Below are 144,179 nucleotides of genomic sequence, written 5' to 3'. Positions count from 1 at the left end.
AACATAATATACTTCCCTCCCTTCCTCAATCCCTCCTCTTTCCTTTCTTTTTTCCCCTTTAATTTTTGCAGTAACTTACTTTCAATTTACTGTACAATCACAGGCACCACCAACCATAATATTCAACAAGTAAAAAAGTAGAAAGACCACTGTTCCACAGGAATACAAATGAGGGCTAAAAAGAATAGTCAAATCATAAATTGTCAGTTTCATTCCTTTACATTTTTTGTATTTTATATTAACTACCATATATCAGAGAAAACAAATAGTATTTGTCTTTTTCTTGACTTGAGTCCTTTCCCACCAAACATGGAACTCTTAAGCAGTAAGAGATCTGCCCGTTGCCTTCCTTTTCCCTGTTTCCTGTCCCTCCACTGCTGTGAACTGACTAGTTTAAAAACAGACTGGCAAGGGTGGAGGAGGAAGTTTGGCCTATCAGTTAAGGAACTGGTTGGGACTTGCATATCCTATCATTCCTGGCTCTGTTTTGAAGTCCAGCTTCCTGCTAATTGCACCCTGGAGGCAGTAGGGATGGCTCAAGTAATTGGGTTCCTGCCCCTTCCCATGGGAGACCTGGACGGATTTCCTAGATACCAGCTTCAGCCCCAGTCCAAATTCCACCAGTAAGGGAATGTGAGGAGCAAACCAACAGATGAGATCTCTGTTTCTCTGTCCCCCTCTCTCCCTCGCAACCTCTTCTCTCCTCTCTCCCTCTCCCTCCCCCTCCCCTTCCCCACCTCTCAATGAAATAAATGGATAATCTTTAAGAAAGCAGATAAAATGGAACTAACTCTTAGATTTCCATGTTCCTGCATATAACACCGATGATAAAACCAACTTCAGCCAAATACTCAAAACTTTTAAATATCATTCAATTTTTATTCAACAATAACAATTCCAAATATTTAGAATGTTTTCTCTCATATGGCTCTCAAATCAGTTTTGCTTGTTCCCTCTTACCAGATTATATTAACATATAAATCACTGAAATTTCTAGACATGGACTTGCTAGCTTTTATTTCAAACCCCAATTCTAGCTTCACTAGATTGATTTTCCAGAGATGATAACCAAAATAGTTACCAGCTGGGAAGCAACTGGCACCAAATAATCAGAAGAAGAACACATGGTGATAGGGCTTGGTTAGGATGGCAGTTGTGGAGGGAACACTGTGGAAAGAGCTCAGAATGGAAGCCATGCAGTAACTGCAGATAGCTCATTTATTTGCAGATTTAATTTCCCTTGAGAAAATTCCAAGGAGTGGGATGACTGGATCATATGGTAGGACTATATTCAGATTTCTGAGGTTTCTCCAAACTGTTTTCTATAGTGACTGTACCAGTTTGCATTCCCGCCAACAGTGGATTAGGGTACCTTTTTGCCCACATCCTATCCAGCATTTGTTGTTTGTTGATTTCTGTATGAAAGGCATTCTAACTGGGGTGAGGTGAAACCTCACTGTGGTTTTGATTTGCATTTCCCTGATTGCTAGTGATCTTGAACATTTTTTCATGCGTCTGTAGGCCTTTTGGATATCTTCTTTTGAAAAATGTCTGTTTAAGTCCTTGTCCCATCTCTTAAGTGGGTTGTGTATTTTGTTGTTGTGGAGTTTCTTGATCTCTTTGTAGATTCTGGTTATTAATCTTTAATTAGTGGCATAGTTTGCAAATAATTTCTTCCATTCTGTCATTTGCCTCTTCACTTTCCTGAAATTTTTTAAAGGATTTTATTTATTTATTTGACAGGTAGAGTTACAGACAGTGAGAGTGAGAGACAGAGAGAAAGGTCTTCCTTCAGTGGTTCACTCCCCAATTGGCCACAATTGGCCAGAGCTGCGCCTATCCAAATCCAGGAGCCAGGTGCTTCTTCCCAGTCTCAAAAGAGGGTGCTTGGGCCATCTTCTACTGCTATCCCAGGCCACAGCAGAGAGCTGGACTGGAAGAGGAGCAGCTGGGACTAGAACCAGTGCCCATATGGGATGCTGGTGTTGCAGGCAGAGGATTAACCTAGTGCGCTAAGGTGCCAGCCCCAAGAATTTTTTTTTTTTTTTCTGTACAGAAACTTCTCAATTTGATGTGATCCCATTTGTTAATTTTGGCTTTGACTGCCTATGCCTCTGGGGTCTTTTCCAAGAAGATTTTGCCTGTGCCTATATCTTCCAGGGTTTCTCCAATGCTCTCTAATAATTTGATGGTGTCGGATCATAGATTCAGATCTTTAATCTATGTTGAGTGTATTTTTGTATAAGGTGTAAGATAGGGGTCTTGCTTCATATTTCTGCATGTGGAAATCCAGTTTCCCAGCAGCACTTGTTGAATAGACTGTCCTTGCTCTAGGAATTGATTTTAGCTCCTTGAGCAAATATAAATTGGTTGTAAATGTTTGGATTGATTTCTGATATTTCTATTCTGTTCCATTGGTCTGTCCATCTGTTTTTGTACCAGTACCAGTTTCTTTTGAATATAATGACCCTGTAGTAGGTTTTAAAATCTGGTATTGTGATGCCTCTGGCTTTGTTCTTGTTGTATAAGATTGCTTTAACTATTCGAGGTCTCCTGTGGCTCCATATGAATTTCAGCATCATTTTGTCTAGATCTGAGAAGAATGTCTTTGGTATTTTGATTGGTATTGCATTGCATCTGTAAATTGCTTTTGGAAGAATGGACATTTTGATGATAGTTATTATTCCAATACATGAACATGGAAGATTTTTTCCAGCCATGTCATTGTCTGTGTTTGCAAAGGCTGTTGATTTTTGTGTATTGATTTTATATCCTGCTACTTTACCAAACCCTTCTATGAGTTCCAATAGTTTCTTAGTGGACTTCTTTGGATCTCCTATATAAAGAATCATGTCATCTGCAAATAGGGATAGTTTTGACTTTTTCCTTCCCAATTTGTATCCTTTTAATTTTTTTTTCTTGCCTAATGGCTCTGGCTAAAACTTCCAGTGCTATATTGAATAGCTACAGTGAGAGTGGGCATCCCTGTCTGGTACCAGATCTCAGTGGAAATGCTTCCAACTTTTCCCCATTCAATATGATGCTGGACATGGGTTTTTTATAAATTGCCTTGATTATGTTGAAGAATGTTCCTTTAATACCCAATTTGCTTAGAGTTTTCATCATGAAAGGGTGTTGTTGTTTCCTCATTGATTTTCTGTCTGGTTGATCTATCCATTGCTAAAAGTGGAGTATTGAAGTCCCCCAATACTATTGTATTAGAGTCTAAGTCTCCCTTTAAATCCCTTAACATTTCTTATCTATTTTGATTGAGCTACAGTAAACATGAGGGAACAAATAATTTTTTCATATAGTGATTTCATTTCATTTGGGTAAATTCTCATGAATGGGATTGTTGGGTCATGTAATATATCTATTTTCAGTTTTCTGAGGTATCTCCATACCTTCTTCCACAATGGCTGTACTAGTTTACATTCCCACCACAGTGGATTAGGGTACCTTTTCCCCATATAATCACCAGCATATATTTTTTGTTAATTTCTGAATGAGAGGCATTCTAACTGGGGTTAGGTGAAATCTCATTGTAGGTTTTATTTTCATTTCTCTGATGGCTAGTGATCCTGAGCATTTTTTCATGTGTCTGTTGGCCATGTGAATTTCCTTTTTTGAAAGATGCTTAGTCACATTCTTTGCCCATTTCTTAACTGGATTGCTTGTTTTGTTGTTGAGTTTCTTGAGGTCTTTATGGATTCTGGATGTTAATCCCTTATCAGTTGCATAGTTTGTGAATATATTCCCCCATTCTGTGGGTTGCCTCTTCACTTTGTTGAGTGCTTCCTTGGCAAGTACAGAGGTTTCTCAGCTTGATATAATCCCATTTGTCTCTTTTGGGTATAATTGCCTGTGTTTTTAGGGTCTTTCTAACAATTCTTTGCTTACGCCAATGACTCTTAAGTTTCCCCATTGTTCTCTTCTAGTAATTTGAGGTATAATGTCATAGACTTAGATCCTTCATTCATTTTGAAATATTTTTGTGTAAGGTATAAGGTAGAAGTCTTTAAAAAATAGATATATTGATTTATTTGAAAGTCAGGTTGAGAGAGAGAGAGAGAGAGAGAGAGAGAAATCTTCCATCTGCTGGTTCACTCCCCAAATAGCCTCAACTGCTTGAGTTGAGCCAGTCTGAAGTCAGGAGCCAGGAGCTTCATCTAGGTCTTCCCACATTGGTACAGAGGCCCTTGGGCCATCTTCTACTGCTTTCCCAGGCTGTTGCAGAGAGCTGTATTGGAAGTAGAGCAGCCAGGAGTCTAACTGGCGTCCATACAGGATGCTAGCACTGCAGGCAGCAGCTTTACATGCTATACCACAGTGCTGGTCCCAGGTAGGGGTCTTGTTCCATACTTCCACATGCAGAGATCCAGTTTCCTCAGCATCATTTGTTGAAGAGATTATCCTTTCTTCAGGGATTTTTTTAGCTCCTTTGTCAAAGATTAGTTGGTTTTAGATGTATGGATTGATTTCTGGAGTTTCTATTCTTTTTCATTAGTCTACATGTCTATTTTTGTGGCAGAACCAGGCTGTTTTGATTATAACTGCCCTGTATTATGTCTTGAAATCTGGTATTGTGATGTCTCTTGCTTTGTTTTGTTGTTTAACATTGCTTAGCTATTCAGGGTTTCCTGTGAATTTTAGCATCATTTTTCTAGATCTGAGAAGAATGCCACTGGTATTTTGATTGGGATCCCATTGAGTCTACAAATTACGTTTGCTTGCATGAACATTTTAATAATATTAATTCTTCTAATCTGTGAACATGGAAGATTTTTCCAATTATTTGTGTCATCTTCTATTTCTGTCTTTACTGTTCTATAATTTTCACTTTAGAAATCTTTATCTCCTTGGCTATATTTATTGCAAGGTATGTGATTTTTTTAGTTATCATGAATGATATTGATTTTAGAAGTTATTTCTCTTCATGATTCTGCACGTGGAAATCCAATTTTCCCAGCACCATTTATTGAATAGACTGTCCTTACTCCAGGGATTGGTTTTGGATCATTGATTAAATATGAGTTGGCTGTAGATGTTTGGATTGATTTCTGGTGTTTCTATTCTGTTCCATTGGTCTATCCATCTGTTTTTGTACCAGTACCATGCTGTTTTGATTACAACTGCCCTGCAGTATGTCCTGAAATCTGGTATTGTGATGCCTCCGGCTTTGTTTTTGTTGTACAAGATTGCTTTAGCTATTCGAGGTCTCCTGTGTCTCCATATGGATTTCAGCATCATTTTTTCCAGATCTGAGAAGAAGGTCTTCAGTATCTTGATAGGTATTGCATTGAATGTATAAATTGCTTTTGGGAGAATGGACATTTTGATGATGTTGATTCTTCCAATCCATGAGCATGGAAGATTTTTCCATTTCTTGGTATCCTCTTCTATTTCTTTCTTTAAGGTTTTGTAATTTTCACCGTAGAGATCCTTAACATCCTTGGTTAAGTTTATTCCAAGGTATTTGATTGTTTTTGTAGCTATTGTGAATGAGATTGATCTTAGCAGTTCTTCCTCAGCCATGGCATTGCCTGTGTATACAAAGGCTGTTGACTTTTGTGCATTGATATATACCCTGCTACTTTGCCAAACTCTTCTATGAGTTCCAATAGTCTCTTAGTAGAGTTTTTGGGTCCTCTAAGTAAAGAATCATATCATCTGCAAAGAGGGATAGTTTGAGTTCTTCCTTCCCAATTTGTATCCCTTTAATTTCTTTTTCTTGCCTAATAGCTAGGGCTAGAACTTCCAGAACTATATTGAATAGCAGTGGTGAGAGTGGGCATCCCTGTCTGGTACCAGATCTCAGTGGAAATGCTTCCAACTTTTCTCCATTAAACAGGATGTTGGCTGTGGGTTTTTCATAGATTGCTTTGATTGTATTGAGGAATGTTCCTTCCATACCCAGTTTGCTTAGAGTTTTCATCATGAAAGGGTGTTGTATTTTATCAAATGCTTTCTCTGTGTCAATTGAGATAATCATATGGTTTTTCTTCTGCAGTCTGTTAATGCGGTGTATCATATTGATTGATTTGTGAATGTTGAACCATCCCTGCATACCAGAGATAAATCCCACTTGGTCTGGGTGGATGATCTTTCTGATGTGTTGTTGCATTCTATTGGCGAGAATTTTATTGAGGATTTTTGCAGCTATGTTCATCAGCCATATTGGTCTATAATTCTCTTTCAATGCTGCATCTTTTTCCGGCTTAGCAATTAAGGTGATGCTGGCTTCATAGAAAGAATTTGGGACGACTCCCTCTTTTTTGATTGTTCTGAATAGTTTGAGAAGAATTGGACTTAGTTCTTCTTTAAATGTCTGGTAGAATTCAGCAGTGAATCCATCTGGTCCTGGCCTTTTCTTTGTTGGGAGGACCTTTATTACTGTTTCAATATCTGTCTCAGTTATGGGTCTGTTTATGTTTTCTATGTCTTCCTGGTTCAATTTAGGTAGGTTGCATGTGTCCAGGAATCTATCCATTTCTGATAGGTTTCCCTGTTTGCTGGCATATAAGTCCTTGTAGTAATTTCTGATGATTCTTTTTATTTCTGTGGTGTCTGTTGTTACGTGTCCTTTTTCATTTCTGATTTTATTGATTTGGGTCTTCTATCTTCTTTTTTTAGTTAGTTGGGCCAATGGGGTGTCAATTTTGTTTATTTTTTCAAAAAACCAGCTCCTTGTTTGGCTGATTTTTTGTAATTCACTCAACATGGATTAAAGACTTAAATCTACAACCTGCCACCATCAATTTATTAGAGAGCATTGGAAAAACCCTGCAAGATATAGGTACCGGCAATGACTTCTTGGAAAACACTCCAGAAGCACAGGCAGTCAAAGCCAAAATTAACATTTGGGATTGCATCAAATTGAGAAGTTTCTGTACTGCAAAAGAAACAGTCAGGAAAGTGAAGAGGCAACCAAAAGAATGGGAAAATATATTTTCAAACTATGCAACTGATAAAGGGTTGATAACCAGAATCTACAAAGAAATCAAGAAACTCCACAAAATCAAAACAAACAAACCACTTAAGAGATGGGCTAAGGACTTCAATAGACATTTTTAAAAAGAGGAAATCCAAATGGCCAACACATATGAAAAAATGTTCAAGATCACTAGTAATCAGGGAAATGCAAATCAAAACCATAATGAGGTTTCACCTCACCCCGGGTTAGAATGGCTCACATTCAGAAATCTACCAACAATAGATGCTGGAGAGGATGTGGGGAAAAAGGGACACTAACCCACTGTTGGTGGGAATGCAAACTTGTTAGGCCACTATGGATGGCAGTCTGGAGATTCCTCAGAGACCTGAATATAACCCTACCATTCGACCCAGCCATCCCCCTCCTTGGAATTTACCCAAAGAAAATGAAATTGGCAAGCAAACAAGCTGTCTGCACCTTAATGTTTATTGCAGCTCAATTCACAATAGCTAAGACCTGAAACCAACCCAAATGCCCATCAACAGTAGACCGGATAAAGAAATTATGGGACATGTACTCTATAGAATACTATAAAGCAGTCAAAAACAATGAAACCCAGTCATTTGCAACAAGATGGAGGAATTTGGAAAACATCATGCTGAGTGAATTAAGCCAGTCCCAAAGGGACAAATATCATATGTTCTCCCTGATCAGCGACAACGAACTGAGAACCAAAGGGGAAACCTGTTGAAGTGAAATGGACACTATGAGAAACAGTGACTTGATCAGCTCTTGTCCTGACGGTTGATGTACAATGTAATACTTTATGCGTTATAGTATTTTTTTTTTGTTCTAGTACCGTTGGTTGAACTCTGTAATTAACACACAATTATTCTTAGGTGTTTAAATCTTAACTGAAAAGTGATCCCTGTTAGGAATTTGGAAAACATTATGCTGAGTGAAATAAGCCAATTCCAAAGGGACAAATACCACTTGTTCTCCCTGATAGGTGACAACTAACTGAGCACCAAAAAGGAAACCTGTGAAAGTGAAATGAACACTATGAGAAACGGTGACTTGATCAGTCTTCACCCTGAATGTTGATGAACAACTTAATATGTTATCCCTCTTAGTATTTTTTTTTGTTTGTTCTACTTAATACTTTTGGTTGAATACTGTAATCAATACACAATTCTTCTTAAGTGCTGAAACTTTACTGAAAAGTGATTGCTGTTAATATAAGAGTGGGAATAAGAGAGGGAAGAAATGTGCAATTTGGAACATGCTCAAGCTGACTTACCTCAAACAGTAGAGTTAGAAACATACCAGGGGATTCGAATTCAATCCCATCGAGGTGGCATGTACCAATGCCATCTCACTAGTCCCAGTGATCAATTTCTGTTCACAATTGATCATAATGATAGGACTAAGAACCAAAGGGATCACATAAACAAGACTAGTGTCTGCAAATACTAGCTGATAGAATATAAAAGGCAGAGAACAATCCAACATGGGAAGTGAGATACACAGCAGACCCATAGAATGGCAGATGTCCTAAACAGCACTCTGGCCTCAAAATCAGCCCTTAAGGCATCCGGATCCAGCTGAAATGCCCATGAGACTATTTCAGGCATGGAAAGCCAAGACACTCTGGGGAAAAAAAAAAAAAAACACCTAAATGAAAGATCTCCGCGAGTGAGATCCCAGTAGAAAGAACGGATCATCAAAGAAGGAGGTGTCTTTCTCTGAAGGGAGGAGAGAACTTCCACTTTGACCATGGCCTTGTCTAAATATGATCAGAGTCGGTGAACTCAGAGGGCTTCCATAGCCTTGGCAGCTCATGACAAGAGCCTAGGGTGATTACTGAGGCCATAAACAAGAGTGTCAATTTGTTAAGTCAACAACAGGAGTCACTGTGCACTTACTCCTCATGTAGGATCTTTGTCCTTAGTGTGCTGTACATTGAGATTTAATGCTATAACTAGTACTCAAACAGTATTTTTCACTTTATGTTTCTGTGTGGGAGCAAACTGTTGAAATCTTTACTTAATGTATGCTAAACTGATCTTCTGTATATAAAGAGAAATGAAAATGAATCTTGATGTGAATGGAAGGGGAGAGGGAGTGGGAAAGGGGAGGGTTGTGGGTTGGAGGGACGTTATGGGGGGGAAGCCATTGTAATCAATATTCTGTACTTTGGAAATTTATATTCATTAAATAAAAGTTAAAAAAAAAGAAGTTATTTCTCAGCCATGACGTTGTCTTGGTATATAAAATCTATTTATTTTTGTGTTGATTTTTTATCCAGCCACTTTACGAAATTTTTTTTATGAGTTTCAAATTCTCTCAGTGTAATCTGTTTATTTTCTCAAAATAAGGATGGTTTGACTTCCTGCTTCCCAGTTTGTATCCTTTGATTTCTTTTACTTGCCTAATGGCTCTGGCTAATGGTTCTAGGACTATAGTGGATAGCAGTGGTGAAAATGGGCATCCTTGTCTGGTTCTGGATCATAGTGGGAATGCTTCCAACTTTTCCCCATTCAATAAGATGCTGGCTGTGGGTTTGTCATAAATTATTTTGACTGCATTGAATAATATTCCTTTTATACCAAATTTGCTTAAGGTTTTCATCATGCAAGGATATTGTTTTTTATGAAATGTCTTCTCTGCATCTATTGAGATAATCATATGGTTTCTATTTTTCAATTTGTTAGCATGATGTATCACAAATTTTTGGTTTGTATATGTTGAACAATTCCTCCATACCAGGGGTGAATTCCACTTGGTCCAAAAGAATGATCCTTCTCTTGTGTTGTTGGATTCAATTATCTGGTATTTTGTTGAAGATTTTTTCATCTAATTTCATCAGTGATATTGGTCTATAGTTCTCTTTGTTACATTTTCTTATGATTTTGGAATTAAAGTTATGTTGGTCTCATAGATGGAACTTGGGAGGGTTGCCTCCATTTCAACTGTTTTGAACAACTTGAGAAGAATTGAAATTAGTTCTATAAAAACGTGGTAGAATTCAGCTGTGAAGCCATCTGATTGTGGGATTTTCTTAGTTGGGAAGGTTTTTATTTCCAATTATTTTTTTGCATTCAGCTGTTTGTAGTAATTCCTAATTATTATTTTTATTTCTGTAGTATCTGTGTTACATCTCCTTTTTCATCTCTGATTCTATTGATTTGGAGCTTCTCTTTTTTTTTGGGGGGGGGTCAAAAGTGTATTTTTTTTTCTCAGAAAACCAGCTCTTTACTTCATTGATTTTTTGCATTTTTGGTTTAATTTGATTTATTTCTTATTTAATATTTCTTTCCTCCTGCTAATTGGGGGTTTGATCTTTAATTATTTTTCTACGTCCTTAAGACGCATTGATAGCTAATTTATTTGGTGCCTTTCCAGTTTCTAGATGTAAGCACCAATTGCTATGAACTTCCCTCTTTACACTGCTTGTGCTGTATCTTGTAAGTTTTGCTGTGTTGTATTGTCATCTTCTTTAATTTCCAGGGATTTTTTTTTTGTTTTCCCTTTTGATTTCCTCTGTGACCCATTGCCCACTGTTCATTCAGAAGTGTGTTATTTAATTTCCATGTGTTTGAATATGTTCTAGAGACTCTTGAGTTGTTAATTTCCAGCTTCATTCCACAATGGTCAGAAAAGATGCATGGTGCTATTTCAGTTTTTTTTTTTTTTTAATTTTCTGAGATTGGCTTTATGGCCTAGCACAGGTTTATACTAAAATGTAAAGAATATGTATTCTGCAACTGTGGGATGAAAGGTTCTTGTAGATATCAGTTAGGTCCATTTGGTTCATAATGTAGACTAGCTTTTTTGTTTCTTGATTCTATCTGGTTGATGTGTCCATTATTATTTTATTGGAGTCTAGGTCTCCCTTTAGATCCATTAACACCTATTTCAAATAGCCAGATGACCTTGAATTCAGTGTGTCTACATTTATTATAGTCACACCTTCCTGTTGAATTGATCCCTTAATCATTACATAATACCTTTCTTTATCTTTTTCAACAGTTTTTGTGTTAAAGTTTATTTTTGTTTGATTTTAGGATGGCTACAACTGCTTGATTCTTGCATTCCATTGGTGTGGAATATCTTTTTGCATACTTTCTCTTTCAATCTGTTGTTGAGGTATGTTTCTTGTAGGTAGCAAATAGGTGGGACTTGTTTTTTTTAATCCATTCTGCCAGTCTGTACCTTTTAACTAGAGAGTTGGGGCCATTTACCATCAAGGTTAGTATTGATAAATAACAACTTGGCTCTTCCATTTTTCCATAATTATTCCTATTTTTTACTTTGGATTTCCTTTGCACATTTACTGGAAGATTTTCTGCCTTCACATTCTTTCATAATTAGGCTGTCTTTCTGTGTTTTGTGTGTAGCACATCCTTAAGCATCTTTTGTAAGGCTGGATGACTAGTGACAGATTCTTTCAATTTCTGTTTGTTATGGAAGGTCTTTATTTCACCTTCATTCATAAATGAGAGTTTTGCAGGTTATACTATTCTGTGTTGACAAATTTTTTTCTTTTATGACTTGGACAATGCCTCACTATTCTCTCCTAGCCTGTAGGATTTCTGATAATAAATCAGTTTCAAATCTAATTAAAGATCCTTTGAAAGTAATCTGATGTTTCTCTCATGTACATTTTATTTTTTAATGTTGAAAGTTTGACTACAATGTGTCATGGTGAAGATCTTTTATGTTCATGTTTATAAGGACTTCTATGTGCCTCATGTACTTGGATGTCCCTTCCTTTCTTCAAAATAGCAAAGTTTTCTATAATTATTTCACTGGATAGACCTTCTATTCCATTCTTAATTTTCACACTTTCAGGAATTCTTAAGATCTATATATTGAGTCATTTAATAGTATCCCATAAATCTCAGACATTATTTTTAATTATTTTAATTTCTTCTTCTTTTTTTTTTTTCCTTTGGTCTGAGATATTTCCGAAGATTTGTCTTCTAGCTTGGAATTATTTTTCTGCCTTATCAAGTCTATTAAAGTTTTCCACTGTAATTTTATTTGACTTATTGAATTATTCAATTCTAATATTTCAGTTTGATTTCTCTTCAAAATCTCAATCTCATGGGAAAATGTTTCTTCCGTATACCGTATGGATTTCTTTCTTGTGAATTTGCTTATTATTGCTTCTTAATAATTCTATTTTTTTTTTGAATTCCTTTTCAGGCATTTCATCAATCTCTTTGTCTTCACATTCTAATAGTGAAGTGTCCTTGTGTTCCTTTGGGATGAGTCATGTTGTCTTCCTTATTTCTGTGTTGAACATTGTGCCACAATGGTTACGCTGCACATTAGGACACCTTTATCCCATATCACACTGCCAGTTTGAGTAGTGGCTACTCTAATTCCAATCCAGCTTTCTGCTAATGAGCCTAAGAAGTGGATGATGGCTCAAGTACTGAGTTATTGCCACCCACATGGGAGACCTAGATGAAGTTCCTGGTTTCTATCTTCAGCTTGGCACAGTCCCAGATGTTGTAGCCCTCTGGGGAGTGAACCAGCAGGTGTCAGTCTCTCTCTCCTCTCACTATCTCTCTTTCCTTTCAAATAAAAAATATTTTTAAGCATCTACCCCATCTTTAGTATTATTTTATATTTAATATTTTTAATTTAAATTGAATATTGGTGCAGACATTTTTGCAGTGGTTAAGTCACCACCTGAGACACCAGCATCCCCTACTGCAATGCCAAGTTGAAGCCTCAACTGTTCTGTTTCTAATCCAGTTTTCTGTTAATACACATTCTGGAAAGCAATGATGATGGCTTAACCAAGTGATTACTTACCACCCCCTTGGGAGTACCAGATCTAGTTCTGGGCTCCTGGTATATCCTGGCTGAGTCTTGGCTTTTGTGGGCATTTGGTAAATGGACTAATGGGTGGAAACAAGTTTCTTTCTCTCACTCTTTCTCGCTGCCTTTCAAATAAATGGAAATTAATAAAGAAACATTTATTAGAAGTTGAATATTATAGAAAATACATTGTAGTTACTCTGGATTCTGTTTGTTTCTTCTGTGGATTGTTAATTCTTTGTTTTATTTGATTTGCTTCCTTCCACTTTTTTGTTTAGTAATTATGCACCTATTTGTGCAGAGGTTATGTTGAAACACTACAAGCCAGAAGATTTCTACTCTATGCCACACAAGCATTGTACAGATTGAATAGGTTTAAAGGTACAGCATAATCACAGGTTTCCCAGGCATTTTTGCAATACTATTCACAAAAGCCAAGATATGCAAGCAACATAAATATCTATCAACAAATGGATGGATGAACAAAATATTTACAAGAACATTATTCAACCAAATGTATGAATGAAATTCTGTAGTTTTAGAGACCATGGATGAATGAGGCAGATATTTTACTGAGATAAGCCAGGCAGAGACAGACAAATACCTTATGATCTCACTCATATGTGAAATATTCTAAAAACTTCAACCGAAGTAGAAAGTGGCTGGCTGGAGTGGCTACAGGAGAGGCAGATTTTGCTCAAGAAATATGTAGTGACAAATAGGCTGTAGAAATTTAATAATATTTATTGCAAAGGTCACTGAACTTAGTGACAATATGCTGTATATTTTAAAATGAAAACAGGGTGAATGTTATGTCTATTTTTACATATAACTACATAAGATAATGCAGCTATTAATTAGCTAGGTTTAACCTTTCCATAATGTATAACTGCTTCAAAATGTGTACATTATAAAAGCATACTATGTGTATGTATCCATTTTATGTTCCTAGTAACAAAATACCACAGACAAGGTAAATTATTAAAAAAGTATTCTTAACAATTTTTAAGTTTTTTGAGAAGGAGAGAAGGAGAGAGAGAGAGAGAGAGAGAGAGAGAGAGAGAGAGAGTTAGTTAGTTTATATTTGCTGGTTCACTCCCCCAATGCCAGCAACAGCTGGGGTCAAAGTAGAGCTGAAATCAGGAGCTGGGAATGCAATCCAAGTCTCTCACATGGGTTGCCCAGACCCAACTACTTAAGCCATAATCACTGTCTCCCAGAATCTGCTTTAGTGGGAAGCTGGAATAAGGAACTGGAACTTGAAATCAAACCCAGGCTCTCTGATATGGGACACTGGCATCTTAACTGTGTCTTAACTGCTAGGCCAAACATTCACCCCCAAGAAATGACTCACAGATGTGAAGGTACTAAGACGAGAGCCACTCTTGTGTGGCTTTGTTGCAGGATGAGTTCCAAGGCAACATAGAGCACCACAAAGACAAGGAGTGTGTATATGTGTCTGACTTTGATCTTCATTGTTATAAAGCTCCCAAGATTCAATCATGAAAGATGTACCCTAATGATGTTAACTAATCCTAATCACTTCCTAAAGACATGACTTTTAAACACCATAGTTAGATTGTTTCCATTCTCAATATTTCACAATAAGTAAAAAATTTCAGCTTGTGAAGGCAGGAGGACACACAAACCATAACTACACAATAGCAGTTATGCAAATTATGCTTAAAATATTTTTGTTGTTGACCTTTGGCATTTTTCAGATGCCCTGTTGTGTCTCATTTACTACTTTTGTCTATTTTTGCATTTGGATCCTACAGGATATATTTTCCTGACCTCTATATTCTACCCTTATAAAAAGTAGAACCCAAGTTTCCCTTTGTGAACATAAAGTGATTAAACTTCAATTTTATAGAAAAATTATTTCTGGAGAGTAAAAATGAATCCTCTATTTTGCTTTCTTATCATAATGGCTTATATTGACTTTCTTAATCACTATAACTAGCAAACATAGTTATCTGGATATAGTAAAAATGTGCAAATATATGGAGATATAATTACTAAATTTTCTAAATCTTATATTTTAAATTTTGTGTCTATTTGAAGAGCCTTTCTACAGTGCCGATTATTTTCCAATGAGGTACTCTAGAGACTCACAGTCAGATTAATTCATTTAACACTATAAAAATGATTGCTTCTAAGGAGACTTCCATTTCTGTCCTTCATATGTTTCTACTTCAAAAGTGGTTGCACTTTGCCTGTCATAAAAAAAAAAAAAAAAAAACTCCTTAGAGTTGAATGTATAAGATCTTTATATTTCAAAACTGTAGCATGGAGTAGAACAAAAAGAAGATATTAAATTTGTGTATTATTGAAAAATGTGCTGGCTTTCATATCATTGATGTCTAGCATTTTATTTTTAGTCACTTTGTTTATGTTATTCATGACCTAAATTTGCAAGCACAACAAATTCCGAAAAATTTCCCTAATCCTGGAGCTGGATGGCAAGAAATATTGGAATGTACATTCTAAAGTTTTGGTTCAGAAAACACAGTCAACCAATTATTACTAGGCATTGAAAAGAATATTTAAATACTGTATTCTATTTAAGATTACTTTATAAACTTAAAACCTCTACAACATAACAGGAAGGATCTACTTCTCTTTTATCAACACATTTTACATCTGTATTTACTTATATAGCCATGTAGCACTTAATGCAGGAGATATGTTCTGAGAAATGTCATAAAGTAAATTTGTTGTTGTGTAAGCATCATAGAAGATTCTTGCCAAAAACTTGTATTGAATGGCCTACCACTACATAGCTAGACTGTGTCGTATACTCTATTGCTCCTAGGTTTGTAAACCTCTACAACAAATTACTGTACTGAACACTGCAGGCATTTGTAAGACAATGGTAAGAATCTGTCTATTTAAACAAATAAACCAAATTATAAAAAATGGAATAAGAATTTTTGTATATCTATTATATTCTTATTGGACCTCAACTGTATATGTACTCTGTTATTGACCAAAATGTTATTATGTGGTACACAATTATACCTAATCAAAGACTTTTCTTAAATCTTATTAAGTGGGAGCAAAACATTGCCTTATGTGAGTAGAAGTCACAGCAAAATGTTATCCATCTTTCAGAAGAAGAAATATTACAATGTTTACTGGAGCATATGCAACATTCTTAACCCAGTTCAATTGTTTTTTCATCTTCTAACTTGTCACTAGCTTGACATTCCACATTTGGTTTTGCATTATTTCTCTTAGCAAAACAAAATAGGAAGCTTTAGTAAGACAGCAGTAAATTATTTTTGTGAATTTGCCTTTTGGCAATTAACTTTTCTTTGCAATATGAAAGGCAAGTATTGATACACAAACTAAGTCTTGCATGTTTCCTCTTTCAATATTATAGCAACCTAGGAATCTTAGTTGTACTCCTCAGGCTAAATTTTCTGCAAACATATTCCTATTAAGATCAATTGCAGTGCCTTGTTCTTAAAGGGATTCCAAATAAACAACAGTAAATCATGCAACTAGTTTTCCAATATTGCAAATATACATAGGAATAACAGTAAACAGTATGTTGAAAACAACTCTCTGAGACTCTGGAGAAAACATTCAATTCAGGGGACATGAGATAATGAGCTGTACCACAGAGCTAGGATTAGAAAGGATGCTTTTGCTGGAGAACAATACCTGACAGTTTCTTAGATTTATTTTTTATTGAAACATGGCTAGGAATTTTATTTTAAAATATCAACCAAAATACCACTGAACATGTTCCATATTAAAATGTATCAGAGGCAAATCAATGTGCAAACATTTTTTTGTGTCTCAACCTAATCAGATAAGAAATCCTTTTGGGTATAAGGAAAATGACAACATTTACATTTCTTACCCTTGCATCATACAATTTCCTTCAATAGCTATGATATCCAATGTCTGTTATTTTTTTAAGTTTGACATCAATAAGCTATTAGAAATTGGCATGTAGAAAACAGGGAGAATTCTTTTGATTCTTACTCATTGAAGCAAATTAATTAAAGACATTTTCTCAGATCAGTCACTAATTGGCCAGTGCGTTAGCTGCATGTATTATTCATGTTTCTCTTCTTATTTTGTTTGAACGGAAAAATAGAAACCACCACCATCTAAAAAATGAAGGATTTATTATTTAGGAAATATGCTCACACTGGAATCTCATATAACAAAAATTCCTTGATGTGGTGCCAAAGAGAATAATGCAAATTCTTTAAAAATGGAAAATTGTATATCTTTATAATGTTAAACAGATAATATCTATGCTAAGTGCCAAATACTTCTCAATCTAGACCAAGTTCAAATCAACTCCAAGGAATAATGCATTCATAAGGAATGCTTTATAATGCCATTAACATCACTAAATAAGTTCAAGTCAGCTTCCAAGATTTAATTCTGAGTTTAAGGTAGAGTTCCTATTTATGTCAAAATCAGTGTAGCTGGTCAAGTATAGATATAATCTATAAACAGTTTTGTGAGATGCCTAGAATATGTCCTTTATTGTTAGCATCCCTGTGATATTTAGAGAAGATCTTTATTTGTTTTTATTAAATTATCTCGGATTCTATAACTTTCCATAGTGCAGGATTACAGATCACCACACATGTTTAAGAAATAAATTAATTTTTGAAATTGAGAGATTTCTTGATATCATGACATTCAAAATTATATTGTTAATGCACTGTCTCTTTTAATTTATTTAATCATTTTATTTAAAAGTCAGTTACAGGGAGAGAAGGAGAGGTAGATTGAGAGACAGAGATCTTCCATTATCTGATTCTTTCCCCAAATGGCCACAATGGCCAGGACTAGGCAAGGCCAAAGCCAGGAGCCAGTAGCTTCATGCAAGTCTCCCATGTAGGTGTAGGGGCCTAAGCACTTGAGCCATCTGCTGCTGCTCTCCCAGGCACATTGGCAAGGAGCTGGATCAGAAGTGGAGCAGCCAGGACTGCTGGCACTGCAGACGGCCTGTTAACTCACTGTGCCACAACACTGGCCTCTAAATCACTGTCTTTACTTTAAGAACTACTATTCCAAATTTCATTTTTTTTATTTTTCATTTTTTATTATTTATTTATTTTTTATTTTTTATTTTTTTAACTTTTATTTAATGAATATAAATTTCCAAAGTACAGCTTATGGATTACAATGGCTTCCCGCCCATAACGTCCCTCCCACCCGCAACCCTCCCCTCTCCCACTCCCTCTCCCCTTCCATTCACATCAAGATTCATTTTCATTTCTCTTTATATACAGAAAATCAGTTTAGCATACATTAAGTAAAGATTTCAACAGTTTGCTCCCACACAGAAACATAAAGTGAAAAATACTGTTTGAGTACTAGTTATAGCATTAAATCTCAATGTACAGCACACTAAGGACAAAGATCCTACATGAGGAGTAAGTGCACAGTGACTCCTGTTGTTGACTTAACAAATTGACACTCTTGTTTATGGCCTCAGTAATCACCCTAGGCTCTTGTCATGAGCTGCCAAGGCTATGGAAACCCCCTGAGTTCACTGACTCTGATAATTTTTAGAAAAGGCCATGGTCAAAGTGGAAGTTCTCTCCTCCCTTCAGAGAAAGGTACCTCCTTCTTTGATGATCTGTTCTTTCTACTGGGATCTTACTCACGGAGATCTTTCACTTGGGGTGTTTTTTTTTTTTTTTTTTTTTTTTTTTTTTTTTTTTTTTTTTTCCCCAGAGTGTCTTGGCTTTCCATGCCTGAAATACTCTCATGGGCTTTTCAGCTGGATCCGCATGCCTTAAGGGCTGATTTTGAGGCCAGAGTGCTGTTTAGGACATCTGCCATTCTATGGGTCTGCTGTGTATCTCACTTCCCATGTTGGATCATTCTCTCCCTTTTATATTCTATCAGCTAGTATTTGCAGACACTATTCTTGTTTATGTGATCCCTTTGGTTCTTAGTCCTATCATTGTGATCAATTGTGAACAGAAATTGATCACTGGGACTAGTAAGATGGCATTGGTACATGCCACCTTGATGAGATTGAATTGGAATCCCCTGGTATGTTTCTAACTCTACCGTTTGAGGTAAGTCAGCTTGAGCATGTTCCAAATTGCACATTTCTTCCCTCTCTTATTCCCACTCTGATATTTAACAGAGATCACTTTTCAGTAAAGTTTCAGCACTTAAGAAGAATTGTGTATTGATTACAGTATTCAACCAAAAGTATTAAGTAGAACAAACAAAAAAAATACTAAGAGGGATAACATATTAAGTTGTTCATCAACAGTCAGGGTGAGGGCTGATCAAGTCACCGTTTCTCGTAGTATTCATTTCACTTTAACAGGTTTCCTTTTTGGTGCTCAGTTAGTTGTCACCTATCAGGGAGAACATATGGTATTTGTCCCTTTGGGATTGGCTTATTTCACTCAGCATAATATTTTCCAAATTCCTAACAGGGATCACTTTTCAGTTAAGATTTAAACACCTAAGAATAATTGTGTGTTAATTACAGAGTTCAACCAATGGTACTAGAACAAAAAAAAATACTAAAATGGATAAAGTATTACATTGTACATCAACCGTCAGGACAAGAGCTGATCAAGTCACTGTTTCTCATAGTGTCCATTTCACTTCAACAGGTTTCCCCTTTGGTTCTCAGTTCGTTGTCACTGATCAGGGAGAACATATGATATCTGTCCCTTTGGGACTGGCTTAATTCACTCAGCATGATGTTTTCCAAATTCCTCCATCTTGTTGCAAATGACCGGGTTTCATTGTTTTTGACTGCTGTATAGTATTCTATAGAGTACATCTCCCATAATTTCTTTATCTTCATTATTTATTTATTTATTTATTTTTTATTTTTTGTCAGGCAGAGTGGACAGTGAGAGAGAGAGACAGAGAGAAAGGTCTTCCTTTGCCGTTGGTTTACCTTCCAATGGCCGCCGTGGCCAGCGCACTGCAGCCGGCGCACTGTGCTGATCCGATGGCAGGAGCCAGGTACTTATTCTGGTCTCCCATGTGGTGCAGGGCCCAAGCACTTGGGCCATCCTCCACTGCACTCCCGGACCACAGCAGAGAGCTGGCCTGGAAGAGGGGCAACTGGGACAGAATCCGGCACTCTGACTGTGCAGGCGCCGCAAGGCAGAGGATTAGCCTAGTGAACCGTGGCGCTGGCCCCAAATTTCATTTTTAACTAGAGGTCAAGAAAATACAAAAATGTTCTCTTAAAAAATTCCAAGTGAGTGAAGGGATTCCACTGTGGATGATCAAGATGTCTTTGTTCTATCAATGTCTTCTCATCCTTACAAGGATAGACACAAGCATTTTTCATTAGCCAAGCCTTGTTTTACTTCCCACTCACTAGAAGTATATAGATAGATTATAAAATAAAAATTAAAAAAATATGTTCCCAAGGATTCTAGTTAATTTTTTTCTGCTTCTTTGAAATGTGTATAATAAACAAAATCACCATGAAGTATAATCACCGTGGCTCTAAACCACAAGAGAATCTTTATACGTGTGTCAGTGGCTAGCTTTATGTATATTCAGTTTTGTTTTTGTTTTTCTTATGGTTTTACGTCTGTGGCCACATTGTTGTCTCCAACTAATGTTTCACTTGTTCATAGCATCATTTCTGGAAATAGCACTTTTATAGTCCATGAATAAAATGTTTACGGAAAATGAGTATTTTCTGCTATGATAATTTTCCTGGCCAGACAGAGTCTAACAATAAACATTTGTTTTACTCCTTATCCCCAGAACAGGAAGAAGTCTGCCAAAACTGTGGTTGTGAAAAGCATTTCCTCAGTAGGGATAGCGATAGAACTGTGGATTTGATTTTATACTCTAGTATACGATGCAGGCTACATAATTCCCTGTGGAATATCCTTAGTGTAGTGTGATGGATAATGTATATTACTTTAACTTTTTAATATCTGTAATAGTAAAGTTTTTTTTTTTTAAAAAGAAACCACTACAAGATAGGTAGAAATAAATTTCATTTTACTGATGAGGTATCTGATATAAGGAACATAAAATTGGTGAAAAAGTGCTATACATATTTTAATCATTGTAATATTTTAATTTTTTCTCATACTTATATCTCTCATTTTGATGATGATACATCTTAAAATATTTATATCAAATATTCCCCCAGATTGTTCACATAAAATGATCCAAGGTTCTGATGACTGCTTTTTAAAATATCTTTGTGTTTTTAAAATGCATTTGAGTTTATTTAATAGTCAAATAATAATATAACTGACATGGAGTTAGATGTAAAACAAAGCATCAGATGGTTTATTAATCATGTTGCCCTATGACATAAGCAGTACATATGTGGAGATTTTTAAAAGGTTATGGAAAACAGAATTAAATGTAAGTTTAGGTGTGAGCATTAGGCATAGCATTTGATGTTGCTTAGGATGACTGTATTCCCATTTTGGGGTGTCTGGGTTCATCCCTGCTGTCTTCCAGGTTACAGTTCCCTGCTAATGTGCACCTTAGGAAGCAACAGGAGATGGCTGAGGTATTTGGGTCCCTGACACCCACTTAATAGACTTGGGTTCAGTTCCTGGCTCCCAGCTGTGTCACGACTGAGTCCTGGCTGTTGAAGGCATTTGAGGATTAAATCAAGGAATAGGAGAAAACTCTCTCCCTCCCTCCCTCCTTCTCTCTCCTTCTGAATAAATAGAAATAATTAAATCTAAATTTATATTGGTTGAAAAAAATTCTGTTTAAAACCACACATAACTTTTTATAATATGTAATTTCCATGAATTTTTTGAAGAATTTTTGTGTACCATATACTTGTACACAGAAGAAAAACAAGACAGAAGGAGTTAAAATGACTAATCAAAGAGTTCAAATATAGAGGTATGAGTAGGTTAATGGTAAAAAATGTGATAAAAGGTCAGATAAACATTAATTGAAAGAAGCTTGGCTATACTAACACCAGCCAAAGTAGATTCAGAACAATGAACATAATATCCAGAGGTATACTTTCACAGGGCTGAAAGGTTGACATCACCAGTAAACCATAATATCCCTAAATGTGTGTGCAGTTAATAGAGATTCAAATTTTCTTTACTACACCTGCTAGAAGTGAAAGAAAATATATTCAAATTCACTATTATACTAGGGAACTTTCAGATTTCTCTACCAGTAATTGGTAGAAGTAGACAATTAGTCAAGGTATAGAAATCCTGAAAAATTCTATCAAATTATTTGAGTGAAATGCATTCATAAAAGTCAATAGCAGAATTATACATTGTCTTTTCAAGTGCATATGATTTATCCACCAAAATGGATCATATTTTGGGCTATATTAAAAAATCTTCATTTAAAAAAAACAGCTGAAATCAAAGAAGCTATGTCTTCTGGACATAATAAAATTAAATGAGAAATCAATTTATATCTATATATAGAGAAAAATGTATATATGGAATATCCCCAACAATTTGGAAATTAAACTCCATACAATTAAATAACCCATGGGTGAAAGTGTAAATCACAAAGAAATTCAGGATTGTTTTAATTAATGAAAATAAAATGCAAATCAAATCAAAATGAGATGCAGCTAAAACAGTGTCTAGAAGGAAATTTATAGTATCACACACTTTTACTAGAAAAGAAGAAAAGTCAGATATCAGTGATCTAGGTTTCCACTTTATCCAACTAATGCAAAAGTAAACACAAAACAAGTAGAATAAAAAAATAAAAAGATGGAAGAAGAAATTAACAAAAATGAAAATAGAAAACCAATTTCAAAATCAAGAATAAAAAAGATATAAGGTTCAGTATCATTATTAGGAATAAAAAGGGAAAACCTCAACAGACCCTGTGGTCATTTAAAGAATGAGTTTTGTGCTCTTTTGCCCTGCAATTTAGATGAAATAGGCCAATTTCTTGAAAGATGCAAAGGATCAAAATTCAGAGGAAGAAATAAATAACCCAGGATATGTGTACTGAAGAAATAAATCTATAGTCAAAAACATTCCATAATGAGAAAATTTCTTTTACAAATTTCATTGCTAAATCCTACAAAATAGTACAGGAATAAATAATATAACATCTACACAAACTCTTTCTGAAAGTAGAAAAAGGAATGCCTCTAACTTATTTTGAGGCCATTTCCCTACTACCAAAACCAGGGAAAGACATTTCAAGAAAAATCAATAATATGCTATATTATCTCTGTTGAACACAGTGATGGCATTTCTTAGAACAGTTTTTGTAAGTGAAAGTCATAAAAACTATGTTTTATTCTGGGCCTGGAAGGTATACATAACAGTTGAAAATAAAACAATGTAATTTTCCATATAATTACATTTAAGAAGGAAACTTTTTTTTTTTGACAGGTAGAATTATAGACAGTGAGAGAGAGAGACAGAGAGAAAGGTCTTCCCCTCATTGGCTCACTCCCCAAACAGCCACCACGGCTGGCGCTGTGCCAATCTGAAGCCAGGAGCCAGGTGCTCCTTCCTGGTCTCCCATGCAGATGCAGGGGCCCAGGCACTTGGGCCATCCTCCACTGCCCTCCCAGGCCACAGCAGAGAGCTGGACTGGAAGAGGAGCAACCAGGACTAGAACCCGGCGCCCACATGGGATGCCAGTGCCACAGGCGGAGGCTTAACCAAGTGAGCCACGACGCCGGCCCCGAAACCTTCCGATCTTATAAATAGAGCAAAAATTCTCAAAATGTTAACCCTGTTCATTATAAAGACTGTTAGTAACCTAAGGATATATGGAAACTTAAAATTTATAAAGGGCATCTACAAACAACCCATGGTTAATAGAAATGTATTTTTATCTATTTACAAGTTAAAAAACATTTACATGATTTCCAGTTCTCAGCAATTATTAATGAAGTGGAACAGATATTCACAAATTGATTTTGGAAATATATTGTTAGCTTCTCATAAATAGGTCCTCATGAAAATCAAAGAGTGGATTTTCTGACATGTGATAAACGTATGATTAATTTAGCTAGACGCTGCCAAACTCCTACCCAGTTTGCCTTCACACTTGCATACCATCAGCATCCAAGTTTTGCATCCTTGTCAGACTTGATATATGAGAGTACTATAATACTGCACCAACCTTTCAGAATCATATACAAACCATTACTTCAAAGGTCTTTAAAGCTTTATTTATTTATTTATTTTTTATTGGAAAGGCAAAACAATAGAGTGTGAGTGACAAAGAGAGAGATCCTTTATCTGCTGGTTCACTCCCCATATGTTTGCAAGAGCTGAGTCAGGAACTCATCTGGGTCTCCAGATGAGTGTTAGGGACGCAAGTGACTGAGCCATCGTCTACTGCCTCCCAGCTGGTGCTTTAGCGGAAACTAGATCTGAAATGGAGCCAGGACTCAGTCCTAGGCTCTCTGATGAGGGATATGAGCATCCCAAGCAGCAGCTTAACCTGCTGCCCACAATACCTGCCACCACTTCAAAGATTTTTATTGTCTCACAGGGAGGGGGAGTGGTTTTCATACATTATGGATATGTGAGGTTTGGATATCCTGACGGGTCTGTCCCTCTGCTAGTTTCTTCCTATGTGATCACATGTGAGCTTGATCTCATAATTTTAGGAGATGACACGTTCCATGTTCCTGTTACTTTTGGTAATTCTCTGCTGTTATCTGCTCCTTGGTCATCTAACATCATTTTCCATATAGCGACCTTCAACAGTATTTCCCAGGTGTTACTAAGTATACTGTGATTTAGAAAAAGCTGAATCAACTGGTCAATGATTAAAGGTTTAGTGATAGCCATGGCCTGCCCTTCAATTATTTATCACATGAGATGGCTTTCAACTTCTACCAGGGAATATCTGTGAAAGGCAGGTGGTCATTGAGTAACAACTTGCCTCAAAATATGCCTTATGCTTTTCTGGCAGTTACCAGATAGATGCTGAATAAGAATGACACAGGGATTCTACCAACCCTTCCAACCCGCTTCAGAAGATGGAGAATCTACCCCTAAAGGCTACCCTATACTCACAAAGGATAGAATATTCATATTATTGTTCATTGAATGTTCATGTTGCTTATTATGCAAACTCAGGAATTTACAGCTAAAACACTTAGTGACATGGAGCACTGCTCTTTTCCTTTGTGTACAAATATGCATATCTCAGAAAATTTTAGAGAACTAAATATTATAAGTATTATAAAATTAGTAGCAGCTGGGTCTAGGCCAGATTGAAACCAGAAGTGGGAAACCTAATGTGGGTCTCCCACATGGAAGGCAGAAACCAACTATTTGAGTCATCATTTGCTGCCTCCATGGGGGTGCATTGGCAAGAAGGCAAATGGGTTGCAGAGCTGGACTTGAATCAGGCAGTTTAATATGGAATGCATCATCTCAAGTGTTGTCTTAACCTCTGTGCCAAATTCCTTCCCTTTGTTAGCCATACATTTAGAGATTTTGTTGTTTTGTTTTTAGTCTATTAGGTTTCCTTTTTTTGTTTTACTTTGCTATAAGTCTTGGCAATTCTATTTAAAAAAAGAGTTTATTTGAAAGGCAGAACAACACACACATACACACACACACACAGACAGAGGGATAAAGAAAGAGGGCAAGAGAGGGAGAAACACCTGCTGGTTAATTCTCCATATATCTGAAACCATGGATGACAGGGACCTATGTACTTGCATTATCTTCTTCTGACTTCCCCGGTACATTAGTGGGAAACTGGATATTTTTACTCAAATTTACTGCATATTTTTACTCAAATGTGCATTTTCTGTGAACTTTTTGAAGACCTTCTCCTAGATGAAAACTCTTAGAATATATAGCTGTAGACCAATTCTTTCTTCTTAACTCTAGGTTGCTATATTCAATGGGCTATCACCTGATGAGTCTAATCGAATGTATTATACTATCTCAATCTGTACTAAACTCTTGACTTCCATCCTAAAGCCTATTTCTACCTCCACAGCTCCCCTTAGCTTTTCCCATCTTAGTCAATGGCAACTCCATCTTCCAACGTCTGAAACTAAATATTGAAACTGTATTTGTTTTCTTTTTCTCTTATCCATATTTAAGTCAACAGGGAATCATTTTTGCTCTGCTTTCAGTCTAACCAGAAGTAAATCCCTTATTCTGTCTCCATTGTCACCACATGAGTCAAATGCCATCTTCTCTCACCTGGATTACTGATCTTGCTTCTGTTCTAATTCCACCTATGATCTGTTTACAAGGTAGCTGCCAATTTACACCTCTAAAACAAATCTCTACTCAAAATTCTGTAATGTCTCTCAAAATTTCTTAGTAAAGCACGTGCAGAAGTTTATTGTGGCCCATCTGAGGAAACATGATTTGGTTTCCTATTATTTTTCTCAACTCATCTCTCATTTTAAAACTTTCTATTTATTCGCCGACTTCGATCTTATTCCGACAGGGTCATAGTCAAAGTGGAAGTTCTCTCCTCCCTTCAGAGAAAGGTACCTCCTTCTTTGATGACCCGTTCTTTCCACTCACAGAGATCTTTCATTTAGGGGTGTGTGTGTGTGTGTGTGTGTTTTGCCAGAGTGTCTTGGCTTTCCATGCCTAAATACTCTCATGGGGTCTTCAACCAGATCCGAATGCCTTAAGGGCTGATCGAAGTCGGCGAACCCAAAAGGCTTCCATAGCCTTGGCAACTCATGACTAGTGCCTAGGGAGATTACTGACGCCATAAACAAGAGTGCCAAATTGTTAAGTCAACAACAGGAGTCACTGTGTACTTACTTCTCACGTGGGATCTGTCCTTAGTGTGTTGTCCAATGTGAAGTAATGCTATAACTAGTACTGAAACAGTATTTTACACTTTGTGTTTCTGTGTGGGTTCAAATTGATAAAATCTTTACTTAATATATACTGAATTGATCTTCTGTATATAAAGAGAATTGAAAATGAATCTTGATGTGAATGGAATGGGAGAGGGAGCAGGAGATGGGAGGGGTGCGAGTGGGAGGGAAATTATGGAGGGGGAAAGCCAATGTAATCCATAAACTGTACTTTGGAAACTTATATTTACTAAATAAAAAAAGTAAAAAAAAAAAAACTTTCTATTTATTTATCTTTATCTCCTTGAAAGGGAGGGAGGGGAAGAGAGAGAAGGGAGAAGGGACAAAGGAGAGAAGAAAGAAGAGAGGGGAGGAGAGGGAGAGACCTTCAATCTCTTCAATCTGCTGATCTGCTGGTTCACCACCCAGAGGCCCACAGGAGCTCCAGGGCTGAGCCAGGCCAAAGTCTAGAGACTTTCACCTGGTCTCCCACAAGAGTGGGAGGGGTCCTGCACTTGAGTCACCATCTACTATTTCCCAGGGTGTACATTAACAGAAAGCTGGATGGGAGGCAGAGTAGCCAGCACTCTGACCTAGGATGTGAATGTCCCAAGCAGCGCCTTAACCTGCTGTGCCACAATACCTGTTTCCCTCATCTTCTCTTAACAATTTTCACCTTGTTTACTCTTTGGCAGATACACTGGCCTTGACATTTTTTAAAACCCCGAAGGAACATTCCTAATGTGGAGCTGTTGGCTGTCCCTTCTGCCTGGAATGCTTTCCCCAAAGATTTGAGAGGTTGATACCTCAACTCTTTTAAGCCTCTTATCAAATATCACCCTCTTAAAGTGCCAACCACCATAAAATTTATCACAATCCCTCACAAGATCCTATGTCCTACTCCTAGTTTGTCTTTTTCCATAACCACACCTTTTTCTCATGTACCATGATGCTTGCTTATTGTTAGGCTTCCTTCTTTCTCACGCTGAAATATAAATCCCTGAAGAACAGTAGTATTTTTCTGTTTTATGCTTATAAGAGTGGCTGACACAAAGTAGCTGCTCCAAATATGGCTGTTGAATGAACAACAATGGTTTGAGGATGATATAGAGAGAGGCCATTAGTCCAGCAGTTATCTTTTAGAGTGTATTGTAACAGGACGAGACCAGGATGGACAGTGGTGTACCTTGCACTTTGCGATTTTGGTTCATATCTTTGAATTCCGTGAATCAGAGAAGGGCCAGATTTCATGCATACATATTGGGATTTATTTTCAAATATGCTCTTCAAAGAATTAATGGTGTAAAAAACATGGTATCTTTACTGAATTTTAAAATGTTCACATGTCTGGGTTTGTCAATAAAAGGAGAATGAAGAGTCTTTCATGGTATCTCATTTTTTAAAAATTTTTAAACATTTCACAACTACAAATATAAAAAACAAGTTGGCAGTTATGCAATGCTGATATTTCTTTTTAGAAAGTTTAAATTCTAGCAGGTGTGTGGAAACATACACCTTTATGCTCTGAATAATTCTTTGTTTACGTTTTCCTGTTGGTCATTGGGTCATGATGCGTATTAACATAAAAAGAGTTTGTAAAAAAATATTTTACAATTTGTATATGTATTATTAGCCCAATAAAAGGATACATCAAAAAGTTTGTCAATTTATGAAACTTCAACTTTTAATATATTTAAAACAATTTCATACAGTAAGCATAAAACTATTTCAAATATGAAATTCTTATAATAAAGTGTTATGTATTTGAACAATGAAATTATAATGTTTGGCTTAATTAAAAAAAACTGTATTAAATATATCTTATACAGAATTGTGCCACTCAACAACTTGCCTATATACGCAGAACATGTATTTGACAGTGGTCTCATGAGATTCAGTCTCCTAGTGACATTGTAGCATCTTCAGTTTATGTACATACACTCTGTGATGCTCGTATCATAAAGTTACCCAACAACACATTTCTCAGCTTGTAACCCCATCATTAAGAAACACAAGGGTGCGTAAGTATTTTTGAAAAAAATTGGTCAAAGAGTAGCAAAAAAGAGGAGGCAAATTAATATTTTGCCTTTCTATTGCTAATAGTAATTTAAAGAGTATATCCATCCATGAGCAATCTGCTATTTATTTCTAGATCACTAATTTTAAAGGGCTGTGATGTGTTTGTGATGTGCTGGAAAGATTATTGAGCAGGAATCTGGATTCTGGGAAGTATGTGTGGTAACACTGTTATCTAGCTCCCACCAAAGTGACTTAATCCTGTAATCTTCAGTTTCTTATGGGTGAAATCACTGGGGTCTTTCTCAAGCTTGATTTTCCTTATCTAAATCAGCACTGTCCAAAACGCTAATAAATACAATGCAACTCCTACATTATCTTTAAATTTTTCTCCTTGCTGTAGGAGAAAAAAGTTTTTAAATGCATGAAATTAATATTTCACTAAATATATTCAAAACATTATTTTAAAATGCACTTGATATAAAAATATTGACATTAACATATATTAATTTTTTGTTTCATGTTGAGTCTTTGAAATTTGATTTGTAGTTTACACCTAAAACACATCTCTTTTAGATGTTAGTTTTTTTCTTAGGCTCAACGGCTATGCAAGATGGGTCAGTAGCTCCATCCCTTATCTTCCCAAACCAAAACTCAAGGGAAAGAATTCTCGACATTTCCCTAACATATACACAGGGATGTCATCTGACTCTTTAACTTGAGGATGCATGGCCCATCTTCTAGCATGCCATTTTCCATTAGAATAAACAAGGAATTTTATAGACAGTGGGTGGCTTCCTTCGCAACATTAGTATAAGAAACCTAAGAGTATTTTTATCTCTTCACTGTTATTTTGCCTTTAAGCAGGAAGCACCAGGATACTTACACGTATGTACAAATGTTTGTTGTTTGGTTTCTGCATCAATCTAAATCTGTTTTCTTCTGTATCACATGTAGTCCACAACATTTCAGATCCACTGATACTATCCTTGATTATTCTACACTTTTATGAAGTTTTTAAAATATTATTTTATATCATTCTTTTTAAAATATTTTGACATGTTATTTCAGAAGAGTTTTAATTTAAAAAAAAAAAAAAAAAAACTGTGTTAATCATACAGAATGCCCATACATCCCTTACTGCATTACCCCTGGTAACATCTCATATTAGTATATTTGTCACAATTAATGAACCATGCCCAGCTTCACCTGTTTTGTTTTATCCTTAGAATGCTTCATGGGACTGGGAATTTATAGTTACTCAATCATCTTAAATCAGAAACAAAAACAATTACATTTCTACAACTAGAGGAAAGGACTAAAGAAGATATCTTTCAGTTGCCAAAAAACAAACACTGCAAATGGTCAAAACTACATAAATAAAAAAAAGAAAACAATGAGCATACACACATTCAGAATTTTTATCTTTTTAGTAGAAGTTCAGACAACAGACAGAGCACATGTTTTCCAGAGGCTTTTGCCTGCAGTTCTGAAAAGGCTATTCAGTAAGATTGTCACTTTTTTGAGGATGGCAAAAGATAATGAAATTTCAGAATCATAGAAATTATTTTGATAAGCTTTCTAATTTGTTTCTAACCTCATAAACTGCTGCCATAGCAGATTCGTGGGCCACTTCACAGTTCCTTACATGGATATGCACAAAGTCAAGATACAATTTCAGACTCTACTAAATCAGAGAGAGAACTGAGGCACGCTGAGTGGACCCCAGGCTTTGGTTTCAGAGAATTTTTGATTTGAACCTCAGCACAACTACTTACAGCTATTTGAGTTTGGGAAATTGATTTAAACTTTCTGAATTCCAATGTCTTTCTCTATTGGTTGGGCTTACTAATATTTACCTCACATTGTTGCTTTGAGATTTAAAACTAATATTTGTGAAACACTAGACTAGGTGGAAGCTGTCCTTTTGCTGACTAATGTGATACATAGATCCATCAAGCAAAGCTCACATTAGTAAGACTTCTTGTCAAAGTGAGCTCAGTTGCCCTAAATCTGGGGAAAGGTTGAGAACTAAAATGAAGACAAGGGAATCAGGTAACTTCTAAAATCACATTACATAAAAATAACTTTCATGCATTCTTGATATTTTGTTTCTGCTTTTGAAATTTTTAGAGATGAATAGCAATAGCAGTAGCAAAAGCAGTTTCAAACCACATCATGACAACAGCAAGAGAGGTTTTTTTGGATGGAAACAGAAGTGAAAACCTCAGTCAGTATGGTCTAATTTACATTTTGGAATGTGTCATGGCCATGAGCAATAGACAAACCTTTCTTCTATGTGACTAAGAATATGGGCAGCAATAAAAAGGGACTGAAAATAATCTTTAAATAAAATATTTGCCCAGAAATAGTTCTGTGGTAAATATTACTTCATGAAAGATGAACTTGGAAGTTATTTAGCCTTTTTTGGTCAGGTTTCATTGCATTAAATTTTAGAATGATAAACATTACACCAGAGTATTTTAAGATTATTTAAAGAGGTGTCTCAGTTAGTTAAAGCCAAATTGTTATTGGCTTTACTCTTACTGGTGTATGAAATCCATAAGATGAGGATGTACTGCTTTTTTGCAAATATATGGGCAAAGTTCATCACAATTAATCAATTTCTTACTTTGACAAGAAAGATAAGTACTCTCAAAACATTTTGTTTAAAACAACAAGAATAACTGTCAACTTTCCTCTTTATCATCTTATGTTTCAAAAATAATAATTACAATAGGCCAGAATTTGTCAGTTTATATTACTGTATTGTATAGACTTAGAAGCTCAGTATAAGTATATTATGAAGCACAGTCATATAACAATCTGAAGTCTTGACTGAAAATATCTTAGGATTCTTCATAGATAAGAAATTATTTAGCTAATATTATCCCTTATAAATGGGATTAAGGAACCATTATTTGTTGAGATATACAATTCTTTGATAAATAGGGGCTACTGTTGTAGAGTAGCAGGTTAAGCTTCTGCCTGTGATGCCACTATTCCACATGGGAACTTGTTTATTCCTGGCTGTTCCACTTCCCATCTAGTCCCTCCTAATGTGCCTGGGAAAACAGCAGAAGATGGCATAAGTACTTGGGCCCCCTACACTCATGTGGGAGACCCAGAAGAAGCTCCTTGCTCCTAGATTCGGCCTGACCAAGCCCTGGCTGTTGCAGATATTTGGGGATTGAATCAGCATGTGTGACATATCTCTTTCTGTAACTCTGCCCTTCAAATAAAAATAAAAACCTTAGAAAATTCTTTTATAAATAGGAAAAAAGGAGCACTTTATACAAAAAAACTAAATTATATTTTCTAATTCAATGTGTACATGCATTTTTAGAAAGATTTATTTATTTGAAAAGAACAGAGAGGTTGGGGGAGAGACAGATTGTCCATCCACTGGTTCATTCCCAAAATTGCCTCAATGGCTGGAGGGCTGATCCGAAGCCAGGAGCCGAGAGATTCTTCAGGGTCCCCATCCTCCACTGCTTTTCCAGGCCATAAGCAGGGAGCTAGATCAAAAGCGGAGCAGCTAGGACATTAACTTGTGCCGATATGGGATGCTGGTGCCGCAGGTAGAGGCTTAATCTACCACTCCATAGCATTGACCCCCATTTTTAAATTTTGCTATTTTTAATTTTGTTTGAGAGGCATGCAGACAGAGAGAGAGCACTTCCACAGGTTTTCCAAATTTCCACAATGGCCAGGGAATTGGAAATTCAGTCCAAATCTCCTATTTGATTAATTTCTGAGGCCATTTCTGCTGCTTGCCAGTGCCCACATTATCAGGAAGCTGGAATCAGAATCAGAGGTGGAGATCAAATCCAGTCATTCTGATGTGGGCCGTGAGCATTCCAACCCGTGAATTAACCATTAAGCCTAAACTCTGTTTTCTGTTGCTTATTTTTTAAAGATTTTGAATTGAGAAAAAACTTAAAGAATAATTCAATGACAAATATATATATTTATATATAATATATATATAAATAAAATATTTAAATATTTATTAAATATCACAAATGGTAATATTTTCCTGTATCTGTAGTCTCTCATTCTCTCTCTGCACACACAATCTCCTAGCCCCTACACACATGCACATAAACACTTTCTTTTTTTTGCTGAACCTTTTTTAAATTTGCAGATACCAGGACGCTTTATCCCTAAAAACTTTAGTATTTATCTCCAAGGAGCAGTATCGATATCCAACCTAACACCATTATGTTTTTCACCCTCCATAATTTAATATCATCATAATATTGTCAAATATATTGTTCATATGCAAGTAGCTCTCATTGACCTTGAATTATCCTTTATCCATTTTGTCTTCATTGAGTTCCATTCAAGGATTTATGCACACTAATCTATTTCCACAGTCCTTGGCAATACTTGTTATAAGAAAGCAGTAAAAACATTTCAGCAGAGAACATTTATTTTCCCCAAAAGAGCAGAAGTTGTATTCCTCACATTTCTCTATTATATTTCTGTGCTGGTTTTAGGCATATTTTTTTTCGAGTGCACCATTTCACTAAGGGGCTATCCTTTATCACCATAGCCTGTGAGATGGATCTTATTACCAGTTAGAGGAGAAACATGAGTTTCATTTATAGATGGGTCTAATATATCGATGTCAGATAAAAATAAGCTGCTGTCTACTGCAGCACCCCAATGACCTGTCTTTAAAGTAAATGGTTAGTGAAAATCCTCCTTGTTAGCAGAGCTTCAAGCAGAGCACCTGGTCATTAGCTTTAGATAGAAGAGTAAGGCTGAGGGAAAGGGATAGAATAGGGGAATATGTTGGTCTGAAGGGAGCAATGAAGGAAATTTGAATTTGGGCAGAGACATGTAAATAGATATGTGCGGCAGAACAAGAAACATGGGCATCTTTTAGTATCATGATGTGGTCCTCTAGAAAGCATCCACCATCCACCATCCAGATGGGATGGATATGACTTGTATAGGGATGACAGCCTCTTTCTAAAACCAATCCAGATTATAACGGGAAGGATGGCGACTAGACAGTCAAGTCAATTACTTCAGAGCCTCTCAGTCTTTCATGGAGGACCATGTCTCCTAGCCAGCACTGACTGCTCCTGTGAACAAGGTTTTCCTCACTGCTGGCACTCTGCCTCTGCTGGCACCAATCTCAGAGGGCTTATTCAATGATTGCTTGATATGGATATTTTTAACATTGCCTCAAAGAAGGGTCAGATGTGACATAACCATGGAATCAATTTATCTGTCCATTTATCATACCGTTTACTACAGTACCCTAAAACGTCAGTCTAATAGGATACTGATTTGGCCAACCTAGTGTTCATCTAAGGTGACAACAACATGAGTGGTTGGAGGTAATGCACTAGGTGTACAGAGTGAATCAATATCCATTTTCTGGAGAAGCATCTCTACAGGAGAAATACTTGAGTCTGGCAACCAAGCTTGCAGGCAAACTGTGCTCAGTCTCTATCATTCCAATAGCTCACTTGTAGAGTTTATACTTTTCTTCCAGCAGACTTATACGCTGCTGACACAAAGGGCTTAGTTCCCAAAGAGTGAACTTTGCATCAGAGACAGAATAAGCATTTCACTGACACTGAAGCTATACCACCACCTTGTCATTTTGTATTTCTTATTCCACTGGGCCAAAGGGAGAAAAAACAAGCTACCATACTGGAGGCATTAATTATACTCTGATAACCTTGGAAAGCAAGTGTTGCCACCACATGAAGGGAGAGTAGGTCTAAAATTAGAGAATTGTCTGGGATTTTTATTCTGTCTGGGATTTTTGGGATTTTTATTCTCAGTAATAAAATTTATGGATAATTGAAGCAACTTTCAGCTGCGAAACATGCATTAAATGATAGCTTTGCTAATTTTGAAATGAAAGTTAGTGTCACCCAACCAGACAAGAAGTTTGGAGCCACTGTAAGACTGGCTGAGAGAAAGGGGAATTGAGAATATCAGTTATGATCTTGAGACCAACTGGAGCAGAGTCTGTATCTTAATAGCCTCTTATTCTGAACGATTTGTAGAATTTGGTACTGACTACCTCTTTGAAAACTGTAGGATTTAATTAAGGTAGGATGCTAGCATATTAATTGGTGCAAGAAATGAACTGTGTTTGCAAATCCCCTATGCTCTGTCTTGCACACAATTAGCATAAAGTTTGCCTCCAGCTTTGCTGCAGCAACCCTATGCACACTTTTAGCCTGATAGCACCTTGTCTCACCTAGAGTAGAAATCTTCATGCTCCTGTGAAGGACTGCTGTAGGACCTTGCAACTTTTAAGGGGACTGATCTATAGTATTTTATTTTATCCATAAAACAATGTCCACCATAGTTGCTTCAACCATGCTCTGAGAAAATACATGCGACTTGGAGCTCTCATATTCTGCAGCATTCTGGTTACTGGTTCATTTTTTAATGACAGAGTAGTCATAATAAGGAATAGTTAATCTTGACCACTTCTCAGAGGTCACTGTAATCCTTCTCTGCTTAATACTAGAGACTTAGTCTTATTGAAAAAAATCAGATTAATAAAATTTACCTGTTCTCCCTCTACATCATTCTTTCCATGTAGGCTCCAAATGATTTGAAGAATAAAATTGTATATTTAATTATAGTGTGTAGTGAGGATCTAGAAGATGAAATCAAAATGTTCTCTTTTAGGATAGGTCACTAAAGATTCTACGTTCATTATATTCTAATTTATTTTTATTTATTTATTTATTTATTTTTTGACAGGCAGAGTGGACAGTGAGAGAGAGAGAGACAGAGAGAAAGGTCTTCCTTTGCCGTTGGTTCACCCTCCAATGGCCGCCGCGGCCAGCGCACTGTGCTGATCTGATGGCAGGAGCCAGGTACTTATCCTGTCTCTCATGGGGTGCAGGACCCAAGCACCTGGGCCATCCTCCACTGCACTCCCTGGCCACAGCAGAGAGCTGGCCTGGAAGAGGGGCAACCGGGACAGAATCCGGCGCCCCGACCGGGACTAGAACCCGGTGTGCCGGCGCCACAAGGCGGAGGATTAGCCTAGTGAGCAGCGGCGCTGGCCAATGTTCATTATATTATGATAGACCACCTGTAAGATACAAAGATGAGATATACTGGCGATGTTAACCAACACTTAGAATTGAACTCTCCATCAAGTCCAGAAGCAGTAGATACATACTATTCCTTAATTTCCAAAGCATCTTTCAGGGAGGAAAAAAACTCTGAGAAGAGAGTAAATCACATTCTTCTGGTAATGCTGATGGGGCATTAATGAGTTGAAGTTCTTCCTGCCTCCTCCCCAATACAAATGTTGTTTGTGTGTGTGTGTGTGTGTGTGTGTTGGGGGGAGAGGTAGAGAGAGAATATAAGTTGAAGGAGCTAAAATAATAGTAGTGAACTTCGAGGATGGAGACCACATTAGCCGCAGCTCAATAGGCTAATCCTCCGCCTGCAGCCCCGGCACACCGGGTTCTAGTCCCAGTCAGGGCACTGGATTCTGTCCGGGTTGCTCCTCTTCCAGTCCAGCTCTCTGCTGTGGCCCAGGAGTGCAGTGGAGGATGGCCCAAGTGCTTGGGCCCTGCACCTGCATTTGAGACCAGGAGAAGCACCTGGCTCCTGGCTTTGGATCAGCGCAGTGCACCGGCCGCAGCACGCTGGCCGCAGTGGCCATTGGAGGGTGAACCAACAGTAAAGGAAGACCTTTCTCTCTGTCTCTCTCTCTCTCTCCCTGTCCACTCTGCCTGTCAAAAAAAAAAAAAAAAAAAAAAAGAAAATAACAGCTTTGACAGCAGTAACAAGTCTAAAAATAGCAGCAAATATGAGAAAGCTGGAAAAAATATAGTACACACAGATTCAGAATGCGCTCCAGGGGAAATTATCATCCTACCTATATTTTCATGCATGGAAGTAAAGTGTTTTAAAATTGTAAAGTTACTATTTGAATTTTGCCAATGCAGAAAATAGGGGGGGGGGGCTATCACTGGACCAAGATAATAATGCTTTACATTCCTTATTTCCTAAAATGGTAAAAGAAATTCAACTTTGCTAGCACCAGGCACTGGCAGCAAACAAAAGATTGCTAAGCGTAATAATTGGAATTTTCTAATGACAAGATAATAGATGCCCAGGAAATTGATTGCCTTGCATACAATTGCTCGCTGGCCAAGTAACAACTCAGGGCTTGCTGTCAAATTAGTAGCAAAAGATTGGGCCGATTCATTCTCCCACCTCCACCTGCACATTTCTGCATGTTCCCTTTTTGACAGACATGTAATGAGAAGCTGTGCATGCCACTACATCATTATAAACTACTGTAATAACAAGTAATCACAATTTTTAGAAGAACAGAACAAGCCAATAAAATTCAACAATAATTTATGTTGAAAACCCTTTACTGTTACTTCCACTATTTAGCACTACAATTATAAGATGTCTATTCAATTTTCTATCTTAATTTTTGTAATATCTCTAATTCCCTGATGTAAAACATTCCCCCAGTCATAATTATTTTTCATAATTCTTGCATATGGTTCTTTGATAAATGCTGCTTGCTCCCCTTTTAAATTCCTAGATTGCAAGTTTATGATTTATAGGAAAGTTTTATGAAATATTTTTGCATGATATTTTAATTTTGACTTGTCTGCAAGGCAAAGATTCCTCAAAACAAAACTGTCAGCAAATTGATCTATTTCAATTTGACTTCTCTATATTTTAAAGTATGTTTTTCTTGGTATGAAGCTAACATCTTGTAATTCTTGCTGGCCTATTTTCCCACCACCACATCCAGGTCCAGGTGTTTATGGAAAAGTTCAGCACTTTAAAATGTTGATTTGTTTGAGATCATCTTCATTCAGCATTATTTCAAGCCAAGTAGAAAAAGGATGGCTATTGAACACCTGGTGTTTTACATTTCATATTTACTACCTTGAGTACACTGTGCACACATACACACATTCAAGCTTGTGGACATGAATATTCACATGTATACACACATATACATACATACCCATGTGTACACATTGTCACACACATATACACACATATATGAAAGTAATTAAAAAGTTATGTAAAATGGAATTAAAAGGTAAGTATTTTATTGCAAAAAAAATTGATGGGTTGGCATATGGCTCAGAGGTTTAGGCCACTCTTGTGATGCTGGTTGGAGTCCTGACTCCAAACCAGCTCCCTGCTACTGCACCTCAAAAGCTTCAGATGATAGTTCAACTATGTAAGTCCCTGCCACCCATGTGGGAAATGTGCAAGGAGTTCCTGGCTCCAGACCACTGGTCTGCCCCAGATCTGGCTATTGTGGAGATTTAGGGAGTGGTCCAGGGTGTGGGAGATCTGTCTCTTTCTCCCTCTCTCTTTCACTGTCTCTTGGTGACTCTTCATTAAATACATACACATTTTAAAATGTTAAAATTCATGCATACTAGATTTCTTCAAAAGTTCATGGACTAGTCCCGGTTGGGGTGCCAGATTCTTTCCCGGTTGCCCCTCTTCCAGTCCAGCTCTCTGCTGTGGCCAGGGAGTGCAGTGGAGGATGGCCCAAGTGCTTGGGCCCTACACCCCATGGGAGACAGGAGAAGCAACTGGCTCCTGCCTTCTGATCAGCGCAGTGCGCCGGCCACAGCACACCAGCCATGGTGGCCATTGGAGGGTGAACCAATGGAATAGGGAAGACCTTTCTCTCTGTCTCTCTCTCTCACTATCCACTCTGCCTGTCAAAAGAAAAAAAAAAAAGTTCATGGAAATATGTATGTTGAAAAATTCTTCATAGACTTAAATATTGTTTTGCATCCAAATAACTCATATTTTAATTCCATTTTCCTATGAACTTTCTGAAGTATTCCTATTTACATATGCAAATAATCACTTACCATGTTTCAGACCTCCCCAAGCTGGCTGTGATACATGGTGTTAACATTGTGGATTCTAGAGTTGGACTACCAGAGTCACAATCCTAGTCATGCAAATTTCCAGTTGATTGACACGGGGAAGTTTTTAGTCTCTAAAACTGTAAAATAGGAATTTAAAAAATGGTGCTTATCATGTTAAAAGAAAATCAATGTAAAGAAAGTATTGCTATAGTGACTAGTAGATAATAAATGCTCAATAAATGATAGCAATTGCTGCTACAGAGAAATATCTACAAAATATCTATATATAAAAATTTTAAGAAGGAAGGAGGGACAAAAAGTGAAATGTTGTAATTCAGATAGATTATGGATTTCGAGTGTGGGTGGTGGTGTTTGTGGCATATACAATGACCTCATTACTTGTAAAGGCAGAATATTTTCAATGGAAATCTACCTCATGTCGTTCTGGTTGGGAGTATATACTTGTTTTCTCTCTCCCTGGGAGACGCATTTCAAGACCCCCCCCCCCCCAGTGGAAGCCTGAAATCCCAGACTATACCGAACCTTATATGTACTATCCATTCTTCCTAGATATACATCCCTATGATGATGTCTACTTTATAAATAAGGCACAGGAGGGGATTAACAATAACAATAATAAAATAGAGCAGTTGTAACAATATATTATGATAGATTATTCTAACTTGTTATTTCTGGAATTGTCTATTTTAATATTTTTCTGGCCATGATTAACTGCAGGAAATGGAAACCATGGAAAGCAAATCTACAGAAAAGGAGGGACTACTGTATGTTATAAATATAATAATATGGAATTAAAGTTTGTAATCACAGAAACAGGTTTCTAGGGTAGCTAGTTTTCAGTTTATAATAATGAGAAGTATGAGGGGAATTCATAAAGGACTTAAAATTTAGTGCAGATTCCTATGACTGTTTCCACAAGTCATAGATATCCATTAGCTTCTGTACCTAAACAGCAAAAATATGTTAAACAGCTTAAAAATAAAGTAGAATAGAACAGAACAGGTGAAATCTTTCAGTTTACAATATATAATATGAAATTGTATTGGATATATAATTTCAAAGTTATCCCTGCAGAATGATTGATCACAACCTTTAAAACTATATACTCTGCTAAATTATCAGTGCTTTATTGCTGCTGAGAAGTATACTGATATGGCTTGAAGAAGGAAATTTTGAAGACATTGTTCTTGAGACAGTTTGCATGGATTTCAAAGACTAAGAAAATACTGGCTCTTCTATTGATTTTTTTAAAAATAATCTAGGAGCTGGCTTTCTGGTGCAGCAGATCAAGCCACATTTTGGAACACCACCATCCCACGTGGTAGCAGTGTTTTGTTTTTTTAAGATTTATTTATTTACTTGAAAGGCAGAGATAACAGAGAGACGGAGAGAGAGAGACAGAGGGAAAGAGAGAGAGAGAGAGAGAGAGAGAGATAATGAGAGAAAGAGAGAAAGAGAGAGAGCTTTAATACCCTGGTTCACTCCCCAAGTGGCTTCAATGGCTGGGGATGGGCAAGGCTGAAGCTGGGAGCCAGGACCTTCATCCAGGTCTCCCACTTGGGTGCCGGGACACAAGGATTTGTGCCATCTTCATCAGGTATATTATCTGGGAACTGTATTGGAAGGGCAGCCAGGACTTGAACCAGTGCCCCTGTGTGTTGCTGGTACTACAGGTGGAGGCTTAACCTTCTATGCCATAGTTCCCATCTCCTATTGAATTATTATTGTTAATGATTTTATCCACTTTAAAATCATTGAACATGTAGGTTTTCATATGTGTACGTATGGATAGCAAAGGAAATAAACATAATATGTTTTGTATTTGATATTTCCCTTACATCATACTTTGGTACATTTAATCTTCTAGAAAATTTTAAAACTACCTCTGTATACAACCAGAAGCAGAAGCTGAGATTTTCATTACAAATTCAGGCTCTAATATAGGTGTGGGGTGATGAGGTCATTATTAATAATATAACAAGTTAATCCTGTTATAGATAACCTGTCCAGATTTCGCCCAGTTATGAGAGCTTTGAAATAAGAACTATCTTTGCCATATTCACTGACCTATAAAATGAGCAGCCAGAGTACCTGTCTGAGTTTACTGATCCAAAATATGAATAACATGAAAGCTGAACCCATGACTGTTGAGGTTGCCATAAATTAAAATGAATCCACTTTGCTCCAAGGCAACTTGAGACACTGATATAGGAATATGGCCCAGATGGTGTCATAAAGGCTGGAGCTGTCTGCACTCCAATTTCATTCTTTAAGTGTGCCCATGTAACATGTTTAAATTCAGTAAAAGTACAACAAACCACAATAGTTTTCTTCTAGGTCTTGTTTTTGTCTCAGAAAAGCCCATAACAATTGGAATTTTGTTCAATGCATGCTGAGAATGTGCCCAAATGGATCAAATGTAATCTGATCTTGGGTTCTGAATGAGCTGAGGCCTGTAAGATGAAGATACTGTGGAGACTCATTTTTTTCACAATGCTATCCAGCTTTGTGCTGTGTCAGACAGACTGGAGGGGCTGTGTGCTTTATCACCCTTCATAATGTCAGCAGCCACAAAATTGCATCAGGATTATGAGCTAACATTGTGATCTAAGTTCAGGAATCAAGTTTGAGATCCAACTACTCACAGGAATCTTGATAGAAATTCAATCAAGGAGGAAAGTTTGACATTTTAATGAGATATTCAAGAAGGAGTTCAACATGTCCACAGTTTGCCACACATCCTTGCAACCATCCTGATGTCAACGTTTTTTTTTTCTTCCAAATCTGCAATTGAAATGAACAGGATCAAATGTGTGCATGTATGTGAGTGTAACACATTTTAATCTTAATCTTACAATGTTATAGGTTTTTATGCCACAATGACTTCAAAAAAGAAATAAACTTATAATGTATATCTTGAGGAAATCACTTTTACCATAATCTTGCTTATTATTAAACCAAATGTAGTATATTTGAGAGGTGTAATTATTTCCAGTGTTTAAAAATAGAAGATGGGTTTATTTCCCAGAGATTGGATTTCCTTTGGGAAGGACCTTTAAGCTTTTCTTGAGGGTCTGATGCTGTGGTGTGATGGGTTAAGCCTCTGCCTGCAGCTCGAGCATCCCATATGTACATGGGTTCAAGTCCTGGCTGCTTCACTTCCAATCTAGCTCCCTGCTGATGGCCTGGGAAAGCAGTGGAAGATGACCCAAGTATTTGGGGCCCTGTACCAATGTGGGAAATCCAGAAGTTCCTGGCTCCTGGCTTCTGATTGATCCTGGCCATGTGACCAACTGGGGAACGAACCAATGGACAGAAGACCTTTCTATCTCTCCCTCTCTCCGTCTGTAAATCTGCTTCTCAAATAAATGAATAAATCTTTAAAAATAACACTCAGGATGGTGCCTGGCACATATTAAGTCCTCAGCCTCTTACTAAAAAAATAGAAATTATATCTTGAGATGTCTAATTTCACCGATAGGAGCTAATGTCGGGTCTGCATTGAAGTGTTAACAAGTAAAGCCACCTCCTGCTCCACCACCATCCCATGTGGGCCCTGGTTTGTGTCCTGACTGCTCCCCTTCTGAAGCAACTCCCTGCGAATGGTCTAGAAAATAACAGCAGAAGATGGCCCAAGGGTTTAGGCCCCTGCCACACACATGGAAGAACCAGATGAAGCCCATGGACTTAAAGGACTGTTTTTAGAGGCCAGCTTTGTGACACAGCAGATTAAGCTATCACCTGCAAGATTTGCACCCCACATGAACACCAGTTCCAGTTCCTGTTGCTCCACTTCTGAGGCAGTTCCCTTTTAATGAGCCTGGGAAAGCACCACATGGGAGAGCTGTATTGTGTTCTATACTCTTGGCTTTGGCCTGGCTCAACCATGCCTGTTGTGGAGATTTGGGGAGTAAAATAGTAGATAGAAGACCTCTCTCTGTTTTCATCTCTCTCTCTCTCTAACTCGTCTTTCAAAGAAATAACACTTAAAAAGGAATATTTTAAATTTAATTTCATTTCCATTTTCTATTTTTTAACTTTTATTTAATAAATATAAATTTTCAAAGTACAGTTTTTGGATTACAGTGGCTTTTTCCCCCCATAACCTGCCTCCCACCCGCAACCATCCCATCTCCCGCTCCCTCTCCCATTCCATTCACATCGAGATTAATTTTCAATTATCTTTATATATATAAAAGATCAATTTAGTATATATTAAGTAAAGATTTCAACAGTTTTCACCCACACAGAAACACAAAGTGTAAAGTACTGTTTGAGTACTAGTTATGCTATTAATTCACATAGTACAACACATTAAGGACAGAGATCCCACATGAGGAGTAAGTATACAGTGACTCCTGTTGTTGATTTAACAATTGACACTCTTATTTATGGCGTCAGTAATCACCAAAGGCTCTTGTCATGAGTTGCCAAGACTATGGAGGCCTTTTGAGTTCGCCAACTCCGATCTTATTTAGACAAGGTCATAGTCAAAGTGGAAGTTCTCTCCTCCCTTCAGAGAAAGATACCTCCTTCTTTGATGGCCCATTCTTTCCACTGGGATCTCACTCACAGAGATCTTTCATTTAGCTGTTTTTTTTTTTTTTTTTTTTTTTTTTTGCCAGAGTGTCTTGGCTTTCCATGCCTGAAATACTCTCATGGGCTTTTTAGCCAGAGCCACATGCCTTAAGGGCTGATTCTGAGGCCAGAGTGCCATTTAGGACATCTGCCATTCTATGAGTCTGCTGTGTATCTGGCATCCCATGTTGGATCGTTCCCTCCTTTTTAATTCTATCAGTTAGTATTAGCAGATACTATCTTTGTTTATGTGATCACTTTGACTCTTAATCTATCATTATGATCAATTATGAACTGAAATTGATCACTTAGACTAGTGAGATGGCATTGGTACATGCCACCCTGATGGGGTTTAATTGGAATCCCCTGGCACATTTCTAACTCTACCATTTGGGGCAAGTCTGATTGTCCATCTTCTATTTTTAACAAAAATTTGTTTATTTATTTGAAAGGTAGAGCAATAGGTAGGAAGAGACAGAGACATCTCCCATCCATTGGTTCACTCCCTCTCCATATGGCTACAGTTATTGGGATTAGGCCAAGCTAAAGCCAGGAGCCAAAACCTCCACCTGGGAATTTCACATGGGTGGCAAGGGCCTAAGAATTTGAACCATCTTCTGCCTTCCCAGGGAGCTGTATTGGAAGCAGAGCAGCCAGGACTGGAACCAGCATTCTGATTGGGTATGCTGGTATCACAAGTGTTGGCTTAGTCTGCTGCACCACAACACTGGCCTCTTCTTTTTTTTTTTTTAACATGAGTATCATAACACTTGAGTATAGGGAATCCTATTTTTCTGGAAGATCAATATTTTTTCTATTTACTTAAATTGTGTTAATAGAAACCTTTAATTTCGCATGAACATGAATTTCCAATTTTCAAACAATTGTAGTAGTGAATATTTCATAATGACAATATTTTTTAAAAAATATTTATTTATTTGTTTAAGAGACAGAATTATGGACAGAGAAGGAGAGACAGAGGGACCTTCCACCCTCTTGTTCACTCCCTAAATGGCCAGGCTGAAGCCAGGAGCCAAGGGCCTCTTCTGAGTCTTCCACGTGGGAACAGGAGCTCAAGGTCTTGGTTCATCTTAAGCTGCTTTTTCCAGGTGATTAGCAATGGGATGGAAGTGGAGCAGCCAGGGTTTGAACCAGTACCACATAGGCTGCTGGCATTGCAGGCAACAGCTTAAACCACTACACCACAGTGCCAGCCCCAGTTTTTTATGTTTTTTTTTTTCCAATTATTTCCAACAGGTAGACTAGTGTAATGGGTCTTGTGTGTTCTGTCACCATAGAGATGCAATAGTACAATGCCTATCTACCTAGTCTTACCATTTTTTTAATTTAAATTTTTATTTAATTTGTAACAAATTCAATATGATTTGTAGATACAATTCTTAAGAATATAATGGTATTCCTTTCTTCCCTCCCTCCCTCCCCTTTCCTCCCTCCCACATCTGTGCCCTTGAACTTCCGTCATTTGAGATTGATTCCTGTCACAATGAAATATGATCCCACTCAAGTCAGGGAGGTGAAGTTTAGCATTTTGGCTTACTTGGCCTGTGCTGAGACATCTGTGCCATGGAAGAAGCAATGCAGTGATTTAGTGCTAGGGCTAAGAATTTTGGGCAGTCACACTATTTTGAAAACTTTTCCTGGTAAACAGTTAAAAATTCCCCTTGTCAAAAATTCCTGTTATTATACTATCACATGAGAACTCCATCATAGGTTTTTTTTCTTTCCTTTAGGCTTATAAACTAATTAGTTATTTCTTAGTCTGCATATATTCACCATATATTTAAATGGAGAAGAAGTGTTAAGGATCTTTTCCTTCTTTGTCAATTAATTCTGGAGTGAGTAAAGTGGAAAACTGATATACTGACATAATGTCTCCTGATCATCTGTAATGTGCAGGCTGCTAAGTTGCATATTTTACATAAATAATATTATTTTTTAATCTTTATAATAAAATTGGCACAAATTTTATACATTAGTAGATAATCAGCCTAATAATAAAACAGGTGAAGTGACCATAATAAGAACGCATAACTAATTACTTGTGCACTTGTTATTTAAACCTTGCCTTTTGTGATCTTACTGCTATGTCTTTGGAGACTTCCATTTCCCTCTTGGTAGTGCAGTCAAAATAATGGAACAGACTTCACTTTGTACAGAATCCTTAGGAGAATACAAAGGTATAGAATATTCAGGGATCATGTTCTCTCAGAGAATGATTATGAACTCAGTGGTAGTGTGACCTTCCTTTACATATCTTCTAATTAAAAAAATACCTTTAGGGGCTGGCACTGTGGCATAGCAGGTAAAGCCTCCAACGAAAGTGCCACTATCCCAAATAAGCACTGGTTTAAGACCTTGCAGCTCCACTTCCAATCCAGCTCCCTGATATGGCCTGGGAAAACAGTAGAAGATGGCCCAAGTCCTTGGGACTCTGCACCTGCTTGGGAGATCCGGAAGAAGCTCCTGGCTGCTGGCTTCAGATCAGCCCATTGTGGTTATCTGGGGAATGAACCAGTGGATGGAAGAGCTTTCTCTTTGCCTCTGCTTCTGCCTCTTGGTAACTCTGCCTTTCAAATAAAGTAAATACATCTTAAAAAAAAAAACTTTTAGAAACTGATTATATGATGATGCCAGGAAAATAAGAATGTAATCATATAGAGGGCTTAAAAATTTGTGCAAAATATGCATTATCTTTAAATTTCATTTCCCACAAAATTTTTGAAACCCCTTGTGTGTATATATGTGTATGCACGCACGTCTATGGATGTGTAAGCATAATATGTGACATTTCAATGCCTTTAGGTTCAGTGACTACTACTTCCAAAAATTTTAGATAGAATATACTTGCAATGGAAGTAAAATAATAAGTTAGAAATAGCAGTCTAATATATTTACATAAAGCCATTTGGAGCATGGAGAATCATTTTCCACATATGAAACATTTTACTCATTAATGGAGACTATTTTATTCATTGCACATCATAGACCTTGTGACATTTTGTATTTGACAAATAAACTTAGACTCAATTTGATGGAAGGAGAGTTACCTGTAGAGATGCTACTTATGATCAAGTGTGACTGGGGCCATAAGAAACAATAATTTGTCAACCTCAGTAAGAATTAAGAAACCAGAACTATTAATTCTCAAACATGACAGGACTTAAATTACATGTTACTTAGAAATATGGTTGATCAAACTGATGGGAAAATATGATTCAAACATCAACTTCTTTGTAGCTTTCATTTTGACACTCTCTCAAAACTGGTTCATGTTTGGAATTTTATACTGTGCTTTTGAAGTGTGAGTAAGCATACATTATTCTATTTATATGTTACTCTGTATTTTATGAAGTCCACACATGTGTATTGACCTCTACTACTGATGCAGCCTTATGCTGATGCTATACATGCCAAGCGTTCTCTGTAAGTTTGAAGCCTGTCTTTACTACAGCTCAGGGCAGACATTTGCTTTCCCACAAACATGTTTTCATTTCTAAAAATAGCAGTTGCTACATTTCTGTGCCATTTTTGACAATATGCTAAAGGTGATTATGTTGTCAGATGAATTGAATTTAATTGTCCACAAGAAGTTGCTTTCACATTAACGTTTAATAATTTGTCCAATATCATTACATTTGTGTTATTACAGAAATTTTATATGTGATGATTACACTTTCTGAAATGTTTCTCTTTGTTTTGCCTTCTCAAAATATGTTTATATCAATATAAATATATTGATTTCTTGGGAGTGAGTGTTGGCTTAGCAGTTAAGAGGCTCACATCTGGACTGGGCACAGTGGCACAGTGGGTTAAGCCCACATTCCATATCAGAGTGCTTGGATCAAGTCCAGGCTATGCAACTTCTGATCCAGCTTCCTGCTAATGTATATGGTAGGCAGCAGATGAGGGTTCAAATATTTGAGTCCCTACCACCCATGTAGAAGACTCAGACTGAGTTGTTGGTTCCTAGCTTTCGCCTGGCCTAGCCCTGTTGCAGATGTTTGGGGAGTGAATAAGCAGATGGAAGATTCTTTGTGTGTGTGTGTGTGTGTTATTTCTATCTTACTCTGCCTAGTGTGTGTGTGTGTGTGTGTATTTCTATTTAAAGGTGACCCACTTCCCATTTTAGAGTGCTTGGGTTCAAGTCCTAGCTCTTCTACTTAGCAGCTGCCTGCTAATACAGACTGTGAGAGGCTGCAGGTGTTGGCTTAAGAGCTGGATCCCTGCCACCTATATAGGTGACTATGGTTGAATTCATGGATCCCAGCTTTGGCCTGGTCAACCTGTGCTTGTTAAGAACATTTTGAATTTTAAAAATCAACATTAAAAAATCCACACAATCTTTGCTAAGAAAAAATATTCTACTTGATCTACCTTCTCTATCCTACCTATAAGTGTGTTATGGGTCAAAATGCTGGTATGCAGTGATTACAATTTCTTTTGAATGTTTTCTTGTATTTTGAAATCTGCTTTACCTGCATCCATTCTTCTAACTGACTTTTTATTCAAGTAGAGCTTGAGGTCACTCATAGAGTTTGAGCATAATGCTCACATTTGATTGTTTATGGTGCATTACCAAAACCAGAAGGTGCATACGCTTCATTACATTAGAAAACTGGATTTAACACAAGCTCAGCACAGCTTTATGATACAGATATTTCAAATAATTCTCTTCCATTCATAAAATTAAAGCTTTCTCTCTCGTGTGTGTTTATATGAGAGAGAAAGATGTACTAACACTTGATTTTAAAAGTTTAAAATTCTTATTATAAATTTTATATTTTTAATTTGAACAGTATAACCTGCACACTGATTTGACCTATCAGTATACTAAATATAATTCTTACCGGTGATGCCTTTGATTTGTTATCAAGTCTTGAAAACCCTGACAATAATTTTATTTCTATAATTGTAGGCAATAATGATATATTATGAATTCTCTCTAAGATGGGATAAAACACTCTCTTACTAATTTTCTGTATCATAGTGCAAGGCTCATTATAGATTGTCTAAAGAATCTATAGGTAATGGTAGAGCAGAATCTAACAGCTAATTAAACCAGTGAATTTTAAAGGTTTATTGTTGTAGTAGCCCTTCTCAGTCCCTCAATTTATAAGTGAAAGATAAAGCAAAGGGCATAGATAAATTTGGGGTCAATTTCCTCCAGTTAACATAACAGGTATCTGCTACAGAATCTGCATAATCATCTGTTTCCTGATTCATTAAATGGAAGTTATAATACTTATAAATATTTGCATATAACATACTTGTCCACTGACATTACTTTATCTATAAATTTGTACAAATTCCCTGTCTACCTTAAGTAAAATCTTGAGTAACTGTAGGGAAAATTATAATTCTAGGTATAAATATGAAAGTGAGAACAATTTAAAACACAGCAACATTGAGATGGGTGCATGAGCATGCCACTCTGTTTTCAAAACATTCTTAAGGAAAGAACTTCTGTTGTTCTGAAATAGAATAAACACCTCAGTTTTTCAATCTGCTGAGTTTTTAACAAGTCTATTTTTTGGTTCTAGGCCAACCCTCTTCCAAGATCAAAAGGGTATACAAGTAAGAAAGTGGGGTTGAACACCCAGGTCAAGAACAAGAATGTTAGCATTAAAACAAAGTGAATTGGTGTGGATGAATTTCAGATATTTATGCTCAACTCCAAATGTAACTGAATCTCTCTTATCTGGAAAGAGGGATCTGGTCGGAGCCACATTTTGGAATTAATACGTCTGAAATACCCAAAGCATAGCATTATTCACAATATGACGTTTCATTGTTTAGACATCTGGGTGGTTTGCTGAAAACACACAGAGAACCATTTCTTTGTGATAAAGAAGGAAATACTCCAGTAGTGGTCTAGTATTGGATTCTTATTTGTTTGTGTATGCTATTTTCTTCTAGCAATAACAACTTTTCCCTCTCTCTTTGCTTATGTTAGAAGAGAAAGAAGACTCATGTTTATTGTACACTCACAATTGCTTTTACACTTTGAAAGCTGGTCTTAGAAAACAAACCCGAAAGCCACATATATTACTTCTACATGTTTCCAACTATGTGAAAAATTGGTATTTTGAAACTTCAGTAGGTTAGATATAAATAAACATACCTCATTCATCTCACAGGAAACCCTGATATCTTTCTTTATAAATGATTTGATCAGGTAGTGAAGCAGCAGACAAAAGGTTTGCCTCTGAATGACTGTTCTGGTATATGCTGCTCTTTCTCTTTGCTGAAGTAATCTTTTAACACAATATTTCTAATTTAAATTCTGGAACACTCATTTTTCTTAGGTATTGTCTATAGGTGGCAGCGATTCTTCACTGTTGCAGTAATGTGCATTTGAATGTACTGGATCATAAATGAAAGGTGAATTTATTAAATGAAATCAAACCTGAGGAGTCTATTTCGAGGTATATTCTCCTAGTGTTATAAAAATGTAATCTTACGTTGTTTAAAATGTTGTGGGGATGCATGTTTCACATAGTGGTTTAGATGGCGCTGGAGGGGCTGGCTTTGTGATACAGCAGGCTAAGCTGCCCCCTGTGATACTGGCATCCAGTATCAGAGCTGACTGGAGACCTGGCTCCTCTGCTTCTGATCCAGCTCTCTGCTAATCCTCTTGGGAAAGCAGTGGAAGATGGCCCAAGTACTTATGCCCCTGCAACCCATATTGAAGAGTTCCAGGTTCCTAGCTTCAGCCTGCATCAGCCTCAATCATTGAGTCCATTTGGGGAGTCACCTAGCTGATGGAAGATCTCTTTCTCTCTCTGTCTCTCTGCCACCCGGCCTTTCAAATAAATAAATCTCCTTTACCAAAAAACAAACAAACAAACAAACAAAAACAAAAGAGATGCTATGCAGGATATCCAGATCCTTTATCAAATTGCAGGACTCCAAGTCTTGGCTCTGATCCTGATTAAAACTTCCATCCAATTCACACCCTAGAAAGGAACAGGTGATGGTTCATGGGAGACCTGGATAGAGTATCAAATCCTGGCACCTGGCTACTGAACTAGTGATGGGGTTGGTCTCTTTCTCTCTCTCTCCACTCTCCCTCCTCTCGTCTCAAATAAAAATATATGTAAAATATTTTTAGTGCTCTTGTGAATAAAGGTAAACTCAGCCACTACCTTGGTGTGTAGTGCACTCTGTCCTTTCTGATCTAGGTATGTGCAAGACTTCTTATGGGAGAATAACATCTCTTATTCATATATCAAAAGCTAAATAACTTGCCACTTTTATCAACTTCTTTCCCATAACCCTGCTCTAGAAGCTCATATGACCAAGCATTAGTGTAGACTACAACTGTAGTTGTAGAATACAACTTTAAAAAGTTTATGGTAAAGAGGAATTAAAAAAGTTTATTTTGTCGTAAACAATTTTGAAATGTTTGCATAGTTTTCTCACAGCACATACTTTCCATGGAATTTTTGAAGATTTGTCATATTGTAGAAAGCCAGGGTAATTCTGTAGTTTATAAAATTCACATTTTTTTCACAGAGCCATTGGTTTAATTTCCAACATATGAGAAGTCACTGATGACAGATACTTTGGCATTTAACTTTCCAGAGGACTTTCTTCATGATTAAGGGGTCAAAAGGCGTGGAGTAGAATTTCCATTAATTAAATAACTGGAGTTGGTGAACATGTGCTAGATTAAGAATAACAGCAACTGATCTCATTTGTTGTGTGCTTGCATTGTGTCAGCCATCAAGCTAAGATCATTAGAGGATTTAACAGTTCCAAAGTTAGCATTTATCTTAAAATTGATGACTGCTTACGATTGTCATTCATGAAGCAGAAGTTGAGATGGCATTTGTTATTACCTGCACATGTGAAAACATCAAAGTGACCAGCCTCCAAATGTGCTGAATGAATTTCAGGAGCTAGAAAGGAAATCCCTAATGGTGCAAGAGCCAGAGTTTACTTGCTCATCATGATTTAATATTGTACTTCAGTGGATGTCTGGGGAGTTGAGTAAATCCAACTGACAAGAAAGATCATGTATGAATATTGCTAATCCACACTTTAACAACATTATATGTTAACTTCTCACATCCTGAGTGTTCCTGGAAGATGGTGAAGATGTGACACCCTAAGAGTTTCGAACAATGTGGAAAGTTTATCTTAGGAGTATTTGCTCTAATCAAGGGGAACAATCAATTTTAGCCTTGAATACAAAGTGCTTTCATCGTACTAAGTCACTCCAGTGCTCAGTTTGAGAGTAAATAAAATTCTAGTAAATATGAATCCAGTGCTTCTGTCCATAATTCTAATGATTTGAATATTTTATATTTTGTTACTCTGGGATGTTAAAATTAGGTCTTACTAACACATGGTTTATGGTAACCACTAAAATTTTGTCTGAATCACTTCTTGGCCTTTTGGCAAAGATCATGTGTAAAATTTTGTTTGAGTAAATACATACTTCTTTCCAATATGCCTCAATTTCTAACTCTCTTCGTTAATAGATGATAACAGATATCATGTATTTTGAGCCACACTCATTGCTATTGTAAATGCATTTTTTGGAAGTGTGAAAGCAGATAATGTTGAAGGCAGTCTGAAATTTCTCATATAGTCATCGTTTCACATTAACTGCTTTTAATTGCCGTTCTATTCTGAATCTGTTCTTTGAGGAATAATTGCAAAAGCTAAATGGAATTACCTCATAAATATCTTGAATCTGGAAGAATCTTTGAACTTGGCATGACTAAGCTTCCACCTTCCCATTTGTTTTATTGATACATTATTTTTCAAGAGTCTAATATTGGCCTCTTCCAAACTTATTTACTATATGCTTTTGCCAAAAATGTTCAATGTCTAATATCTGTCATTAGCTACAGAGTTATCTGTCTCTGCTATTAATATCCAAATGCAATTATTTTATGATCTGCTGAAGAGATAGGCCCTTTTAGCACTGAAGAGAATGGTGGCTAGATTCTCAGATACTCATAGTTTCAGTGTCTAAAATTAATCTTTGAAAATACATTACAGAACATAAAATGAAGCCTGTAATATGGAGGAAAGCTTATTATATATTGTGAACCATAATATGGAAATTTTCAAAAAGACAATAGGAAGTTCAAAGTTTCCCTCTTGATTCAATTAACCTATTGATGGACTGTAAGACAAGGTCTGACCTGTTTAATCCCTAGCAAGGATAATACACATTTAGGATTCTTACTGAGCTTCCTTTTTCTTTTCTTAGGCACTGATTTGGATTTATTAGATGATATTTACTTACTATAGAATAGACATAGAGGTAGTTTTCATTAGAATTGAAACACTGATTTCATCTGAAAATGTGGCATTCATTCTCAACCACAATTTGTGGTTATTATATTTTCCCCTCCACCACCAATGGCAGAGGTGGGGGGCAACAGCACCAATGTTTGCCATGTTTAGAATCACAAGGTTAAATATGGTTTATATTGTTCGTTAAGAAGTATCTGGAGGGAGCTGTTGTTGCAGTGTAATCAGTTAAGCTACCACCTGTGAGGCTGGCATCCCATTTTGGTGCCAGTTCAAGTCCTGGCTATTACACTTCCAATCCAGCTCCAAGCTAATGAGCATAGGAAAGAAGCAGAAGATGACCCAAGTCATTAGGTCTTTACACACATGGGAGACCCTGGCTTTGGCTTGGCCCAGCCCTGGCCTTTGCAACCATTTGCAGAGTGAACCAGTGGATGGACCATCTCTCTCTCTCTCTCTCTCTCTCTCTTTCTCTAACTTTCCCTCTCTCTGTAACTCTGTGCTTAGAAAAAACCACTACATCAGTCTGGTAATATTTGGTACTATTTCTAGGGAAAATTCTACAGTGCAACATAGATGAGAAGAATATACCTCTTTCTATGTACAAGTCTATAACAATGATTAAATTGTATAGGCACTAAGACCAATTTTCCTCACCTTAAGAGTGTTACTTCTCTTTTTTAAAAGACTTATTTATTTGAAAGTCAGAGTTACTAAGAGAGGGAGAGGGAGAAGGAGAGGGAGAGGCACACACACACACACACACAGAGAGAGAGAGAGAGAGAGAGAGAGAGAGAGATCTTCCATGAGCTGTTTCACTCCCCAACTGGCTCAACAGCAAAGGCTGTGACAGGACAAATCCAGGAGCCTGGAACTCCATCCACATGATTCACTTGGGTTGTGCAGGCCCAAACACTTGGGCTTGCTGCTCTTCTGCTGCTTTCCCAGGTGCTAGACTAGATTGGAAGGAGAGCAGCTGGGGCTTGAACTAGCACTCATACAGAATGCTGGCATCACAGGCAGCAGCTCTACCCACTGTGCCACAATGCTGGCCACAAGATGTTACTTCTGAAGCATTCTGTGTGCACCGGAAATAATCCCCTGGTTGGAGGCTGTTTGGGCTAGAGCAACAGGAAAACTACAAAGATTATATTTTAAGAAAAGAAAATAGAACCCATGTTTTGAAGACCTCTATCGCAGTTACTTCGTCAGTTTGTAAAACATGAGTTCTAAATAGCAGTTTGGTTCTTGAAAGATCTCTGATTCGTATGCAGTTACTTGTGTGAGTAGGTCAAGACCCTGCTATGAGACAGGTAGAAGGAAAAAATCTGGTCACAACATTTTCCCCAGCAACAAATGAAATCTGGCAGTCAGGGGATAATGACGCATACCAAATGAATGATGTCAGTCAAAAGACAACATGCCATGCAATGTCAGTATTCTGGCCAGCCCTCAGAAATATGGCCTACCATATGTGAAAAAGAGGTCTAACATTTATGTGGGAGGGAAGATAGACTAAGTAACATGAGGTGACAAACAACGGAAATCCTCACTGATAAAATTAAATTTCAGAGTAACCAGAAAAAAGAGAAGACATATGTGGATGATTCTTCTTTAGCCATTGTTTGGTTTAATCTCATTTCCAGATCATACATAGTCTTTATAGATTCTAAGGACAAGCATTAAATACTATTTTAAAGTGTTACTTCTTATAAATATATTTTTTTCTTTTGTCATATTTCATTTGAGTGCATGATAGAGTCTCTAATTTTGGGTGACCATTCTTCTGTTTCCTTATGATGTGCTTAGTCTTTTGTACTGACTCTTTACATAATATTTTTCTTAGCACCTTCAGTGACTGCTCTTGGGCTTCAGGGACAGATAAACATCTTTCTGAAGTGGTCCAGATTCCAGAGGAAGCTTGACTTCCCTATAAAACCCATGATCTTGGATCATTACTCAACATTCTCTGCAGCTGCTCATGGAAGGAGTCTGTGATACTAGCAAGAATATGAGCTTATGATACTGTTACTTGCATTTCCACATGAGTCTGAGATATTCTCAGAACATTGTTTCTATGCCACTTATTCATGTTTAAAAAGTTGTCAACAAACATACAATATCTTGCTGAGAATTCCCTGATATGTTCATCAGGGAGATGTTTCACAATTGAACATAATTCTTTACTTCTATCATTTCATTTATTCATTCAAAAATTATTGTCTAATATCTCTAAAGGCAAAGCCTGCTCTATGCCCTGGAAATAGAGCAAAAAGTAAAAGTAACTACAACAAAATTCCTACCTTCAAGGGACTTCCTTTCTAGTAGAGGGAGACAGAAAACAAATAAATAAATGAGTGAATACAGCATGTAGTGTATTGGATGGAGATAAATGCAATAGAGAAAAAGTACAAAAGGGGAACACTGGGAAGAGGTCTAGGGCATAGTCCAAGGACATGGCCAGAAAATGTCTTACTGGGGATATGACCTTGAGCAGTTATGTGAAGCAGGTTGATAAAATGACTCCTGTGATTATCTGGGAGGAAGTCTTTGTAGGCAACAGTTGGGATGTGAGGAGTATGTTGGGGGAGCAGAGAGGAGTTCATTGAGCATTGAGAAGATAATACTTTATAAAAGTTATTTATTTTCATTTAATTTTTAGAGAGAGAGAGAGGGAGAGGAGAGGGAGAGAGAAAGTGAGATGGAAGGAGAGAGATCATCCATCTACTGATTCACTCCTTAGATGTCCATAATAGCCAGGGCTGGGTTAGGCAAAACCTGAAACCTGAAGGCCAAATCTGAAGGTCTGTCTGAAGACTTACTATGTAGTTCTGTTGATGCCTTAACAAGTGCTCCCCATACAAGAAGGAACAGTGTGCCATAACCACATTTGTATTAACAAAGTGCTAGCACAATTAATTTACTGTGTGTATGTGTGTCTTAGTATAAATATGGGGACTGTGAATACTCCAATAATGTTAGGCAGACAGGATTTTCCAGTCTCAGGATTGCAAGCAGATGCACGGAATCCAGAACAATTCAAATGAAAACCAACATAATGGGAACCAGATAGCTTCCAAACCTGAAACAATCTACAAGTTACCTGATTTAATTTTTACAGGATCCTTCAATATTTGAATAAAAACGTGAGACCAAGCAACAAATAGTGTATCGTTGGCAACTATAAAGATGTATCATTGGATACAGCTGAAACAGAATAAAGTTTTCATGAAAGACTAGGTAAATTTGGAGACTCGAAGTACAAATTAGATAAAATTTCGGAATCTGTTAAATGGAAGCTGGATAAAACAGCACGATTCTGATTGCAAGAGATCAGTGGAAGCGAGGGCAGACATTTTTAGCATTTCACTAGAAGACGTAGCAATCTTGTAGTGGGATCTGTTCCTTTGGAGAGACTGGTACTTTGCATGGGATCACATGAACATAGGGAATTCTATTAGCTGGGAAAAATTTAGGTACCAAATTCAGAGTAGAATGTATAAAGGTCTAAAAAGAAATGATGTGTATATGCTGGTAATTGGGGCCAAAGTTTGTCTCAGAGTTTGAAGTTGAGCAGATACTACAGGTGATTTATGTGAGTATAGAGATAAAGAACTAAACAGCCCATTACAGTACATGTGGATTTGTGAAAGTAATTGACAAGAAGGAAAAAATATATCCTTATGAAACAGTGAACCTCTAGGAGGAAAAAATAGGTATGATAACTTAAAATAAGTAGAAAGTATGAGAAGCAGAACATTGACATAAGTGATGGGATGACTTGGCTTGTATCTGCCTGAGTTTGTTTGCTTTGATTGAACCTTTTTCGTTGTTGCTATTTTAAGAACTAGTTTTGCATGGTTAAGAAGAATGGCCACATAAATGAATTTTGTATAGTCACTAAAGTAACTGTGGTGGTAAAGTTGTAGGACAGTCATCATAAATGAATTAGACTGTTGAAACAAGCCAAGTGTTGTAATTTTTTAAATATTTTTTCACTTATTTGAAAGGCAAAGTTAGAGAGGGAGACAGACAGAAAGAGAGAGAGAGGAGAAAGACACAGAGAGAGAAACCTTTCCTCTTGTGGTTCACCCCTAAAATGGCCACAACATCTGGAGTTGGAACAGACTGATACCAGAAATAAATTTAAAAGGAAATCATGGAAGATAATTTTCTGTCATTTTATTTCTGTACCTCAGTTCCTCATCTATAAAACAGGAATAAGATAGTAACTCCATTATACTAATATTGGTAGGATATATTTGTAAATATAACTTACAAATTATAAGCATAAAATATTTAGAACATGGTAGAGACTCTATGTTAGTGCATGTTAGTATCGTTTCCATTTATGTTATTGCATTTTGGAAGTTTATATCTCTCAGAAGTTCTATATAAAGGTAATCATGTATCAATATGATTCATCTTGAAATTTAGTATTGATGTTCAGGACTTTTTGATATTCATGACTAATTTTTAGTCTTGGTAGCAAAATTAAAGTACATGAAAGTATTTTCTATTAATTACAGTAATTCATTTCTATTAATTACAGTAATTCCATTCCTCAATAAGGAGTGCTGAACTTCAGTGTTGAACTACCTGTTAAATTCCACTGAGATGTTGTGTGTGGGATCACAGCGTGGGAGAGATGGCAGATGCATAGTCTCAGGGGTGGCCAGTGCTGCAGCCTGAGCCACCTGTGCTTATACCAGTGTAGCAGCTGTGAGTGACGTCAGGAGCTGCCAGCCCATTTCAGAAGAAAACACAGTTAGCAGAAGCAAAAGGTTGCACTAAGGAAGAGAAATGCCCCTGATTCCACTGGGCAATTTCTACTGATTTATTATGCTCTAATAGGAGCTACTGGAATTTGCAAGTTTCCCTTGCCCTGTCAGCCAAGCCAGGGAAAGAAGGTCTATCTATTTGATATTTATTCTTCTGACTTCTTTTTTTAAATGAGTGTTATACTGAGGGATCTGGGATATACCGTGTATTTCTCTTCTTGCATTAAGAAAGATTCCAGTGTTTGGAGACTTAATTTTCTCTTGTGATGGTTTCAGACTTCATACCATTCCAAAGAGAGAGCCCTATGGATTACATTAATGAATATAATAAGGAATGAGATCAGCCAGCAAAATCTTTTAGGCAAACCATGGAGTATTCTGATGTGTTCTTCCAACATCTAAAATATGTTTTACAAAAACTAAATATCTTTCAATATTGATGTGATTGAATATGAGTTACTGTATCATGTATCATGTTAAGACTCTCATGAACTTTATAGATATATAATTCCAAAAACAAATGTTATAACCTGAGCACAAGGGCACATTGAAACCCAGCAGTTTCATTGGCTATATCTTTGCCATTTTTGCATTGACATCAGAAACCCAAATTCAGTTTGACTACCTTCAGAAGATTATGCATGATCTCGTTATATGACAATTCGTCTGTCACACTGAATCCACAATGAATAATGTACCTTGCTTTATTTTTCTGAAGAGCAGCCTATGAATTTAGAATGTTTAAAATTATCAGAGGAGACTTTTTGCTAAAAATTAACTGACTTAAAGACATATAAAATAGCAGAACAACATTTACAAAACTTTCTAATGGACTTATTAAAAGCATTTTTTCTCATGCTAGTCAAGCAATTAACATTTTGTTATTTTTTGTTAAGTAATGGGTTGATTTTAGTTATGGTTGTATGTACGTGAGGTATAAAAACAGAAATGAAAACAAGAAAACCAGTACAGGATTGAGGGAGGAGAGATGGAAGATTTATATTTAGATGTCCACCTTTGCACCTAAGATTTAGGAAGATGTTGACAACTACTAAAGATGCACCTAGGTATGTACTTGAAGGCTCCCCTTGATTGTAGCTTAGTGCTTGCGTAGTTGTGTGTTTTTTTTTTTTTTTTTTTTTTTTTGACAGGCAGAGTGGACAGTGAAAGAGAGAGACAGAGAGAAAGGTCTTCCTTTGCCGTTGGTTCATCCTCCAATGGCCACCACGGCCGGTGCGCTGCGGCCGGCGCACCGCACTGATTCAATGGCAGGAGCCAGGTACTTCTGGTCTCCCATGGGGTGCAGGGCCCTAGCACCTGGGCCATCCTCCACTGCACTCCCTGGCCACACCAGAGAGCTGGCCTGGAAGAGGGGCAACTGGGACAGAATCCGGTGCCCCGACCCGGACTAGAACCCGGTGTGCCAGCGCCGCAAGGTGGAGGATTAGCCTAGTGAGCCGTGGCGCCGGCGCGTAGTTGTTTTAACATGCCAGTTGTTCCATCTGTTATACACTGGTCATTTCCTACTATTCAGCTTTTCAATGTCCTGGTTGCTCCTTTTCTCTGTCTCTGGATAATTGAGAACACTGTATGATGACTGGTTTTAAATGGCTCTAAGGAAAATTTAGACAGAAGTTCCTGACACATGCTTGTGTAGTCTTCAATGCTAAGTTAGCAGGAATAATTATCAGGAACCTGACTAAAGTGATGTTTCTCCATGTTCCACTATTATAAGAAACTTTAAGTAAGCCCTTAAGATATTCGGATCTGGATGAAAAGCTCATGAGAATATTTCAGGCATGGAAAGCCAAGACACTTTGGAAAAAAAAATGATCTAAATGAAAGATCTCTGTGAGTGAGATCTCAGAGGAAAGAACAGGTCATCAAAGAAGGAGGTACCCTTCTCTGAAGGGAGGAGAGAACTTCCACTTTGACTATGACCTTGTCTAAATATGATCAGAGTCGGCGAACTCAAAAGGCCTCCATAGCCTTGGCAACTCATGACAAGAGCCTAGAGTGATTACTTATGCCATAAACAAGAGTGTCAATTTGTTAAGTCAACAACAAGAGTCACTGTGCACTTACTCCTCATGTAGGATGTCTGTCCTTAAGGTGCTGTACATTGAGATTTAATGCTATAGCTAGTACTCAAACAGTACTTTACAATTTGTGTTTCTGTGTGGGTGCAAACTGTTGAAAGCATTACTTAATATATGCTAAATTGATCTTCTGTATATAAAGATAATTGAAAATGAATCTTGATGTGAATGGAAGGGGAGAAGGAGTGAGAGAGGGGAGGGTTGCGGGTGGGAGGGAAGTTATGGGTGGGGGGAGCCATTGTAATCCATAAGCTGTACTTTGGAAATTTATATTCATTAAATAAAAGTTAAAAAAAGAAAGTGTTATAAATAATAAAATGGGGGTCAGAATTTTGGCTGTATTTCACATTCCCGAAGTGTCTGGCTTACAATGTCATAAATCTAAATAATGTGACACTAAATAAATATGTCTTAATTTTCTTCATCATTTCTACAATAAATAGTGCTTGCTTTTTTTTTTTTTTTTTTTTTTTTTTTTTTTTTTTTTTTACAGGCAGAGTGGACAGTGAGAGAGAGAGACAGAGAGAAAAGTCTTCATTTTGCCATTGGTTCACCCTCCAATGGCCGCCACTCCCGGCACGCTGCTGCCGGCGCACCGCGCTGATCCAAAGGCAGGAGCCAGGTGCTTCTCCTGGTCTCCCATGGGGTGCAGGGCCCAAGCACTTGGCCATCCTCCACTGCACTCCCGGGCCACAGCAGAGAGCTGGCCTGGAAGAGGGGCAACCGGGACTGAATCCGGCACCCTGACCGGAACTAGAACTTGGTGTGCTGGCTCCACTAGGTGGAGGATTAGCCCAGTGAGCTGCGGTAGTGCTCGCTAAATAGTGCTTTATTTACACTCTCCTGTACACACCCACTATAAACTTGAGTAAGTTATCAGAGATTTCTCCAAACAGATTATGTTGAAATATCCAAGTGAGGTTTCTAGGTTCTATATAAAGCTGCTGCTTCTTCTTCTTCTTCTTCTTCTTCTTCTTCTTTTTTATTTTTTTGACAGGCAGAGTGGACAGTGAGAGAGAGAGAGGCACAGAGAAAGGTCTTCCTTTTGCTGTTGGTTCACCCCCTAATGGCCGCTGCTGCTGGCGTGCTGCGGCCGGCGCACCGCACTGATCCGATGGCAGGAGCCAGGTACTTATCCTGGTCTCCCATGGGGTGCAGGGCCCAAGCACTTGGGCCATCCTCCACTGCACTCCTGGGCCACAGCAGAGAGCTGGCCTGGAAGAGGGGCAACTGGGACAGAATCCGGCACCCCGACCGGGACTAGAACCCGGTGTGCCGGTGTCGCAGGCAGAGGATTAGCTGGCCCTCTATATATAGTTTCTAATTAGGAGGTCTAGATGGGGCCGGTGCCACGGCTCACTTGGTTAATACTCTGCCTGTGGTGCCGGCATCCCATATGAGCACCAGGTTCTAGTCCCGATTGCTCCTCCTTAGCAGAACCACCCACACATAATAATAGTCACTTATGAAGGGTAAATCTACACCATGCCTGCTTCCAGATACACCGTGTTAACTTCTTTAGTCCTTACCATTTGGGGGATGGGTGCTGTTGCTGGCATGGCCAGCTCTCTGCTGTGGCCCCGGGAAGGCAGTGGAGGATAGCCCAAGTGCTGGGGCCCCTGCACCTGCATGGGAGACCAGGAAGAAGCACCTGCCTCCTGGTGTTGGATCAGCGCAGGGCCGGCCATAGCAGCCATTTGGGGAGTGAACCAACAGAAGACCTTTCCCTCTGTCTGTCTCTCTCTCACTGTCTATAACTCCACCTGTCAAAAAAAAAAATGAAAAGAAGGTCTAGAATAGGGCCCAGGGATTTTTCCTTTTGATAGGCACGCAGGTGATTCTAACATGGGCGACCTATAATCAGTGTTGTGATACATGTTGTTTCAGGAGATAACAATATAGTGGTGTCTTCTTTTTGCCCTCAGCAGAACCACCCATAAGTGATAATAGTCACTTATGCAAGGTAAATCTACACCATGCCTGCTTCCAGATAACCGTGTTAACTTCTTTAGTCCTTACCATCAGGGAGATGCGGGCTGTTGCTGTCATGTACAAGTTCTGATGCCTACTGGCTGAGGGTCTTGTAGGGAACAATGATTCAGAGATTCTGAAATCAATGTTTCCATGTGCAAACGAGGAGTAGCAGCATAGAACCCCTGGGAAGAGTAACTAGAAAACCCTGGGAGCAGAGAGAGTTCTGCATTAAGAAGACTACTAAATTAAAGAAAATTTTAAAAATTTCTTTAGGAAATTTCAAATACCTAGAGACAACTGGGGGAAGCTACAGTACTGCTGTTATTTTTCCTTTCACTTGTGAATATCTCAACTTCTCCCTGTTGGGAACATCACTGTTAAAAAACAAGTAAAGATGAAAGCAAACAACTATAGTTACAGTAACCACTTTCTTTTAAAGTCATAATTGCTAAAAAGCAAGAAATCTAAAGTAATGTGATGATATTTAGGACCCGATTATAACAAATGCTTGGGATTATTTACTAGAGCGGATTCTGGTATGAATTTCTCATGAAAACAAATGAGGTGGTATTGTTATGCATTTTCTTTACCTGTTTCAGAATTCCAGGATGGTTAAGAGCTATCTCATATTAATAAGCCCAATGATAATAGTGGAAATACACATTAATTTCAGTGATGAGACATAAAGAGTCTAAAACAGGAAACTGGCAGGAAGGCTGTGGTGCGAGTTAAGGCAACCAAGATAGAAAGGAAAGAGTAATCTATATTGAAGCATCAATTAAGTTTAATGTTTTGAATAAATGGACAATCCCAAAAAGATTAGCTTGATTTAAATCACTCATTTAAATGTTTCTCTCTGTGGTCTAAAACCTTGACAAAAGAAACAGTAACCTCAATGTTAGCTTGCAAATGCAATGCTTACGTTGTTTTTTTTTTTTTTCCTCCCATAAAATGCGTGCCATTGAATACAAAGAGTGTGCCTCACTATTACAACTAATTCCTTTATGGGCTTCCAACCATCTTTACATTTAGTCATTTGTCTTCTTTTAGTGAAGAAGGGTGTCAGCATTTCTTTTTCTGGTTCTAGATCAGTTTCTGTATCATGCATTTATTATCTGTGTTTATTTCCCCATCTGTCTTTTAAAATGACAATATATTTTTATAATACTTGTAGTAATATTTAAGCACTGAACATTTTAATTACTTACGCTGCTGATAAACAGAACACTTTCAGAGTTGGAGCGGGAGGAGTGGAAGCCTGGTGCATGAAAGCTGCATCTTTCCCATAAGGTATCCTGCCAGATTTATAGCACAATAAACAAATCCAAGGCCAGTGTTTACGGCAACTGATGGCGTGTACTGTATATGCAGGGAATAATATGAGAATGTAATTGGTACATTCAACTTGATAGGAGTATGAAAAGGATAACAATAAAACAGGAACCCTTCTCCTTTTTCAATTAGAAATTTCAATCAAGTGGGACTTTTTCTAATGGTTGCACTCTGAGGAATTGTGGGGCTGACATAGGTTTTTTGTGTTTATGGAATGAATATTCAGCATAGTCATTCACCTAGTTCTCATTAGTGGGATGATGGATGGTTATTTAACATACCTTGTTTATTTTAGAAACACTATTTCATCTTCATTCTATGACCAACAAAAATGAAGTTTTATCTCTGATTTTAGACAGCATCTGTGGAATTTCTAATGTGTGTACCATACTGCCCTTGCATTGTGTGATGGCATTCATTTGAAAAAACCTTGCAGTCTTCCCTGGTCAAATTAAGTGCTAAAACTGTCAGAGGATGGATGAAAAATTTGAATTTTTGAAAGATTCAAAGGCTAATCAAAGTTAATGCTGACTAAATCCCAGGGACCTAATATTTGAACAGACGATCTTCATTCTAAGATTGGAAGTGAAAGTAGATTTGGGAATTATGAATGTTGAATTACATTTCAATCTCTTTGGCTTAATCTATTTTTCAATTATATTTTAAAAATTTTAGAGTTAATATTTTGCATAAAAGTACACAAAAATGTAGGGAGAGAGTTATCCATAATTTCTTACTCAAAAGTAACCTTGATTAATATTTTATGTCTTAATCCATTTTATTTTGTATATATGAAAATGATAGTTTAAACAACTAGAATTTGATATAACTGAATTATAAAACAGGTGATTTGCATTTCAATACTTTTTTGTTAAACTTGTTCTCTTGAATATTTAATTTTTCTATCCACAGATGAACTGATAACTCCTGAATAAAGAAGTCTAAAATATGATCATAACTCCAAACTTCTGATAGGGATTGCATTGTATCTGTAGATTGCATTGTATAGTACATACTTTAAAAACAGAAGATTTATTTATTTATTTGAAATGCAGAGCTAGAGAGAGAGTGAAGGAGAGACAGCAAGAGAGAGAGATGGATCTTCCATGTGCTGGTTCATTCCCCTAATGGCTACAACAGCCTGGTTGTGGTTAGACCAAAGCCAACAGCCAGGAACTCTATCCTTGTCTCCCGTAAGGGTGGCGGAGGCCCAAGTGCTTCAGCCATCATGTGCCACTTCTCAGCATGTGTTCACAGGAAGTTAGATCAGAAGAGGAGGAGCTGGGACTCAAACCAGCACTCTGATACAGCAAGTAGTGGCTCGACCTGCTGTGCTCTAATATTGACCCCAGTATGGATATTTTCAGTATGGATATTTTAACATTGGTTTTTCCAACCCATGAACATTGGTTGTCTTTCCATTTATTTGTGTTCTTTTCAATTTATGTCATCAACGGCTCATAGTTTTCATCAGAGACTTTTCACCTCTTGATTAATTCATTGCATGTAAATCTTTCCAAATTTTAAAATCATTTTTTAGGATATATCCTTTATTTATTTATTTATTTATTTATTTATTTATTTTGACAGGCAGAGTGGACAGTGAGAAAGAGAAACAAAGAGAGAAAGGTCTTCCTATTTGCCGTTGGTTCACCCTCCAGTGGCCGCCACGGCCAGTGCTCAGCCGGCGCACTGCGCTGATCCAAAGGTAGGAGCCAGGTGCTTCTCCTGGTCTCCCATGGGGTGCAGGGCCCAAGCACCTGGGCCATCCTCCACTGCACTCCCGGGCCACAGCAGAGAGCTGGCCTGGAAGAGGGGCAACTGGGACAGAATCCGGCGCCCCAACCGGGACTAGAACCTGGGGTGCCGGCGCCACAGGTGAAAGATTAGCCTATTGAGCCGCGGTGCCGGCCAAGATATATCCCTTGATAGGAATCAAGGAATCATCGGATATGAACATTTTAGGACTCGATGTATTCTATAAAAATCTTTCAGAATTATTGAAATTAATTTGGACTATTATCAAATAAGTTTGGTGACATCCAAATCCCTACATTCCAATATTTGTTTTATCACTCTACATTCATTGGATAACAATTTTGTGAACTCTATTATGAATATCAAGAGTCTTGCATTTTTATTTGTGTATGTTTCTAAATTTAACTTCTATCTACAAAAATGATCATGTTTTTTCCTATATAGCTATATGCTACTTCCTATTTCCTGTCTTATTTAGTTGGCCAGAACTCAAGCAACAGTGTTAAATGGTTATGCAAAATACAAGTATGATAAGAAGGATTTTGACAGCAAGTGACAACACTGAAAGCTGAGGCCTACTGCTTCAAGTAGTATCTTAGAGCTTTATTCAGAAAACTTTCACTGGGTGCAGCCAGTCTCCTTCCTGTAGTCTTGTTGAGCTTTGCCAGCCAACAAAGTCAGAGTTTCCCACCCCACATAATCCTGACTTTGCTGGGTGGCGTATCTCAACAAGCCTACAGGGAGGACACGGGCATCACTCAGTGGCAGTTTTTTTTTAATAGAATTCTAAAGTTCTAATTCAGTTCCAAGTGGTACCTCTCTAATTTATGTATGTTCTTACCCATATTGTTAGAGAAGTAGTAATAACAAGAGATGTTGTTCTCTCTCTCAGAATTACTGTGGGTGGTTCATAAACAACCATTAGAAAGGTTTGGAGTACTTAGGCAGCTTTTGTGTATTCATTTTATTCACTTATTTGAAAGAGAGAAAGAGAGAAGCAGAGACAGGCTGACTAGAGAGAACTCTCATCTGCTGGTTCACTCCCAAAATTCTTGAAATAACAAGGGCTGGGCTAGACCAAAGGTTGGAGCAGGGAATGCAATCTGAGTCTCTTACATGGGTGGCAGAGACCCAAGTACTGAGCCGTCTGCCTACTGCGTCCTGGAGTACACATTAGCAGGAAACTAGGATTGGAAGCAGAGCCAAGACTCAAACCCAGGGCCTCCAAAATATGATGTGGACAATCCAAGTGGCATTTAACCATTAGGCCAAATTTCCACCACAGATTTTGGATATTTAAACTGCTGCTCTACCCTTCCCTGAAGTTGGAAGTTGGTGACCATCTTTCATTTGAATATTATTCTGCCAACAGGTTGGTCAAAGGTACATGGTTACTCCCAAGTGGAGAAAAGACTAAAAGAGTGAGGGTAGAGCTGAGAAAAGAGTTTCCGGGGTCCATCCTGCAATCCCACTTCTAGTTCACTGGAGACCACGGAAGGGTCATGGAGTGGGAGGTACTTGCTTGTCACCTAACAGGAAGCTCTGGGGAATCATCTACACAACCACGAACTCTGATAGCAGGAAAATTGCTTAGGAAGACAGAGCATGCGTTTCAGTATTTATTGAAAAGACAGGAGGTGGTTTCTTATGTGTATACAAAAAAATTATGTCCTCAATAAACCATTTATAGGTTTTACATATGTTCTTGATGATAGAATCTTTCTGAAGTGTTTCACTTTAAAAACATTCTAGGCTGTGGGACTGAAAAAAGGGTACATTTAAAAAAATCATATTACAGAAGCGTTATGCCTTTGTCCTCCCCTTCTACCTATTTAACTCACTCCTTACCCTCTAAAATCTGTTAATCTCAACACATCTCCAAAAAAGCCTTTGGTAAAATCAACGAGTACCTCTGCACTACATTATTTGTGTTCAGTCTTCTGAGTTGCTTGTCCTCTCTTCAGCATTTTCTACTTACTGACCTTTCTTTCTCCTTGATTTGGAAGAAGTGTCAATCTCTCTCTGTAACACTGACCTTTCCAGCTACTCCTTTTCATTTGTTTTGCAGGTTCATTTTCTTTTTCCAGGTTACTGAAGTTTGGAGTTGGGAAGGTTTGGTTTAAGGCCTTCCTTGTCTTAGGTTACTGCCTCTATAGTCAGTCACACCCATGGCGATGACTCCAATTACCTCCTACAGATAACTCAGAAATGCAATTCCCTTCTCCAACTCAAGACTGCAATTTTGTTTTAAACTTTGTCCACTGGTATCATTTTTTTTATTCTGCTTTCTGAGAGATTTCCAAGATTTTTGCCTTTTAGTTCTTCAACAGATTTTTCCTTTGGATGGTCCCAACAGCTTATTCTTATTTTTTGACTATTTCTACAGGATTTCAGCATTTTATATATAAAGCATCCATTTTATTTTATACTAACTGCAACATTTCAAGCTTACTAATATTATCATCTATTCTCCAAGTTATATTTTTTATTTACTATTGTGAAATTTTATTTGGCTTTTTGATTGAAACATAGTATTTGCACATATTTGTGAGGTAAATGTAATATTTGATTCATGTACACATTGGGTGATGATCAAATCAGGATAATTAGCTTGTCTATCGCCATGAATGTTTATCATTTTATTATGGTAATTTTATCCAAAATACTCTCTCTTAAACATTTTGCTATATAAACTGTATTATTATTAGCTATATTCACCCTACTAAATGTCTATCAATGGACAAATCAATGAAGAAATGTGGTATATAAACTCTGTGGATATTTTCAACCATAAAAAGCAGTAAATCCTATCATCTGTGACAACATGGGTAGACCTGGAGGACATTATGTTAAGTGAAATAACTCAAGAACAGGAAGACAAGTATCTCATGATCTCCTTCATATGCACACTCTAAAACAGCTGATCCCAGAGAGCAGGGAGTAGAACAGTAGATACTGGAGACAGGAATGATGAGGGTAAAGTGGGGACAGGCAGTGGCTGGTCAGCGTGTATAAGGTTGCCATTAGATGTGAGGAATAGTCCTGGTGCTGTTTCTTCTTGGATCTCATGTTTTTTATTTTCCATTTTACCTTTTATGTTTTTGCTTTCTTGGCCTTTTGCTTGTATCTATTGCCAGCTGTATGTAAGAACGTGGAGCTCACCAACTAATGGCCTATGTGTTGGCTTATTGACAGAGAGAAGGCAAAACGCTGTGAAAACTAACTTCCAACAGTTAGTGGTCTTTGCTCTGAGGCCAATTTATTCACCTGGCGGCTGGAATTCTTTTATCACATATTACACATACTTTTTGAAGGCCACATGTTTTCTTTTATCTTGCAACTGCATGGCAGTTGTTTATTAACCCATTTTTCTCTTTTGTTTAGTAACTTTCTTCCAAGTACACACAACTATGTACAAAACACTATTTCCTATTTATATTTAAGGATCAGTTTTTTTCAGCCCTATGCTAGTATTGGCTAACTAACCCTAACCCTAACCCTAACCCTAACCCTAACCCTAACCCTAACCCTAACCCTAATCCTACTGCTGTCTAGGATTGGTGTTGGCTAAGGTCAGAATGTTCCTTTTCCTTCAGTCATCACTGCTGTCAATTACATAGAAACAGTATTCTCAGAATTCAAGTAAGGAGGAGATTGATATGAATTCTCCTTTTTTTTTTTTTTTTTTTTTTTACTTTTTGACAGGCAGAGTTAGACAGTGAGAGAGAGACAGAGAGAAAGGTCTTCCTTCTGTTGGTTCACCCCCCAAATGGCCGCTGCGACCAGCGTGCTGCGCCAATCCGATGGCAAGAGCCAGGTGCCTCCTCCTGGTCTCCCATGCGGGTGCAGGGCCCAAGCACTTGGGCCATCCTCCACTGCACTCCCAGGCCACAGCAGAGAGCTGGACTGGAAGAGGGGCAACTGGGACAGAATACGGCGCCCCAACCAGGACTAGAACCTAGGGTGCTGGCGCCACAGGCGGAGGATTAGCCAGCCAAGTGAGCCTTGGCACCAGCCAATTCTTTCTTAAACTTCCAGTTATACATCATATTTGAGGGTAGTTTTGACAATTCTTCTGGGTGGTAGAAGGCTTTTCTTCTGATCACACTGCTCAATATGTGGTATGTGATATGAAGAGCATAATTTACTCTGATACTATTGCAGTGTCCCCATTGTACATTTCCCCCAATGACCTTCTCATATCCAGCATTTACTTCTCCATTGTCTTTTACCTCCTACTATCAGGTACGTTTTACTTACATGTTTATATAAAATATTTAACTGATTTAAAGTTATTAATTCATGCTAATCATACTGAGTTTTACAAATGTACAGAGAAAAGGTCAAAACATAAAGAGCAGAGAGACAAGCTTATTTTACTTTTTAATTTATGAAATATATAGTTAAGCTCCTATAGAGTCTTGTGAATATTTGAGTATTCATTTTATAAGTCAGTGTTAGAGAACACATTATGTACTTTACTATAGGCCAATAATTTATTTTTTTAAGAATTTTTCTTTTCCTGCTCATACTCTGTGTCCCAGAAGTGTGTGAAACTACACATAGGAAGCCACAACAGTCCCCATTTGTGAAACCTTTTGAAAATGTTTGGGACCCACCACATGATATGGCAGTGTCTCACTCATTACCTTGAAGATATTGAGATATTTCATCCCCTATTATCAACTGTTCTCAGAGGAGTCTAAGGGAACATAGTTGAGCAGGTCTAGAGGAATCAATAACTCATTCTATATAAAGGATACATTTTATATGTACACAAACATATGGATCATATATATGCATATGTGCATATATATGTATGCATATTTAATATATAATACAGAAGTGTTTGGCTTTGGTTCAAATAAATCAGTAGATAGATTGATGGAAAATTTGATGGCTTCCAATGATTTCCTATTAAAATCACATTTTCAAGTAACCTGATACTTTCATAAACTGTTTTTTTATGGAGAATTTTAAACATGTTATAGCAAATAGAGCAGTGTAATGAAATATCACGTATCATATTACCTAACTTCAACTCAGAGCCAACCATGTTTCTTCCACTATTTCCGGCCATTGCTATATTATGTGCATCTATGTCCCAGAAATATCTTTACTTTGATAAATATTTCAGTATGTTCCTCTATAGGATAAGGATTCTTATTTTTCATAACTTAATCATTATTTTATACCTAAAATAGATTATAGGTACTGTGTCAATATCATAAAAATATATAATAATTTTGCAAATTTCTAATTTTCTCATAAATTTTGCAATTTGTCTTTAAAGTCTATTTGGGATCTAAGTAGGCCTCCATGTTGTAACTCACTGTTAAATTTTTGGCATCTTTCTAAGTGCTCTAGATACTCAATGAACCTGAACCACTTGTTTTGGAGAGTTTCTCATGTTTGGATATCAGTGATTGCATAGCTGTAATATTCACATTTTCTACTATACAGTTTTCAAACTTTAGAAATATTAATACTCACCTTAATAGATGCTACCAGTAGAACCTTATGCTTTTTTTGTTTTTAGTGAATTTTTAAAATATTTATTTATTTAAAATTTATAAGTATTTATTGGTTTGTAGAGTTACAGAGAGATAGAGACAGAGAATGAGAGCTCTTCCATTCACTGCTTCACTATCCCAGATGGCCACAATGGCTAGGTCTGGGCTGTGCCAGGCCAAAGCCAGGAGTCTGGAACTCTGTCCAGGTTTCCTGCATGGGTGAGGGGTCCAAGCACTGGGACCATCTTCCACAGCTTTCCTGGGTACATTAACAGAGATTTAATTGGAAGTGAAGCAGCTAGGACTCAAACCTGCGCCATATAGGATGGCGATGTTGCAGATGGCAGTTAACCTGTTGCGCCACACTGCTGGATCCTCTCTTTTGTGAATTTCATGAGATATAGAGTAGGAGTTTCCTGAGAACCCACTGACTCATTTGCCTTGGCTACTAAAACCCAAACTCTTATACCAAAAACTTTGGATTTAAAATAACTAGTTAGAATATTTTTTGCTCATTCTACTTAAATGAGAATTATTGAATAGATTTAATATAAAGTATTTGTCTTGATTTATAGTTTTAATTATTTGTTATATAATAGGTACTCTTCATGACTAAAGAGATGAACCAAATATTGCAAGTTAATCCATGCTCTAATATTTTATGCAAGTATTAACCTGAATGTATTTGACTCTGATGGGCTTTGTCTGGGCAAATCTTTAGTACTCTCAACATATAACTACTGTTATAATTTTTCTGCCTGTGATTGCAAATAATGCATTGCTTAGTTTCATCTAATTACATTATGTCTCCATCGCAGCTCTTCAGAAGTACTACTGACAACAATGTTATTGAGCAGAACTCTTTTTGCCGATGCTTGGCCATCTTGGAAGATAGAGTTACAAGAATGTTATGGGTTGTTAGGAAGATATCACTTAGCTTTCATTGTAAGATTTAGTTTCTGATTTATTTAACTGAAAGCACAGAAACTTTACTTATGTGAAATGACCATATAGAACCAGAACAAATGCAACGTTTTCCAGATGACTTTTATTTTGGTGTCATTTTGGGCCTCGATGTTCCCTCGTGTGTGGGGTACAGCTCTCTGTGCAGAATGATAAGATGCGTGATCACAGCAACACATCAGGTTAACCACTTGCTTACCATGGTTGGCCTATTCTACTTTCTGAACAAACCTCAACAGCCATTATTCCATCTTGGGAAGAAAGTTAAGTGAGAGCCCTGGTGCTTTTGAACATTTTTCTCTGCTCTCTAATTTCAAACATCCTAGGAAATTCCATTTTCCTTTATCCAACACCCTGACTCTGCTTGGATACTTTTTATCGGAGTGGTTTTGACCTTGAGATTGGCCCAAGTACTAAAGACCAGAGGTATAAATTTATTTTCCAGCACCACACTACTTCAGCCATGTATGGGTTATAGTGCAGTAATAACTGTTCTGCCCATTTTGTTGTACCTCTGATTAGCTCTGTGTTCTCTAGAGATTCTCAGTCATGTAAAAATAGACGCATGCACACACACAGAAGGAAACAAAAAAAAAAGCATTCAGCCCTTTAAATTCATCTTCCTTTCTGTATTTACTACTAAGCAATATGCTTCCACATTTATCTTCTGACAAAATTACGCCTTTAGGGGAAGGAAGGTATCCCTGCCAAAGCAGAATGGTCCAAATATTCTCAAAGTACTTTAAAACACTGTCTCCAAAAACCTTTATAAGGCAATTATGAAAAATTCAAACAACTCTTGATTGCATTTTAACTATTTGTTCTGCATATCATTGATCACTTCAAGGTGAAAAGAGTCAGACACCATTAAAATGTTCTACAAAACTACTAATCATAGAAGCATAAATAATAGTTCTTTTATTTATCTACATCTATCATCTGCCATATGTATATTGATAGAGAATATGCATACATATATACATATGTGTCATGTAACTACATCTCTAAATAGCATATTTTAGTGTCACTCATTTTCTCAGTAGTAACTTGGTTTCAGATAATTACAACTAAATGAAATTACTATATTTATATAATAGTAATTCTCCCCTCAACTTCAGTTAACTGTTGACCTTGCCTCTCTCTTTTTTTTTAAGATTTATTTATTTATTTGAAAGTCAGAGTTACACAGAGAAAGAAGGAAATGCAGAGAGAGAGAGGGATCTTCCATCAGCTGGTTCATTCCCCAACTGGCTGCAATGGCCAGAGCTGCGCCAATCCAAAGCCAGGAGCCAGGAGCTGCTTCCAGGTCTCCCACACGGGTGCAGGGACCCAAGGACTTGGGACATCTTCTACTGCTTTCCCAGGCCATGGCAGAGAGCTGGATCAGAAGTGGAGCAGCAGAGATTCTAACTGGAACCCCTATGGGATGCCAGCACTGTAGGCAGCAGCTTACCCACTACACCACAGCACCGGCTCCTGACCTTGCCTCCCTAACCTAAGCTGCTTGGGCCTGTGATGGAGTCTTTTTCAAAACAGACTAATCCAGAGACAGGGCTACTCATATGTTCTGTCTGCAGAACTGGAAAAAATCACTTAGAAAATGTTACCAGATAATGGTGAGCATAACCTGGAGCTGGCACCAAAGCAAGTCAAGGAAACATGCAAATAAAAACGATGGAGCAGAAGGAAAATATCATTAAAAAGAAGACAGTGTACTGGTCACATCATTCTGGCTACCTGAGGAGCTCTGAGGGAGTCTCCTCCCTCCTGAGTCAGGTTGGCTGAGTTGAAGCCTGGCTGGAACAACAACAGCTACTACTACCAATACTAATATTACTACTTCTTTTCTTCCTCCCCCTCCCTCTTCCTCCCCCTCCCTCTTCCTCCCCCTCCTCCTCTCTCCTCCCCGTCCTCCCCTCCCCCCCTCCCCCTCCCCTTCTCTTCTCCCTCCCCCTTCTCCCCTCCCTCCTCCCCCTCCTTCTTCTTCCTTTTTAAAGGATAGGATTTCTCTCTTTACATAAATTATCCAAATGTCCTCCATTCCTAGCAGGGTGTAACTTAGTTATGTTAATATATTTTAGTTATAGAAAATAAGATGAAAGAAACACAAGACAATAAAAAGGTATAAAAACTGTTTTGAAAACTGAAAAGTATTTTTATGTAGAATATGTTTACTTATATAAGGAAAACCTGACAAACAATGTAGTACCATGGAGTTTCACTGTTGGATTACAGATGAGCTAGTGGGGGATACCAAACATTACTAGCTCATTATTAAATCAAATCATTGCATATAATAAAAATTTATCCAAGAGAAGTACTTTATCAGAAAATGATGCTCTTGCCAATGTAGCAAGCATCAGTGGTCCTCCCAAACAAACTTGCTGTAAACTAACAAATATTTGAGTCAATTTTATTACAATCTTAGTGATATTTTCATAGTATAAGGCCAAGGCCAAGGCTAGGTAATTTAGTTGAATTATTAATTGACCTTGAATATAAATAATGAACATTTCTAATTGATTTAAATCTGTCTCAAGCACTGAGTTTAATATTATTTATATATAGCTCTAACAACCATTTGGAGAAAATATGAACTGTGTCAAGTTTCTGACTGAAGACAGTTTGGGAAGATACACTTGGAGGAAACTTGTCAGTGCTGTCAACGTATGCTAGGAGTGAGGGCTGTTCCAGCTGTGTTTGCAGCTGTATGTGCAGGATCTGATAACCCAGAGACTACCTCATATGCATACTCCTTGTCAGAAGAGAATGATGATACCACAGAGCTCTGACATAATAAAGACGGACTTGTTTAACATGCTCATTTGGAAATACAAAATATGTCAGTGGTTCCTTTTGTCATTAATCTAAAGCAAAATGTTGTACACATACCAGAATCCTTTTTTTCCTTCCTAGGATAATCATTTGACTAATAACACAATGGATTTTAGAAATAATTGTCACTTGAAACTCAAGGAAATGAAAAGGAAGGTATCTTTAGATACCTATCTTTAGATTTTAACTGTGGTGATTGTGATACTGATGAAAGGATCCTATAAATTAATTGTGTTGGGGCCAGTGTCCTGGCACAGTGGGTTAAACTGCTGCTTGCAATGAAGGACCTTCATGCTGGATCACTGGTTCGTGTCCTGCTGTACTGCTTCAGATCCAGCTCCCTGCTAATGTGACTGGGAAAGCAGTGAATGATGACCCAAGTGCTTGGCACCTTGATACTCGCATGAGAGACACAGATGGAGTTCCAGGCTCATGGCTTCATACAGTGTGGACATTTGGAAAGTGAACCAGGAGATGAAAGATCTCTCCCTCTCCATCTATCTCCTCTGTCTCTGTCACTCTGCCTTTTGCATAAATAGATCTTTTTTTTTTTATAAAAAAATCTTGTCCTAGCCATTTTTTCAAGTAGTCCCCACTTTCAAAACCAAAATAACTCTAATATACAAATGAACTTTAATTTAAAATCATTCTTGTTTCATTAGTGTTTATATTTTTCTAAAGGGCATTAGGATAGTTGAGAGTAGAAAATACAATGCAACTTGTGTTTGACAAGAATGTCTGTTGAGTAACTGAAACAATATATTAATGATTGATTAAAGTTTCCTGTCAGCTTTCCAACAATGGCTCAGTTTTAGTTTATGAGACATGATGAATTGTTTAAAAAATTTAGGCTTAAAATATTAAAATCTATGACAGAGGCAAATATTATGATTGCTGTTGCATGTAAGTATAATATTGGTTTTTTCAGGGGTTTGTGTTCCTACAATCAATTCCTATTGATAGATGGATTATAAATGTGAATTATCAGAAGACAACAGACAAGCTTACTTCTCTTATTCAATAATGTATAAACATTAGTATGTCAGGCATTCTTAAGCCATAACATGAAGAATAAATATGTATATTTACTTAATAGCATTTGTTTCATCTCCAAACTGGGACTCCAGCAGCTAATTAAAATTGAATAGCTAAACATGATTCTTTTCTCCCCCAAACCTCCCTGACTGGTGATTTACTTATTTTACTTTTTTAGTGTGGGAATGCCATTATATAATTAGAAATATCAAATGTATTTTCATGACCATAAAAGAAAATACAAAGAGACTGATAGAGTGTAAAATTGCTCTGCCATTGTAACTATAATTCAGGATGTTGCAGGTTGGAGAATGCTTGGTAGATTCTATGCTTGTGCCCTGAAAAAATGGTGTACAAGACTCCCAGCTTTTAGTGTCCTATTACAGGCAATAATTGATGTCCTGTCACTTTAATTCATCCCTAGGGTCATGTTAGAAGTGCATCTGCGGGCGGGCACTGTGGAATAGCGGATAAAGTCTCTGCCTGCAGTGCTGGCATGCCATATGGGCACTGGGTCAAGTCCCGCTGTTTCACTTCTGATCCAGCTCTCTGCTGTGGCCTGAGAAAGCAGTAGAAGATGGCCCAAGTCCTTGTGCCCCTGCACGCGAATGGTAGACCCGAAAGAAACTCCTGGCTCCTGACTTCAGATTGGCACAGCTCTGGCCGTTGCAGCCATCTGGGGAGTGTACCAGAAGAGGAAAGACCTCTCTCTCTCTCTCTCTCTGCCTCTGTCTCTGCCTTTCTCTGTAACTCTGCCTCTCAAATAAATAAAAAATTAAAAAGCGTATCTGATTTTACTATTTCTCTTATAACAATATCTACCTTACATTTATTAACGAAATGGAAAATCAGTTGGGCCATGATCAACTGTGTTCAGCCTTCAGGCAAAACAAATTTTGGAGCTACAGGGCTCTAGTGCAGAAGCATTATATGTATATGGAGTGCTTGCTTTTTTTCAAAAGATGTACACGGACAGGAGTCGATGTGAAGCAGAGCCAGAAGTTGAATAATAACTATCTTACCAGCTATGATACAGAATGTGGCCACCTTTTATACTCGGGATCTAGGAACAATAAGAGAACCAATTCCTATTTTGAATAATATGTTTTCTGGGTTATGGGATGAGCTTAACAATGCAAGAAAAATTAATTGTGAATAAATATAAAAAAAAGGGATATAGAATTAAATGAACAGAGACATAGAAAGATTTTCAGGTAAACAGTCAGAACTTGACTCAGTAAATACACACATACACACACACACACACACATATTCCTGATATGAAATGTAGGTTACCAAGAAGATTAAAAAAGAATGAAAAGAAATGATTGAATGTTGAATTTGAGCTTCTGAACAGCATGGTCATGTTCATTTTTTAGTATAAATCATTGTACTAAATCATTGTAATGAAGATCCCAAAAGAAATCCTAAAACACCATCATTAAATATCCCTTTTCTTTCATCTCAAAACATGAAACTAGCAGAATGAGCAGAATCAATGTTTCTTGTTTGTCAAGGGCTGAGAGTACACATAATGTGTACCCTATTTGTTTTCTTAGAGCTCTGTATTTTTGTTTGTGTATGTGTTGTAGAGATTATTGAATATCATTCATGGCCAGAATAAAGATTTCCAGTTTTGCTAGCACAATGTGGTAAGGGATTGTGGGGTATTTTGCTTTCATAGATATTTCTGCTGTTTTGTTTTGCTTTGTTTTTATCTTTTAAAATTTTTCTTTTATTTTTTTGATGGTGGTGATTTCTCATACTACACAAAGAGGAAAGAAAGTGATAAAAGTTTCATGAGTTCATTAAAGTTTTATAGCCACTGCAGTGCCTGGAAAAATAGTTGTTGCTCTAATCCCCTAGAGTAGTTCTGGTTGGGTGGCGTTTTATTCATTACAGGTTGAGGGAATGGGGAATGAGCATTGGAAAGGGACAAAGGAGATGCCAAAGCCAAAAGCTGATATGTTCTTTGGACAAGGTTCAAGGTTCTCACTGCTCTCTGTGCTGCCATGTGTAACTTGACAAACATTATCTGAGGAGAAAAATAAGTTGGGGGAACCAGAGTCACATTTCACAGGGATCATTCAGTGTTAACACTACTAAGGACTTGCAGTATTTTGTTCATTTCAAGATGAAGCTAAAATTTATGGAATTCATCCCTTCTAATCTGATCATCCTAAATTTCACATGTTACATTTATTCAACCTTGTGTGATTTGCGTGTGTTTCTAACTGTATATTCTATCTCATAACTTCCACCAAGAAGCTAGTGTTTCTTATTTTTAGGGATATAGACATGGTCTTAGATTGTATAGGAAGGCATTTGTATTTCACTGTTTTTGTTGTTTGTTTTTTTAAAAGATTTATTTTATTTATTTGAAAGAATTACAGAGAGAGGTAGAGAGGGAGAGAGGCCATTGGGTACACTCCCCAAATGTCCGCAACAGCTGAAGCTGAGCTGATCTAAAGCCAGGAACCAGGAGCTTATACTTGGTTTCCCATGTGTTTGCAGGGGCCCGAGGACTTGGGCCGTTTTCTGCTGCTTTCCCAAGCATGTGAGCAGGGAGCTGAATCAGAAGAGGAGCAGTGGTGACTCAAACTGGCACCCATATGGGATGTGGTGCTGCAGGCTGCGGTTTTAACTCTCTGTACCACAGCACTGCATCTCGTTTGATTTTACCTTACTGTTGACTATGTATTTTTGAATGATAATCACAAATTACAGGAGAAATAGGAAATGAATAATTTTTGGAATCATTTGCATTGTGGACAGTTAAGAATGTGTGAAGTCCCCAAAATAACACTAATATTTGAGAAAATATTTACTAATTTAAAATAAAAAGGATAAGAAATGGAAGGGGATGAGATTACATCACCCAAAACTTCCAAAAACGGTATAAAAATTATTTTGGCTGAGGTATTTGAGTTCACGAAATCTCTTGTCTGCCTTAAAGCAGAGCCTCCTCAAAGCACTCAGTGATCAATGGTCATTTGTCTTCTTCATGGGAGCAACCCCAGTATTGTCACCTTGAAGAGAACTCATCCTCACACCTAGAACTTTTTGCAGAATATCGTCCTTCCCATCTGTTCTCATGTTCTTCCCCCAAAGTCAGTGGCTTGTTTATAAGTATTATTTTCCCTCTTTCCTTTTCCCTATTCAATTTGGTAAGTAGACCCCAAATTTCAGACATTCCTTTGGGTTACTAATATCTAAACTTCCTCACATGTTTGGAGGATGCAGATGCCAATAACATTTGTATGCATTTCTCTTGTTAATTTGTTCTTTGTTAATCTAATTTAGAAAATTTCAGTGGGGGAATGTGGAAGTGTAGATTTAAGTTACTTTTCCTTCTCTTCTGTAGTTAACAAAATACCTAAAAACTATATGAAGGTAAATGAAAGTGTGGCCAATTGCTAAACATTTAACATTTTAATTTCACACTTAAATAGTACCTACTTTAGGCTATTTAATTGTTTTCAAATATTTTCTATTGGTGCTTTAAGATAGAAAGGTTAAATGGTATGTTACCACTGCATAACTGTTTACTATACCCACTAATATCTTAATTGGATTTCTCAAATTCTCCGGAGCTAATTTTTCTCTCCAGTTTTATGCAATACCTGATTTCTACATGATTATCAGCTCTTCTTTGTGATGATTATTTTTAATGACTCTGAGTGGTTTTGTATACTGCTTTTTCTCTGATTGTTATCCAGAATTATTAAATTTATGAGAAATGTGCCCAAACAATGTTGAAGACCTTGGATCTTGGTCATTCTTAAAACTTCTCTGTAGTTACACTCTTATCACTGTTTTTCATTGTTTCTATGACACACGCATATAGAACAATCTCCCAAACATGTGAAGGAATAGTTACAGAACCCCCAAAACTAGGTACACTCACCCTTTATGGAGAAAGCCAGTCACTGACAGCCTAGCGGTGGAAGAAATGAGTTTATTGCAATGCACAGGACAAGGGCCCATGCAGCTATTACCTAATGGGTTAAAGGAGAAGATTCTTATGAATTGAAAGTGAGAAGAGAGGTGTATGTTTTGGCGCGTTTCCAGCTTCTGGGTTCATTGTCAGTGCTCATGGTTCTCCTTTGATTGGTCAGCAATACCATCCCATTTAGAGAATTTTTTGATGGCAAAGTGGGCTTCAGCCTGCCTTGAAATTACATGTAGGTAATAATTATTTTCTTCCCTGGGACTAGAAGTCCCCAAAAAGAAAGTCTTTGAGACATTGTTGACCATTAAGAAGTTATCTGCTGGAAAAGCAAATGACCTCATGAGTTCAGTGACTGGAACCTTGTAGGGCAGACTGTAGATCTCCTTCAATTCAGTGAGTCAATTTTAGTAAGTGGTTGATTAGCAGTCATAAAACCAGGGTGAAGACACGGTTATCTAAGGGAGGGACACTTGTAGATTGGGCCAGATGATAGGCAGCATCTACATTCAAGGAGTTACATAAGGGGCTCAGTTTCAATACTACTTCTGAAGTTAATCATTTTTCACCCTGTTTAATGTCTTCCTTCTCTTCTCCATATTTCTGTCCAAAGCCAGGTGAGAGCAGGGATTTATCACACAACTATATTTCTGTGTTGTGGGGAAAGTGTTCCCTATCTGTGTTTATTGCAAGTTCTTATCTCTGTGTGAGAGAAGAAGCAAAAGTGGGGACATAGATAAAGTGCAAGAATAGAGGAAGATTTATTTAAATACATTAAAGAAATAGTACACATTTAGATATGAAAGCACAATGATTTGAATTGCCTCCCCTCCCCACCCAGTTCAGTGGTCACTTTTATTGTGTAAGTGCTAGTGCCCTGAGTCTATAAATGGAGAAGAGTTTGGTCAGGGTTCAGTCTATAATGTCTCAACCTGGAGCTCAGAATATAGGTGTTCATGTTGGAGGAGACTTAGGTGCATCATGAAAAAAACTGTGTTACTGAATTGGAAAGGTGTGAAGGTTTTTCTGTTTTTTTTTTTTTAATATTTTATTTATTTATTTTTCAATGTAGGGCTGCAACACAGAGAATGCTGGAAACCTCTTAGCTACTCCCTGCCTAGCCTACATCACCACACCTTTAGCGGTGTTGGCCATGTGCTGTAATTCAGTAAGCACATGTTAACTGAATTTATAGGTTGATTGGTTAATGAAAAGTCAGTGTTTCTGGGGAGTATTTGTATCCTAAGTATGTCATAAAACACTGCCAAAACTGATGTGAGGAATTGCTATAGAACCTCCAAACCTGGGTTTGAGCACCTTACACATATAAAGCCAACTATTGACACTAGGGTGGTTGAAGAAAACAATACCTTTATTGCAATGCACAGAACAAGAAGCCAGGTAGCTACTGCTCAATGCCCAGACTCTTCCAGGAATTACAGGTAGTGAATTTTATAGTTGAAAGTATGGGTCGAGCAATACATAATTAGCCCATATATCAGCTTCTTGTTGGTCTAAGCAGCTCATGGCCTTCCTTTGATTTGTCAGTGATAGGGGCCAGTGTGTTTCCTTTCTTTTATTTTTTAATGTATTTTGTTTTTAAAAAAAATAATTTATATAAGGTAGACAAATTTCACCCATACAAATTTAGGAGCATAGTGATACTTCCCACCTACCCTCCCTCTTGTCCACACTTCCACCCCTCCACGTTCCTTTCTTATTTTTATCTTAGTAGAGAATCCAAGTTACTTATTTTTAAATAAATAAATCACATATTATAAAATATTTTCTGTGTTGATATGAAGTTGCATACATATACATTTTATATGTGAAACGCATGTCAACAATACTATATAGCAAGAATTTTTCCTCCTCTAAATCATTTCTTTTATTTAGCCATTTTTCTCATTCATCATGTGAGAATTTCAGTGGGTAGCACTCCGATAATTATATACCTATAACATGTTTATCCCTTCTCTTAATATTGCCTCTTAATGTAGAACGTGTGTATCTGACTGAGTAATATTGACATCTGCTACTGTTTGAATATGATTTGGCTCCCCAAGTCAAGCAACTGGTTAAGTTCCAAAGTCTTAAGTTCCTGTTACTAAAAGCATAGAGACAGAATCCTAACATGGTGACAGGGACGGGGCCTCATGGGAGACCCTTTGGCCACTGGAGGCTTGCCTTCTGAAGACAGTTGTCATGACACCATTGGGTGCGAAAGCTGAGTTGGGCCTCGTTTCTTCCTCTCAGCTTCCTGGCCTGCCATGAGATCCTTGCTCTATACATGTTCTATCGTCCACCATTCCCAATGGATGCCACAGTGATGGGCAAACCAGTCTTCAGGAGTGAACACCCAAAATTCTGAGCCAAAATAAGCCTTCTTTCTTCAGAAGAAGATTTAGTATTAAAGGGACAAAAACGCTGACTAATACAGAGACTTGTGGTCGTTAACTACATCTGGAGATGTGCAGGAACCTTTGAAACTGTTTTACCAGAAAAGGTTGACAGAGTTTGGAAGGGCAGGAGAGGGAAGTCGTAGAGTGTAGATACTGAGCATTACGGGCCATTCTGGTGGAGGTTCAGAAAACAAGAAAACTGGGAAGTTGCTAGAGCATCTTAGCAATAGGCCAAGTGTTTGAGGTCAGGATGTGGACAGAAACTGGGATAGCAGAGCTATTCTGACAAGATTCCAGATGGAAATGAGGATTCCATTGGGAGTAGTACTAAAGGCCTCCCTTGTTATACTATAGCAAGGAACATGGACATATTATGTTGTTGTCTTGAGACCTTGAAAGGTAGAACTCATAGTGCACCAGTTCATTTAGGAAAAGAGATTTCAAGGCAGCCAATGTGAAGGTTGTTGTATACTGTTGGTAAGTTTGACAGAAAGGGTCAGATCAAAAAGGAGAAGAGTGAAGTAAGAGTTGCAGCAGACAGTCTCCATAAGGGTACTATGCAGTAGAATTTCAGAGATGACTCCAGTCTGTGAAATGAAGCTTGGGCTGTGGCCCTGGGGCTGGAGCTGCCCAAGCACTTGCAAGTTCATTTCCTGCCACAGTGTGCATGTATTGGACCTAGAGCTTTAGAATTTAATTTTCATCATGCTAATTTTTGCTTTGGTCTGATTGATTCTATTCATTGTCTGCTCACTTTAGAATGGAAATGTCTGTTCTGATAGTTTATCTTGGATTTGCACGATTTGCTTTTGACTTTACAAAATTTACAACCAAGGAAGTTTGCCTTAAATCTTAGATGAGACTTTGGATTTCTGAATTAATGTTGGGTTAATTTGAGACTTTGGAACAGTTGAGGATGAAATGACCATATGCTGTATGTGAGAAGGGCATGGATTGAAGGGACCCAGGAATGGAATCCTACAGTTAGAACATGATTCAACTTCCCGGTTCATGGAAATGTTCAAATTTCAATGTCATAAGTTTATGGTACTAACAGCATGGAAACTTTTCCAGTTATGGTGTCTAGGAAGTAGGGTATTGAGACATGGGAAAACATTCTCAGAAAGTAGTTCTCATGAGACAGTTATAAAAGTTGAACTGGGGTCTGGCGCTGTGGTGGAGTAGGTTAAAGCCCCAGCCTGCAGCACCAGCATCCCATATTGGTGCTGGTTCTAGTCCTGGCTGCTCCACTTCTGATCCATTTCTCTGCTAATGAGCCTGGGAAAGTAGCAGAAGATGGCCCAAGTCATTGGGTCCCTGCACCCCATGTGGGAGACTCGAAAGATGATCCTGGCTCCTGGCTTTGGATTGGCTCAGCTCTGGCCATTATGACCATTGGGGGAGTGAACCAATGGATGGAAACTCTCTCTGTCTCTGTCTCTACCTCTCTCTGTAATGCTGACTTTTAAATAAATAAATAAACAAACAAATAAATAAATCTTAAAAAAAGAAAAAAAAAAAGCTGAATTGGGCCTAGATGTGCTCTCTCTGCATCCTGGCTTGCAGTGTGATTTTTACTCTGTGTGAGTTCCATGCACACTATTCACCACCTGATCTTGAGCAGTGAACTTCCAACACTGGAAGCCAAAATAAACTCCTTTCCTTATAATTATCTTCTCTCAGCTGTTTGTCACAATGATGAAAGGCTAATACAACATGTGAAAATAAATATGAATGTTCTGCAGCATGACTCTTTTGATCACATTGTATGCTGGTTTTCAGAGCAAAATAGTATTGTAAAAAAACAACAATCTTTTCAGTACACAGCTTTCTAAGACAGCTAATTATAACTGGTAATGTTTGAAAAGAACATTTAATAAATTTTCCCTATTAGCATATATGTGCCACAAGTTCATGAATTTTTGCTTACTCTATGTCAAATGTATTTACAGAGATTAGGATTTTGTGAGTTACATAGTAAGTGTCCCATAATTTTTTTGTTGAATAACTAAATGAAAGCCCATGAGTATTTTGTTTACTGTAAATTTACAAAATATAAAAGAAGATATGTAGTGATTATGGTAATTCTGGCTATGTAAAATTCAGTTCATAATTTGTAAGATTTAATTAAATGCCATACAAAGCACCACCCTATATTTAGAATTATAAATTAGCAATTAAACAGAAGAAATTGAAGACCCAAGGGAAATAATGTCAAAACCACATAAACGTGAAATATTTGTAATGGTTTGTTTTAAGCAAAATATTATGAAGCAATTTTTCTTTTAACAAATGGGAGAAAGGTGGCCTGCCATTTTAATAATATCATTATAATTAGTCAAATAGTGTTGCTAGGGTATATTTCAGATTAATTCCAATACTAAAGACATTTAGCATATGTCACAGATCTTACAAATGAACCTTATTTTATTTAAAATTTTTTCTCTTTGTGGACAAAATACAGCATCATGTATCTTTTTTTTTTTTTTTTGGTACTTAAAATATACTTAGCTTTGGGAATGTGGTCGTAAAATGTCATATACCTAAACCCTATTTGAAAATGGCAAAACAAACATGCTTTTTGGGGTGAACTTTGTAAATCCAAAAAAAGAACAAAAGAGTTGAGATAATAATACTGCTTTTGGAATCTGGAATAGCTTTACATCCAGGCTAGAAGCAACAAAAGTTGCCTTAAATGCCTTAAACTGAAAGACAGTAGCATTGAGCTGCCTTCTGGTGTAGGAAACATAGCACATTTGGAAGCAGTGGCTACAGCTGGGAGAATGCTATTAATGAGTTAATGATGGATTATAGTGAGCAACATTGAGATGGTACCGGACGTAGATACGAGAAAGTTTGTCATTGCAACTGTTCTTTGTTCCCTTTAAATGAAACATTTCTCTGGATGCTTTTTCTAAACCTGAAAATAAAGGAAAGGCATTATTTGGTTACTTATGATGTTTCAGTGTTAAACATTCAATTTACACACTTACAACCAAATGTATAAATTAATGGATTGTATAAGCTCTAGTTTTTTAAAGATTTTATTTATTTGAGAGGTAAAATTACAGACAGTGATAGGAAGAGACAGAGAGAAAAGTCTTCCTTCCTTTGGTTCACTCCCCAGATGACTGCAATGGCTGGTGCTGTGCCAATCTGAAGCCAGGAACCAGGAGCCTCTTCCTGGTCTCCCACACAGATGCAGGGGCCCAAGGACTTGGGCCATCTTCGACTGCTTTCCCAGGTCATAGCAGAGATTGGAAGAGGAGCAGCCGTGACTAGAACCGGCGCCCATATGGGATTCTGGCACCACAGGTGGAGGTTTAACCTACTGCACTACAGCGCTGACCCCTAAGCTCTATTTTCTTCATTATTTTCTCAATAATAAGATACAACTCAAGTTTTTACATAGTTTGACTAGACAAAAAGAATATTCTGCTTCAAGTTCTGGAAGTAGGATTTGTAAAGCATTTTCTCAGACTTTCATCTTAAAAAAATAGAAGCCATTACATAATAAAATGGGTTACACACTTTTGTAGATCTTTTTGCTGTTGAAATATGACTTTAGCCATATAGATTTTAAATAGAGATATTTGGAAGAGATATACTGCACTAAATTTTGTAAGCTATATTTGCTATTAAATTCTATGAAATTTCAGTTATCTAAAATAAACATACACAAATATGTAATGTTTCAGGCTGCAAGATAACATGTATTGTAATGTTTGTAAGATAACCTTGTCTAATATTAACTAGAAGTATTTTGAGATGTACAGTCGTAATTTGTTAAAATGAGTTCATTATAACATATACATACTGATATAGGGTAATAACGTAAGTTCAGACTTAGTGGTAGGAAAATGATGCATATGATGGTTTTGCAAGCATTTGGCAGTTCTGTGGGTTTTGAAAAGAGTAATTTAACTTTTGGGTGACAGGAAATGAATTTTCTCAAAATCCATTGCTGGCAATGGGCAGGACTGGTAACACTGGCACAGAATTATCTATTCCCCTCAATGGTGAATAACTTTGAAATTAAGGTTTAGATATATTTTTTTAATTTTTAATTTTTAATTTTTTTTTTACTTTTATTTAATGAATATAAATTTCCAAAGTACAGCTTATGGATTACAATGGCTCCCCCCCCCATAACTTCCCTCCCACCCGCAACCCTCCCCTTTCCCTCTCCCTCTCCCCTTCCATTCACATAAAGATTCATTTTCAATTCTCTTTATATACAGAAGATCAATTTAGCATATATTAAGTAAAGATTTCAACAGTTTGCACCCACATAGAAACACAAAGTGAAAAATACTGTTTGAGTACTAGTTATAGCATTAAATCACAATGTGCAGGACAGAGATCCTACATGAGGAGTAAGTGCACAGTGATTCCTGTTGTTGGCTTAACAAATTGACACTCTTGTTTAAGGCATCAGTAATCACCCTAGGCTCTAGTCATGAGTTTCCAAGGCTATGGAAGCCTTTTGAGTACACCAACTCTGATCATATTTAGACAAGGTGACTTGATCAGCCCTTGCCCTGACTGTTGATGAACAACTTAATATGTTATCCCTCTTAGTATTTTTTTGTTTGTTTGTTCTACTTAATACTTTTGGTTGAATACTGTGATCAATACACAGTTATTCTCAAGTGTTGAAACTTAACTGAAAAGTGATCGCTGTTAAATATAAGAGTAGGAATAAGAGAGGGAAGAGATGTGAAATTCGGGACATGCTCAAGCTGACTTACCTCAAACGGTAGAGTTAGAAACATACCAGGGGATTCCAATTCAATCCCATCAAGGTGGCATGTACCAATGCCATCTCACTAGTACCGGTGATCAATTTCTGTTCACAATTGATCACAATGATAGGACTGAGAGCCAAAGGGATCACATAAACAAGACTAGTGTCTGCAAATACTAGCTGATAGAATAAAAAAGGGAGAGAATGATCCAACATGGGAAGTGAGATACACAGCAGACCCATAGAATGGTAGATGTCCTAAACAGCACTCTGGCCTCAGAATCAGCCCTTAAGGCATGCGGATCCGGCTGAAATGCCCATGAGAGTATTACAGGCATGTAAAGCCAAAACACTCTGGCAAAAAAACAAAAACAAAACAAAGAAAGACCTAAATGAAAGATCTCAGTGAGATCCCAGTGAAAAGAACAGGTCATCAAAGAAGGAGGTACCTTTCTCTGAAGGGAGCAGAGAACTTCCACTTTTACTAGATACATTTTTAAAAGAATTTTTAATATTTTAATTTTTAATTTCTTTAGAATTTCATTACTTTTTAATTTGCTAAATTTCTGAAGCATAGCCAAGATAAATTACATTTCTTCTTAATCATCATAAATTACCTTTATTGTACATATATTTTTACTGTATTTGAAAAAGAATATGTAAAAAACACTTTTTGATGTATAAGTATTCATAATATAAAATTCACTATTTTAATTATACATGTCAATAATTTTTAGAAAAGTTAAAGCGTTGTGCAGCCATTACTAAAACCTGATTTTAGACTATTTCCATCACTGCAAAATGTTCTTCTTGCAGTGTGCATAATCCCTATTCTCACCCACACTCCTAGATAAACACCAGGCTAATTTCTGACTCCATGCAACAGCCTGTTCTGGACTTGCCATATAAATCAAATCATACAAAATGTGGCCTTTTGTAAATGGCCTTTCTCATTTAATATAATATTTTTAATTATTTCATTATTAAATAATCTATTGTGTGAATTTAAATGTATATTTTATTATTCATATATAGCAGCTGAAGGATGTATAAATTATTACCAATTTTTGGTAATTAGGAATACTAATGTGAATATTCGATTCTAAGTCGTCTTTATGTAGACGTATGTTTGCCTGTATCTTGTGGAAATTCCTGCGGGTGGAATTGCTGGGTCATATGATAAATTTATGCTTAACTTTTTACATAAGTGTCAAACTGTTGATGAAGTGTTTGAACCTTTTTATATTCCCACTTGCAAGACATGAATATTTCTACTTTCCCATTCCCTAGTAACATTTGTTACTATTTGTTTAGTTTATTATGTCTATTTTAGTTATGTTAAATAATAAGCATTGTGATTTTAATTTCATGTCCATAATTACTTATGATATTGGTCATCTTTTTATGTACTTATTAGTCATCTATGTATCTTTTTTTTTAATTTATTTTACAGGTAGAGTTATAGACAGTGAGAGGCAGAGACAGAGAGAAAGGTCTTCCTTCTGTTGGTTCACTCCCCAAATGGCTGCTACAGCCAGCACTGCGCCGATTTGAAGCCAGCAGCCAGGTGACCCTTCCTGGTCTCTCATGTGCGTACATGGGCCCAAGCACCTGGGCCATCCTCCACTGCCCTCGTAGGCCACTGCAGAGAGCTGGAGTGGAAGAGGAGCAACCGGGACTAGAACCGGCGCCCATATGGGATGCCGGCCCTGCAGGCGGAGGATTAACCAAGTGAGCCATGGCACTGGCCCCATATTTATCTTTTTTAAAAAAATATTTATTTATTTATTTCAAAGTCAGAGCTACACAGAGAGAGGAGAGGCAGAGAGAGAGAGAGAGAGAGGTCTTCCATCCTATAGTTTACTCCCCAATTGGATGCAATTGCCAGAGCTGCACCAAGCCTAAATCAGGAGCCTCTTCCAGGTCTCCCACGTGGGTGCAGGGGACCAAGGACTTGGGTCATCTTCCACTGCTTTCCCAGGCCACAGCCGAGAGCTGGATCAGAAGTAGAGCAGCCGGGACTCGAACCGGTGCCATATGGGATGCTGGTGCTTCAGGCCAGGGCGTTAACCCACTGTGCCACAGTGCTGGCCCCCATCTATGTATCTTTTATGTTAAAAGGTCTATTGAAATTTTTGCCTATTGTCTATTATGTTTTCATGTTGTGATTATTGAATTGCAAGATTTATTATATATTCTAGAAAAACATTTCATCTAAAATAGGATTTATAAATAGTTATCAGCATCTGAGTTTTCCTTTTATCTTCTTAATGGTATTTAGCATGCTGTAATAATTTTAAATTATAATAATATCCAATTTATTTTTTTTATATTTGCCATGACTTTGGTGTCATACCTAGGAAACCTTGTCCTCAATCAAGGTTACAAAGATTTCTACCTGGATCCAACATTGTTTCTCAATCAGTATTTTTTTTAAGAATTTATTTGTTTATTTGAGAGACAGAGCTAGAGAGAGAGATAGGCACAGAGAGAGGTCCTTCATCCACTGGTTCACTCCAAATGGCTGCAATGGCTGGAGCTGGGGCAATCCAAAGCCAAGAGCCAAGAGCCTCCTCCAGATCTCTCACATGGGTGCAAGGTCCCAAGCACTTGGTCCACCTTCTACTGCTTTCTCAGGACATAGCAGAGAGTGGTACTGGAAGTGGAGCAGCAGAGACATGAACCTGTACCCTTGGGATGCCAGCACTGCAGGTGGAGTCTTAGCCTACTGTGCCACAGCACCGGCCCCAGGCTCCATTGGTTAAGCTGCTATCTGTGATGCTGGCATCCTATAAGAGCACAAGTTTAAGTCCCAGGTGATCCACTTCTGATTTAGCCCCCTAATAATGCATCTGGAAAAGCAACAGAAGATAGCCCAAGTGTTTAGGCCCCCTGAAACCTATGTGGGAGACTCAGATTAAGTACTTGACTCTTTTGTCTGGCCCAGCCCTGGCCATTGTGCAGCCCTCAGGGGAGTGAATCAGTGGATAGAATCTCTCTCATTCTCTTTCCCTCTCTTGCTTCCTCTCTCTCTCTCTAACTCTCCCTCTCATATAAATAAATTAATCTTTTTTAAAAATGACTTTTACCTGTGCATCCTTATGTTCTTGTCTAAGATTAATTTTATGTTTTTTTGAGTAAGGGAATAAGTTCATAATTTGTTATGTGAATACCCAATTGTCTCTGCACAATATTTAAATGACTATCCTACCCTTCTTTATCAAACTATTTAGGCATCTTTGTAACAAACCAAACATAAATTTAAGGATTGAATTATGTTTCAGTGATTTGTAAGGTCTATAGCCAATATCTTATATTTGATGCCATTTCCATATATGTTTTAGATTCTGCCTGTCAACTTACACAAAAACAAAACCAAAACAAAACAAAAAAACCTACAAGTACTTTTCTAAGGGATTGTGTTGAATTTCTACATTTTTTGGGAAGTGCCATAATAGCAATGTTGAGTCTTCCTTGCATGAATATGAGCTGTCTTCCTGTTTTTCACGATGGTCTTTCATTTCTCTATGCAGTGACTTATATTTTTAAGATACAAGTCTTGTACTACTTTGCTATTCTGTGGTAATTCATTTTTTGATGTCATAAGGAAAGGATTTATACTAACATCTTCATTTTGTTTTAGGATCATTCATTGCTAATATATAGAAATTTGTTGGCTTCAAAATACTGTTCTTGTATCTGCCTAACTTGGGTATATTTTCATTACTTCTAATAGTTTTTTTTGGATTACCTAAAGTTTTCTCCTAGAAGATCAGGTTTGAGACTAAGCAGTTATGTTACCATCTGTATGTCTTTTATTTATTTTGGTTTTCTTTTTGTTCCTGTTGTACTTCCATTCAATGTTCAATGAAAGTGACAAGTCACCATCTTTGAATTATTCTAAATTTTAAGGTTGAACTATCCTTTCTTTTACTATTAAGCATGATGTTGGCATGACTTTGGCGGAGCCAAGATGGCGGAATAGTGAGGGCGCGCACCAATAGTCCGGGGAAATTTAGTTTAATAAAAGGGGAGTTACGGTAGCCGCAGAAAATAGAACCAAAAAAAATTGCAGGGGAAACCCTTCTGGATGGAGCAGGCGTGAATCGGAGGACCTACTGGGAGAACAAGGTTGCCCACCGCGCGGAAGCCAAGTCGCGGGACCCAGCCGCAGAAGCCCCAGGGTCTGCACGACAGTGCTCCAAGGGGAGTGCATGCCACACAGACAACAGCGGGGAGACTTGGGACGCTCAGGGCTCCGAGTCCACACATCGGCGCTGGAAGGGGAGGTGAGCTCAATAACCCGAGACATTGGTGGGGAAACGGGGGTCAGAATCTAGAGGGGGGCCGGAAAGTGCAGCAAACTCACTACTGGAAAGAAGGAAAAAAAAAGCTTGGGGGTTTCTCTTCCCCCTAACCTTGCAAAGGTTACAAGGCTGCAAGGCTTGAAGAATTCCCAAGAGACAAAGAGCAGGCCTCCTCTTTGGATTTACATATCAATGGGGGAGAGTTAAGGAACTGAGTCACTACAATTCAGTAGCCTAGGCAACCCAGTGGGAGTCCAGAGGAGCCAAAGACTGGAAGCTAAATACCATCAATTCTGCATAGCCCTGCCCTGCGGTGTTACTTACCCCCTGAATAAATAAAATAAATAAATAAATAAAAAGGGAGAGATTTACCACGTATAACCTGAGGGTGTCACCTTTGCACACCCTTAACCAGGAAGAACCAGGCAGAGCTCTCAGGCCGCACCCATCTCAAGCCTCCAAGGCTCCTCCAACAGCAGGCAGTCCACTTAACAGGGACACAGTATAAAAAAAAAAAAAAGAAAAAAAAAAACGCACAGTGACGCAAGAAGAATTAACTATGCCGAGTAACAAACACAGAAATAGAGGGAGCAAGATCAACGATGACACTATGATGCCTCCAAATAAGCAAAACACCCCAAGCCAAGAGTATGAAGATGATGAGATAGAAGAAATGCAAGATACGGATTTCAAAAAATTTATGATAAGAACATTTAGAAGTTTTCAAAAGCAAATCCTTGAACTACGGAAATCCTTAATGGACAAGATTGAAAATCTCTCTCGTGAAAATGAAATTTTAAGGAAGAGTCAAAATGAAACTCAGAAACTAGTAGAACAGGAAAGTGTAATAGTGAAGAGAAATCAAAATGAAATGAAGAGCTCAATAGATCAAATGACAAACACATTAGAAAGCCTTAAAAACAGAATGGGTGAAGCAGAAGAGAGAATATCGGACTTAGAAGATAGAGCACAGGAAAACATACAGTCAAACCAAAGAAAAGAAGAGGAAATTAGAAACCTAAAAAATATTGTTGGGAATCTACAGGATACTATTAAAAAAAACCAACATTCGAGTTCTAGGAGTTCCTGAAGGCATGGAGAGAGAGAAAGGATTGGAAGGCCTTTTTAGTGAGATACTAGCAGAGAACTTTCCAGGTTTGGAGAAGGACAGAGACATCCTAGTACAGGAAGCTCATAGAACCCCCAATAAACATGACCAAAAGAGATCCTCACCACGACACGTGGTAATTAAACTTACCACAGTGAAACATAAAGAAAAGATCCTAAAATGTGCAAGAGAGAACGTCAGATTACTCTCAGAGGATCTCCAATCAGACTCACAGCTGACTTCTCATCAGAAACCCTACAAGCTAGGAGGGAATGGCGAGACATAGCACAGGTGCTAAGAGAGAAAAATTGCCAGCCCAGAATATTATATCCTGCCAAGCTCTCATTTGTGAATGAAGGTGAAATAAAGACCTTTCATAGCAAACAGAAATTGAAAGACTTTGTGGCCACTCATCCGGCCCTGCAAAAGATACTTAAAGATGTGCTACACTCAGAAACACAGAAACACGGCCATCAATATGAAAGAAGGGAAAGGAAGAACACCTACCAGTAAAAGAGCATGGGAAGCTCAAAGCATATACTAGAAAATATTTCTGGGAAAATGGCAGGGCAAAGTCACTACGTATCAATTGTCACATTGAACATTAATGGTCTGAATTCTTCAGTTAAAAGACACCGTTTGGCTGACTGGCTCACAGAACACAACCCAACTATTTGTTGCCTACAAGAAACACATCTCTCTAACAAAGAGGCATGCAGACTGAAAGTGAAAGGTTGGAAAAAGATATTCCATGCCAACAGAAACCAAAAAAAAGCAGGTGTAGCCATATTAATATCAGACAAAATAAACTTTAATACAAAAACTGTTAAGAGAGACAAAGAGGGACACTATATAATGATTAAGGGTTCAATTCAACAGGAAGATGTAACTATTATAAATGTATATGCACCTAATTACAGGGCACCGGTCTATTTAAAAGATATGTTAAGGGACTTAAAGGGAGATTTAGATTCCAATACAATAGTACTGGGGGACTTCAATACTCCACTCTCAGAAATAGACAGATCATCCGGACAGAAGATCAACAAGGAAACAGCAGATTTAATTGACACTATTGCCCAAATGGATCTAACAGATATCTACAGAACTTTCAACCCTACATCTACAGACTTCACATTCTTCTCAGCAGCGCATGGAACCTTCTCTAGGATTGATCACATACTAGGCCATAAAGCAAGTCTCAGCAAATTTAAAAGAATTAGAATCATACCATGCAACTTCTCAGACCACAGCGGGATGAAGCTGGAAATTAGCAACTCAGGAAACCCCAGAAAGTATGCAAACACATGGAGACTGAACAACATGCTCCTGAATGAACACTGGGTCATTCAAGAAATCAAAAGAGAAATCAAAAACTTTCTGGAAGTAAATGAAGACAACAACACAACATATCAAAACTTATGGGATACAGCAAAAGCAGTATTGAGAGGCAAATTTATAGCAATAGGTGCCTATATCAAGAAATTGGAAAGGTACCAAATAAATGAGCTTTCAGCGCACCTCAAGGACCTAGAAAAACTGCAGCAAACCAAACCCAAATCTAGTAGGAGAAGAGAAATAATTAAAACCAGAGAAGAAATTAACAGGATTGAATCCAAAAAAACATTACAAAAAATCAGCCAAGCGAGAAGCTGGTTTTTTGAAAAAATAAACAAAATTGACACCCCATTGGCCCAACTAACTAAAAAAAGAAGAGAAAAGACCCAAATCAATAAAATCAGAGATGAAAAAGGAAATGTAACAACAGACACCACAGAAATAAAAAGAATCATCAGAAATTACTACAAGGACTTGTATGCCAGCAAACAGGGAAACCTATCAGAAATGGATAGATTCCTGGACACATGCAACCTACCTAAATTGAACAAGGAAGACATCGAAAACCTAAACAGACCCATAACTGAGACAGAAATTGAAACAGTAATAAAGGCCCTCCCAACAAAGAAAAGCCCAGGACCAGATGGATTCACTGCTGAATTCTACCAGACATTTAAAGAAGAACTAACTCCAATTCTTCTCAAACTATTCAGAACAATTGAAGAAGAGGGAATCCTCCCAAATTCTTTCTATGAAGCCAGCATCACCTTAATTCCTAAGCCGGGAAAAGATGCAGCACTGAAAGAGAATTACAGACCAATATGCCTGATGAACATAGATGCAAAAATCCTCAATAAAATTCTCGCCAATAGAATGCAACAACACATCAGAAAGATCATCCACCCAGACCAAGTGGGATTTATCCCTGGTATGCAGGGATGGTTTAATGTGCGCAAGACAATCAATGTGATACACCACATTAACAGACTGCAGAAGAAAAACCATATGATTCTCTCAATAGATGCCGAGAAAGCATTTGATAAAATACAACACCCTTTCATGATGAAAACTCTAAGCAAACTGGGTTTGGAAGGAACATTCCTCAATACAATCAAAGCAATCTATGAAAAACCCACAGCCAACATCCTATTGAATGGGGAAAAGTTGGAAGCATTTCCACTGAGATCTGGGACCAGACAGGGATGTCCACTCTCACCACTGCTATTCAATATAGTTCTGGAGGTTCTAGCCAGAGCTATTAGGCAAGAAAAAGAAATTAAAGGGATACAAATTGGGAAGGAAGAACTCAAACTATCCCTCTTTGCAGATGACATGATTCTTTATTTAGGGGACCCAAAGAACTCTACCAAGAGACTATTGGAACTCATAGAAGAGTTTGGCAAAGTAGCAGGGTATAAAATCAATGCACAAAAATCAACAGCCTTTGTATACACAGACAATGCCATGGCTGAGGAAGAAATTCTAAGATCAATCCCATTCACAATAGCTACAAAAACAATCAAATACCTTGGAATAAACTTAACCAAGGACGTTAAAGATCTCTACGATGAAAATTACAAAACCTTAAAGAAAGAAATAGAAGAGGATACCAAAAAATGGAAAAATCTTCCATGCTCATGGATTGGAAGAATCAATATCATCAAAATGTCCATTCTCCCAAAAGCAATTTATAGATTCAATGCAATACCAATCAAGATACCGAAGACCTTCTTCTCAGATCTGGAAAAATTGGAGCTGAAATTCATATGGAGGCACAAGAGACCTCGAATAGCTAAAGCAATCTTGTACAACAAAAACAAAGCCGGAGGCATCACAATACCAGATTTCAGGACATACTACAGGGCAGTTGTAATCAAAACAGCATGGTACTGGTACAGAAACAGAAGGATAGACCAATGGAACAGAATTGAAACACCAGAAATCAATCCAAACACCTACAGCCAACTTATATTTGATCAAGGATCTAAAACTAATTCCTGGAGCAAGGACAGTCTATTCAATAAATGGTGCTGGGAAAATTGGATTTCCACGTGCAGAATCATGAAGCAAGACCCCTACCTTACACCTTACACAAAAATCCACTCAACATGGATTAAAGACCTAAATCTACGACCTGACACCATCAAGTTACTAGAGAACATTGGAGAAACCCTTCAAGATATTGGCACAGGCAAAGAGTTTCTGGAAAAGACCCGGGAGGCACAGGCAGTCAAAGCCAAAATTAACTATTGGGATTGCATCAAATTGAGAAGTTTCTGTACTGCAAAAGAAACAGTCAGGAGAGTGAAGAGACAACCGACAGAATGGGAAAAAATATTTGCAAACTATGCAACAGATAAAGGGTTAATAACCAGAATCTACAAAGAGATCAAGAAACTCCACAAAAACAAAACCAACAACCCACTTAAGAGATGGGCCAAGGACCTCAATAGACATTTTTCAAAAGAGGAAATCCAAATGGCCAACAGGCACATGAAAAAATGTTCAAGGTCATTAGCAATCAGAGAAATGCAAATCAAAACCACAATGAGGTTCCACCTCACCCCGGTTAGAATGGCTCACATTCAGAAATCTACCAACAACAGATGCTGGCGAGGATGTGGGGAAAAAGGGACACTAACCCACTGTTGGTGGGAATGCAAACTGGTCAAGCCACTATGGAAATCAGTCTGGAGATTCCTCAGAAACCTGAAGATAACCCTACCGTTCGACCCAGCCATCCCACTCCTTGGAATTTACCCAAAGGAATTTAAATTGGCAAACAAAAAAGCGGTCTGCAGCCTAATGTTTATTGCAGCTCAATTCACAATAGCTAAGACCTGGAACCAACCTAAATGCCCATCAACGGTAGACTGGATAAAGAAATTATGGGATATGTACTCTTTAGAATACTATACTGCAGTAAGAAACAACGAAATCCAGTCATTTGCAACAAAATGGAGGAATCTGGAACACATCATGCTGAGTGAAATAAGCCAGTCCCAAAGGGACAAATACCATATGTTCTCCCTGATAGGTGACAACTGACTGAACACCAAAAAGGAAACTTGTTGAAGTGAAAGGGACACTATGGGAAACGGTGGCTTGATCAGCATAGCCCTGACTGTTAATGAACAACTTAATACATTATCCCTCTTAGTAGTTTTTTTGTCTGTTCTACTTAATATGACTGATTTAATTCTGTAATTAATACACAGTTATTCTTAAGTGTTGAAATTTAACTGAAATGTGATCCCTGTTAAACATAAGAGTAGGAATAAGAGAGGGAAGAGATATATAATTTGGGACATGCTCAAGCTGACTTGCCCCAAATGGTAGAGTTAGAAACATACCAGGGGACTCCAATTTAATCCCATCAAGGTGGCATGTACCAATGCCATCTCACTAGTCCAAGTGATCAATTTCAGTTCGCAATTGATCATAATGAAAGGACTAAGAGTCAAAGGGAGCACATAAGCAAGTCTAGTACCTGCTAACACTAACCGATAGAATAAATAAAGGGGAGAGTGATCCAACATGGGAAGTGAGATACTCAGCAGACTCATAGAATGGCAGATGCCCTAAATAGCACTCTGGCCTCAGAATCAGCCCTAAAGGCATTCAGATCTGGCTGAAAAGCCCATGAGAGTATTTCAGGCATGGAAAGCCAAGACACTCTGGCAAAAGATCTCTGTGAGTGAGATCTCAGTGAAAAGAACAGGTCTTCAAAGAAGGAGGTACCTTTCTCTGAAGGGAGGAGAGAACCTCCACTTTGACTATGACCTTGTCTAAACAAGATAAGAGTCGGAGAACTCAAGGGGCTTCCATAGCCTTGGAAACTCATGACTGGAGCATAGGGAGATTACTGATGCCATAGACAGGAGTGTCAATTGGTAAAGTCAACAACAGGAGTCACTGTGCACTTACTCCTCATGTAGGATCTCTGTCATTAATGTGCTGTGCATTGAGATTTAATGCTATAACGAGTACTCAAATAATATATTTCACTTTGTGTTTCTATGGGGGTGCAAACTGTTGAAATCTTTACTTAATGCATACTAAACTGATCCTCTGTTAAAAAAAAAAAAAAAAAAAAAAAGAATAGAAACTATCAACTCCCAACTTGACTCTCACTGGGATTAAACATGACAATAGGTCTGATCTGATTTCATCATCATTAAAAAAAATCATCTATTATTTTTCACTTTATGTTTCTGTGTGGGAGCAAACTGTTGAAATCCTTACTTAATGTATACTAAGCTGATCTTCTGTATATTAAGATAATCGAAAATGAATCTTGATGTGAATGGAAGGGGAGAGGGAGTGGGAAAGGGGAGGGTTGTGGGTGGGAGGGACGGTATGGGGGGGAAGCCATAGTAATCCATTATTCGTACTTTGGAAACGTATATTCATTAAATAAAAGTTAAAAAAAAAAAGAAAGCATAATTCAAAAATATGAAAATTCAAAGTGACTAACTTATAAATATGGGGAATTATTCATGTTTCCAAAGGATTCTTCCTTTACCAAACATTTGTGACAGGATATCTTTAAATAAATAATTTTCCTTTAGAACATTTTAAAAGTACTGAATTTAGAACTTTTGTTGTGCAAGGAATATCTAAGTTGTATATCTATTATATAAGGCCCGAATCATAATAGATAATTTTTAAGTTCTTAATGATCCTGATTTATGCTAAAATGACAAATCGTATCAGTCAAGGAAGAAACTGAAAGGCTAATGGCCAAGCCAATGTGATGTTTCCTAAATAAGCCCTCTATCCATGAAAGATTGCGTTAGCGTTCTTTTTTTTCCACTCACATGAGGACTTTCTAAATGGAGTTCTGTTATGGTCATAATTATTTGTTCCAAAACACATGCCATTTTTTTCTGAGACTATTTGAAACAACTTCTTTCCATAAAAACTGATGATTTTCTCTTTTCAAATGTTTTTCACAAAGTTGTACAGTTAATCCCTTTCTTCTTAACAGACTTACTCAACTTGCTCTGTTCCACCCCTGAGTTATGCACTGTGCTGGCAGGTGCAGTGAGGGGTGTGGTACATACTGATAGCGCAGCTTGTATTGACTGCTGCTAATTTACCTTTCCTTTATCACTGACTGTGGAAAAACTAGCAGCAGTGACAAGTTATTGTTTTTCTATTTTTATTTTGCATGTTGTACAAACCATCATCTAAGTCACCCTACTTTTCATTCACTCTGTGTTTCATACTGTGTATTGGTTTCTTGCATTTCAGGCTTTCTGTAAAAATTATTACTAGTGATTTTCTTTTGGGAAATAAATATGTCCATACTAAAAAAAAAAAAAAATCAGCCAAGCGAGAAGCTGGTTTTTTGAAAAAATAAACAAAATTGACACCCCATTGGCCCAACTAACTAAAAAAAGAAGAGAAAAGACCCAAATCAATAAAATCAGAGCTGAAAAAGGAAACGTAACAACAGACACCACAGAAATAAAAAGAATCATCAGAAATTACTACAAGGACCTGTATGCCAGCAAACAGGAAAACCTATCAGAAATGGATAGATTCCTGGACACATGCAATCTACCAAAATTGAACCATGAAGACATAGAAAACCTAAATAGACCCATAACTGAAACAGAAATTGAAACAGTAATAAAGGCCCTCCCAACAAAGAAAAGCCCAGGACCAGATGGATTCACTGCTGAATTCTACCAGACATTTAAAGAAGAACTAATCCCATTTCTTCTCAAACTATTCAGAACAATCGAAGAAGAGGGAATCCTCCCAAATTCTTTCTATGAAGCCAGCATCACCTTAATCCCTAAGCCAGAGAAAGATGCAGCACTGAAAGAAAATTACAGACCAATATCCCTGATGAACATAGATGCAAAAATCCTCAATAAAATTCTGGCCAATAGAATACAACAACACATCAGGAAAATCATCCACCCAGACCAAGTGGGATTCATCCCTGGTATGCAGGGATGGTTCAGCATTCGCAAATCAATCAATGTGATTCACCACATTAACAGACTGCAGAAGAAAAACCATATGGTTATCTCAATTGATGCAGAGAAAGCATTTGATAAAATTCAACACCCTTTCATGATGAAAACTCTAAGCAAATTGGGTATAGAAGGAACATTCCTCAATATAATCAAAGCAATTTATAAAAAACCCACAGCCAGCATCCTATTGAATGGGGAAAAGTTGGAAGCATTTCCACTGAAATCTGGCACCAGGCAGGGATGCCCACTCTCACCACTGCTATTCAACATAGTTCTGGAAGTTTTAGCCAGAGCCATCAGACAAGAAAAAGAAATCAAAGGAATACAAATCAAGAAGGAAGAAGTCAAACTATCACTCTTTGCAGACGACATGATTCTGTACTTAGAGGATCCAAAGAACTCTACTAAGAGACTATTGGAACTCATAGAGGAGTTTGGCAAAGTGGCAGGATATAAAATCAATGCACAAAAATCAACAGCCTTTGTATACACAAGTAATGCCATGACTGAGAAAGAACTGCTAAGATCAATCCCATTCACAATAGCTACAAAAACAATCAAATACCTTGGAATAAACTTAACCAAGGACGTTAAAGATCTCTACGATGAAAATTACAAAACCTTAAAGAAAGAAATAGAAGAGGATACCAAAAAATGGAAAAATCTTCCATGCTCATGGATTGGAAGAATCAACATCATCAAAATGTCCATTCTCCCAAAAGCAATTTATAGATTCAATGCAATCCCAATCAAGATACCAAAGACATTCTTCGCAGATCTAGAAAAAATGATGCTGAAATTCATATGGAGGCACAAGAGACCTCGAATAGCTAAAGCAATCTTGTACAACAAAAACAAAGCCGGAGGCATCACAATACCAGACTTCAGGACATACTACAGGGCAGTTGTAATCAAAACAGCATGGTACTGGTACAGAAACAGATGGATAGACCAATGGAACAGAATTGAAACACCAGAAATCAATCCAAACACCTACAGCCAACTTATATTTGATCAAGGATCTAAAACTAATTCCTGGAGCAAGGACAGTCTATTCAATAAATGGTGCTGGGAAAATTGGATTTCCACGTGCAGAAGCATGAAGCAAGACCCCTACCTTACACCTTACACAAAAATCCACTCAACGTGGATTAAAGACCTAAATCTACGTCCTGACACCATTAAGTTATTAGAGAACATTGGAGAAACCCTTCAAGATATTGGCACAGGCAAAGAATTTCTGGAAAAGACCCGGGAGGCACAGACAGTCAAAGCCAAAATCAACTATTGGGATTGCATCAAATTGAGAAGTTTCTGTACTGCAAAAGAAACAGTCAGGAGAGTGAAGAGACAACCAACAGAATGGGAAAAAATATTTGCAAACTATGCAACAGATAAAGGGTTAATAACCAGAATCTACAAAGAGATCAAGAAACTCCACAAAAACAAAACCAACAACCCACTTAAGAGATGGGCCAAGGACTTCAATAGACATTTTTCAAAAGAGGAAATCCAAATGGCCAACAGGCACATGAAAAAATGTTCAAGGTCACTAGCAATCAGGGAAATGCAAATCAAAACCACAATGAGGTTCCACCTCACCCCGGTTAGAATGGCTCACATACAGAAATCTACCAACAACAGATGCTGGCGAGGATGTGGGGAAAAAGGGACACTAACCCACTGTTGGTGGGAATGCAAACTGGTCAAGCCACTATGGAAATCAGTCTGGAGATTCCTCAGAAACCTGAAGATAACCCTACCGTTCGACCCAGCCATCCCACTCCTTGGAATTTACCCAAAGGAGTTTAAATTGATAAAGAAAAAAGCGGTCTGCACCCTAATGTTTATTGCAGCACAATTCACAATAGCCAAGACCTGGAACCAACCTAAATGCCCATCAACGGTAGACTGGATAAAGAAATTATGGGATATGTATTCTTTAGAATACTATACCGCAGTAAGAAACAACGAAATCCAGTCATTTGCAACAAAATGAAGGAATCTGGAACACATCATGCTGAGTGAAATAAGCCAGTCCCAAAGGGACAAATACCATATGTTCTCCCTGATAGGTGACAACTGACTGAACACCAAAAAGGAAACCTCCTGAAGTGAAATGGACACTATGAGAAATGGTGACTTGATCAGCATAGCCCTGACTGCTAATGGACAACTTAATACATTATCCCTCATAGTATTTTTTTTTTGTCTGTTCTACTTAATATGACTGGTTTAATTCTGTAATTATCACACAGTTATTCTTAAGTGTTGAAAATTAACTGAAATGTGATCCCTGTTAAACATAAAAGTGGGAATAAGAGAGGGAAGAGATGTATAATTTGGGGCATGCTCGGGCTGACTTGCCCCAATTGGTAGAGTTGGAAACATACCAGGGGATTCCAATTCAATCCCATCAAGGTGGCATGTGCCAATGCCATCTCACTATTCCAAGTGATCAATTTCAGTTCACAATTGATCATAATGAAAGGACTAAGAGTCAAAGGGAGCACATAAGCAAGTCTAGTACCTGCTAACACTAACCGATAGAATAAATAAAGGGGAGAGTGATCCAACATGGGAAGTGAGATACACAGCAGACTCATAGAATGGCGGATGTCCTAAATAGCACTCTGGCCTCAGAATCAGCCCTAAAGGCATTCAGATCTGGCTGAAAAGCCCATGAGAGTATTTCAGGCATGGAACGCCAAGACACTCTGGCAAAAAGATCTCTGTGAGTGAGATCCCAGTGGAAAGAACAGGTCTTCAAAGAGGGAGGTGCCTTTCTCTAAAGGGAGGAGAGAACCTCCACTTTGACTATGACCTTGTCTAAACAAGATAAGAGTCGGAGAACTCAAGGGGCTTCCATAGCCTTGGAAACTCATGACTGGTGCATAGGGAGATTACTGATGCCATAAACAGGAGTGTCAATTTGTAAAGTCAACAACAGGAGTCACTGTGCACTTACTCCTCATGTAGGATCTCTGTCCTTAATGTGCTGTACACTGAGGCTTAATGCTATAACGAGTACTCAAACAGTATATTTCACTTTGTGTTTCTATGGGGGTGCAAACGATTGAAATCTTTACTTAATGTACACTAAACTGATCTTCTGTAAAAAAAAAAAAAAAAAAGAAATTATCAATTCCCAACTTGACTCTCACTGGGATTAAACATGACAATAGGTCTGATCTGATTTCATCATCATTTAAAAAAATCATCTATTATTTTTCACTTTATGTTTCTGTGTGGGAGCAAACTGTTGAAATCCTTACTTAATGTATACTAAGCTGATCTTCTGTATATTAAGATAATCGAAAATGAATCTTGATGTGAATGGAAGGGGAGAGGGAGTGGGAAAGGGGAGGGTTGTGGGTGGGAGGGACGGTATGGGGGGGAAGCCATAGTAATCCATTATTCGTACTTTGGAAACGTATATTCATTAAATAAAAGTTAAAAAAAAAAAGAAAGCATAATTCAAAAATATGAAAATTCAAAGTGACTAACTTATAAATATGGGGAATTATTCATGTTTCCAAAGGATTCTTCCTTTACCAAACATTTGTGACAGGATATCTTTAAATAAATAATTTTCCTTTAGAACATTTTAAAAGTACTGAATTTAGAACTTTTGTTGTGCAAGGAATATCTAAGTTGTATATCTATTATATAAGGCCCGAATCATAATAGATAATTTTTAAGTTCTTAATGATCCTGATTTATGCTAAAATGACAAATCGTATCAGTCAAGGAAGAAACTGAAAGGCTAATGGCCAAGCCAATGTGATGTTTCCTAAATAAGCCCTCTATCCATGAAAGATTGCGTTAGCGTTCTTTTTTTTCCACTCACATGAGGACTTTCTAAATGGAGTTCTGTTATGGTCATAATTATTTGTTCCAAAACACATGCCATTTTTTTCTGAGACTATTTGAAACAACTTCTTTCCATAAAAACTGATGATTTTCTCTTTTCAAATGTTTTTCACAAAGTTGTACAGTTAATCCCTTTCTTCTTAACAGACTTACTCAACTTGCTCTGTTCCACCCCTGAGTTATGCACTGTGCTGGCAGGTGCAGTGAGGGGTGTGGTACATACTGATAGCGCAGCTTGTATTGACTGCTGCTAATTTACCTTTCCTTTATCACTGACTGTGGAAAAACTAGCAGCAGTGACAAGTTATTGTTTTTCTATTTTTATTTTGCATGTTGTACAAACCATCATCTAAGTCACCCTACTTTTCATTCACTCTGTGTTTCATACTGTGTATTGGTTTCTTGCATTTCAGGCTTTCTGTAAAAATTATTACTAGTGATTTTCTTTTGGGAAATAAATATGTCCATACTAAAAAAAAAAAAAAATCAGCCAAGCGAGAAGCTGGTTTTTTGAAAAAATAAACAAAATTGACACCCCATTGGCCCAACTAACTAAAAAAAGAAGAGAAAAGACCCAAATCAATAAAATCAGAGCTGAAAAAGGAAACGTAACAACAGACACCACAGAAATAAAAAGAATCATCAGAAATTACTACAAGGACCTGTATGCCAGCAAACAGGAAAACCTATCAGAAATGGATAGATTCCTGGACACATGCAATCTACCAAAATTGAACCATGAAGACATAGAAAACCTAAATAGACCCATAACTGAAACAGAAATTGAAACAGTAATAAAGGCCCTCCCAACAAAGAAAAGCCCAGGACCAGATGGATTCACTGCTGAATTCTACCAGACATTTAAAGAAGAACTAATCCCATTTCTTCTCAAACTATTCAGAACAATCGAAGAAGAGGGAATCCTCCCAAATTCTTTCTATGAAGCCAGCATCACCTTAATCCCTAAGCCAGAGAAAGATGCAGCACTGAAAGAAAATTACAGACCAATATCCCTGATGAACATAGATGCAAAAATCCTCAATAAAATTCTGGCCAATAGAATACAACAACACATCAGGAAAATCATCCACCCAGACCAAGTGGGATTCATCCCTGGTATGCAGGGATGGTTCAGCATTCGCAAATCAATCAATGTGATTCACCACATTAACAGACTGCAGAAGAAAAACCATATGGTTATCTCAATTGATGCAGAGAAAGCATTTGATAAAATTCAACACCCTTTCATGATGAAAACTCTAAGCAAATTGGGTATAGAAGGAACATTCCTCAATATAATCAAAGCAATTTATAAAAAACCCACAGCCAGCATCCTATTGAATGGGGAAAAGTTGGAAGCATTTCCACTGAAATCTGGCACCAGGCAGGGATGCCCACTCTCACCACTGCTATTCAACATAGTTCTGGAAGTTTTAGCCAGAGCCATCAGACAAGAAAAAGAAATCAAAGGAATACAAATCAAGAAGGAAGAAGTCAAACTATCACTCTTTGCAGACGACATGATTCTGTACTTAGAGGATCCAAAGAACTCTACTAAGAGACTATTGGAACTCATAGAGGAGTTTGGCAAAGTGGCAGGATATAAAATCAATGCACAAAAATCAACAGCCTTTGTATACACAAGTAATGCCATGACTGAGAAAGAACTGCTAAGATCAATCCCATTCACAATAGCTACAAAAACAATCAAATACCTTGGAATAAACTTAACCAAGGACGTTAAAGATCTCTACGATGAAAATTACAAAACCTTAAAGAAAGAAATAGAAGAGGATACCAAAAAATGGAAAAATCTTCCATGCTCATGGATTGGAAGAATCAACATCATCAAAATGTCCATTCTCCCAAAAGCAATTTATAGATTCAATGCAATCCCAATCAAGATACCAAAGACATTCTTCGCAGATCTAGAAAAAATGATGCTGAAATTCATATGGAGGCACAAGAGACCTCGAATAGCTAAAGCAATCTTGTACAACAAAAACAAAGCCGGAGGCATCACAATACCAGACTTCAGGACATACTACAGGGCAGTTGTAATCAAAACAGCATGGTACTGGTACAGAAACAGATGGATAGACCAATGGAACAGAATTGAAACACCAGAAATCAATCCAAACACCTACAGCCAACTTATATTTGATCAAGGATCTAAAACTAATTCCTGGAGCAAGGACAGTCTATTCAATAAATGGTGCTGGGAAAATTGGATTTCCACGTGCAGAAGCATGAAGCAAGACCCCTACCTTACACCTTACACAAAAATCCACTCAACGTGGATTAAAGACCTAAATCTACGTCCTGACACCATTAAGTTATTAGAGAACATTGGAGAAACCCTTCAAGATATTGGCACAGGCAAAGAATTTCTGGAAAAGACCCGGGAGGCACAGACAGTCAAAGCCAAAATCAACTATTGGGATTGCATCAAATTGAGAAGTTTCTGTACTGCAAAAGAAACAGTCAGGAGAGTGAAGAGACAACCAACAGAATGGGAAAAAATATTTGCAAACTATGCAACAGATAAAGGGTTAATAACCAGAATCTACAAAGAGATCAAGAAACTCCACAAAAACAAAACCAACAACCCACTTAAGAGATGGGCCAAGGACTTCAATAGACATTTTTCAAAAGAGGAAATCCAAATGGCCAACAGGCACATGAAAAAATGTTCAAGGTCACTAGCAATCAGGGAAATGCAAATCAAAACCACAATGAGGTTCCACCTCACCCCGGTTAGAATGGCTCACATACAGAAATCTACCAACAACAGATGCTGGCGAGGATGTGGGGAAAAAGGGACACTAACCCACTGTTGGTGGGAATGCAAACTGGTCAAGCCACTATGGAAATCAGTCTGGAGATTCCTCAGAAACCTGAAGATAACCCTACCGTTCGACCCAGCCATCCCACTCCTTGGAATTTACCCAAAGGAGTTTAAATTGATAAAGAAAAAAGCGGTCTGCACCCTAATGTTTATTGCAGCACAATTCACAATAGCCAAGACCTGGAACCAACCTAAATGCCCATCAACGGTAGACTGGATAAAGAAATTATGGGATATGTATTCTTTAGAATACTATACCGCAGTAAGAAACAACGAAATCCAGTCATTTGCAACAAAATGAAGGAATCTGGAACACATCATGCTGAGTGAAATAAGCCAGTCCCAAAGGGACAAATACCATATGTTCTCCCTGATAGGTGACAACTGACTGAACACCAAAAAGGAAACCTCCTGAAGTGAAATGGACACTATGAGAAATGGTGACTTGATCAGCATAGCCCTGACTGCTAATGGACAACTTAATACATTATCCCTCATAGTATTTTTTTTTTGTCTGTTCTACTTAATATGACTGGTTTAATTCTGTAATTATCACACAGTTATTCTTAAGTGTTGAAAATTAACTGAAATGTGATCCCTGTTAAACATAAAAGTGGGAATAAGAGAGGGAAGAGATGTATAATTTGGGGCATGCTCGGGCTGACTTGCCCCAATTGGTAGAGTTGGAAACATACCAGGGGATTCCAATTCAATCCCATCAAGGTGGCATGTGCCAATGCCATCTCACTATTCCAAGTGATCAATTTCAGTTCACAATTGATCATAATGAAAGGACTAAGAGTCAAAGGGAGCACATAAGCAAGTCTAGTACCTGCTAACACTAACCGATAGAATAAATAAAGGGGAGAGTGATCCAACATGGGAAGTGAGATACACAGCAGACTCATAGAATGGCGGATGTCCTAAATAGCACTCTGGCCTCAGAATCAGCCCTAAAGGCATTCAGATCTGGCTGAAAAGCCCATGAGAGTATTTCAGGCATGGAACGCCAAGACACTCTGGCAAAAAGATCTCTGTGAGTGAGATCCCAGTGGAAAGAACAGGTCTTCAAAGAGGGAGGTGCCTTTCTCTAAAGGGAGGAGAGAACCTCCACTTTGACTATGACCTTGTCTAAACAAGATAAGAGTCGGAGAACTCAAGGGGCTTCCATAGCCTTGGAAACTCATGACTGGTGCATAGGGAGATTACTGATGCCATAAACAGGAGTGTCAATTTGTAAAGTCAACAACAGGAGTCACTGTGCACTTACTCCTCATGTAGGATCTCTGTCCTTAATGTGCTGTACACTGAGGCTTAATGCTATAACGAGTACTCAAACAGTATATTTCACTTTGTGTTTCTATGGGGGTGCAAACGATTGAAATCTTTACTTAATGTACACTAAACTGATCTTCTGTAAAAAAAAAAAAAAAAAAGAAATTATCAATTCCCAACTTGACTCTCACTGGGATTAAACATGACAATAGGTCTGATCTGATTTCATCATCATTTAAAAAAATCATCTATTATTTTTCACTTTATGTTTCTGTGTGGGAACAAACTGTTGAAATCCTTACTTAAGGTATACTAAGCTGATCTTCTGTATATTAAGATAATCGAAAATGAATCTTGATGTGAATGGAAGGGGAGAGGGAGTGGGAAAGGGGAGGGTTGTGGGTGGGAGGGACGGTATGGGGGGGAAAGCCATTATAACCCATGAGTCGTACTTTGGAAATTTATATTCCTTAAATAAAAGATTAAAAAAAAAAAAAAAAACATGATGTTACCTGTGTTTTTTTTTTTTTTGAATGTGTGAATGTTATTCACCCTAATGGGAAACTTGCCCACTGCTTCTTGCTATTTGAGATGTTTTGCAATGAAAGAATGTTAGGTTTATATAAAATGATTTTTGAATCTCGTCAAATACTTTTCTGTTTCTGTGGAGATGATCTGGATCATGTCCTTAAATTTTATATCACCCAAATAAAATGAGGAGAAGCTTAGATATTATATGTTTTTACATATGTGTATATGTGTGACTACATATGCACATGCAAAGACATACACATTCACGTTTGTAACTGAACCTGCTTGTTCTTACCATATGACTGAGATTCTGCCCATGAAATGGTGAATCTGTGTGGGCATTGGGACTGTTCTGACCCATACTGTGACATAATGGATACCATGTGATTTTTGCAGCTAAGTAGAAAAAATAATACTGCTTTTTTGTGGTTCTCTATTTCTCTTAGGACACTTGATCTTGTAACCGAGGCAACATATTTTAAGAAATACCAGACCACAATGAGAGGTCATGTGTGGACATCCTGACCAACAGCACCAGGTAAGGTCCCAATCACACCAAGAATCATGCCAGGTATAGGAGTCAGTGAACCTGCAAATGAGAGCCCCCCTGCCTGATGCCATGTGGATCAGAGGCCCAAACTGGAGATTTGTGAGGAAAATAAATGTCATTGTTTTAAGTCATTGTATTTTTGATGATTTGTTAAGCAGTCATATTAATTCTAATGAAGGATTTTGTGTTTTTATAATGTTGATCACTCTTTCATGTCTGTATAATTCTGCTATAGAATAGATAATTGAAATGTGGCCTCTTGATTACTTTTAACGTGAAACTTTGAGGTAACACAACATAGATAAAAGGCTATTGGAGACTAGGTCTTCACAAGAGAGATTATGACAATTTGGTGTCATATAGTAGTCTGATTTCTATGTTTTAGCATGAGCTCAAGGTATGCTGCTGCAAATGTTTTACATATATTTACCTGGAAAGTAGAAATCAATATGGATTGTTGAAGTCTCAAAAGGATGCCTATGTGTGCAGCTATCAAAGACGAAACATGTGCTTCTAGTATGTGATCCTTGACAAGATAATATCTCTAAAAATATACGACTCATTTCACTGTGACATGTACTACTCATCCCCATTATGGCAATTATTTAAATTTCAAGTGTCCTCATTTTGGGTGGAGTAATTTAGCAATGCATCTAAACACTTAACGTCAGTTATTTTAAATTTTAAAAATCAATCTTTTTTCTTCCACTACTCATCTCTCTAAAAATTGTCTGTGAATTCATTAACTTGAGAAAGACTTTACTTTCTTTACATAAAAATTCCTTGGAATGTAATTGCCCTGGTGGCATCTAAACAAAGGAACTAGTTATTTTCAATCATTCAGACACTAATGGGTTTGCAGGCCTTTCGGAAGATAAATGAACACACAGGCCTCTGAAAAAAATCCAACATGTTGAAGGATATGATCCTTGTCATTCCCTACAAAAGACTCAGTATATCCACTAAGGCAGAAAAACAGAGTAAGGTTCATTTTAAGGGAATAAGCTGCTTATTCATTCAGGCAGATAAAGATAGTATGGGTCAATAACATTATCTTATGAATATAGCTCAGGCTAGCAGAATCAAATTATAAAATTATTTCTTGGAAACATAATCAAACACCAATAAGATCTATTTACATGGATAAACTTGAGTAATAGTAAATAATTTTGTATTTTTTGCCAAGCAATGATGACCTAGTAACATTGAAAACCCTGATACAAGAATCTTAGTAAACAGATATAATTTATGAATTAGCAAATGTAATAATTAAAGAAATTTTTACCTAAAGAGTACTTAAATGAACAAGGGAATATGAATTTTATACATTTGTAGGCATATATGTACATGTATTTGTTTATGTAAATGTGTGTAATTTGCATGTACAATCATGTTATTTAAAATAAAATTAATATATGGTCTGAACATTGAGGAAAATAATTTAAATAAATATATTTGCTGGTTAAATATTATATCAAAACAAGAAGATACAGTGGCTTAAATTTAACAATACAATTATTTTTTGACATTTGTTGGATTGGCATCACGTTTCATTTATTTATTTGAAAGACAGAATTACAGAGAAAAAGGGAGAAATAGGGAGAGAGAGAAAGAGAACGCAAGATCACTCTGGTTCAGTCCCCAAATGGCCACAATAGCTAGGGCTGGGTCAGCCTGAAGGCAAGAGCCAAGAATTCCATCTGGGTCTCTCACAAAGGTGAAAGGTCCCCAAGCCCTGAGCCATCTTTCACTGCTTTTCCAGGCACATTAACAGGGAGCTCTATCAACAGTAGAGCAGCCAGGACTAGAATTTATTCTCATATGGGATGTCAGTCTGGTAGACAGCAGCTTAACACACTGCACCACAACACTGGCCTCATGTTATCAGTTTGTAAATTACTTGGCATTATCAAAGCTATATAGGAACTTTTTAAAAACAAAATATTGCCGGCGCCGCGGCTCAATAGGCTAATCCTCCACCTAGTGGCGCCGGCACACCAGGTTCTAGTCCCGGTTGGGGCGCCGGATTCTGTCCTGGTTGCCCCTCTTCCAGGCCAGCTCTCTGCTGTGGCCCAGGAGGGCAGTGGAGGATGGCCCAAGTGCTTGGGCCCTGCACCCCATGGGAGACCATGAGAAGCACCTGGCTCCTGGCTTTGGATCAGCGCAATGCGCCGGCCTCAGCGTGCTGGCCACGGCGGCCATTGGAGGGTGAACCAACGGCAAAAGGAAGACCTTTCTCTCTGTCTCTCTCTCTCTCTCACTGTTCACTCTGCCTGTAAAAATAAAATAAAATAAAAAATATTACTATGATATAATTGTGAAATGCTTAGGCCTCAGATTGATCACTTATCTGGGTATAGAGTTGAGTTTGTAAAGAATCTTCCTTTGATTTTTAAAGCCAATGTTCCTTCATCTAATCTCATTATGAGAGCTGTTTTTCTTCCTGGAAAATTTTGGGATTTTTTCTTTGTTTCTGTGTTCTGAATTTTCCAAATGATATGATTTGCATGGAATGCTTTTATTATTCATTGTACGAGACTCTTTCAACTGGACAGCTCATGTCTTGGCTTTTGCATACTTTCCTGAATCATTTCTTTCATAACTTCTCATCTCCTCATTCCTTTTGCATGCATGCTGTCTCTCCTTTTTTTTCCTGGAAAAAGTGAAAGGATAGGAAAAGATATTCAATGTAAAAGGAAATAAAAAAGAACCAGAGTGGCTATCCTAAGATCAGACAAAATAGACTTTAAGATAAAAACTCTCAAAAGAGACAAAAAAGGTCATTGTATAATGATTAAGGCATCAACTCAACAGGAAGATATGACTATTATAAATGTATATTCACCCAATGCTAGAGCAGGTATTTAAAACTATTTAATCTAAAGGGGGAAGTCAATCTAATACAATAATAATAGAGGACTTCAACATGCCACTTTCATAAATGGACAGTAAATTAGACAGGAAATCAACAAAGAAACAACAGAGCAAAACCACACTATGGACCAAAGGGAACTAGTTAATATCTACGGAACGTTTCATCCCACAGCTGCAGAGTACACATTATTTTCAACTGCCCATGGAACTCTTTCTAGAATAGACCATTTGTTAGGCCATAAAGTGATTCTCAAGCAAATTAAAAAAAAAATGAATTCACAACATGTATCTTTTCTAAAAATGTCTTTGGAATGAAGTTGGGAATTAATAATTAAGAAACTCTAGAAAATATGCAAACACATGGAGACTGAACAATTTACTCTTGAGTGAACAGTGAATCATAAAGAAATTAAAAGAGAAATAAAAAAATTCCTAGAAATGAATGAAGATGACAACACAACCTATCAACTCATATAGGATACAGCAAAAGTGGTATTAAGAGGGAAGCTTATAGCAATTAACATCTACATCAAGAAATTGGAAAAGTATCAAGTAATTGATCTACAATGCATCTCGAAGTCCTAGAAAAACTAGAGTAAACCAAGGCCACAGTTAGTAGGAGGAAAGAAATAATTAAAATTAGAGAAGAAAAAAAAATTGAACCCTCCTGCCAAAATATATATATATATATATATATATATAAAAGATCAGTAAAATGTAAAGCTGATTTTTTGAAAAATAAACAAAATTAATACACAATTGGCTCAGCTAACCAAAAAAAAAGTGGGGGAGAAGACACAGAAATAAAAGAATCAGGGGGCTGGTGCTGTGGCATAGCTGGTAAATCTGCGACCTGCAGTGCCAGCATCCCATATATGCGCCTGTTTGAGTCCTGGCTGCCCCACTTGCGATCCAGCTCTCTGCTATAGCCTGGGAAAGCAGTAGAAGATGGCTCAAGTCCTTGGGCCCCTGTACCCACATTGGGAGACCCGAAAGAAGCTCCTGGCTCCTGGCTTCAGTTTGACATGGCTCTGGCCATTGTGGCCATCTGGGGAGTGAGCCAACGGATGGAAGACCTCTCTCTCTTTCTCTCTCTCTCTGCCTCTCCTTCTCTCTCTGTGTAACTCTTTCAAATAAATAAATCTTTAAAAAAAGATATAAAAGAAAAGATATAAAAAGATATAAAAGAAAGGGAAATGCAAATAAAAATCACAATGAGGTTTTTCCTCACCCCAGTTAGAATGGCTGTCATACAGGAATCAAGCAAACAGTAAATGCTGGCAAGGATATGGGGAAAAGGTACCCCAATACACTGTCAGTGGGAATATAAACTACTATTATCTAATATGGAAGACAATATGGAGATTCCTCAGAAATCTGAAAAATTGATCTACCATATGACCCAGCCATATCACTACTGGGGATTTACCCAAATGTAGTGAAATCAGTATATGAAAGAATTATCTGTACCCCCATGTTTGTTTCAGCTGAATTTACAATTGTTAAGATATTGAATCAACCCAGATGTCCATCAACTGATGACTAGATAACAAAAATGTGATACATGTATATACACACGTATATACATACATGTGCTATACACACATATATACATACATGTATATGTACATGTATATATATGTATACTATGTATATGTATACACATATATATAGGTGATACACACACTGTGGAATACTACTCAGCCATAAAGAATCAAATTCTGTCTTTTGCAACAAAATGGATGCAAAAGAAAACCATTATGCTTAGTGAAATAAGCCAGTCCTCAAAGACAAATACATATTTTATCCAATATTTTGTAGTTAATATAGAATAAAAAGAAACTATAGGATTGAAACAAACATTATGTGATTTGAAAAATCACAGAAAGTAGATCTTTCCCACTCAGACCAATGACACACATGCCAATATGCTCACAGATAAACTCACAAGTCATTCTGTGGCAGCTACCCAGGTATTCTGTAATTCACTAAAAGTTGACATTAAAATTAATCAACAGAATGTTTTTATAAATAGGAAAGAAAACAAATTGAGATGAATTCTCTTAAAAGTAATATTCTAAGACTTGCTTTAAAAGATCCATTTATTAACATATTTTTGTAATTTGTCTAAGAGAATATAAATTCTTAGACAAAAATAGGAAAACATTAACCTGTGTTTACATGAGACAGATTGTGCTAGCTATTATGAACTCTTTGTGGATGGGGGATTAATAATTTTAAATTTATATAATATTTTCTGCTCTGGGTTTATTACCACCTAACACTATTTACAACTGTAATATGTTTGTTCATTCATTCCTTAATGCCAGAAAAAATGTCAATATTTCTTGAAAAATTTCACAAGTAGAAAGATAAACGGTTGTATTTGGATATGCTCACCAAGAAGCCACTGCCATGTTGAGAAAATATATGAGAAGGAGTGTGTGTATGAATGATTATGTATATGTCTGCAGTTCGTGAAGGGAATTTATGTAGGTGAGAGTAGAAGCAGAGCTGTGTATTATTGTGTGGTTGATATGTCTATCTTTACCTTTGACAGCAATCACCATCAGTGCTTGAGGCGACTGTATTCTTCATACAAATTCCCAATGAACAAGATTGTGGAGTTTGTAAACTATGTTATCTAATCACCTATTTTCATATATTTGAGGAACTTAGAAAAAAGACTTGGCTAACTCTCAGAATGACTTTCTATAGGAGTTTCAATCTCTGAAAATAGTGGTGCCAGTTGTTGCATGGGCCATTTAACAAAGGAAATATGTATGTGATGTTATATGATTGCTGCTACAATCTATGCTCAGTTTTCAAAAGCAAAGAAATAAACCAAAAGAAAATTAAAGTCAAAATGCATTCTCTCAGTCAATAAGTTGTGTAATTTATCCCATAAACAAAGTCAACAAAATCCTTCAAAAGTCTAACTGTTATAGGTAGAATTAGGTGCCGAGTAGGACAGTGACTTCACTGGCCCAGGGTTGAAGCTCAAAATAAGTACAAAGGCAGAGGTGACCAAATAATTCTGAAGTCAGAAAGTGACCCAGTCATTGTCAGCACAGTACTATGTGGGGAGTTCCTGAGTGATTAGAAATACTGCAGCAGTGGAAAGTCCTTTGCATTTATCTCTGTATCCCTTTATGTGGCTTGTTCATAGACTATGGATTACAAAGCACAGAAGAGAAATCAGCTGTAAAAGGTAGAAAAATAATTCAGTTATGTTGGCACCTGAATTCACAACAGAGATGGAGAAAATTATAACAAATACGTTCTCCATAATTTCTAATCACCGGGGGTGGATATCTGGGAAGCAACAATGAGAAGTGAATTTTGGCTTTATTATGACTGATAACTAAATTATAGTTCTATTAACCATATCAAATTTATACTATAGGGTAATAGGAATTCTAATCCTTCCCTATGATAGCTTTATTCCCAAAATATTATTTTAACACATTTCCATTATAAGGAATTTTAGTATTCCATTTTGTTAGTTCATAAGAGGAATTTTTTTACTTGGGTATTTTCTACACCAACAGTGAATCAAATTTCAAAATTGTGTATTTAGCATTTTTTTATTGCTAGCAATTATCCTTAAAAGTAGAGCCTGTATTTCTCAACTTCTTCTTCACTCAGATTTCTTCATTGGCTTGTGAGGAAGCTTCTCGGTAAGTGTTCCTGGAACCCTGTGGCATGCTTTTTCTGGGCTTTATCTCTGTATAGAGTGTAAATTACCTTCTTCTCTTCAATCTCAGCACCGCCTGGCTCTGTTTTCTAGCCTCAGCACTTAGTATTGCAATCACGCTACACTTGCCTGCAGTTGATAATTTCATGGCCCTTCTGTCACACCTGGATGCTGATCAGATTCAATTTCATCTCCCCTTTATTCTGTATCTGTGTCATCAATGTGATTATTAAATGCTGTTCGTTTCCCACTGGGTGACTATTTAAAGTTATACTGACTGTGTCTTCTGGACAAAATTCTGAAATGTTTAGCTGTTTCAAAAAGCTGCCATTGACGAAATCACAGTAATTCTTTTAACTTGGAAGGTTCAAACTTTGGACAACACAGTTCATGTTTGTGTTTGCAGTGAAGTAAACTTTTACTATACTATAGGCCTTAAAGAAATGTATCTTAACTTTCTCATGGAGAATCTGTGGCTCACAATAAGATATATATGTGAAATAAGAGTTTGAAACAAAAATTAGATACCTGAAGACTTTGGGATATTAAGTTAAATGTGGTTGAAATAATTTTTGATGACTTTTGATGTGTCCCTTTGGTATAGAAGTAAATTAGAACTATTTTGATATAAACTGTTAGCAGACTTCTTCCAGATTTCTAACTTTTTAAAGAAGTGTATATTTATTTCACCCTATTATAATATCTGCTTGCATAGTACCTTTCATGAGTCAAAGTCACTGTCAAAAATGAGAATTATAGGGATAAATTGCATATAATTAATTAAGAACATTTTTTACTTAAGTGAAGCTAAATCTAACTGTAGAGAATACATAAGAATTTACCTAATCTGTTTTTTCCCTTCAGTTAGAATAGTTTACTTTGGTCTTAATGAGGAAAAAGGATCCCCAAGGTCAATATCAGAGAATACAAGATATCCAAGATCATACATATGAGACTTCAGTCTCCATCACTGTATAAAATTAATCAATGAACCCTTAGAAGCATATTAAATAATTTTCTTTCCAAGTACCTTTCTACCCAGATGAAAGGAAAAGCAACAGTACAGATGCTGTACTGTGTAACTATATTCTAGAGGTATTTAGGTTATGAAAATAAATCTACTTCTGGTTTTAAAGATCTCATTTCAACATTTCTCCCAACACTCCTCTCTTTATTATTTATGAGTGTGTTAAGTTCTGAATCTTGATTTTCAGTATGAACTAGATTCTATACAGCACTCACTACACAAATCAGACTCAAGGAGTTTCTGAATAGACAACTACATCAACAAAAGAAGGAAAAGATGAACAATACCAAATTTTAGGAAAAAAAATCATAGCAATAAAACTATACTGTGTTGCTGGTAGAAGTGTCAAATGGTAACTTTAAAAACTGTTCAGCAAGTTATCAAATATTGGCTTGAACAGAGCAATTTCAGTAGTATGTATTTGTCTAAAAGAAATGAAAACATACAAGAATCTCCCAAAAGTTCATGGAAAATGCACACTATTCAAAAAATTAGCATCAAAATAAATTACCCTTTTAATTCCATTTCCCATGAACTTTTTGAAACATCTTCATGTATTCAAGCACACACAAACTTGTACAAAGATATTCACTGAGTTTTTACAATAGCCAAAAATAAACAAACCAAATGCCCATTGACAGGAGAATCGATGACTATGATTCAATAGTAAAAGGAAAGAACAGTGATATGTAAAACACAAGTGTCATAACACTGAGCAAATGAGGCTGGACAAAAATTGCTACATTGTACTTTGATTCTTATATAAAGTTCAAAAAGGCAAAACAAAAACAGAATGATAGTAATCAGTACAATATCTGCTTATTATGGGGCAGGAAGAGGGCATAGGAAACTGCTGAGGCAATGGAAATGTTTTGTCCGCTGTTTAGAGTGTAAGTTATCAACATTGATTGAATTGTAGGCTCGTGCTTACCTGGCAGGGGAAATACCATGATCATGAATTGTAGGCTTAAGTTCTTTATATTTTCTCCTATAAGAATTTTACCATAAAAAAGATTATATGATAGTTGCTTCCAAGGCAAGATTCAAAATAAATGCAAACTCATGGAATCATAGATGGACAATATTTATAGATATTTCATCACAACATGTATTCCTGGATTAATCCTTCTTAGAATTTCATGCAAATGTATGTAACTCAATATAAGCTAATGAACATTTATAGAGCAATGAATAGGTTTCTAGGTCTTGGAATAGTGAAATAAGATGTATGAATGTCACCATTTATATGTAAAAGTCGCACCTTGAATGTTACTCAACAGGAGAAAATGCTATCTGTGGGGTAGGGCAAATTGTTTCAAGTAAAGAGATAGCCTGAAGAAAAGCTTTTTCATGGGTTGGAGGATTAAAATCAGAAAGATATCAAAAAGGAAATCAGATCTGGAATGAAATAGACAACAGAAGAAACATCTGGTATCCTTATGGACCATGCGTAAGTGTCTGTCAGCTCATTTGTCAAGACAGACGTTTACGCAAAAATGATGATGTATGATTAAAGTTCGGGGAAGCAGAAATCTCAGATGTGGGATGAAGCAATCTGGGGTATTATTATGCAGTTTCTTCTAGCACACACAATCTATACCCAGCATCCTCACAGAGAAGTAGGGCCCTTCAGACTACTGCTCCTATGTAGCTTGCTCTTCCTTCTGCTTCCTCTTTCGTATCCTGTCCCTAATGTTCCTCAACTATCTAGAATAGTCAACTTGACAAGTGACTCAAAGTTAACAGAAAAAAATTCAGGTTCAGATGGCAAACAGGTTTAATTTCTAAAACCAGTTGTGATAAACCAATGTCTGCTTTTGGAGTGCAGTATTGATAATATATCTAAGTCTTTTTAAACACATGAAGAAAGAATAACATTATTGATCACCAATGAAAGTGGACATAGATTATCATATAACTGGGAATCTCGCTTACAGGTGTGTACATTTTTAATGTAGATTTCTAGAGCAAAGTCTTGTGCTAATGGCCTCATTGCTGCCTTTGATGTTGAGAAATGCTGTTTGCCATGGTGGACTTTTCAGCTTCCTGTTGCAATTTTGTCCCACTGTCTATAGCAATTTTTATAAGATTTTGGCCTCAACCTTTGTTTGGATCATAACAGTAATTTTGGGAATGTAGCTATTACATTTTTAAGGAATAAACTATAATGATATAGAATGAATAAAAACAAATTAAATGTGATAGATTTTATGTAAGATGTATTTATTACTGAAGGGCAGTGATTACAATGTTTGAAATCTGCTTGTTTGGGCATTCATTCCTGATACAGAGAGTTTTAGATAAAAGAATATTGTTTGCCTTTTTAAGTATCAGTACCATGAAACTCACCACGCAAATGTTTAGAGGACTAAAGTATAGGATGCAGAATATATGTAACAATTTTGTACACACAGGACACCAGTAATGAAACTTTTGAATTTAAGGAAAATAGATGACAAAAGCCTTATCATACTTTTAAGCTTAAATAATTATCACAGATTATGCTGTATTGCTATGCCCTGAGCTCAGAGTCATTAACAGATTTGAATCTGGAGTTTAATTACACTGTCAGATCATCAAAGGTAGAAGTGAAACACAGACCACATTTGGCAAATGGACTTGCTGGGGTGTGCTTCGAAGCGAGTGTCGAGTGTGTGAATGGTAGTAGCAGCCCCCCTGATTTAAACCTTGAGCATCCATTTACCTTAGTGAAGAGGGTGTGTCGCAAACAGATGCCTAAGTTCTTGAAGGATTCCCTGAGTTGAATGCCTCAGGTGCAAACATATAGTCCAGGGTCCTTTCTAGTAATATCCAGCCCATAGGTTAGAGCTGACCCCGCCATGTTCTCAGACCTTTGGGAGGTCTCTTGAGATAACTTCATATTGAGAACATCCATCAAGTAAAGGAAACCCCTGGGAGCCATAACATGCTCACTTCAAGAGCTAATGCCTTATGGGGATGTCTTGATATTGCTAATGCTTGGCTGAAGAACAAACCGCAGCTCTTCCCCCAGAGACTCTACTCAGCAATCATTTCCATCTATAAAGAACATTTTACAGCTGTGCTAGGCACATGGAGGAAGCTGTGGAACTGCTTTAGAATTTCCACCTTAGAGTAACAATGGAATTCCCAGCCCCATTCCACTCTTATTCTAGCTCCATCTACTTCACAACAGGCATTATTTTCTTGTTTCTCAAACAGGGTGTTTAAGGCATGCAGAGATTAAATGCCTACCTTGAGGAAATGTTGGTGATTACATTTTAAAACTTCTTGAAGAATGATTTTCATTCACATGTGGCAATTTTACAGGAGGATGATTTTACTGGGTAGAAAACAAAACATTCTACCAGCAGAGTGCCCGCTCTGTAAGATAGAGACCAGTAGTTTTATAAGCAATGACAATGTCACCCACAGGAAACTGTGGGCTTTTATTAGAAACTTAAATTTCATAGTTTCAAGAGGAATATAGATTATGTTTAGTGTCTACTAAGGAGTCAAACAGTTTTACTGAATGAAATGTAAATAAAAAGAAGTGACTTTCTTCTATACCTGCCTACTCACTTACTATGCAGGTGTGCTTGGATTTGTTGCTTTAGGATATATATATATATATAAAATACATATATTATAAGTATTATATATTATTTTATATATTATATAATATATATTTGTTATATATATATAATATCCTAAATATATATATGCAATTGTATGGGATTTACTGTTTTGGATTAGGTGGCATAGAATCCAGTCACTGGCTGTGATATTCAACAAAGCAAAATGGCAGTTGTGTGAATGACTACATGGCTGTGACCTTTTTGTACCATACTGTCCACGTATAAATGAAACATTTTATATAAAGCTTTATATTACTTTTTATAGTTATTTTATATGAGAAAGTAAGCTTTTGGTATGCATATTTTAAGAATGATAAGGAAAGAAGAGTTTATATGAGGCATGAAGTCTAGAATTTGGGATGCTTTGCCGGTGGATGGATTTGGGGAAGTATTCGAGGTCAAACCACTTACAGATCAGTTGGAACTGATCCAGTCGCACATTTCTTATCACCTTTCACACCGAGGTGCTGGAGCTCCAGAATGCAGCGTATACAGCAATAATGAAGTTTGTACTGGGTCCGAATTGCCTCACAGTTATTGAAGTAAATCTTTGACAACTTTAGAGAAAAACGGAGACATTCAGTACCTTCACAAGCTCAAAGCCCTACTTAGGCATTCTGCAGCTAACTCTGCATTCTCTCCACACATGGACTCTTCCGTGCTCCAAATATCACACAAATCCTGAGTGGTGACAGGTTTAATAAAGAGGCTATTCCTTATAATGTTGCCATGAGATACCATAGTGCCCTCGTTCCTATTATTGAACGCCGTTGAGGTGGTTTAAATTGTGTTTTTCAAACCTTACTGGGACCTACTGATCCCAGGGAAACCTTCTGGAATTCTATATTATTCTCCAAATGGGAATCTACCTTCTTATCTTCTTGACTCAGTGATTTTGATTCTTAATTTCCCATGCTTAAGTAACATCAGTAATCTGAATCCAGAGTGTCAGAGCTAAGACTCCTAACTTCTATGGAATATTTGTGCAAGTCAAAACAGCCCACCCTCTGGGTGGACAATGTCCTGTGTACTTAGTTCCTGGTGCCTGTACCATTCATTATGCAGTGAATTTAAAGGGCTTCTTGCCTGGGGTGGTGCAATCCACTGCCATGCTATTTCACTTGGAAAGTAGAGCAGGTACTAAATTGAGTGAGTCTACAATAAATGCTCAAGTAAACTGGACAATATATGAAACCATATAAATGACTTAAGCACAGTAAGAAGTCTTTTTCTAGAATGCTATCTAGTTGAGAAATTGCTTGGGGAGTCCAGTTTATTCTTACATGTATCTTGACTTGGCATAGAGGGAGCTTTGGTCTATGGGTAAGGATTCTGGATGTTGGAGGATACAAAATGGCTGAAAAGTGAAAAGTCACACTTACTTCAGATACAGAAATACATCAGCAAAACAAAGGAAGAACAATGTTCCCTGGGGACTGACTGAGAGAAATTATCAGTGGATAATAGAGTGAATAGGACAGAGACTACATGGAACAGTGAGGAGAGATGACAGATACACAGCCATTCCTGTACCTACAGGATGGCTCCTGGCTTTCCAGGGCGAGGTGATAGGAGGCTGCTTCAGTCTCTGGCACTGGTGGCTTTGATTGAGGAATTCCACAGTCCCCAGTGTCTTTGAGTTGGATCTGGGAATCTGACAGGGGTCTGGGTGACTATGTTGCTCCTTGAATGGAGGCCACATTGTCTTCCTCCCCTCCCCCACTCAAGTACAAGACTCAATTTGCGATGTGGAGATGCAGTTGAATTCTGCCCTAATTTGGGGAACAATGGGAAGTTCTGCTATTGTCAAGGGGATGCCATGCTGGGGATGGGGCAACTTGTACTCCGTGAATGTGACTGTGAGAGTTCTGAGCATAGGCCACAATGCTGAGAAAGACACAGGTGTGGCTGTGCACAAGAGTGCACCTGTCTGGTCTGACTGTGGAGATCCAGAGCTTCCCGAATGCTGAGCACATATTTTGCAGATGGGTTGGAGGACAGAGTGTGAAGTGGGTTGTAGCTCTGTACAGTGTGTGTGCATAGGTTGGTGGGGTGTGCAGGTACTGTGAGCTCACTTGAGACCATGAGTCAGTTGGCTCACCCTGGCACAAAGATGGGTCGGGACCATGAATACACTAGCTAGCTCCAACATGCCTTCCTTCCACTGACTAGTCAGAGGTGCATAACCATAGCCATCTTGGGTGTCATTCTGCATACTTTTGCATCCATGCACAGTGGTCAGAGCTTGGTGGCCCCCTGAGCACACACCCATGGAACACAAGTGTAAGCCTTAGATATGAAACCAATTCTCAGAGTCACATTTCCAGGTAGTAAAGCCCTCAATTAAAAAAAAAAAAATCCTGCGCTGTGGCGCAGCGGGTTAACATCCTGGCCTGAAGTGCTGGCATCCCATATGGGCGCTGGTTCGAGTCCCAGCTGCTCCACTTCCCATCCTGCCCTCTGCTATGGCCTGGGATAGCAGTAGAAGATGGCCCAAGTCTTTGGGCCCCTACACCCGCTTGGGAGACCCGGAAGAATCTCCTGGCTCCTGGCTTTGGATCAGCGCAGTTCTGACTGTTGCGGCCAACTGGGGAGTGAACCATCGGATGGAAGACCTCTCTCTCTTTCTCTCTGCCTTGCCTCTCTGTGTAACTCTGACTTTCAAGTAAAATAAATAAATCTTTAAAAAATCCTCAAGAGTAGATACTAATAAGAGATCCTGCAGTGTGTAAAAACCAACGTGGAAACACAAACATGAACAAGGAAGGCAATATATGTCACCAAAAGGAGCATAGTAATTCATTATTATTGGAATGTGAAGAAGGGGGGAGATTGACAAAATGTCTGAAAAATAATTCAAAAAATTACTGTAATGTCACTCAAAACACAAACAATTAGATTAAATGAGGAAATCACAACATGACACGGGCAAGGAATTTGAAATGTCTCAGTCAAGCAAAAAAAAAAAAAATTGAAACACTGAAAAGTGTTTGGGATTAGGTAATATCATCAAACTACCAAATATACATGAGTCTTTGGAATTCCTGACGATATGGGAAAAAATAATGGCTTAGAAAACATATTCAGTGAAATAAAAGCAGAAAAATTCCCCAATATGGACAAAAATATGGACATCCAAATACAGGAAACACATAGGAACTCAAATAAATAAATAAATAAAAACTCTTTAAAGAGAGTAAAACACAGAGAGAATATCTTAAATTTCCAAGAGAGAAATGCAAGCCAACTTTAAAGGAACTCCAATAAGACTGACAGCAAATTTCTCCACAAAAACCCAATAGTCCAGGATAGAATGAAGAGATGTAGTCTAATCCCTAAAAGAAGAAAAAGACAACCCAGAATTATTTACCCAACAAACCTTTTATTCATAAATGAAGGGGAAATTAAAGGCATTTCAAAACAAGCAAAAATTTAGAGTTTGTTGCCACCTGCCCAACCTTAAAAATTATGTTTAAGGTTGTAGTTCACACAGAAACAGAGAAATATATTCAGCATTCTGAAAGAATATAAAGGCAGAAAACTTCCTGGTAAAAGAATAAAGAGATTCAAAACAAATAATAGGGGTATTCATGGAAAAACAGAAGGATAAGTCATTATCTATTAGTTGTACCTCTGAATTTAACTGGGCTAACTTCTCTAAAAGACACAGACTGATTGAATGGATAAAACTGCAAGACCTTTCTAAATGCTGTCTGCAAGACACATACTTCTTTAACTAAGACACACATGGACAAAATGAGAAAGGATGAAGGAAGATATTCCATGCAAATAGAAATGAAAAATGAGCAGGAGTAGCAATACTCATATCAGAAAGAATAAGCTGTAATACAAAAGCTGTTAAAAGAGATAAGGTCACTATGTAATGGTGAAGAAATCAATTCAACAGGAAGATGTGACTATAGTAATACTGAATGCTAGGGAACCTAGCTATTTGAACAAATGTTAATGAATATAAAGAAAGACATATACTCTAATATAATTATAATGGGGAACTTCAACACCCCACTTTCTTCAATGGACCAATCAACCAGACAACAATATCAACAAAGAAACAACAGATTATTCTACCCTATAGGCCAATGGACCTAATGTATAAATAGAGAACCTTTCATTCCACAACTGCAGAATACACATTACTTTCATCAAACATATACTTGGCCATTAAATATGATTAAACAAATTTTAAAAGTTGAAAACATATCATGTATCTTTTCTGACCACAATGGATGAAGCTGGAAATTAACAACAAAATACACTCTAGAAAATATACAAACACATGGAGATTGAACAACATGCTCCTGAATAACAGTGGCTCATAGAAAAAAAAGGGAAAATGATTCCTATAAATAAATGAAAATGAAAACACAATGTATCAAAATTTATACAGCAAAATAAATTTTAGAAGGAAAATTTATAGCAATAAGTGCCCACATTAAAAATGGAAAAGTATCAAATAAATGATTTAGCAATGCATCACAAGGACATAGAAAATCAAGAACAAAGAAAAACCAAAATTGGTAGGAGGAAAGAAACAATAAATATTTAAGAAGATATAAATAAAATAGAGATCAAAAAACCTATACAAAAGATCAGGGAAATGAAGAACTGATTATTTGAAAAAATAAACAAAGCTGATAAACCATTAGTTCAACTAATCAAAAAAGGGAAAAGACCCTGATTAATAAAATCAGAAATGAAAAAAAGAGTTGTTACAACTGATACAATAGCAATACAAATAATAATTAGGAATTATTACAAATAGCTACTCGCCAACAAACTTAAAATGTTAGAGGAAATGGATAGATTCTGGACATGAACGGAGAGAATTCTGGACATACAATATACCAAAATTGAGGCTAACGACCTAGAAAAACTGAAAAGAACAATAACAAAGACTGAGATTGAAACAGACGATAAAAATCTTCCCAATAAAAGCCACTCAGAACCTAATGGCTTCAATGCTAAATTCTACCAAACTTTTAAAGAAGAACTAATCCTATTTCTATTTTTAAAAAATTGTTCAAATTATTTGAAAGAGAGGAAACCTTTCCAACCCATTCTATGTGGCCAGCATTGCCTTAATTCCAAAACCAGAGAAAGATACAATTAAAAAAAAAAAAAAAAAAAAAAAAAAAAAACTATGCTCCAAGATTCCTGAAGAACATATATGAAAAAAATCCTCACCAAAATACTAGCAAATCCAATCCAATGATAGTTTCAAAAGATCATCCACCAAGTTAAATTTATCCTTGTGATGCGGGGATGAGTCAACAAATGCAAGTGAATAAATGTGATGCACTATATCAACAAATGAGGGATAAAACCATTTGATTATCTCAATAATTGCAGAGAAAGCACTTTAATAAAATACAACACACTTTCACAATTAAAAAAACTTGAAAATGGATATAGAAGAAACACACTGCAACACAATCAACGCAATACATGACAAACCCACAGCCCACATCATATTAGGTGGGGAAAAACTAGAAGCACTTCCACTAAGATCTAGAACCAAAGATGTCCATTTTTTACCAGTGTTATTCAAGATAATTCTGGAAGTTTCAGCCAGAGACATTAGCCAAGAGAAAGAAATCAAAGATTACAAATTGGAAAAGGGTAAGTCAAGTTGTCCCTGTTTGCAGATGACATGATTCTTTATATAGGAGAACCAAAAAGTTCCACTAACAGACTATTAGAACTCATAAGAGAATTTGGCAAAGTTGCCAGCAGTGAAATCAATACACAAAATCAATGCCATTCTTACAGTGTAGCAATGCTCTGTCTGCGAAAGAAGTTGTAAGGCCAATCCTATTCACAATCGCTACAAAAATTAAATACCATGGGATAAATTAAATTACAGATGTGAAACATTACTACAATAAAAATTATGACATTAATGAAAGAAATTGAAGAAGATGCAAAAAATAATGCAAAATCTCCCATGTTTATCGATTGGAAAAATTAAGATCATTAAAATGTCTGTACTACTCAAAGCGATTTACAGATTCAATGCAATCTCAATAAAAAATACCAAGAACCTTCTTCACTGATTTGGAAAAAGCAATCCTAAAATTTGTAAGGGAACAAACAACAAAAGATCCTGAATAGCCAAAGCAATTTTGAACAATGGAATCAAGGCCAAAGGCAACACAATACCAGATTTGAAGACATGTTACAGGGCTTTTATAATCAAAACAGCCTGGTAATGGCACAAAAATATGTGTGTAGACCAATGAAACAGATTAGAAAACCCTAGAAATTAATCCATGCATTTACAATCAGTTAAACTATGACAAGCAAGCTAAAATCATTCCCTAGAGAAAGGGCTATTTCTTCAACAAATGGTGTTGAGTAACTTGATTTCCAGATGCCAAAATTTGGATCAAGACCCCTATCTTGGCTGGTGCTACAGCTCAATAGGATAATCCTCTGCCTGCAATGCTGGCATCCTGAGTTCTAGTCCCGGTTGGGGCGCTGGATTCTGTCTCGGTTGCTCCTCTTCCAGTCCAGTTCTGTGCTGTGGCCCGGGAGTACAGTGGAGGATGGCCCAAGTGCTTGGGCCCTGCACCCGCATGGGAGACCAGGAGAAGCACCTGGCTCCTGACTTCAGATCAGCGTGGTGCGCCAGCCGCAGCGGCTATTGGAGGGTGAACCAACAGTATAGGAAGACATCTCTCTCTCTCTCTCTCTCACTGTCCACTCTGCCTGTCAAAAATAAAAACAAAAATAAAAAAAGACCCCCATCTTACACTCTATACAAAAATCAACTCACAGTGGGTCAAAAATATAAGCCTAAGACCTGAAACCATCAACTTAGTAGAGTAACATGGGGAGAATGCTGCAAGACATCGACTTAGGCAGACTTTCCAGATAAGACCTCAGAAGTACTGGCAGTATAAACAAAGACAGACAAATGGAATTATACCAAGCTAAGATGTTTCTTTTTTTTAACTTTTATTTAGTAAATATAATTTTCCAAAGTACAGTTTATGGATAAAAATGGCTTTTCCCCCCCGATTACTTCCCTCCCATCCGCACCTTTCCCATCTCTTGCTCCCTCTCCCATTCCGTTCACATAAGATTCATTTTCAATTATCTTTATACACAGAAGATCGATTTAGTATATATTAAGTAAAGATTTCATCAGTTTGCACCCACGTAGAACATAAAGTATAAAATACTGTTTGAGTACTAGTTATAGCATTAATTCACATTGGACAACACATTGACAGAGATCCCACATAAGGAGTGAGTACACAGTGACTCCTGTGGTTGACTTAACATTTTGACACTCTTATTTATGGCATCAGAAATCTCCCTAGGCTCTAGTCATGAGTTGACAAGGCTATGGAAGCCTTTTGAGTTTGCCGACTTCGATCTTCGATCTTATTTCGACAAGGTCATAGTCAAAGTGGAAGTTCTCTCCTCCCTTCAGAGACAGGTACCTCCTTCTTTGATGACCCGTTCTTTCTACTGGGATCTCACTCACAGAGACCTTTCATTTAGGTCTTTTTTTTTTTTTTTTCCAGAGTGTCTTGGCTTTCAATGCCTAAAATACTCTCATGGGCTCCTCAGCCAGAACCAAGTGCCTTAAGGGCTGATTCTGAGGCCAAAGTGCTGTTTAGGACATCTACCATTCTACGAGTCTGCTATGTATCCCACTTCCCATGTTGGATCGTTCTCTCCCTAGTGAGATGGCATTGGTATATGCAATCTTGATGGGATTGTATTGGAATCCCCTGGCATATTTCTAACTTCACCATATGGGGCAAGTCCGATTGAGCATGTCCCAAATTGTACATCTCCCCCCTCTCTTATTCCCACTCTTACATTTCACAGGGATCACTTTTCAGTTAAATTTCAGCACCTAAGAATAAATGTGTGTTGATTACAGAGTTCAACCAATAGTATTAACTAGAACAAAAAAATACTAAAAGGGATAAAGTATTATATTGTACATCAACAGTCAGGACAAGAGCTGATCAAGTCACTGTTTCTCATAGTGTCCATTTCACTTCAACAGGTTTCCTTTTTTGTGGTTGGTTAGTTGTCACTGATCAGGGAGAACATATTATATTTGTCCCTTTGGGACTGGTTTAATTCACACAGCATGATGTTTTCCAGATTCCTCCATTTTGTTGCAAATGACCGGGTTTCATTGTTTTTGACTGCTGTATAGTATTCTATAGAGTACATGTCCCATAATTTCTTTATCCAGTCTACTGTTGATGGCATTTGGGTTGACTCCAGGTCTTAGCTATTGTGAATTGAGCTGCAATAAACATTAAAGTGATATTAAGATGGCTACACCTGCTCTTTTTTCATTTCTTTTGGCTTGGTATATCTTTTTCCAGCCTTTCACTTTCAGTCTGCATGCATCTTTGTTGGAAAGATGTGTTTCTTGTAAGCAGCAAATAGATGGGTTATGTTCCTTAAACCAATCAGCCAATCTGTGTCTTAACTGGACAGTTCAGGCCATTAACCTTCAATGTGACTATTGATTAGTAACTTTGCCCTGCCATTTGCCGAAGATATTTTCTAATATATGCTTTGAACTTCCTGTGATCTTTTGGTGTGAGGTTTCCTTCCTTTACCTTCTTTCATATTGATGACCGTGTTTCCGTGTTTCTGTGTGTAACACATCTTTAAGCATCTTTTGCAGGGCTGGACGAGTGGCAACAAATTCTTTCAATTTCTGTTTGCTATGAAAGGTCTTTATTTCACCTTCATTCACAAATGAGAGCTTTGCAGGATATAATATTCTGGGCTGGCAGTTTTTCTCTCTTAGCACCTGGGCTATGTCTCACCATTCCCTTCTATCCTATAAGGTTTCAAATGAGAAGTCTGCTGTGAGTCTCATTGGAGATCCTCTAAGATTAATCTGACATTTCTCTCTTGCACATTTTAGAATCTTTTCTTTGTGTTTCACTGTGGTGAATTTGATTACAACGTGTTGTGTTGAGGATCTCTTTTGGTCATGTTTATTAGGGGTTCTATGAGCTTCCTGTACTAGGATGTCTCTGTCCTTCTCCAAACCCAGGAAGTTCTCTGCTAGTATCTCGCTACAATGGCCTTCTAATGCTTTCTCTCTCTCCATGCCTTCAGGAACTCCTAGAACCCGAATGTTGGGTTTTTTAATAGTATCCTGTAGATTCCCAACAATGTTTTTTAGATTTCTAATTTCCTCTTCTTTTCTTTGGTTTGACTATATACTTTCCTGTGCTCTGTCTTCTAAGTCCGATATACTCTCTTCTGCTTCACTGACCCTGTTTTTAAGGCTCTCTAATGTGTTTGTCATTTGATCTATTGAGTTCTTCATTTCATTTTGATTTCTCTTCACTATCACACTTTCCTGTTCTACTAGTTTCTGCATTTCATTTTGATTCCTCCTTAAGATTTTATTTGCAGGAGAGAGATTTTCTATCCTGTCCAGTAAGGATTTATGTAGCTCAAGCATTTGTTTTTGAAAACTTCTAAATGTTCTTATAAATTTTTTGAAATCTGTATCTTGCATTTCTTCCATCTCATCATCTTTATAATCTTGGCTTGGGGTGTCTTGTTCATTTGGGGGTGTCATAATGTCTTCCTTGTTCTTGTTTCCTCGGTTTCTGCATTTGTTGCTTGGCATTGTGGAGATATTCTTTGAATTTTTCTTCCCTTGCATTGTGTTTTTTCTTGTTATACTATGACTGTATTAAGGGGACTGTCTGCTTTTGATGGAGCCTTAGAGGCTTGAGATGGGTGTGGCCTGCGAACTCTGTTTGGTTTCTCAGGGTTAAGGGTGTGCCAAAAGTGACACTCACAGGTTAGGCGTGGTAAATCTCTCTCTCTCTCTCTCTCTCTCTCTTCCTTCCTTCCTTCCTTCCTTCCTTCCATCCTTCCTTCCTTCCTTCCTTCCTCCCTTCCTTCCATCCTTCCAAAGGCAATTAATTCCACACAACTGAGAGGAATTGAAGGTAGTTAGCAGGAGAATGATATACCCACAGGAGCCAGAGATCAGAAGCTCTTTCCCAAGGACCACACAGGGAATCTGTGCTACCCTCAGTGTGGGCTCAGTTCTCCTGCAGTCTCCCACTGGGTTGCCAAGGTTACCGAATTGTAGCATCTCTGGAGAGTACTCACATGAATTCCGTGAGTTCTCTCACCCACTGTCTCTTTTTTCACAGTCTCCATTCATTAGCATCACACATTCACTAGGTCCTAATCTCCTGTTATTTCACCCCCCCCCCCAGAGTCAGGTGTTTCTGCTTGGGTGAGGGCAAGATTGTGTGTAGCTTGCCATCCATTTTCCCATTGAAATGGTATACTTGTGGCTTGTTCAGCATCTTATAATCCCTTGTAATTAAGTTGTTACAACATTATTTCCGTGTTTCTTTTGTGAGAATTTTTTTTACCCTTGTTTGTGCAGATTGTGGGTGCATTTTCTAAGGACAGCATTGTGAGGGATGTTTTCTTTCTAGCCTAAGGGACTCTGTACCGAGGACAGCCATTGAAAAGCATTAGTGGATATTTGTATGTAATTGAAATTTTCAACAGCTAAGAGAAATTGGAAATGCTCCAGGAAGGGAATAAATGTTTTCTTCTCAAATGTGTCATTTTGTATTAGCAGAAGCTGGACAGTTTGAGAATTATTGGTTGAATTGAATTTCCAGCACTTTGAATACTCATCTTTTACAGTGGCATCCTGCTCTCAGAAGTGTAACTGGTAACAGCATTTTCTGCCACAATAAATACAAGGTAGAGGGCAGTTCATCGTGGCCACTTTTCTTATTGAGCAAAATAATCATCCATTTTACAAATAACAAAGGAATCAAGACAGAACAATTTTTCCCCCTTTTAGCTCAAATGGAATGTGGTAGCTATGCTTGCTAAAGACTGTTTGCCCAAGGAAAACACCAAAATAAACTTGTGGGTTTCTTCTGATTTTGAAAACAGTAGACTGTAAGGATTAGGGTGTTTTTTCCCATGGGACAATGTGACATTTTGATATACTAGTGTACTTATTAAGGGCAACAGTGAAATCGCATCCCATAAGTACATACATGATTACTACCTCAAATGTTTCACTCAATCATTCCATTTAGATGAACATAATTACTCATATGTATAAAAAGACAGGGAGGATATCATAAAAATACGAAAGTGGTGTCACACTGCAAACAATATGTAGAGGAGAACATGAACGGAGTCTTGTAACAACATTAAATGCCTTGAATGATGCTGTAAATCTACAGTTGTTGTATACTGTGACCTTTGAGGGTGGCCCTAAAGACTAGAAGGGATTTTCGACAAGCAGAACCAAAAGAGCATTATGGATAGTTGAGATAGTATGCAAACAGGTGCAGAGGAGTGAGGAAGTTTCCAATCAGCTAAAGAGCACAGGCCCCCTCTAAAGGCAGGAGAGTGAAGTCCCCGCTGATGTTTGACATTTTAGAGGATAGTTCTGATTTATGAAAAGTGCCAGAATAGCATTTTTGTATGCAATTTCCTATTTCTACCATGGTTTATGTTGTTAGGAGACAAGTGTCCATGGTCACCTGCTGATCCACACGCAGCTGCATGTTTCCAAGAAGTGCCTACTATCACCAGCCTGTGGCAAGCTTGTACCGCAAGTGCCATCTGGCTGCTCTTTTGATTTTTTCCCTAAACAATGTAAAGACCCTTCATGCACTGAGATGTCAATGAAGTTTCTGTGACATATCAATTCAGCCTAAAATGCCTACATGCAAGACCTCATTTACTTATTCAAACAAATATTACTGTGTGTCTATTATGCACTTGATCTGTGTCCATGAGGAGGCATGTATATAGAGACCATTTCCATCTCCATTAACCTTTAAAACTTAGTGGGGGAAGAAAATGAATTTAAACAAATAATGCTATAAATAGATAATTTAAGTGATAAGTGCAAAGAAAATGTGTACATCTAGAGCATCCATGCTTTGGAATGTCTGCAAAGTTTTGTTGAGAATATAGCATTCGCATTAAAGTGTCCAGATCAGGGAGTAGGTATGAAGATTGGAGGTCATTTGATGTAAAATACTTGTAGAAAATGAAAAGATGAGCAATGTAGCTGAAATGCATGGAAACAAGTAATGCTGGCAAACTTGAAGGATTTTACAGAGAAGAGCAATATGATCATTCAGGCATCATGGCTTGGAGAGGCAAGAGTGGACATGGGACACCATTTAAGAAGAACTATCAGAGTGAGACAGTGCTTGTCATGATAATTTTTAAATTTATTTTATTTATTTGAAAGGCACAGTTACATAGAGAGGGAGAGATGGAGAGACAGAGAGAGAGAGATAAGAGAGGGAGATTTTCCATCCACTGGTTCACTCCCCAAATGGCTCCCTTGGCCAGAGCTGGGCCAGACCAAAGCGAGGAGCCAGGAACTTCTTCCAGTTCCTCCACTTGGGTGCAGGGGCCCAAGGACCTGGGCCATCTTCTACTGCCTTCCTGGGTGCATTAGCCGAGAGCTGGATCAGAACTGGAGGAGCCAGGACTTGGACCAGCACCCATGTGGGATGCTAGTGTCACAGGTGGTGGTTTTAACAGCTATGCCAAGATATGGGCCACTTGTCATGATAATTTAATTATTCCTACATTCAATGAATAATCCTCAAGGATTTATAGCATACTAGAAATGGTTTTGTGATTGAACAATGGCAGAATAGAAGGAAAAAATGACAGAGGCATGCTCTTCATTTGAGTTGAAAGGTAGAAAATGAAAAATAATTAGATAGTATTTCAAGGCTCATCAGAAAAATAACAAAGGACAATGGGGCTCAAGTAAGAAAGAAAGAAAAATGAGAACAATAAAAGCAGTTCTACACATTTGCACAGATAGAATTAAAAGTTCTGAGAGGAAAGAAAAAAGTACTTTGGACCACTGTTGTATAATTAATTAGCAAAGAAAGTGATTAGGTATTTTTTGCATATTTGTCATGTAAACACTTGAAGAGAATTTTGTTAGACTCCTCTTTGTAGTGTGTAGGCTATGATAGATAGAATATATATTTCTATAATCTGTAGCTCTGTATACATCTTTGTAGTAACTATTAATTCTAAATTACAGATTTGCAACTAAAATTTAATTAATACTTCGTGTCTGATAATGCAGGGCTGCTGCATTTACTGAGGAATCTACTAAATAAATTAGTATCTATTAAAATTGTGTTCTAAATATATACATGGGATATACAGTTGTCCTTACATTAAATATTGGAGTAGGTGAAAGATAATGATTGTCTACCTAAGAGGATATTGGAGAAATTGAAAGCAGGAAAAACATCCATCACAATGAATGATAGTCTAATGTCGTATAGTATATTTTTATGGAATGTTTATAAAAACAGATATGACTGACATTACTTTTGTTGAAGAGAATTTCATAGCTAGTGCCAGCAATAATTAATTTTGTAATATTTGACAATAGAGAGTTGTCACAATTAAGTTTCCTAAGTTACTTAGTGGAAATTAAGATTTGTTTTATTTATTTGAAAGAGTTACAGAGACAGAGAGACAGGTCTTCCATCTGCCTGTTCACTTCCCTAATGGCCATAATGGCTGGAGCTTAGCCAATCTGAAGCCAGGAGTAAGGAGCTTCTTTCAGGTCTCCCACAGAGGTGCAGAGGCCCAAGGGCTTGGGCCATCCTCTGCAGCTTTCCCAGGTATATTAGACTGGAAGAGCTGGAATTCGAACAGGTGCCTATGTGGGATACTGGCACTGCAGTCTGGGCTTTAACCCACTGTGCCTCAGTGCAGCCCCTAAAGTCTTTCTTTTATTGATGTTTATGTATCTTTAGTTTTCACTAGGGACCACTTAGATTTACTACTTAATAATAACCAGTGTACCTATATAAAGTATCTTAATGTTCATTAACTCTGTTGCTCATTTGAGCACAGATATGATGTTTTACTTTTCAATTTATTTATTTTATAGCTGAAATTCTCTTGAGATATATCAAGCATTAAGGCAGCAGGCTATGCTTTTATTGGAGTAAAATCAACAAAGGAATTGTAATCACATTGAAGGTCAAGAAGCATGGTTCAGTATCAAAATCTTATAAATTGCTTCCCAATTTATCCCATACAGTGGCATAAATGATTAAATGGTGTAAAAACTTGCCAGAGATCTTATTCCAATTTTTACAGAACCAAGATGTCATAGCAGTTTTACAGTGAAACTCCCCAAGTTTCATATGAAAAAATTAATTATTCCATCCCACTTGATGGGTCAGATGTTTACATTTAACTTGAGTTTAGCTCAGAGAGACCGGTTAAGCAACAGTCCATGACTGACTTCAATATCCTGCATTCTATTTACTTCAGAGGTATGTGTTTTAACAAAACACTTGTATTCTGAATTGGAGAAAAATAATTTGCTAAAAAAGTCCAGACTTAAACATTAAATAACAAAACATAGATCACCACAGATGATTTAGAATAGTAACAGATCGTGGCTGAAAAGGTAGTGTGGAAAGAAAACCTCAGCAACATCTGAGCCCCTGAATCTTCCGACATTCCATGGATAATATTATTTCAGGGAAAGTTATATTGATGCTTATTCAATTTTTAAAACATTCTTGAGAAAAGAATAATAATCAAGCATCAGAAAACTTATTTTAAAACTCACACATGCACAATTTAAAAATCTCCCAAAGTCTTTTCATATCTGCCATCGTTGTCATTAATACTGCCTTATAGGCCAGTGCCGCGGCTCACTAAGCTAATCCTCCACCTTGCGGTGCCAGCACACCTGGTTCTAGTCCTGGTCGGTGCACTGGATTCTGTCCCGGTTGCCCCTCTTCCAGGCCAGCTCTCTGCTGTGGCCAGGGAGTGCAGTGGAGGATGGCCCAAGTCCTTGGGCCCTGCACCCCGTGGGAGATCAGGAGAAGCACCTGGCTCCTGCCTTCTGATAGGCGCGGTGCACCGGCCTCAGCACGCCGGCCATGGCGGCCATTGGAGGGTGAACCAACGGTAAAGGAAGACCTTTCTCTCTGTCTCTCTCTCACTGTCCACTCTGCCTGTCAAAAATAAAAATACTGCCTTATAGAATCTCAAAATCAGATTTAATTTCTTTTACAAATGAAGTTAGACACCTATGTTTTCAAAAATTTACTTGTGGTTCATTTTCTGTGAAATATATCTAAAATTATGGCATGGAATTCTTTAAAATTTATTTTTATTTGTGTGTTAGTTTGCATAAAGAGGCAGAGAAACAGATAGAGTTCCCATTTGTTGGTTCACTTCCCAAATGCTCAGGGCTGGGCTAAGGCTGTAGTCACCATCTGGGAACTCAATCCAGGTCTCCTCCATGGACAGCAGGAACCCAACTGCTTGAAACATGATTGCTGCCTTGCAGGTTTACATTGACAGGAAGCTGAAGTAAGAAGCTGGTGCATACATCAATCTCAAAACCTTCGCTATAGGAGGTGAGCATCTTACCCACTGTTGTAAACAGTACACCCAAACTTATACCACCGTTTTTAAAGTGTAATTTTCGGCTCTTTTTATTATGCTGCTTGACTTGGTGGACTTACTTTTCAAGACTGCCAATCACAGTCTCATGCGGTCTTATGTTCTAAATTATGTACATTGGCTAGATTCTTACTTGTCTACTCAATATCACTGACCCTTTCCTTTATGTGTATGCAACAAAAAGTGCATATTCAAGTCCCTTTTGTGGGCAACCGTAGTCGCTGTGTCTAAATTCTGGCAAATGAAACCCAAGCAGAAGCGTTGTGTGGAACATCTCTGAAGGCTGCGGAAGTGCTGACTGAGGGAGAGATGCGCCATTCTGGTACTGCCCTGCCTTCATTTTTGGTGCCTGGAAAACAGACTGAGGGCTGTTTCTAGCAGCCACCTTGGCCCGCGAGGTAATCTTGCTGATGACAGTCACGTGCTAAGGTTGGAGGGGCAAAAGCATGAAGGATCATGTTTCCCCTTGAATTCATGAAACCTCTGCTCATATATTAACTTTCAGCTGTAAATCTTTTCACTTCTTTTCATGCATGAGAATAATATTGTGTGTTTAAGTTAGTATTGTTTTAGATTTTCTGTTATATACAGACCACCTTAATCTAAACTGACACAGTATTGCAAATATAGATATTAGTATTCTGTCCCTAAAAGTGTTGATATCATTAAAGTTGGATTTTTATATTAAGGAAAATGATTTACAATTTCATCTATCACTAATAAGTCAAATGCATATCAATATCTGTATAATAATCAAATATTCTAAACTCAAAAGAAAAGAAACATATTACTATAAGTAAAATAATTTTTACCCATTTTCAAAAGAAAACTGGGGTAATGTAGGACATCATAGATTAATGAAATATTCTCTTTAAAGAGGCAAATCAGTCCCAAGGGGTGTTCACAAAGTTCATGGAAAATGTATAATATACAGGGCCAGTGTTGTGGAGCAGTAGGTTAAGTTGTTATGAGTTAAGCAAGGACTTGAGAGGCTAGAATTCCATATTAGAATGCAGGGTCAAGTACCAGCTGCTCCACTTCTGATCCACCTTCCTGCTAACGTACCTGGGAAGGCAGCAGAAGATGAATCAAGTCCTTGGGTCTATGCCACCCAAGTGGGAGACTCTTTTGAAGTTCCGGGTTCCTGGATTCAACCTGACCCAGACCTTGCCATTGCAGTTATTTGGAGAATGAACCAGCAAATAGAAGATCTCTTTGTCTCCATCTCTCTGCTCTCTCTGTCACACCACCTTTTAAATAAATAAGTAAATAAATCTTTAAAAGATAAAATGTACAGTATGAAAAAACTATGAATGCCTTTCAAAAAATTTACACCACAATAAGTTTCAATTCCTTTTTTGTGAACTGTTTTTAAAGAACTCTCAGATTTCTCCTCCAGACTTTTTAACCCTATGATCTTACTCAAGAGTTTTGGACTTTCATTTTCTCAAGGATAAAACACATGACTAAATCTTAATAATTCATAACTTCATTTTAAGTTTTAAAATTATTAGCAAATAATATACAAAAACATTATATAATTGTTAGATTTGATAGAAAATTTAGAGATTATTAATATGATTAAGACACTTAATTGATTTAAATTTTGTTTCATTTTGCAAAAATTCTATACCTATAGGGGAACTGGAATGGTGTTTGTTGTAGTCAGATATTTATGTTATTTTAAAACAATTGGGATTTGGGGGAAATACAGGAATTACAAATATGGAAACTGGGAGACTTGGGGAAAAACTCTGAATATTTTAAAAAAGCAATTTTGCTAAAAAGCTAAATGGGATGGTAAACATTTTTTAAAAGATTTTATTTATTTCTTGAAAATTAGAGTTACAGACAGAGAGAGAAGAGACAGAAAGGTCTTCCATCTGCTGGCTGGCTCCCCAAATGACTGCAGTGGCCAGAGCTGGCCCAATCCGAAGCCAGGAGCCAGGAGCTTCCGCTGGGTCTCCCACGCCTGTGCAGGGGCCCAAATACTTGGCCATCTTGTGCTTTCCCAGACCATAGGAAAGAGCTGGATTGGAAGAGGAGCAATGATAAACCACAGATGAAGACTTAGCCTTCTGTGTCAGTGCTGGCCCTGGAATGGTAAACGTTTCAAATGAAAACCAGCATGCTTCACAAAAGATGTGAAAGCTGACTCAGAATGTTTAGGGCTTAGCAGGTTGAAGTTTGTAATAGAAGAGATCTTCTTTGAGAAGAGAGGAGGCTAGTGAAGAGATTGAAGAGCCAGTGTGTCATCCTTAAGAAGCTGGGTGAGCATTTTTTTTTAAGTATAGCATAAAAGTTAAGAACATTGTATCTGCCCTCTTCTTCTAATCCAACTTCCTGCTGATGCACCTGGGAAGGCAATAGACAATGTCCCAAATGTTTTTGCCCCTGACACTCATGTGGGAAACCTGGGTAGAATTCCTGCCTCCTGGCTTTGTTCCATACCAGATCTGGCTGTTGTGTCCATTTAGGGAGTGAACCTGTGGATGGAAGTTCTCTCTCTTTGTGTGTTTTTCTGTCTCTCCATCTCTGACATTCTTTCAAATTAGTTAATAAATAAATCTTAAAAAAAAATAATACTGAATCTGGAGTAATTTTCATGTGAGTTTACACAGTGGCTCTGTTGCTGTATGGTAATGTGTCCTTATGACTTATACTTAGCATTCCTAAGCCTTGGATACTTGTTGATAATTAGGATCACTAATGAAAATTCTTCCCTTATGTCATTTGGTACTTACACAAACCTGGTCTTTGAAAGCATGGCCCTACTACTTTGCATTTCCACAGACACTAATAACAAGAAAGTAAAGCAAGAAAAGCACCAAATAGACAAACTAGACAGTAGACATATTTTAAGAGATAAAAATATGCAATTACATATAAAATGTCCATCCTTTATTAAATACATTTACATAGTCCATTTTCACATTTTTCTGGTTCACCACCTTTCTCATGTCATTGAATTTGTTAATGTAAACAGGGGAAAATTTGTTTTCTTTAACAAAAATGCAGTTAATAAGAAATATGATGTAAGAAAAAAGTATATAAAATCAATTGTAATAGAAATTTTAAAAATCTTAAAATTACATACACTCCTTTGGTTCTTGTAAAAAGGGCTTTCAAAAATAAGCATGGTTTTTCCCATTTCCATTTACATCTCATGAATTAATAACACTCAGACAATCAGGTAATTATTTGCATTTTAGAAACATTACAGTATTCTGAAGTGTATATTGGACAGACGTTAATAGCACTTCATTTCATGCTTCTCTGACACAAACACTCATAAAATATTGTGGAATATGTGGTATGGGAAGCTCTAATAATTGAAATGCCAAATGTGTAAAAGAATCTAAAGCAATATCATGGTTATTCAAAAACGGGTGCTACAGATTAAAAGTAGTTTTATTTTTTATTCAAAGTTTCAAGATGAACTAATTTCACACTACAGCTGACCAAAGTTTTATTTCTAAAGCCTAACTCTTTAAAATAAGAAAAAAAAACAGTAAGCAGATTTATGGCCATCCATTCTTTGAAAGCCATAAATTCTTCTTCAGACACTGGAGATTCCAACTGTCTGTCTGAGGTACACTTTAGTTTTTAAGTTGAATTAAAAGTAATGAAAGCAGAATTTGAGAATTCTGAGACAGAACCACATTCATGGAAGTTACTGTAGTGGTTTGTGAAATACAGAACGTTAGAATGTATGTTTTGTTCCAGAAGTTTTTGCTTTGTTGTGGTTTTCTTTTGCTTTCACTAAAAGCTGGAGTTCCTGCATAGGACTATGGTGAAGTTTTGTCTGAGTGATTATTCAAGAGAAGCTGACGTTTCAGTGTGACATGCATTGAAGAATCTAAAGGCACAAGATTCAGAAATACAGTGAATTCTCTCAATGAATCAAACGGTTAAAAATATTTTCTTTTCCATTTTTACCATAGTTTTCTTGCAGAGAATTTTGCCTGATTAGACCTCTGATTGTCAAAACACATTTCCAAGAGTACCTAAATAGCATACCTACTTAGCAGAATCTAAGAGGGAAGCAGACATTTTTCTTCCATTGTTACCATGATAGCACTGTATTCATTTTTTTAAACAGCTTTGTTTTTGCCATTCTCTAAACTGCCCTTACTGTGAATCCAATCAAGCCCTGGGAAGATCCTTGGGTTCAATTAGAGACAGGAGGATTCATTGTGTGGACTTCCACCTGGACAATCTTGCTGTTTCCCCTCTAGGAGGTGATTTCTTTACCGAAGATTCTAAAATGAGCCTGATATCAACATTAGCAAAAGCACCACTGATTCTGTCTTCTATAATGAGAAATTAAACACAGCAATGTCAATGCTTTCTAGTGGGTGAGGAAGAGACCTGAAAACACAAGTAATCAATCAAAAATGTCTGGTAGTATAGGGAAGATAAGCTCAGTTCATTTTTTTAAAATCGTACTTTAAGACACTGCTAGAATTTTGCAAGGGTAGAAAATACTAGCTTATAATACCTTTGAAATGATCTATTTTACTTTAGAACTACTTAATCAGATATAACAGATTAAAAGCAATAGATTGGAAGGAAACAAACAAAACAAAAGGCAGTAACAAAAACTCCCTGAGAATGTGCTCTTTATTCAGTGGCACATTTTGTAAAACATGGCTTCTAAGATTCCAAGAAAGTGACTTTTTCTATGTGGTGACACTTATTGATAATTTTTAAGTATTATATATGGTTTGGGTTACCTGTATTTTCAAATGTATCAAACCTCTCCTGTGAAGCAGTAAACATAGCAAAAATTTTTAAATACTTTAGAAGGTTTATTCATTTATTTTAAGAGAGAGAGAGAGAGAGAGAGATGGAGAGACAAAGAGAGATCTTCGGTCTACTGGCTCAGTCCCCAAATAACCATAATGGCCATGGCTGGACCAGCCTGTAGCCAGGAGCCAGGAGCTTTTGCGTGGTCTCTCACCTGGGTGTAGGAGCCCAAGGACTTGGGTTATATATTGATTTACCAGGCACATTAGCAGAGAGCTGAATCAGAAGTGGAGCAGCCAGGGATCAAACAGGACTCAAACCCGTGCTTATGTGGGATGCTGGTGCTGAAGGCCATGGCTTAACCCTCTAAGCCACAGTGCTGGCCCCAGCAAATTCTTTACAGATGTTAATGTATTTAATTGTTTAAAGAGTCTGCAGAATAGATATTGTCAACCTCATTTAATTTATGGAAAAACTGAGATTCTGAGAACTGATTTTAATGTATGGATTATTCCTGAAGAATATCACATTATTTGAGCATTAATATACTACACTTGAACAGGCATTGTGGTGCAGCAAGTTAAGAAACTGCTTGGGATGGCCACATTCCTTTTGAGTGCTGATTCAAGTCCCAGCTACTCTGCACTTCTAACCCTGCTTTCTGTTGGAGGTACCGGATGATGACCCCAGTACTAAGGTTTCTGCCACCCACATAGGGGATTCAGATGGAGGTCCTGGTTCCTGGGTTTAGCTGGGTCCAGTTCTGACTATTGTTTGAGAAGTGAACAAAAGGATGGAATATGTCTCTTTCTCTTTCGCTGTCTCTGCCATTCAATTAAATAAATAAATAAACAAACAAGCCTTTAAAAAGTATATAGTACTTCTTTTCTACAATTAGAAAATAGTTTATATTAAAAGATTTTTCTGAGATTATTGAAAAAATCAAATTTAGTGTTTCTCTTATGCAGACAATTTTGGTATGAACATAAGAACATTTGTTAGTATAAGAAGTTAAGGTCAGTATTATTGAACAATTTTATAGTATTTTATTGGATGATTTAATTTAATTTATGTTATTTAATAGCAAATTAAATATATTCTAAAAATATCATTTAACTGAATAATGGAGAGACAGTCTCCCTAAAATGCCCAAAGGAGAATATTGTGATAAGCTAAGGCTACTGTAGTTTTTACTAAATGCAAGCACAAGGTTTTTGACCACAGAATCTTTCTAGATTCTAGAAGATAGGATATTATGTATAGGTTATCTACAGCTCATTCTCCCACAGAACTGAAACTCCGTATACTGCTGATGAGACTGTACTATGTGTCCACATAGGAAAAACAGAAATTAACATAACATTAAAGATACATTTATTGTTTGATTTACCCAAGAGATTTGAAAGGACATTTACAAAAAAGATGTGTCTTTAAAGGTGGGAAAACCTTTGTTAATAGTATCTGATCACTGCATACAACTCAAATCTATCAGTAGATAAACAAAAAGAGGGTATTCAGTCAATGCGATACATCTTCCCAATGAGTGGAAATGAACAATAGCTACGTACTTGCCACAGAGATGTCTCTTCTGAAGGAAGGAAAGAAGATACAAAAAGCATTTTATTAGAGATTCTCATGTTTATGAAATTTTAGAACAGACAAAATGATACTGACATGGAGCAGACAGCAGTTCTCAGGGTGAATGAGAAAACTTTTTGGGGTAATGCAAATCACATTTTACCTTGATTGGAAAGGATTATACAAATATATATTTTGCTACAATTTATTGAACTATGTGCTAAAAAAAGGGTACATTTTGTGCACGTAATGAGTATGTTTAAAAAAATAATTCTTGCTGCATTTTATATTTTAACCATATGGCAATAAAAATAAGAGTAGAAAAACAATAAACTGAGCAAACAAAAGCCAAGTCAGGAGTTCAGGCTTAAACTTTATTATGATTCAAAATTAATAGCATACTCTTTACCTAATCTCTACCTAAAATTTGTTGGTTTTATGCTATATTTGTACAATTTGTTTAATCAAAATATTTAAAAGACTGAGATACTTCATTTTACTTTTAGTATATAGATGATGAATCTGAAAGTATTCTGATTTTCTTTTAGTTTTCATGACAAATCAATATCTCTGCAAATATGCTTTAAAGCAGTGACAATAATTAAAATACTTTGAACAATTTAAGGCTATTGTTAGGACGGGCCTTAAAAATTCAGATGCTAATAACAAGGCAAAGTTCACAATCTCCATTTATTAAAAGGGCATAGAGGGGCATCCCATATGAGCGCCGGTTCGAGTCCCGGCTACTCCTCTTCCAATCCAGCTCTCTGCTATAGCCTGGGAAAGCAGCAGAATATGGCCCAGGTCCTTGGGCCCCTGCAACCACGTGGGAGACCAGGAAGAAGCTCCTGGCTCCTGGCTTCAGATCGGCACAGCTCTGGCTGTTGCAGCCATCTGGAGAGTGAACCATCGGATGGAAGACCTCTCTCTCTGTCTCTACCTCTCTCTGTAACTCTGTCTTTCAAATAAATAAAATAAATCTTTTAGGAAAAAAAGAGGCATATGAATACTTATACATAACCTCTTCAGAAGTAGCAGGCAATATGAAACAGAGGAAGTGGACAAAGTCAATATTTTTTATTAGGCAGTTTACAATAATATTAATGATTCTAACATCAAAGTTCCTTAAGGTTTATTCTACCAAGTAAATATTTATCATATCTCATCAGAGAAGAGGACGCAAATAGACACTAAAATGGCTTCAGTTTAATAGAGAAATATATACAGTCCTACTTTAAAAGTATTTGCTTTCCTCTCAGTACTTTCCATTGAAATTAGAATTCCATAGAGAAAATATAAGGTAATAAAAACATTAAGCATGAAGCCCATGAGCCAACAGTGCTGATGTTGATGAGTCTGATTTTCTGGATGGTTCCCAGTGGTAGGTTAGCAGTAGACTCAAACACTTGCATGCACAACACAGCTAGTGTGGCTGCCGAATGGCTGCTATACCTATGGAAATTTTCTTCTTCTAATGGAGCATTGCTTAGTCATTCAATCAACCCTAGCTTTTTATTTGACAGATGCAGTGATATTTCTAGAAATACAAACAGAATTGTCACTGCCTTCAGGAAGTTTAAAATAAAATGATGAAATTAGATAAAGCTAAATAGAATCATATAAAAAGAAATGTGTACAAAATTATCATTTCACACGTGAACTTTTATACACATATGAATAATTCCCCTTGATAAATTACTTGCAGGCTCATTGTCTGCACTATCCATCACAATCATGACCAATTTCTTTTGACTTGAGCTGTTTTGGTCTAATAAGTATAAATTATTTTAAAGTTGGCTTAACAGTTTGAAAATAAGATAAAATGTTAAGAGAAGGAAATGCAATTCCAAAGTGATATACAATTAATGTAGAGATTATAGGGCTATTATTCTCTTTATTAATAGGAATTAAACTAATTGTAAGCTCAGTGTTAAGAATACAAAATACAATACTATGTGACCCAGTTGTAATGCTACAGCAAATTCATAAAGTTTGAAATTTCTAAGCTCACTTCTGCTACTTCTTCCGTTTTCCCCTTCTGGAATTGTTTTCCATTCATCATCTTTCAGTAAGTATTCTCTGAGGTTTCTGTTTTCTCCATTTAGGCTAACCATATAAATTATATTCCAGACTGTGACACTTTTGAGAAAGAAGGGAGACACCAAACAAATGGAACACTAGAACAATATCTAATAAAACCATAGTGTCTTGGACAAATCAAGCTATAATTTCATGCCTTCTATACTCCTTGTTTTAAGTATCATCAACATTCCCATTATTTCAACTGTCAGTTGTTTGAAAATGACTTCTAAATATGAATTATATATCAAAACTCCATTCAGTTTTATTCTGCTAGCCTCTCCAAACTTGCAAAAGATAACCCATTGCCATTCTGTGTCATTCAAGAATCCATCATGTAACATACCTCACATTTCCAAACGCAAATGCATTATCCATTCCCTAAGGTACAATGTAAACTCTACCCAATCAAACTAGATTTACTGATCATTCCCCTACATTTAACTTTTTAATGCCGTGATGATATTGCTTCATCCACCTGGAATTCATTCCTTCACTCATTATTTCTATTTTGTTCACATGAAATTAACTTTAATACTATAAGCATCTTGTTGAATTCTGTCTACATATTCTTTCTTGTATGATTCTTCTGACATGTATAAACCACAGTGAGTTCTCTACCCTTCTTGACCATGTTTATAATTTTTTATATTATTACCTCACTTGAGTTGTACTAACGATGCACAGTTATTAAATTTTAGGAAGCAGCATAACTTTTGAGAACTATGGATTTCATCTCACATATGACTGATTACACAGTCAAGTACTTTTTTTGCTTGTAGAAGACTTTCAATAAAAAAGATTAATAAAAATCAGTCAAAACATCTATTTATGGATGCATGTTATGAGTATATATTTTATCAGCACTAATAATTACTATTTAGACTGCTTATTCTTGTCATTTTATTCTTCTTCTTGTATATAGAATCGAAAACTATGTTATGGAGGTGTCTTTGATCATTTGGAATGAATATTGAACTGATTTAATCACCAGACTTAGAAACAAACTTTGCAAATGTCTTTGAACAATAGGAATTCAAAATTCTATAATTCAGAACAAAGATACCTTTGCTCATGCAGGTGATAGATTCTGCATGACTATAGCTTAAGTTTTATATTTTTGTAGAGTTAAACATTTTCATTTGACTCACTAAATGGCATAAATTAGAAAATTATATTTAAAGTTAATTATAAAGCCTTGCTAATTTATGAAAGATATTCTTTATTCAAACTAAAGGGCAAAAATATCGGCCATATAAAGTATATTTCTAATATTTAAATTTTTTATCTCAGTGAAATTTTCTTAACCTTTAGTTTTTATTTATTTATTTGAGAGGAGAGAAAGAGACAGAAAAAGGGAGAGAAAGAGAGTGTGGGCCATCTTCTGTTTCACTTCCCAAGTGCCAATGAAAATCAATGAGGCCAAAGCTGGAAACTTGGAACCTAATACAAGTCTCTCACTTGTATGGCAGGAACAGCCCCCCTACTTGAATTGTCTGCTGCTTCCCAGATTGTTCACAAGCAAGAAGCT

This window comes from Oryctolagus cuniculus, chromosome 2 (assembly GCF_964237555.1).
Source record: "Oryctolagus cuniculus chromosome 2, mOryCun1.1, whole genome shotgun sequence".
Taxonomy (NCBI): domain Eukaryota; kingdom Metazoa; phylum Chordata; class Mammalia; order Lagomorpha; family Leporidae; genus Oryctolagus; species Oryctolagus cuniculus.
This window is presented reverse-complemented; position numbering follows the sequence as displayed.